The following is a 113665-nucleotide window of genomic DNA, read 5'->3' as shown; positions in this document are numbered from 1 at the left end:
CTTGCAAGGCAGGCACTTATGCAGCTGAGCTAAATCCCCAGCCCCCCCACATATATAATTTATAGCAGGCTTTTTATTTTTATTGAGTGTTAGGAATTGAACTTAAGACCTAATACACACACTAAGCAAGGGCTCTACCACTGAACTACACCCTAGTCTGACTTCTATATTTTATTGATAAAATAGTCCCAGCAACTCCCAGATTCAAGGAGATGAAAGTGGCAAGGTCACTATAGAAATCTTTGAAAAATTCACTCTACCTCAACAAGAAAACCAAGTCTCAGAAGTTGTTTAAAAAATAATCTGGGCATGGTAGTGCATGCCTATAATTCTGGCTACTTAGCTGAGGAAGGAAGAAATCACAAGTTTGAGGCCAGCCTGGGAAATTTAATGAGAACTTATCTCAAAAAATAAAAAGTGCTGGAGATGCAGCTCAATGGTAGGGGAGCATTCCTGTGTTTAATCCCCAGTATCAGAAATTTTAAAATAGATCAGGTTATTCTTTGTATATCATGTACTTTCCACATTACCCTAATCCTAAAACAATGATGTAGGTAAATGGATGACAGTGTTTTCAGACAGACTCACTATGTGGCCTGAGCTGACCTCAAAATCAGCAGCAGTCTTCCTGCCCCAGCCTCCTGAGTGCTGAGATGACAGGTGGGTGTTACCACACCTGGCTAAGATTACAGTATTTTGAATTTAAAGCAAACTCATTAGACTTTAGATCCAGTATTCATGCAAGGAAATAGTTTCTATTCAATAATAACTGCCTATTATGATGGGCACTGTGACAAGAACAAAGGACATAAAAGTGAACAAAAGGGTCAGGTTTAGCTCAGCAGCATAAGCACCTGCCTGGCACAGGTCATGAGTTCGACAAAAAAAACCAAGATCTGGTTTCTGTGCTTAAAGAACTCATAATCCAATAAGCAAAATAAATATATAAATTAAAATCTTCTGAATTGTTCTTAGCAAGGTAGAAAACTTGAAAGGCGTGAGCCACATTAAAGATGAATCATTTTGCCAGGCAGACAAGGAATGGTATCTCTACAGAAAGGAGATTACATGAAAGATACTAGTTCTTGCTTTAATGCAGATAGAAACAGATAATCCAAGTACTGTGGTTTTGTTTGTTTGAATGCTTAGCTGAGATTTCAAGAAAGAAATGAGAAGGAACTGAAAACTAGAGCAAATGGCAAAACAGCCAGTGCAGTTCCTGGGAGAAAAGGGAAGGTATTTAAGGGCCTGGGTTTAAATACTGCCAGATAAAACCGACTCCATGCAAGAATAACAGGCTAAACTATCAAAAATCCACAAGAGTTGGGGCTGGGGATTTAGCTCAGCGGCATAAGCACCTGCCTTGCAAGCAGGCGGTGGTGAGTTCGATCCCCAGTACCAATAAAAAGACAAAAAAAAAAAAAAAAAATCCACAGTTGGGGCCAGGGATTTAGCACAGCGGCACCTGCCTGGCAAGCACATCATGAGTTCGATACCCAGTACCCCTTACCAAAAAAAAAAGTTGACAGAAACAAAAAGTGGGAGAATTTGAGTGTCTGGGCTTGTGGAGGCAGAGACTGAAGAATTCTAGATGTTGGCTCTGACCGCGTATGAACCTTCACATCCTGTGTGATCTAGGAACTGTCACCATGCCTTACCCATCTCAGGTAAGAAATTGGTCTCTGAGAAACCACTAACAAAGTGCAGAAACAACCCACAGTCTGAGATTGTTTTTGCTAGCTGTTCCTCAGACAAACTACTATAGAATATATAAAGAACTTGAAGTCATACCCCCCTCCCCCGTATTTAAAGACCCAATGCAAAAGTGGGCATCTGAAATAGACACTTCTCAGATGAAGTAGAAACAGGATGGGCTGGGGATTAGCTTAACAGCATAAGTGCCTGCCTGGCAATGGCAAGATCATGAGTCTGATCCCCAGTACAAAAAAAAAAAAAAAAAAAAAAAAGGGAAATAACTATATGAAGAAAATTGTTCAACATCATTGATTGTCGAAGAGATGCAAATTAAAACAACACTGAGATTCCACATCCAAAAAGAATGGCTATTATCAAGAAATCAGTAGCAGGCTGGCAGGGCTGTGGGGGAAAAGGAACCCTTCTCCACTGTTCTCCTTCTTGGTATGATGCATCCTACCACAGTGATATATGCACAGCCATGTTTAGAGTGTCACAGTTTGTAGTAGCTAAAGTTGGAAACAACCCAAATGCCCATCAACCCGTGAATGGATAAAGATGTGGGGTTGTTGTTTTTATCCAAAACAGTACTACTCTGCCATAAAGGATAAGCTTGGGCTGGGGAAATAGCTCAGTGGCACAGGGCCTGCCTGGCAAGTGTGAAATCACGAATTCAATCCCCAGTATTCCTCCCCGCAAAAAAGCTTGAGACATTTCTAGCTAAATAGATGCCCCTTGAGGCCATACTTTTAAGTGAAATAAATTGGACGCATGTAAATACTGCATTGTAGAGCCAGGCATGGTGGCACACACCTATAATCCCAGCCCTCAGGAAACTGAGGCAGGAGGAACACTTCCAGCCTAGGATACATAGTGAGTTCAAGGTCAGCCTCGACTAGAGTGAGCCCATCTCAAAAACAACAAAACAAAACCAATACTGCATTGTTTCTCTGGTATGAGAAAACAAAAGTGAAAAGAAGGATCAAAATGGATAACATATTGTGAAATAGGAAAATGTTCAAATGGGAAGGGCAGCTAGCAAGGAGAGAGTGGAAAAGGGAGAATATATTTTTTAAAATGAGAAAAAAATGAGGGAAAAAACAGTATCTGATCAGTTGTCTATGGGTAGCTCTACTGAGATTGCATATGACTGCAAACAACACAGAACTGGTACCCCTGCTCCCACCAAAAAGCTCCTAGACATTATTTTAGTCAAACCTGCAACATACACATCTAACAGAAAGCCCAGATCCAGAATGTGTAAGAAACTGCCTACTAATTTGAAAAAGAAGTCAGGTGTGCTGGTATATGCCTATAATCCCAGCACTTGGGAGGCCGAGGCTGAGGTTTGCTAGGAGTTCAATACCAGCCTGAACTACACATTGAGATCCTGTCTCAAAAAAAAAAAAAAAAAGTGGGAGCAAAAGGGTTGAGGATATAGGGAAACTAAGCTAGTTTTTGTTTTTGTCTTTGTCATGCTGAGATTGAACCGAGGCCCTTGTGCATGCTAGGCAAGCACTCCACCACTGCATACACCCCTTGCCCCAAAAGCCATTTTGTTTTGATCATGAAAGTTTTATAAGCAGAGTCAAAGTTTAGAGGAGTGTGCCAGTGAGGGTGTGGGAGAGATTAGGTATACAAAGGGACTGAGATTCCTAACAATCACCAGGAGTAAGGTGAACTAGCAAGTTTCTGGGCTCTAAATGGAGTGATGGAAAAAATCTCTTCATAGTGATGTGTTACTTCAATGTACTGCATTTTCTTTTACGTTCTCTTTACAACTAAGACCTACAGGTATGTTCCCTGTGCAGCAGCAGTTTAAAATCTATCCTTATGCTAATATTGTGCCCAATGGGCTTAAGAAGCAGAACTGTTTTTACTCTATACAAGGACTAACCAGAAAATATAGTGAATGTCTGAATTTTAAAGAACTTATTACAATAAAAGACCCAATGCCCCGGTTGATGGTATAAGTATGTTCCAAGCAAGGAATACTTTTTTTTTTTTTCTTTTTTATTGGTACTGGGGATCAAACTCAGACTGTCTGTTTGCAAGGCAGGCGCTTATGCCACTGAGCTAAATCCCCAGCCCCTGCAAGGAATATTTTGAAGGGGATTAATAGCAATGTGTCTTTTACTATAATACATTTATTTAAACATTTACCATATATTTCAAACTTCTATGCCAGCCCTTTTTAGGAACCTCCTTTTATTTCCTACAATTATATGAGGACTGCCAAACAAGGGCTTCTGTCCTTCCAGACACAGAATACCTCATTCCCTAGATACAGTAATTGGCCCAGGAATGATCTCTACATCAGACCTCCTCAGTTTTCTCAGGGTATCTGTGCGAGTGCTGAGACAGTGGCAAACTACCTGCTTAGCAGGTGCAAGGCCATGGGCTCAGTCCTCAGCACCAGAATATAAAAAATACAAATCAAGGGACCAGGGATTTAGCTCAGCAGTGTAAGCACCTGCTGGCAAGTGCAAGGTTGTGAGTTTGATCCCCAGCACAAAATAAATAAATACATACATACATACATGCTGGGGCAGTCCTACCCAAGATCAAGAAGGCTGACACTAGTACTGCTAAAACTATAGTCTGCCACAAAAATGTATATACTCTTCAGGGAAAGAAAATAATGTCTGGAAGCCAACAGCCACCACTTTGAGAACCTCTTATAGCCAGGGACTTAGCTCAGTGGCATAAGTGCCTGCCTAGCAAGCACAAGGTCATGAGTTTGATCTGCAGCACCAAAAAAAAAAAAAAAAAAAAAAAAAGAACCTCTTATACAGGCCAAAAATAACTTGTATTAGTCTCAAGATGCCTCAATAAACTTAGTATTAAAGCAATTATACAAATTTTTCTTTTCCTGAAGTGTGTACACATTTTTTGTGGCACACTGTATTTCCCTCAATATTCATGGGTGATAAGAGTTCAAGATATGGGAAGCTGGGCGTGGTGGCTCCATAATCTCCAGCACTCAAGAAGCTAAATCAAAAGGATCACCCTGAATTCAAAGTCAGCCTGAGCTACACAGTGAGTGTACACTAAACTACATAGTGAGACCCTGGGTCAAAAAGAAAAAAAAAAAAAAGTTCAAGATACAGCACTACTCTGATGAATGGGATTATGCATATCTAAATTGTACCAATAAACAATTATAAAAACAACATGGTAATATAGTCCATGACTCAAAAACTTTCTCCACTTTCAGGTTTAATGTATTATTTGGGAAAACAAAGGCACCAAGACATAGACATGGCAAAGTATATAATGTCTATAGGTGTAATTCACCCTTACATTACCATGATACTTCAATAGCCCCCATAAACCGTCATACTGGTGAACTGGCAGAACCCCGGGCACTTTCTTCCAGCAGGGTTTGGAAACCATCAAGCTCATAGTCCTCTTGATGTGGAAATCAGCAGGTCAAGTCTTTCTGCAGCCTGCCCAGGAGGAAATACTCCCAGCCCTACAGCACTCCCGAGCTCTTCTCTTCTTGGGCGGCCTGGCGCCGGGCGCTACGCAGCTGCAAGTAATGGTAGGCCCGAACGCTGCAGAGGTAGCCCCCGTACACAGTGAGAAGCATCATGGAAGCCGAGAAGGCCTTGTAGCCAATGTCAGCTAGCTGCTTGCCAGACGGCATGGCGTTCCCTACAAAGAAAGACTGCAGTCAGACCCAGGGTAAGGAATCATCTCCCCAGCCCAGCACTCTGTCTAGAACCATTCCCTAACCTGTATCCTGCTCAGTCTGTCCGGGTACTCTATACTGAATGGCCCAACACACAGCAGTCCCATAAGAATACTCTTGAGTCCAAAGGGCACACACGGTCTGTATACAAAAGGCGGGAGCCACATCTGAATGCGGTTACAGAGCCGGGGATAGAGCTCAGCAACACAAGTGCATGCCTGGCAATCACAGGTCCTGAGTTTGATTCCTGGTACCAAAAATATTAAAAAAAAAAAAAAAAAACACTTTTAAAAAGAATGCAATTACACTGACACCTGGCTCTCCACATTTGTGGAGAGAACTGACTGGCCCACCCAGAACTCATCTTACTTAAACATGTATCAGTTTTTTTTGGCTTCTAGGAAATTCATGGGGTAGCTAGGGTTTAACATTAGCAGAGTTATTTTCCTAGAAGACAAGTGGGAATCTTCCAGGCAGTGTCCAATTCATTTTCCCATAAAAACAACCTTGTTCACAGTTAGTCTTAAAGCACGTTTAAACCATAATGTAACTGCAATAGTACCAACAGTACTTTTATATTATTCAATTATACTTAACCTTCTATAGCATTAATTCTAAGTTCTAAACTGAACATGAAGAACCTGCCCAAAGGGCTAAAAACAATCTTCCTGGGTACTGTCCCTAATACGTCTTAACTCATACTTGCATGAGATCTATTATTTCTAATTTAACTCTTCTCTGGCTCTCATGAGCTGGGAAACAAGAGCAAGTTTAGTATGTGAATTCTTTGTCCAGAACAAAATGTTCCCAATTTGGGACTGAGTTCTCAGGTTCCCCTCTACTGAGAGAACTGAAATTAAAAGAATGACCAAAGCCAGACACGACACCTGTAACCCCCGAATTTGGGAACCTGGGGCAGGACTGCAAGTTCAAGGCTGGCCTGGGCTACAGAGCAAGACACTTACTGAGGTGAAGGACACCTAATTAGTCAGGTGTGGTTTCTTTAACTCGGGCTAGGGATGGTAGCATGCTTCTAGTACAAGCTACTCAGGAAGCTGAGGCAGGAGACGATAACTTGAGACTAAGAATTCAAGACCAGCCTCAGCAACACAACTACAACCTGTCTCAACAAGTGAAACATCAAGCTGGGTGCAGTGGTGCATTCCTGTAATCTCAGCACTTCGGAGGCTGAGGCAGGGCAATCATTTGCAAGTTTGAGACCAGCCTGTGCTACAAAGTGAGCCCAAGGCCAGCCTGAACTGCATAGTGAGACCCTGTCTCAAACACACACACACACACAAAAGTAGAATATCTGGAAGAAGATAACCTCAAGCTGGTGCAGGCAGTTGACAGTGAGGTAGGAGACATGTAAGAGTTCTCAAGTGGGGGCTGGGGATTTAGCTCAGTGGCATAAGCATGTGCCTTGTAAGCAGGCAGTCGTGAGTTCGATCCCCGGTACCGATAAAAAGGAAAAAGACAAAAAAAAAGAGTTCTCAAGTGAGCCCAAAGGCAGGCCCTGAGGATGGACCCCAAAATGAGCCAAGGCACAAATTTTTTTTTTTTTTTTTTTTGTGCCGGGGATTGAATTCAAGACCTCATGTTTGCTAAGCAGGCACTTACACCACTGAGCTAGATCCCTGGCCCCGAGGCACAATTTCTTTGAATTCTAGTTCTCCTAAAGAAAAGTGACATAGCTGGGGATTTAGCTTGGTAGCACAGTGGCTGCCTAGCAGATGCAAGGTCATAAGTTCAATCCCCAGTACCAAAAAAGAAAGAAAGAAATCACATTAAATAAGGTCAGAGAAAGAAAACTAAAGGACACAGGCTCAAAACAAGGAAAGGTGTGTTCAGGTTATCTGAGGTTTATAACGACCCTAAGCTAGTGGTGGCAGAACTAGGCTGCAACGTGCTGTTTGTTAACACTGAAAGCTCTGAAAGGTCCCAACCTATGAACAATGAGGAACACACAGGTAGATGGGCTAAGACATGAAGGATGCAAACAAGCACCCCACAGATGCCACAAGCTTTCTTTGCTTCCGTTCTCCTGCCATTCCCGTGCCAGGGCTGGAAACTAACCAGTCACAGGACTCCCTCTCTGAGGGGTTGGAGAGAAAGCCAAAAAAGGAACAGATGGTCCAGCTGCGCTAAAGAGTGACACTACTACACCAAGAGACACAATCCTGTTGTCCTAGTCTAAAATTAGCAAAAACTTCACTAAGCTACGGCAAGGGCAGCAGAAAGGGAGAAGATGCACACAGAAGTTATTTTGGAAGCAAGTGATTGGATTAGAACAAAGCTGAGGGGCTGGCTTTAGCCCAGCGGTTCCTTCGAGTCTGGCTTCCCAACCGCCCAGCCGACTAGTGACTAGTCCTTTAAAAAAAAAAAAAAAAAGAACAAAGCTGAGAATACCTCCAAGTTAAACTTGTAGTAGCCTGGAATGCTGTTCACAGAAATAAGAGAAAGGGTTATGTGTCACTGTGTATATCGAGGGTGTGACAGTGTCGATTAATATCTTGAGACTGAGGCTGTACATCGTGCCACATACCTGTAATCCCAGCACTCTGAGGCAGGAGTTCAAGGCCAGCCTGGACTACATAGTGAGTTCAAGTCCTGAATTATAGAGCAAACTCCTGTCTCAAAAAAACTAAACAAAACAAAGGGTCCTGGGACTGAGAGTGTGTATCAGTGGAAGAGTGCTTGCCAGGTACGTGTAAATCCTGGGTTTCAATTTCTAGCACTGAAAAACAAAATCATAAACTGGGGTTGGGCATACTGAATTTTATACATTTATGGGCTGGGGGTTTATCTTAGTGGTGTAAGTGCCTGCTTGGCAAACGAGAGGTCATGAGTTCAATCCCCGGTACCAAAAATAAAATAAACACATTTATGAGATGATGTCTATCAGGCAGAAGAAAATGAAATTCTGTTCAGATTTTGAGAAAAAGCTGTTTCAGATACAGATGAAGGTAACAGCTGATACCAAAATAAAAAATAAAACCAAAAGACAAACCCAGCCTGGTAGTGCACACCCGTGACCCTCGCATTCAAGAGGTTGAGGCAGGAGGACGGCTCAGTTTGAGACCAGCCTGTGCTAACTACTGAGTTCAAGGCCAGCATGAATTACAGTGAGATCCTGTCTTAAAAACAAAAATAAAACCACGAGACAAGAGGCCAAGAGAGCAACAACTGGAAGAAGAAAACAAGGAAAAAGGCAGGTAGGAAATTCTAAAAATACAGGGGGTGATGGTTCATTTAGCTGCATTTTCCTTCCTGGCTAAAAATCACCTGGGCCGGGGACTTAGCTCAATGGCATAACCACCAGTATGCAGAGGTGTAAGGCACAAAGCTAGGTCTCTAAAGTGACAGAACTGCAGGTTTTGGAAAAATCCATTAGTATCATTAATGGAAAATACCATGAGTGCAATTTGTAAAGATTCTCTTTTTGGGCCCTCAAAGCCTGGGAGGACCTCAAGACTCTGCTTTCATTTTTGAAAACTCATTCCTTCAACTAGGCCTTCAACCCAGATTCACTAATTCGTCTTATTTCGCACCTGGAGCACATAATCCTAGGAGGAGGCAGAGACGAACACGGCTGCCGTCTAAAGGAGCTTACGGTGATAAGCTACGAATCCTATATTCTGTTAGACAAGCTGGAAGACGGTGGGTGAGTTCGGAGGCAGAGTAGGGGCTCGAGATAAAGTGCAGGGGAGGAGCTGTCTTTTTAGAAAGGTGGGGCCAATTTAAACCAAAGAGAAAACGGAGGAAACCTGGCCGCGGCGGCCTTGCGAGTCGCAGCGCGAGACGCCAGGCCAGAGTGCGGCCAGACCGGAGCCAGGCTGCAGTCTAGCCGGGCTGCCCCCCACGGCCTCACAGGCACCGACGCCGGGTGACAGGCAGATGGCGGGGCGGTGAGCGAGCCGGCCTTGGCGGCTTGCCCTGGCCCGGGGCGTACCTGGGTGCTGCCTCGCGTCCAGCCAAGGCCTCCCTCCACCGGCAGCGTCTGGCCGCTACGGTCTGCACAACTTCCTGGGACGATCTAAAGTCACGTCCGGAACAAGTGCGTCTCGTGCGGGCGGCGGCACGAGAACCCCAAACGCCTCAGCTATTGGTAAGGAACGCAGCTCCTCTTCCCGCCCGCCCTAGCCTCTAGGCCTCGCCTCCTCTAGCACTCGCTTCCAAGCTGAGGAAGCAAACCGCCGCCCACCCGCAAAAGCCCGCCCCCTACGGTGGGAGGCGCCCCGTCGCTACTCAAACTGGAGACCGGCTATGGACTTCCGGCCTCCAGGTCAACTATCCTTGCGAAGCATCCTCAGACGAGCCTCCCTCCCCGAGAGGCCCATTGGATTCTGGGGGTTGTGGTTAACGCTTCAAGAGAGCGCTTACTGTGACTGGAGCTCGAAATCGGAACCTTTAGAACCCAAATCACCCAATCCTCAGCGTATATCTCAGTGACGTCTCCGGTAGCCAGGTAGGTTTTCTGGGGCCAGCCCTCCAGAGTGGACTATGCGCCCCCTAGAGTCTGGAGCGGCCCTCTCCAGGTATTCGGCTGCAGGCCGAACTCAGGTGTGGACCTGATGGGCACCACGAGGCCCTGCCCATGGTTTGCCCTCACGGTGACTAGTGTGACTTTCCCCTAAACAGCTTTTGGGAAGATGAGGTGTGGGGTCCTGGCCGAGGAGGAAGGGAGAAGGGACTTAGTGGGCACCACGATTGGCATGGAGAGTGTTATCAGGGAGGGAGATTTTTTTCATGTGTTCTGTGGTAAGGGTAGTGATACACGACAGCACGCGCAATGCCACATGCAGTGAAGCCTTTTAGTTGTTAATGAAAAAGCTGCATTTTATTGGGTGGACAGGCGACCAACCGCAGACTTTAAATTCACAGTTCATTGTTGTGGATTGAACAGATGTAGGCAAAAGTGTTGGAAGGCCTCTGGCCCACCTTAACCTCCAGGAAGGGCAGCTCTAGATAGTCAGTGCCTGGACCCAACCCAGACAAGCATAGGGAGGCTGTGCCCCTCAATTTGCAGCCTGATTGGGGCAGCTCTGCTCTTCATGGTCAGACCAAATTCTGAATGGCAACCATGAGGAACACCCAGGTTTGCTAGGGAGTGAGAGAGGGTTAACACAAAGCTGCCCAGTGCCAGTGTGCCAGGTGCTGCCAAATGGAAAGGGAAGCATAGACCCCTGCTGGACACAGGAGCCTCAGCTCTCAGAGGCTATTTATAGCTAGGGGCCTAGGCTGCTGACCTGGGACATTCCCCTGCTGCCACCCAGACCTGGAGCAAGGCCAGTGTAAAGTACACTCCCCTCCCCTCTTGTGTTTGTCCCTCACCATAGTGGGGAGGGTGGTTCTTTTCTTCCTCAAGTTTCTCAGCTCTTGCTGTCCTGATGCTCTTCAGTACTCCATGAGGAGACCCTCATTCAAGGAGAGGGAGCTGACTTTGGAATATAGGCACCCACCCAGCATCCCAAGCATTCTGGCAGTTGAGAATGAAGTGCAGGGCTCAGTAGGCAGAGGGACAGGGTGGCCTCTGGGGAGACAAACAGCCAAAGGGGCCCAGCTCTATACACTTCTTCCAACCAGAGCTCTGAATAGGGCGGCTGGGCAAGCACAAAGGTCACAGGGACCCAGCAATCTGAACTTGCTATGAAAAGGTGTAGCTGTCAGCAGATTAAGTTTCTGCTCCCCAAAGAAGTGCTGGCTAGCAGGGGAAGGGAGGATTTGGAAAGGTCACGCAGGGTGGGGAGGAGTTGGCAAAGATCTAGGAACCAGAAAGTCCCTAGGGAGAATAGCAAGCCCCAGGGGCAGAGATGCCAGCAGGGAGCTACTCTTGTGCCAGGGCAGCCTGAGGGAGGAGGAAAACCAGAGGTTTCTGATGATGCAAATGTTGCTAGGAGAAGCAGGGAAAGATCTGCTTAAGATCTTTGTATTTTGTCACCAAATGCTGAGATCCATTGATGCTGTGTGGGGCCTGGGGCTGTCAGCTGAAATACTCAGATCCCCCCTGGTGGCCCTGGCCTTATCCTTCCTATGGCTAAGATACTTCTTTAGCCATTTCATTGGGCCTGGGGACAAGTTTTTGGTCAATGCAAGGCAGCAACTGGCAGCCCTTGCCCTGATGCCCTCTCCCCACAGACAGACAGACAGACAGACACACACACACACACACACACACACACACACACAACACAACACACCCTGAGAGCAGGTGGCAGCACTGGGCCTTGATTCTGTCCCTCCTCACGCCAGGGAGAAAATTTCACATCTGGAGAGAGACAGGGCAGCTCCATTTCCAACAAGAGGCTGCAGGCCTCTCAGTTCAGAACTCCAACTGTGTAGCTGAGCCACAGCCTCAAGTTTCGTCTCCAGTGAAAAGCTGAGACAACCACTTGCTGAGAGTTCTGGGGGTCTTGGCCAACCAGCTGCAAGCTTCAGCTTGTATCTGATGGGGTAAAAACGCTGCCTGTCCTGGGCCCTGGCCCCACTCACATGTGTTCTGGATGATTCTGCAGACATCGGATGAATTCACCCACTGGCTGGCCCTCATAGCACACCTTGTACACAGCCATGAACAGTGGGAACCTAGAGCAGAGGGAGATGCCTAGCTTAGTCTCCTGTCCTTGAGCCATTCTCTACCCATCTCTCCCCAGCCACCTCCTAAGCCTCCACTCCAGTACCAGCACTCAGGCAGATTCTGGCACCCAATTGCAGAGAACCTGAATTCCCCAGCACTGAGTTTTAGGGTCAGGTTGCTAGCTGCCCTGTTCCCTATCATATTGAACCTGCCTATACGACTCCCCAGTTTCAAGTTTTGTTTTGTTTTTCCCAGTTGGGCAACCCATCTACCCTTTCTGAACCTCAATGTGATCGATATGACAAATCAGTGAAGATAAGATGTATCTATGAACGTGTGCTTACATATTATATGAAGGTGTCAATAAGTGTCAGTGTCCTTTGCCCTCCTTGCCCAGGCTCCCTTAATCTGGAGCTATGAGCTACTCTTCTGAACCTGTTTCATACACTTCTAGGATTCTTTCCCAGGCCAACAGAGCTCAGCCATGTTCTGCTCAGCCCAGTCACCCCATCATGTTCCCTAAAAAGGAGACATTAAAGCACAGCCATCCTTCTCGGTACCTAGGACAGGCTACAAGGGACAGAAGGGCTGGACTGGGGGGACAGACAAAGAATTGGGACAGTCAGATTAGCATATACTCCTGCAGAAGTCCAATTCCCAGAGAAACGAAAAATTGCCAGTTGTGGTGGCACATGCCTATAATCTCAGCACTTGGAAGGCTGAGGCAGGAGGATCACCATTAGTGTGAGGCCAGCCTGGGCTATGTAGTGAGTTCAAGTTTGGCCTAAACAGATAGCAACATTCTCTCTCAAAAAACTCAGGGAAAAAAAAAAGGACAAAGAAAAGGACAAGGAGGAAAGGACAGGGGAGGCTTTGCAACATAAAGAGTGCTGAGTGAGAATGAGGCCACAGCCCTGAACTGGCTGAAGATGCTGAGTGCTGCTGCCCCTTCAAACTCTGAACATAAACTTGCATTCCCTCTCTTCCCAGTTCACAGATTGTGCAGTAGTCAGGAAGACAGTGAATGGGGATGGCACCTGCCTATGGCTTGTTCCCCCCAGGGCAGGGCAGCACTCACTTGTCTACCAGGCCTTTGTGCTGGAGGATACTGTGTAGCTCCCGGGCTGTCTGGGGCCCCTGCAGCTTCTGCCCATTCAGCATCTCTTTCTCCAGCTGCTCAATAGACTGTAAGGAAAGCAGGACATGTGGGTGGAAGCGTGAGAGAAGCGTTGTTCATATGAGCTGTAAAGTCTGGGGCTCAGATAGGTAGCAGGCTCTTAGAGGGAAAGAAAGGTGGGAAGGTCCTAGCAGTCTTAATACTTGTGCTGAGGTGCTGCCCACAGAGCCCACCTTTCCAGTGCGGGCGAAGGCCTCAGCCACCTTGCGGTTCCTTCCTCCGTAGCAGGTAGTGATAAGGTCAGCGACACCGCAGCTCTCCAAGAAGGTGGCAGAGGACACAGAGCCACGGCAGAAGAGCTTGGCAAAGGCGATCATCTCCATGAGCCCCAGCCGTATCACTGCCGCCTTGGTATTGTCACCAAAGCCCAGCCCATCACAGAAGCCAGCTCCCACAGCCACTATGTTCTTGGGAAGGAGAGGGCATGGGTGAGAGAAGACCCCTCCAGCAAGCCCGGTTGGCACCCTCGAGGTGCCTGCCTGACACGCTCACATCATGATGCACACACTGAACGAGGGAAGCGCGGAGGAGGATATGCTTCTAAGCTGTCCACCTCCTGGTTTTCCCACAGGCCACACCTTCCTTACTCTACTGGCTGCCCTGTTCCCTATCATATTGAACCTGCCTATACGACTCCCCAGTTTCAAGTTTTGTTTTGTTTTTCCCAATTGGGCAACCCATCTACCCTTTCTGAGCCTCAATGTGATCGATATGACAAAGCAGTGAGGATAAAATGTATCCATGAACGTGTATCTATGTATCTATGAACGTGAAGGCTACGCCAGTTCCCTTGCCTGCATGCCCTAGCCTTTCTTCTGCAGTCCTTGGTGGGGGAGTGCTCCATGGAGAAGAGGACCAGCTGTCCAGGAGAGACCTGGGCTATCAGCACATGCCGAGCTGAGCCAGCCCCTCCTTTGGGGCCTTATCTCCAACCCATAGCTGCCTCTGTGCCCCTCTCACCTTTAAGGCCCCACAGATCTCCACTGTGTCCACCTCTTGCACCACTGTGATCCGGAAATTGGGGGTCTGCATCAGATCTTTCAGAAGCTGTCCCTGGCCAGGGTCCTTGCAGCCTTAAGTGGAGAACAGGGAAGGCTTTCAGGAGGGACCTTTTTTGCTTTTATGAAGAGGTCATACGGGTTGCTCAGGGTGGTTTCAGATCCTGCCCCGGCTTCTTGAGTAGCTGGGGCTACAGGCATGTGCTATGGTGCCTGGCTAGTGGGAGACTCTTAATTGCTTTTCCCACATCTAAGCAGGACCTGAAACTCCTTCCCTGGGGGTGCCCCAACCTTCCCTCACCTCTGACACTTCTTCTTCTCCCTGCCTTGTGGAAGAAAGTGGCTCAGGGGAGGGGGAAGAGTTTGGGGAGGGGGAGCAACTAGAATTGTGTGGAGTATTTGGGGCTCACCAATAGTGGTCTCACAGAACTTCTCATCAGCCACCTCACTGGCAATGTTGGCCCCCATCAGCACACTCATGGGGATACCAAGGCGCTCCCCAATCACTTCAGAGATGAGCTTCAGCCCATTGGGGCCCTCGTCTACCCCCTGGGCACAGGATGGAGCTCAGATCAGAAGCTCTTTACACCCAGCTGAGAGCTTCCCACCCAGAAATCCTGCCCCTTCCAAATCCACTGTTTATCAGTGCCCCTCCTCAAAGGTCCTGTGCCATTCCAACGCAGCAACAGCTGGCTGTGAGGAGGGGCCATGGGAAAACCCTCCTTCCATGTACTCTACCGAACTTCTGTCTCTGGGGCAGCATATTACCTCCAAATCCCCAAACAACCTCCTGCCCTGTTGCGGGCCCAGACCAGCTCCCTTCTTGTGCTCCTCAAATCAGCCTTTCAGAAGGAAAGGCTGTTAGGGACTAAATCTGGGAAGGCTGGACTTGAAGGAGCAAATCCTCCGACTGCCTGACCCCACCATCAATCCCTAGTGTCTCATAAGAAAGACTTAAGTCTCCTAACTCCACTAAGACAGGTGCCTCCAAACCACTTTCTTCTCTACTTCCCAACCAATCTCCAGCCAGTGGCCTCAAGCATGCAACTCTTCCTTAATCCTCTCCAAAGCCAACTCCTCTCTTCTTCCTGGGAACTCACTCTATTCCAGCCGTTGTCTATTCTGTTTGCTTTCCCTGCTGTGAACCCCACAACTAGCTGCACTCCATACCCACCCACAGGAAGGTGTCTCTGGCACCTTAATAAGAGATATGCCAATGGCGTTGGCCTTCAGGTGGCCCTTCAGCTGGTCACAAATCTTGCCAATGAACTGATGGGGCACCACGAAGATCAGGATGTCAGCCTCCGAGGCGGCCTGGACCACATCTGGGACAGCCACCTGTGGGATAAGCAGGTGCTCAGGGGCCTGGCAGCCAGAACTCATTCAGGTAATCTAGAAGCTGAAGAGGAGGCTGGGGGCGGGTCCAGAGGAAAGAGTGTTAGGGACCCAATCGGGCTCCGAATAGGAGCCAGTCCTCCAACTCCCTGTGCCCGGCCATCATTCCCCCCGGCTGTAGCTGTCCTGGACTCTTGAGGACTCCCGGAGCCCTCTGCCAGCACTCTTCTAACCTTTGGCTGTGGGACAGTGAGGGAAGCCAAAGCTGCCTGGACTTGGCAGGAAGAAGAGTCCGAGTAAGATTTCATCACGTTGCTCCTCTGAGGGCCTCAACTGGGAAGGGAGAAGCCCAGCCTTTCTGCTTTCTTCCCTGCTCCCCCTCTCCAGGTAGGAAGACAGCCATGTGGATTTGACCAAAAACCTGAAGTTCAAGGAATGGCCTTCAAGTCTGCTAATAGCCCAGTGAATGAATAATAGGCTTAGAACCTGAGGCAGGGACTACCTGGACCCCAAGTGTGGGAGCCTCACAACCAGAATTCGGTTCCCCTGGAGACCAAGTTCCTTGGCCTCCCTCTTCCTTCCCAGCCTGGGAACCTGTAAGGGGGAGGTATGCCCAGGTTCGCCTCAGTCCAGCCAAGTGCCTAGAAGAGCCCAAACAAAGGTGCCCATGTCCACAGCAACCCTCCTGAAATGCTTCCCGAGTCCAGGCTGGCACCTGAAGTGGCCCCTTTCAGCAGCCCTGAGTGCTGACTCCTGGACTTCCCTCAGTTGCTTTTCCTCTTTAAGACATTCCTTGCAGGGTGTGTGGGCTTACCACATTTGGGGGCAGCTTGTGCCCTGGCAGGTATTTGACATTCTCATGCTGCGTGTTGATGATCTCTGTCAGCTTTCTGCCCCCAACATCTTCCTCAAACACCCACATGGTCACCCGTGGGTCAAAATGTGCCAGCTGGGCTGCATTGCCACCCACGATCTTGGCAATGGCTGAGCCCCTGGCAGAGGGGGAACACAAGAGTGGAGTGTGATGTGAGAAAGGAAATAGTGGCAGGAGTTGGGGTAGTCTCATCCCAGGTTTAACAGCACCCCACCAGATTATCTGCTTTCCATCTTAATGGTCACCTGCATCCCCTATGCCAAGGGCGTCCCCCATGACCTAGCAACAGAAAGGATCTTCACTGCAGTCAGACTTTGCTTGTGGAGGAGGGGGTCAGCCTGCCGATCCCAACCCTCCAAGCTCAAGGAGTCTTTCGGATAGAGAAGGGAGCACCCTTGTTGCCTTCCTATGGCAAACAGGTGCAGCTGCCCAGGTAGGCACAGGGCCAGGGAGGTCAGGCACCGTCTGTCCTGTACGCATAGGCACAGAAGACAGCCAGCAGCAGGGGCTGAGCAGGAACCTAAGGGCATTTCCTACCCACCTTCTGCCTCCTGCCCTCCCAGGTTCCCTCTCCAGCCCCTTTGCACAGGGGGAAGCTCACTTGGCGCCCTTGACAGAGTCGCTTACCAGTTGCCAGAGCCTACAATGCAGACTTTCTTGCCAGCCATGGTGCTGCTTCTCTGCCCGAGCGGCTGGTGGGGGCCGGAGCATTTAACTCCACCGCGCGCGGGTACAGCCAAGCCCCGCCTCCAGGGGCGGCTGGGAGGCTGGCGCCCAGGGAGATAGGGAGTCTGGCAGAGCCAGGGAAAGGAGAGAAAAGGGTAGAGACAGGTGGGGAACGGAACAGGGCAGAGGGCAGGCAGTCTTGTACTCAGGTTTGCAGCTGACAGTGCCTGCGAGCTGCTTCTCTTGGCCCCAGCCCAGTTTCCTACCCTTTCCTTTATCTCATTTTGAGGTCTGCTAAGAAATAGCCCAGATAAGGAGGACTGACTGGTCCCTCTCAATGCCCTTTGATCCCCAACACGGGAATAAATTGTAATTAGTCTATTAACCCTAGTAGCAGCTATATGATTACCCCACCCCCATCCTGTGAAAATGGGGGTGGGAACCAGAGGTCCTCTACTACTAAGCTACACACCCTCAGCCAATTTTTTTTTTTTTTGGTACTGGGAATCGAACTCAGTACCTTGAGCTTGCCAGGCAGGTGCTTATGCCACTGAGCTTTATCCCTGGCTCTCAGCCTGCATTTTGAGACAATCTCCCTAAGTTGTCTTGGTAGATCTCAAACTTGCCATCGTCCTGCCTCAGCCTCCCTCAGAGCTAAAATTACAGGTGTGCACCACCATGCTGATTACTTCTTTTTCAGAGGTAAGAATTACCCACCTACCCACAGCAATTACCCACCACCAGCTGCTCTAGTTTATCCTTCTCCCACCCCACACACTAGCTCTACTGCAGGTGTAGGCCTGTGGATGGCGGGGAGATGTGGGCTGCTTTTAAGTAGGCCCTTACCCACACAGCGAGTAAGGGCCTACTCTGGGGGCAGTCTCGCCCCAGGTTTGAGACCCCAGGAGACCTAAAGGACAAGGTGATCTTGGTTGCCACGGTAGCTATCCCCAGGACTCATCCTTGGGCCTCTCTGGGCCTTAATCAATCCCCACCTGCATGTGTTGCAGGAGGAAAAAGGGAGGGTCAAAGTCAGAAGGCTCTGATACCACATGGCCCACAGTTCTGGGGTTGACAGAAGCAGTGGCCACAGTTCTCTGTTTCTTCTCTTGGGTTTCCACACCACTACTTGAGGAGCTCCCACAGATTAATGGCTAGTTTCCAGAAGACAAAAAGCTCCAATACCCGGGCAGCTATTTCCAATGCTCAGGTAGCTATGTCCTCCTGAGCTTTGTGGTCTCAGAAGCATGAGAGTAAGCAAATGTGTGACTGTAAGAGAACAGCAGGCTCACACTCAGCAGCTGAGGCTCTTCATTGTCTACAGCCATCTGTTTGACTAAGAGGAGGAGGAGCTCTGGTTTCCAGGCTGGTCTGGAGTGAAACAAGAGGCCCCTACCTCCAAAGGCCTGCACTTTGGCTTAGAGGGCAGACAGCACCAGCACTGCCTGCTCATGTGCTGACCTCCTGGCCTGACAGACTGCTGAGTAGGCGTTGCCATCTCCGGGGCCACCACTGGCCAGTACCAGTAAAGGACATTGGGCTTGAATCTGGGTGTAACCAGCAGGAAGGGTAATGGGTAGGAGGTCAAGACCAGAGAGCCCAGGGACTGCTCAGAAGCCAACCATAGTCTCCCATGACCAGTCTCCATGAGGGGAAGAAGGTGCATGAGATCAGTAGTTAGTTGTTTTCTTTAGAACAGAGTTGAGCCTTATATGGGGCTTGCCTGCCACAGCCCGCTCCTTTATTGTACTGGCGGACAAAGGCACCAGTGCCAGGCTGCCAGCTGGGGTACTATGGGAGATGGAGGAGAAAGGCTGTTTCTGTACCTGGCACATGATAGGAACCCCAAAGAACTGACATTTATACTTAAATAACCTCCTGGTTTTGCCTAATGCTTTCCTCTCTTAGCCTTTACAATCATTTTGGGTAGTGTGAAGACAAAGCATTTGCCAAGATTCAAAACTGGCTTCTCATAGGAAGTTATCAGTATCACTAGCTCTTTCCCTGAGAGCAAACTGTAGATTATTTGCTTGAAATTAATGACTCATCAGCCACTCACCACACTTGTAATCAGCTTGGGTAAAGAGAGATGTCATTTAGATGTCCCTGACATCAATTTTCTCTACTCCAACCTATTACCTCACACACTGCTCTACTTTCTCTGCTTGTCTGTGAAACCCCCAAGTTCCAGACTAGGAACAGGGGTTGAGTTGGACTATAAGGCAATGCTGGAGTCTTTTCCTTCTATGGAGGGAAAGAATCATTTTATTTTTTTATTTAAGGCAGGGACTATTTACATAGCCCAGGCTGGCCTCAGACTCATGGCAATCCTCCTGCCTCAGCTTCCCGAGTGCTGGAATTATAGGAGTGCACCACCACACCTAGTCCTCTTTTTTGGTAATGGGAATCAAACTCAAGATTTTGAGCTTGCCAGGAAGGCACTTATGTCACTGAGCAGCCCCCCCGCCCCCCGCCCTTTCTTTTGGTCTTTTTGGGACAGAGTCTCTGTATGCAGTTCAGGCTGGCTTTGAGACCATTTTATAGCCCAAGCTGGTCTCAAACTCACGATCCCCCTGCCTCAGATCACAGGTGTGCACCACCATGTCTAGTTCTCTGCCCTACTTTTAAAACAATGGCACAAAAGAAGCAAGCAGTGGATCACTAGGTGGGCAGCAGGCAGAACTGCAGAATTCCATGCTTCTGTTCATACAAATGATCAGCCTCAGCTTTCCTCCAAACTGCCAAGGAGAGGCAGGCCATTTTGTCAGAAGATAACACACTGATCCTGACATCCTCAGAGCCTTGAGTGGAACCCAAGTACTGGGTTTCCACAAAAATAAGGCCTAATTAGAGATCAAAAATGCCAGTCCTCATCAACCTATCCTTTACCTGCCATTAAAGAGTAGCCACTGAGCAAGAGAACAGTAAGGTTAATCTGCTTGACACTGGCCATTGCTCATAATCACCAATTAGACAAGGTTTAATTTTCTAGTTAGGTCTTATTTTGGGGTAAACATGGTAGCAGACTCAGAAAATCTAAGTACCAACTGTTGTGCAAGCCTTGGCCTTGACCACACCTGGACAGTTACCTCAGACAACCTCTAGAGGTGATGCGTGCTTGTAAATCCTACCAGGCACCAAGAGGGCAGTTCATTCCAGACAGGAAGCGGCCCAGGTACTCAAGAGGGACAAGGGACAAGACTGCAGTGCCACTGAGCTGGCAGCAGCTGATGAGCAAGGAAGCTGGAGGGCCCTAAGGTCCAGTGGTACAGCCTAACAATCCCAAGCAGCACTTGGCCTGGTCACCAGTCTCTGAGGTGAATCCCAGTTCAAAGAAACCTGGATCCCCAATGTCTGGTCATGGCTAACCCACAACAGGTGTTCATTAAATATCTGTCAAATACACACATGAACTGAGCTGACTGTGGCAAAGGAACGTTCAGAGGGAGCTTCCCCACAGGAGGCAGGGAACTCACCCTTCAGAAGATTCTTTTATTAAAACTGGGTGACACTGATAAAGGGACAATACAAAAAAAAATTTTGGTCCATGAAAAAAACATAATTCAGTTAATAAAAATTTATCTTAAACAGAGACACTGTGTAGGAGTGCTGAGCTTCCTCCCTGTGCTTCCAGAGAAGAGTCAGGCCAGGGCTCAGCCTCTCCAGGGTTATCCAGTGTCACTGGAGGTGAACCTTTTTGCTGGGAGGGTGGAAATATGGCAAGACGACAATGGGGTGAACACTCTGCTGTTCCCAGTGGCGAACAGGCAGGGATTAGGGGCAGGATGACATGCTCGCAGGAGCCTGAGGAAGGGTGGGGAAGCAGGGCTTTTGTCAGTTCTCTGGGTTCAGCTCATGCTGAGCAAAATCCCCATGCCCAGCTGTTTCCCACCCTGCTATGTGGAGTCTGCGAGTCTGGGATATGCTAACTTGGGGGTGGCACAACCCTGAAGGATCTGAGGCTCTCTTGGAAAGATGCAAATCCATCTCTGTTCCAAAGGGCCAAGATCTCGAGGTCCTGCTACCTGAGGGGTCTGAAGCTTTGAGGGCAGGGGTGGAGAGTCACAATCCTATGAGTCAGGGATACTGAAGTCACAAACTCAACTCAGAGCTGTTTTGCAGCCCTAGACGCTTTCACTCCTCAGTGCCCAGGAAATCACCAGTGATGATCAACAGGGCAGAGAGACAGGAAGACAGGGACGGCCCAGCACTTTACCCGTTTGACTTTAGGCCTATTTCTCCATTGAGGGAAGCAGCAAGGAGTGAACGAGTCATTCCTCCAAGCAACAGCAGGAAGGAACAGCCGCTGCTGGCAACGGCAGTAGCCCACAGTAGATCCCTAGGCAGAAAGGGAAAGGCAAGATTCCCCCACCCAAATACCTCGGACTAGGGCAGGTATGAGGGACAAAGGACAGTTACAGGGAGTGTGCAGGAGGGACCAACAGTTCAAGAACACACTCCAATACTGACATGGACCCCGACGTGGAGTCGACAGAAGCACTAAGACAGCAGGGCACTCCAGAGGGCTGGGGACTGACCTAGGGCTTGGTGGAGCCCAAGAACCAGGGTCCCTTTAGTGCTAGAGGGCAACAAGTGAAGGGAGAACTTGCTCCAAATGCACGAAGGAAGGAAACTAGATTCTGTTACCAGGAGGAGCAAGTCAACTAGCTTACAGAGTGCCACCAGGCCTGAGTCTAGGAGAAGGAAGTGACAGCTCTCAAGTCCTGGGTCTCTGAGGGCTGGATCAGTGTAGTTGGTCCCCTTGAAGACCATCTGGCCTTCGGCCCAGTCCATTCAGAGCACTGATTACTGCTACAGGTTCTCTAACGCTAGAGGTCCAATGCAGACCAAGGGAGGGCAGAGGCACATGGGAACTTTGTGGGGCAAAGGGAAACTGGGGATAGGAAGGGATGGGACAGGAGAAGAGGGTAACAGGTGTCTTGTGAGACAGAAATGTGAGACCCTCTTCCTTCTGGCATTGTCCTTGAACCAACAGCATCCCTGGAAGGCCCTAAGCAAGACCAGGGCAGGTGCTATGAGGCAGGCAGCACAGGGCCCAAAAACAGAATCGGCACAGCCAAATCAGGGCTGTAGGAGAAGCCCTATGTATTCCGGATTCCCAGAGCTTGCTCTAATTCTTGTCGTCTCTGTTGCACCTAAGGAGAAAATAATGGGAGTGGAAGATGAGACAGATCAGAAATTGGTACCTAGCACCGCTGACTCTCACCAAGCATCCAGACCCACTGCTCTTTGTCAGTTTCCCATGGCCCCGTGCACCTACCTTGGAATAGAAGTATCGGCACACAGCCTCCTGAGCCCAAGGCTGGAAGTAGAACTCAGCTCGGCGCTCTTCCTCTGGGTTACCCACCACATCGGTCATGGTCTAAGGGAGAAGTATGGAAGAAAATGGGAAAAAAATTTGTTTCCTGCCTTTTCATCTGTTACTGGTCAAATTTTATCACCCTCAAAGATGTAGAAATTTGGGGCTGGGGATTTAGCTCAGTGGCATAAGCACCTGCCTGGCAAGCAGGTGGTCATGAGTTCGATCCCCAGTACTCATAAAAAAGAAAAAAAAAGGGGGGCTGGGGATTTAGCTCAGCAGCATAAGCGCCTGCCTTGCAAACAGGCAGTCGTGAGTTCGATCCCTGGTACCGGTAAAAAGGAAAAAGACAAAAAAGAAAAAAAAGAAAAAAAAAAAAAAAAAAAAGATGTGGAAATGTGAATCCCTTAGTATGAGTGAATGTGATCTCATTTGGAACACGGTTTCTGTAGCAATCAAGATGAAGCCATTAGGGAAGACCCTAATCTAATGTCTGGGATCCACAAAGAGGCAGTGTGGACACAGAGGCAGGTGCACAAAGAGGACAGTTAAGAAGACACGTGGAGAATGTCATCCATACATTAAGGAGTGCCCAAGACTACCAGAAGCCTGCAACAAATTCTCCCTTACCATCTCCTAAGGAACCAAGCTAGCTGCCAACTTCATTTCAGACCTGTAGCCTGCACCACTGTGAGACAAAATCCTGTACTTCAAGCCATGCAGCTGATGCTAGCCTGCTGCAGGAGCCCCAGCAAACTAAAGCAGTGCCCAACCACTTCCTGCTATTCACAAGTCACTGCCTGATTTGGGGGCCTTGTAGCACTCCTTGTCTCTTGCACGTCTATCCAGTCTGTTGTTATAGGAACAGCAACCACAACCCAAGAACCAAGCGCATTTCACACCTACTGTGCCCATGCCTACCGTCTCACCTGAGCTTACAGTGCTCCCCTCTAGGAAATACCTTTTTGGTTTTGTTCTTTTGAGACAGGGTCTTGATACATAATTCAGGCTGGCCTTGAACTCACTGTGCAGCTGGATCTGAACCCATGGCAGTCCTTCTGCCTCTGCCGCCCAAGTGCTGGGATTACAGGTGTGGGCTACCACGCCCAGCTGGAAATATCTTCAGATTACATGAAGACTTCCTGAATGAGTATGGTCTCACTGATCTCCCTTCTCCTTTAAATTATCTTACGGGTTCTAGTCAATTTTGATAATGTCTCACAAGGCTGTTTTTTAATCATGTTAGCCTGATCTTTCCAAATAGAATGCATACTACTTTGAGAGCAGAGGTCAGGCATCCCTCTCTCAGTATGAGCACAATGATAGCACTAAGAACTAAATGGACACAGCCTCCCATTCTCTATTGTGTTTTTTTCTTTTTTTCTTGTTTTGGTTTTTGGAGACAGGTTCATGCTGTGTAGTTCAGGCTGGACTTTCAACTCATGGCAATCCTCTTGCCTCGGCCACCCAAATGCTAGGATGACGGATGTATATCACCATTGCTAGCCACTTTCCCTACTTACTGTAAAATGGCCCCTTGGATGTGCTAAAGGAAAATACAGTCTCTCGAGTCCCTTTCAACCCTTCTACCAGTTGGACAAAGAAAAAGCAGACGTGCACCTCAGTGAACTGTCTCTGCAGGCCCCTCTTGGGTTCTTTACCTTGAGGTCCCGGCACTGGGACTGAAGCCAGTCATTGATGAAACCCTGAGGGTCTCTGGCGAAGCTCAGCATGAACTCTCGCTGGGTCTTCAGCTGGTTGATAGTTTCTATTGTCTCATGGATCTAAAAGGAAAAGGGACACTTACACAATTTTTTTGGTACCAGGGATCAAACTCATGACCTTGTGCTTGCCAGGCAAGTGCTTATGCTACTGAGCTAAATCCCTGGCCCACTTACACCATTTTCAAGAAACACAAAGTGAAATGACAGTGCCCAACACCTCTAGGTGCTTCTAGTCCTTTGCATTCTTTCAGCAGATGACATGCATTTGTTTCTGTCTATCCCATCTGAGGCAATTTTATTTTAAATCTCTATCTCATACTCAAGTCCAGCACCACGGACAGAATCATGCGTACCTAATCTCTAGTCTGGAATCCACTGCCTAAATTCCAATTAACCTAATGCTTTCTTGATTTAAGACACCTTTAACTCAGTATCTCCAAAACTAACTTCACTCCTTCTCTTTAGCATCTAACTCCTCTTCTTAGTCTTTTTTTTTTTTTTTTGTCTTTTTTGAGACAGGGTCTCGCTATGCAGTTCAGGCTGGCCTTGAGCTCACTTTGTAGCCCAGGCTGGTCTCAAACACTCAAGTATTCTCCCACCTCAGCCTCCCAAGTGCTGGGATTACAAGGGTGAGCCAACACGCCCGGCTCTCTTCTTAGTCTTAATGCATCCTAATTTCCACCCAAACCAGAAACCAGGGAGTCACCACCTTGCTTTTTTCTCCTATACCCTCATGCAACCCTTGGCCAAATCCCTTAATTCCACTCTGACATCTCTCATTTCAGTCTATTATTTCCATCCACACTGTCCAAAGATCACATGGTTTCCCAGGCTTTCTGCCCCCAAAACCTGCCCTCTTCCAGCTGTCTACCTTCCCCTAAGTGGGCATTTTAATTCATACAGCTCCAGCACCTTCACTGGTGAGCTCTCAACAGGCTCCCTGTCTTTATCTGCAAGATAAAGTATAAAACTAGCTTTCCCTGAACTGAAGCTCTATTAGGCTCCTGCCTTCCAACTCAGCTTCCTATCCCCAAGCATCCTATCCCTGGCACCTGCACTTTTTCTAGCACACCAAATGCCTTTGATTTCAATATGCTAGGTTTCCTTTCCTCTTTGGAGTTTTACATATGCTGCTCCCTGTTCTGGAATATCCTCCACCTCCCATAATTCTGACACTACTGTCCTTCCTCCCCTGTTGTTAACTCTCATTTTGTCCTTCTAGGTTGACCTTGAGGCATTTACCCTCCTGGGAAAATCTCCTCATTCCCCTTTGTATGGGTGGAGCACTTTAGGCTTTGCCTGCTGGGTCTATGCCTAATGTTAAGGGTAATGATGATGAAAGCAGTAACAGCAGGAGTTACTCTTTGCTATTTTATGTGCCAAACAATTTCTCTTGCCTTTAAACACATTGTGATTTCATATTTATAACACCCTTATAAGAACAGAACAGTGGTACCTTGGTTCACGAACTTAACTTTTGCTAGGTTTTTTTTTTTTTTTCTTCAGTTTATTTTGAGACAGGTCTCACTGTAGCTGGCCTTGAACTCACTTTGTAATGCAGGCTGGCCTTCAACAGGCAGCAATCCTCCTGCCTCAGCCTTTTGAGTGCTGGGATTACAGGCATGCGCCACCACATCCAGCTATAAACAATTTAGTTTATAGTTTATAGTTATTTTGGAAAAGAGGGCCATGTTTCTGTTTATGTGGAAAGACAGTCACAGTTGTGTTTGTCACCAAATATGCAGTTTGCAAATGAAAAATTTTGCCAAATGTTTCTATTTGCAAACCAAATTGTTTATAAATGACAAGTATTCATGAACTGAGATACCTGTGTATTATGGTCTATTTCACAGATCAGAAAGGCTCAGTGTTTTAAAAGTATGGCCAGAACAATTTGTAATAGATAAATCTTGGAAACAGCTCAAATGCCCATTAACCAACCAATGGATAAAGAAGATGTGGTGTTTTTTTGTACCAGGGATCAAACTTATGACCTTGCACTTGCCAGGCAGGCTCTTATGACACTGAGCTAAATCCCCAGTCGTGATATGGGTTTTTTTAATAAAATGAAATATTACTCTACCATAAAGAAGAACAAGCTTGGGACATTTCTAGCTAAACAGATGTACCCTGACATCATACTGTTAAGTCAAATAAATCAGACACACATGTGAATACTGCACTGTTTCTCTGGTGTGAGAAACCAACAGTGTAAATAAGGGCAAAAATGTATAGTACATATTGTGAAGTAGGAAGAAAATGTTCAAATGGGAAAGGGAACTGGGAGGGTAGGAGGGGGAAAAGAAAAATAATGATGAGAAAAGAAGAAAAAAAAAGGAAATGAAGGTTTTATAAATAAGGAGGGGAAGGCCAGGTGTGGTGACATATGCCTGTAGTCCCAACCTATAATCCCACCAACCTGTAATCAGGAGGCAAGAGGACTGCTATGAGTACGAGACCAACCTGGGTTAAAAAGTGAGTTCAATGCCAGCCTGAACTGCACAATAAAACCCTGTCTCAAAAAGATAAAATAAAACAGAAGAGGGGTTAAAGGGTAGGAGAATGGGAAATAAAAAAGAATCAAGTTATATCAATGTACACATACAAATCCCCTATAATGAATGTGGTCATTGGATTGGGGATTTAGCTCAGTGGCATAAGCACCTGCCTAGCAAGCACAAGTCATGAGTTCAATCACCGGTACCAAAAACACAAAAACAAAACATGAATGCGGTCATTATGTATACTGAAAATGTACCAATAAACTTAAAAAAAGAAAAAAAAGGTATGGTCAGAATCAGAACTTATGTGAGTTTGCCTCTAATCAGCACAGTGCTTGACATACACTGGGTGTCAATATATTTTGAATGAAAACTGAGAAGCAAAATGTGGCCTAGAAGCTGTGACAGGGAACTGGTGGCACCCAAACTATCCAGGGCAGAAAATCCTACCTTGTTGTCTAAAGTAGCGATCTCCTGCTGACTAGCAGTAGACAGCAAAAAAGAATTCATCTGGGTTTTCAGGGTATCATCCACTTCCACATCAATGTCATAACAAGCTGTCTTTTTCTGGTCATTTGGGTCAACACTAGAGAGAAAACCAAAGAATTCTGGTAAAAGGGGTGGCCCCCCAAAACCAAGTTACACAGAACCAAAAAGATGGCCCAAGGATGAAGGGAGAGGAGACTGACAGGAAAAGGCCCAACAATTTTTGGGTACAACAGAAATATTCTGTACCTTCACTGCGGTTGTATCTATATAGAATGTATTTCCTACCAAAAGTCATCAAACAATATTTCAACTGGAAAAAAAATACTAAGTACAAATAGAATACAAAGTACAAGTTCTACCTCATTAAAGTTGGTTTTTAAACAGGTAATAGTAAAAATTCGAATTATACAGAACAAAACCAGTGAAAAATAATTTCTTTCCTCTCTAAAAGAAACCACTGCTACAAGGTCTTATACATCTTTTTTCTTTTTTAAACTAAAATGTCCAAAATAAAATCAAACAAGACACACATACATGTAAAAAGTGATTTAAACATAAGAATTCAGGACAGACCAGTTTTGGGGTTTCTTGGTTTTATTTTGAACCCAGGGCCTTTGTACTGAGAGCTATATTACTATCAGTCTCTTCATTTTAAGTTTCAAGGTAGAGTCTTGCTAAGTTGCCCAGGCTAGGCTCAAACTTGCCACTATGCCCAGCTACAAACCAGTTTTTATGAACCCAACATATAGCATGCAGGAGTTAGGTAAGTGGTGGCTGAGGGCCTAAAGAAAGGCTTTATCAACTTAAAGAAAGGCTTTATCAGACTTAAAGCAAAAGGAATTTTAGTGCACACCTATAATCTCAGGCAGGAAGATCCTTTCAAGTGCAAAGCCAGCCACAATTACACAGCAAGTTTAAAGCCAGCCTGGGCAATACGGAGAGATGCTGTCTCAACAAAACAAAGCAAAACACAACAAAACACAAAAACAAAAAAAGAATAGGACAGATGCAATACTCAACAAAGACATGCTGCTTTGAAGAAGTTCCTCTCTGCCTAGATACCTTGCTCTGTATTTTCTAAACAAAAGAGCAAACAGACGAAATGGAGTCTCTGGCTGAAATGCTCTACCATCCAGAGATGCCTGTTGGCCCCTCCTGTCAGCTATAAGCTTGTAAAAGTTAAAAACTGATCCTGTAAAGGATGGGGCTCTGATGGGCAACTGTTTGCTGATTTCTAGCCACCAACATTCCATCTCCAGGCAGGGAGTTGGGAAGAGCTGTGCCACAGCACATTACTATGTAACAGTATTTCCATCACCCAGATGAAGCTAACCTTGACAGTGCAAATACCAGTAAAATGTAGTAACTGCGAAGCAGTAAGTTTTAAGTACATGTCGTGTAGACTTCTAGGATGATAAATTTAATTGTAAATTCATATAATTTAAAATAACAGCTGCGTCTACCTGTTTGCAAAGTCCCTGAATGTTTGACACTAGCTGTGCAAGCTACTATAAGCCAGCTCTAATACACTCACAGCCTCAAAAACACAGCCTTACCTGATGACATGATTAATGATAATAGGTTCTGGTGGCATAAGCAGGGCATGCAACCTTTGAGGGATCTCTGAAAACTTCATACGTTGAGACTCAAAGATCTGTGGCAAGACAAAAACAGCTAAAAATTGCCATTTTGAGTATACTCAGTACTCTAATGGATTCTAGTAAAAGAATGGGTCCTTTACTTACCTGCTGGAGGTACTTGTCACAGATGACAAACTCCCGCTCATGAGGGTCCTGGAGCTTATGTGTCTTGATATATTGCCATAGTGCTTGGATAATCACTGGACGAGTCTGGGTGTGGATACCCAGGAGCCGAGCCAGACGAGGGTCTAATTTAAACTGCGGAGGCTGCAGGGAATAAAAGGTGTAAGGGATTAAGCTACCAGGGTTTGTCTATGTGCATTCTAGGGTGTTTAGTACAGCAACAAAGTCTAATCAGCGAACATTAATGCAGTGCTTTTCCTGGGGCAGAGAACTATTGGTAGGAACTCATGAGATAACTGAGAATTATCCCTCTGACAAATAATTTGCAATTAGACTTAACCCCTTAAGTCAGACTCCTGTTGGGACCTGGGGTGAAAGCTGGACCCCTTTACATTTCCAAAGATTACCTGGTAATCCAGCATCAGTAGAACAGTACACCGTACATTCACATCTCCGGGTCGCTTCACCTGGAAGCCATCGGTCTCCTGTGTAGTGGCGGTCCTGTGCCACTACAGAGAGGAAGATGTCAAGGGCTGCTCTTCCAAAGGAAGAGCCAGGGCAGGAGGGAAGAGCTTCTGTAATGGCTGAACATGCAACTTTGATTACTGAGGCTACTGGAGAAGAGCAAATAGCATGAGGCATTCCTACAAATTACATATGGCTTTGAGATTACTGTCTGTGTCTAAGCAGATTAATCTTTTAATTCTGAATGCTTGGGATCACATTTGAATTAGCCTGAATTTCCAGAGGTAATTTTATCCACAAAATGGGCAATACATATGTGAACAGAAATATAACATAAAGACTGAATACTTAGGACATGTGACAGTATTCTAAGACATTTACTTGGATTATCATTTAATTCACAAACATCCATATAATTTGCAGATGAGAAAACTAATGCTTAGAAGAATGAAGTAACTTGCCTAGGTCAAATTGCCAGAAAGTGGTGGAACTGCAATTTGAGATTTAGTATATCTGACTCTACAGTTCACATTTTTAGCCACTACACTCTACTGCTATAAAATTAAATAAATTTACAAATTTCTACTGATGCTATGACTTACTTCCCTTATTAGATGGTAAAGACCTTCTCATGTCTCTTTAGTGGTTGAGGTTAAGGGGCTGCAGCTACACTGGCAAAGAAAGGAGTAGGTTAAGTTCATGTGCAGTACTGCACTGTCATTCTGATTGTTTCTCAAAGAACACTGCTCCTAACATGGGTTTCAAAACACTGTGCAATTAGGCACTGGTAATAGGCTTTCTATTGATTTAAAATGTGATTCTAAAGAAGCAGGGACTACAAGTTAGTCCCAGGTCCAAAAAGGTAACCTAGGCAAGTACTACTATGCTACTAATCAATCCTTTAATGATAACAAATGCTACAGCAAAAAGTATGAACAGTTTGTTGTAACTACATCTAACAAGCAAGATGCAGCGAAGCGTTGGCATGGAAAAGAGGCCTCCATTAGCATTTCCCTTGAAAGTGGGAGCAGTGGCCAGGACACTAACATTAAAAATGTAGGACAAATTAGATTGCAAGCTCTTGGGTCCAAATTAAACACAGCTAGTGACACCTTCAGGTCAATGTATAAACTGCACTGGTAGAACTGTGCACCTGGGGTAACTATTTTCTAACTGTCCCTCTCCCTAACTGTTCATTTGGCTCCCAAATCATCCTGCAGTCACAGCATCAAAGCCTGGAAGACAGAAAAACTCACTTCTACCAGATGGTTGTCTGGTCCATACAGGTCTTTGTCCAATTCAATCACCAAGGACTTAAAAAAGGAAGAGAATTTCCTCTTTTGTTTGGTGGCATCATATTTGGACAAGGCTGACTAAAAAGAAAGAGGAAAAGTAATGTTAGAAAAGGCCAGGAAAAAAACCCTTGAGATAAAAGTCCTGTAAAAGAAAGGACTGCACAACAATGGGGAAAAAACTCAAAAATGTCTTCTAAATATCTCTTAGGAAATGGTGAGACAGGAATCTGTGGGCATTAAACCAGTCATAATGGCAACACAACCCCCTGAAGCAGCAGCCTATAACACAGACAGGGCCACTGACTTATCACTTCATTTTCCTGAGGGAAATGAAGCAAGTTAAGCCAAACCACTGCACATAACAAAGCAAGTTTGAACAGAGAAAAGTCTGACTGTAGAGGGGAAATGAATCACAGGCAATAAGCAGCCAGAACAAAAACAGCTTTATTTGAACAGAATGACATGGCCAGCAGATGGACTGGACCTGTACAGAGGAGGTTCTGACACTGAGCCGTGGTTCTCCTACAAAAATGCATCCAAATTATCCTGCCTGTGAGCAGCTAAAAATAGAGAGCCAGAGTATAAGGAAATGAGAAAAAGGTGAGCTTCCCTAAGGAGCTCCTCAAGTGGGAAATTTGGGGGCTATCACCTGTCAGCTGATGCCCTCTATGAAGCAACCAAGAGCCTGTTACAGAAATCTATGCCACTCATACTGTGAGGTACCTCCAAAAAGCTGGGAAGATGGAGATGCCATAAGGGGAATCAAAGATCTAAGCACTCAAGAGAGGAAATGTGGCTTTTGCTACATGCATACTCACTTGAGTTAGGAAAAAAGAAAAACAAAAACCTAACTAACCTGTAACCACTGGTAAATTCAATGGTCAGCAGCACTATAGGAAAGTAAAAAACAAATAAAACCCCAGATTTTCGATATGATACCAGAGGGCTAAAGCTGTGGGAGCAAATACAAAGGACTACTGTCTTTCTGTGCAGAGAACAGTGTCCCTTTCCCTGGTACTCTCAGCTGAGTACCAGTCAAGCTTCCTGCTGACCAGGCAACACTGCTCATTCCCAAAAGCTCCCACCCTAGATGCCAACCAAAGTGGACCTTGAACTCACATCCTCCAGGAGCCGTCCTTCTACCCGAAGCTCCCAGGATGCCACCGTCCCTTCCCCATCCTCGGCATCTGATTTAGCCGGATTGAAAGTGTTAGAAATGAAAATTCGCAGCTTCCGTTTTTGCTGAGAAAGGCAGAAACAGGATTGATGGTGGGGCTTCAGTAGTTTGATGCTGAAGACAAGGGATTCCCCAAACCCCAAAATTACTCCTAACAGACTGGCTTACTGCCTACCCAGTCCCTCACGTGGACGGAAGAGTCAATTTAAAAGAGGAATACAGGCCACACTAGCCTGAGTACAAGTACATACACTGGGATACCAGGTGAACAAAGTCATGCAAAGTGCCAGATTCCCAAGGTAGCAGAGCAGTTATAGCAAAAACATGGACAGGGTATATTTTTAGTGCAAGAGACACCAAAAGCCCCTCCCCCTTTGCTGTTCTGTTCTTGGGTTCCTAATGTAATTCTTGGTTCGTAGGCGGAAGGGAGAGAGGCAATTTAAATGCCAAGGAGAGCTGTGCTGTGCTTTTGATTTCTTATCCTAAGCCTGGTGAAGGTTCCCGAGCCCTCTCCTTTGGCTCTCTGCCTAGTGCTTTCCTGTGTTACCTTGATGGGGCGTTTCAAGGCCTCTTGGATATCTAGACGTTTCCTCATGATAGTCTGGTCCAGTTTCCTTTCAAAAGCCAAGAGGTCCATATAGGCCTGGGATTCTGGTACCAGTTCACGAATCTTAGGAACAGAAAGATATAGTTGCGATCCAGAGTGGGCCACTTCTATTCTCAAATTCACCATACCCTCAAGAAGACCTACAGCCTGGACTCACCCTTTGAGGTAGAATTTTGTCAGCCATCTTCTTTTTCTTTGCACTGTTCAAAATAAATACTGTTATCAGGTTGGGATAGAACTAGTCAGAACATGAAGATAAGCTGCCAAGACTTTAGTAAAGTGAGGGCCTGTACAGCTTCCCTCAAAGCAAACCCCCTCCCCAATCACTACCATTAACTCCACCAGTACGACTACAAGTGCCATCACCACCAGGCATTCTCAAGGATGAGTCCCTAGCACCGTTTGCTAACAGGGCACCACAGGTACTTCACCAGCTGTGTCCTCAGACTTCCCCTCCCCCCCCCTCCCTCTGCCCCCAGGGCATCTTACTTGTGGTTTCGATTTTGGACCGCCTGCTGCTGGACCTGCTGGATCTGTTGAGGTGCAGGTCTCTTGCGGGACTGGTCCATCCCTGACTGGGCCAGGCCAGGTCGGACTGAAGGGTTCCCCCCATAGCCGGGAGGTCCCATGGAAGGTCCCTGAGGTGTCATTCGGCTGCCTGGAAGCATACCTGGTCTCTACAGAGGGGAGAGGACCCACAGATGTCACAGCTTCCCTTACTAATTCCACCAAGCAAGGGAAAGGAAGGAGGGACACCTAAGACCTTTCAGTGAAACAAGACCGTCTAGAGAAGGTGGGGTGGAGAACAATGAGGAGAGTACTATGGCTCTCTAAAATATAGATTAATTGGTGTTTCCTTTTCCAGTCTTGATTCCCTAGAAAAATAGAACCCCAAAGCTAAGAGGCAACCCAATTACACTCAAATTCTCCCCATTTTATGTAGGATCTGATTCACCGAACATCTCCTCCAGTCCCACACTCACTCTGCTAGCTATCTCCTTAGACGCTGATTTCAATTGCATTACACCTTGTGTTTTTTGTGAAGACTGACTACCCAAACCCTTTTGGGCTCCAAGCCCATCACAAGCTTCACTTCAACCGCCCTGGGTCTACCACCAACTTCCCACGGAAACAATGCCTCTGGAAGCAGGTAGGGATGGAAAATGCCTCCCTCTCTCTTTCTCTGCACAGTCTCCCCACGCCCCCCACAGGACCCGAACCCCTCCCAAGCAAGTTCCTCCCACTTCTACCCCACCCCTGTCACAACCAGGCCCCTGCTCGGCCCCGCCCCCGGCCCGCGCGTCCCTCCTCCTGCCCCACTCACCGGATAGGCCGCTCCGGGCATAGGAGAACGGTACAGCCCTTGACCCGGAGCCGGGCCCATTCTCACAGGAGGTCCAGGAGTTCCGCCTGGCCCAAGGGCAGTCGCCGCGCCCGCCCCACCTGAGGCTCCGGCACCACCGCTCGGGGCCACAGACTGGAAACCCGCCCGGGCCGCCATCTTCCCGGAGCCGCCGCTGCAGCTGCACAAAGAACCGGAACCGGAACTCCCCCCGCCCCCTGTACGCCCCCCAAGCGCCTGCCTGTTTATGAGCCCGGCCAGCCAGCCGGCTCGGGATGCTCAGGGCAGCGAGACTACGGGCTAGAAGGCGCGATTAGCGGAAAACGCGTATTGACCACTCCCTCCCACCTTCGCGGTCCTAGAGGGAAAACCATAGAGACGAGCTGTGGGATAGAGGGGCCCGGTGAGTCGGCGCCGCCAGGCCGATAGGAGGACGACAAGGCGCTAGAAAAGGACCACAGCCCCGGCTCCAAGGCCAGTCCTGAAGAAGAGAGAAAGCTCCGCGCGTTTAACTTTCTAAAGCGCTCTGATTACTTTTCGTTTCATTCTCTTACTGCTGTACCTGCAGGTGGTTGAAGAAGGAAACACACTATTCCATTTTGGAATAGGAAAACTGAATTCAGGAGGCAAATGACTTGGCAAAGGCAAACCAGCAGTAAAGCCAAATCCTGGATTAGAATTTGTCCTGGGCTCCTTCAGTAACTACCTTCCACAAGAGGAACTTGAACTCAACTTTAACCTGCTTTCAGATTTGAAATACTAGAGGTTTTTTGTTTTTTTTGTACCGGGGACTCGAACTCACGGACCTCACACTTACCGGGCAGGTGCTTTTGCCACTGAGCTCAACCCCCGGCCCTTTGAAATTCTAGTTTATCTTAAACTTTAACCCTGTCTCTCCATTCCTTGTGGTGGGATTTATATTTGAAGATTGTTTCCCTTGATCCCTTCTTTCTTTCCCTGCCCACTGGGCTAAACCATTCCTGATATGATGTTCAGTTTGTCCCATTTCAGAAGGACAAGTCTAATTGCTCAAACTTTCTTATTCCTCCCAATTGTATGACCTCAAGCCAAGTTCAACTCTAGGCTTCTAGTGGGAATACCTAAATACTATTCAAATACAAAAGAACAACACTGAAGAAAAGATGATTGGAACCCAGTTTATTAGACCAGAGGCATGCGTCACCCAGAGAGAGCCCTGCCTGCTGTTCCCCCAGCCAGCATACACTTCTTGGCTTTGCTCTGCTTCCTTCTGGGGAGCACTGATCTCTGAGGAACCAAGAGTTTTGAAAGATCCTATAGCCTTACTCTCCAACTTCAGGCCAACACACAGGTGACTTGCCCATGGGTTCTGTTCTGGAATTGAAGACCAAAGGACAACTGGGCAGAGAGGGCCTGGAAAATGGTTGGGGTTCTTGCCTGGGAGGATCCCTGGTGGAAGGGGTGGGGCAGGCCCTCTACCTCACTTGTCTCTCTTTAAGGTACTGAAGGCTAGAACAGTGGAGATTTCCAATCCTTCTCTAGGCCTGCCTCTTTCTGCCCCTGACCAAACCCTGCCTCACCAGAAAATATAAGTGGTGGGCTTGAGTATCAGGTGAACAAGAGAGACTGGACACCCAGAAGGAGTGAAAGGCCACTGATTGAGGACCTCAGCATCTGCCTGTGGGCACCCACTGCCCCAACTGCGTGTAAGTCACCAATCCCCAGCTCATTCTGTCTCTAACATTCTTGACTTAGTGTCCAGCACAGCTCTCCAACTCCTGGGTGGGGGCTACCTCTGTAGCAACCCCTTCTCTAGGAGGCCATAGTCAGCCAGGCAAAGGACATTGGGATAGGTGGAGCAGGGGAAGGGAATGTTAAGGCTGCAGGGAGGACAGAAGGTGCCCGGACTGGGAGGAGAGGATGAGGCCAGAGAGAGGCAGAGCTTGTGATTCACAGCTTCCTTTATGTCACCACCGAGACAGTGCTAAGGTTACAATGCGTGTGTCGTCTCCTTGTGCTTCTCAGAGGGATGTGTGTACACAGTACAGACACCAGGGGAGAGAATCCAACTCTTTATACAGGCGAAGGCATTCAGACAGAGGAGAGGAAGAACCACAGAAGGGGAAAGTTGGGGTGTGAGGATGGCTCTCAGAGACAAGAAGGGACGGGGTGGAGACAGATAGGGTTAGAGGAAAGTATATACAGAGATATAGCAATATAGAGTCTGTATCATATAGAAATAGAAAATGCAGATGAGGTTGTTGAAAGAAGCAAATGAAGTCAGGGGAGAGGACTTGGGAGAGCTCCATAAGAAAATTTATGGATGTGGCCCTTGCAGAGGGCCCTCTGGGGGAGGAGCCAGTGAGGCCAGGCACCAGTGCCCCTCACCCTGAGCTGAAGCTAACCAGCCAGGTTTTTCTGGGGATGTAGAGGATGGCTGTTTTTGGGAGGTGAGGGCGAACTTTTAGGTATCCGGATGTGGCCTACAGCACCAGGGCCATATTGTGTCCCCATTTCCACTTCTTCAGGAGACCCCACCCCCTAGAAATTCCACATGGTATGAGAAAGTAGGATGCGGTTTCATTTCTTGCCTGGATTTGGGGGAAGTCACTGGCTGAGAGAGTCTCTTAAGGCTGGGGAACCCCCTCCATCAGCCCTCCCCCATAAAGTACATTCTCTGGTTTGGGGCCAAATTCTGGACCCCAGGGATTCCCTCCACCCCTCACTGGGAGGGGGCTTTGGTGACGGGTGGTAGCAGAATGTAGGTGAACACTCAGATGACTGACGGCCAGACAGACACAATTCAGGCTGGGAGCTAGGGGAGGCAGCACGGAGCTGACAGGGGCAGCCTGAGGTCCCTTGCCCCGTTCTTTTGTTCAGATTAGTTTAGTTTTGTTAAAATAAAAACAATGGGATAGAGGCAGGGAGAGGACGCTGTGGTCAAGACTCCTTCACCACAGACAAGAAGAGAGGACTGCCCCGAAGTGGAGGCGAGTCCCCAGGGCTCATGTAGGGGGCAGTTGGGGGCCCCTTGCTCTCCTTGCCCTCCCCACCTAGGCCTTTGGTACAGTGGCCTGCGGGGCTCAGCAGGTAAAGTCCTCAAATGTGCCTCGGGCCGGATGGTGAGGTAGGATGTTGGCAGCGTACGTCATCCCGGCAGGATGGCCCCGGAGGCTCTCGCATGGATTCTAGGGGAAGCGCATAAGACAGCGACTGGTTATGGGGTCACGGGCTGCGCTGGGGCTCTGGGAAGTAGGAAGGGGAGCAGGTGGTGCTGGGGTGGGGGGAGGGGCGGGCCTGAGGCTACCCCCTCGCTCCCTCACGTGTCTCTTGACGTCGTCCAGGCTGAGCGCCACGCCCTTGTCTGCGCTGCTCCTCTTGGCCTCTTTCTGGCACTTCCTGCGTCTGCACAGCTTGTGCTTAAGGACCTGGGAGGGGGCAGGGCGCGTGGGCGGGCTGGCACTCCTACAGGCCCCGCCCCCAGAACCGCCCCTTACCTCGTAGGCGTAGTCGAAGAGCTCCAGCACTGTGAGAATGCTGGCCCCGATGAACAGCCCCATCTGGCCCCCGATATCACCTGTGGGTGTGAAGGATAGGGGGTTAGTGAGGTCAGAACGCAAAGGGAGCAGCAGGGTACAGTGGGGTTGGGACAGGCCTGCCATATTCAAAAAGGGATTGGCAGTCTTCGTACAGAAGGATTGCAAAGGCAGAGTACAGTAGGAATTTTATTTTCTTTATGCTTTTCTGCATTTTTCTGCTTTCTAAAATGAACAAGTATCACTCAGGAAAAAGAATTGTTTACGAAATACCCCAACACTCTGAGAGTCTGGGGCAACTTCAGATGCATGTGAAAGGCTCTACCTTCACCATCACCTCCACCCTTCCTTCACGTCCACGATGCTGTCTTTTCCTCTTGGCCCCTTCCCCACTACATACCATAACAACGGGCTTTAGGGAATAGCCCCTGGGGACAGCACAGAGACACGACCCTGCCTTGAGTAGTAGGGAGCCACACCATGCCCAAGGCATGGAAAGGGGACAGGTACCATCAGCAGCTCACCCAGGAGCCCTGCAATCTCATAGGCTTTCTTCTGCTCAATGGTCTCATAGTTGAGGACTTCAAAGAAAATATCCAGCACCAAGATGTTCTCCCTGCACAGGGGTTGGGGGAGGAGACCTAGGTTCAAGTCATATCTCTGCCCTTTGTTAGTCAGGTGACCTTAGCAAGTTAGTGACCCCTCTGAAGCTCAGTTTCTATATCCGTGAAATGAGATGCTGATGGCAATACCTGCGTTTAGAGTTGTGAGGATGAAGTGGAATGATACATAGGAAGACACTCTGCATACTACCAAGTAAAAGGTGGTGCCAGTTCAGCAGTGAGGATTAGAGGACACGCAAGGAGGGAGAAAGGACTGCTTCTATTACCTATTCCCTGATCCTCCCTCCACAGCCACCCATACTCTTTGGTTGCCTCTTGGACATTCCCCAGGTTCTCTCAACTTCCTCCTGCCCGCTGCTCCCCCTGCCCCAATAGAGCCCACTCATGCCCTCCACAGTCCCTGCTGAAAGGCCCTGCCCTGCACAATAGAGCCCTTACCCTATATACTGCTCAGACTTGTTAAACTTCTTGGCCAGGTACTTGGCTGAGGCTTTGCTGGGTATCTTGACCATGGACAGCTCCTTGCCATAGCGGGTCAGGTTGCAGGGCATTTCACACACGCAGTACTCCTGGTCCTTTTCCACCAGGAAGTCTGTGCCCAGCAGGTAAAAGGGAGTGGTGACCTTCTCCCAGCACCTTCCCAACACAGACATTATGGCCCTGCCCAAAGGAATCCCGGGCACCCTTCTCTTTTCCTCACCTCAGCCCTGGGCCCACTCTGTGCTGATCCTCACCCAGTCTCCCCATAGGTGTTCTAAAGCCTCATATGGATTCCCTGAAGGCCTTCAAGGGACTGCTGAGTGGCTGATGATGGTAGAGGGTGAAGTATCCTCCTAGGTAACCCCCACTTATTTTTCATAGGGGTCTCTGAAGATGCTTTTCCCCAGGCTTGCAGTCAGGTAGATGTCAGGGTGCAGTCTGGTGCAGGGGTTACTGAAGCTTCTGGGAGCTGTGGTCTGAAACCCTTATGCTTGTGGCTTGGAGCAGCTCTTTCCCTCCCCCGACTGCCCAGGACAGGGGGGCTCACCCAGGGCAGGGTCTGCACACTCTTTGTACTGCTCTGGAGTGCAGTATGGGGCATCCCCTATAGAGGAAAGAAGACAGTCCAGGATGGAGATTATAAGTGGTGCTGCAAGATAGAAGATGAGAGCAGATGGGACAGTAGGACCAGCCAGCCTTGGTCTTTCTTGGAAGTGCCCCCAACACCACAGCAGTCCACCCTTTTTAGACCCTTCCAACCATTCTTGAGGGCATAGGCAGGAACTGAGGTCAGAGAGACAATGAGCAGAAAGGTAAGGAATGGGGTGGGCTGGAACTGGGGTAGCAGTTAGGAGGTCGATATGATGGGGCTAGGTGAAGGGCAGTATTGCTGAGGGACCCCAGAATTGTGCTTGGAGCCCGGGGGCTGACCTGGCATGTGCACCATGCGGCAGTTGCAGTTTTCCACCAAGTAACGTGTCTCACAGTCAATGCGGCAGGCAGTGATGCTATAGGAGTCGAAGAAATCCGAGTCCATGGCAACAGCTTTGCAGGTGCCCCAGGGCGGAGGCAGGTAGATGAGCTGCTGGGAGAGCCGGGGAGCTGGGGGAGTGTGGGAACTTCTCCCCAAGTCACCTTGATGGACCACACTGGCCCCCTCTCTGCCCACAGCCTCCGAAGGACTCAGAGTTCACAGGATATTTCTGTGCATTAGGTCATTCATGATGCCGACCAGCCCCATTACCACTCAGGCCCTAGCTCGCCTGTTCCTCCCATTATCAATCACTGTGACCCTTCAACACCCCACCAGGACCAGGCTTCCACAGCCTTCTCACCCGCTGCTCCTGGCAGGCTACGAAGGTCTGGAAGCCAGGGGCCACACCAAATCCCAGCTGGTCAATGAAAGGAGGTTCATCCTGACTGTGGATCTGCACTTTGATGCCTGCTTCGAAGGACGTCTCATCTACAGGAAAGGGGTTGGGAGGGCCTCTGAGGCTCTAATCTCTCTTCAAGCTGGGCATATCCTACTTCTCCTGGGAATGAGCACCTCTTTGTTGGGAAGGCTGTCTCTGAAGTCCTAACCCAGCCTCAGCCTCCTAGGTTTACCAGCTCTATGCTGCTCCAGTGACCTCTGCATCCTACACACTTCTTTTCTTACTTGGTGTCTGCTGTATTTCTTGGTGTTTCAAATTCTCCTCCAGAGTGTCACTGTCTAAGACACTCTCCCATGTTTGCTCCTCTCTGCTTCCTTTCCCCCCATCTTTCTCTGTCCCAAGGCCCCCTGAGACCAGACAGGCAGGCAGCCTAAGAAGAGGGAGTTATTTATAGAGTGAGTGGCGGCTGCTGATGGAAGAGGATGGCTGGTTACCTTGGAGAGTAACTGAGCCATGAACAGGGAGGCAGGGAAATGTGAGTGTGGAAGTCAGGTAGAGTCAGAAGTGGAGACAGATCCTGGGAGGAAGGGGGAGGAGCCCGAACCCACTCTCTGGTCCCACAGTGGAGCCCGGGAATGTCCATGTGAAGGCTGGAGCCAGGGGAGGGGGCCCCTGAGGGAGGTGACATACCAGTCTCCCCCCACACAGGCAGGTACTCATCCTGCTGGATGTCCAGCATGATCTCCAGCCCATTGCCTGTCCCACCCTTCATAGTCTTCAGCCGCGGCCGTCCATCTCGGCCCGAGTTGAATGTGTAGCACTTTCCATACCGTGTGAAGACCTGGTGGGGACAGAGTAGAGAGCCTGAGTCCTGGCAGCACCCCCTACCCACTAAGGGCTGTCTCCAGGCCTCCCAGCTACCAGAATCCTTGCTCCCTTTTCTCTGCTTCAGCCCATTTTTCATTTGTTCTCCTCCCCACATACCCTTCCCTCTTCTTTGCCCTGCGTGGGTGCTCCGGAAACTGAACTTTGTGGGGCATATGACCTGAGTATCTTTGCCACCGTGATGGGCTTCTGGTTGGGTTTAGGCAATGGGAACCACAAGTAAGGGATCAGAAGGCAGGAAGACAGAGTGAGAGAGATGCATAGAGACAGAGATTGGGGGACTGACCATTCTGTCTCTGCACTGCTGGCAGTGGCTTAGGTCCTCCCTGATTACCCTAGAGGGCAGGCACTATTTCCTTCTGTGCTCCTTCAGCCTAGAAGTAATTGCAGTTTCCCACTATTGCAAGGTACTTTGGCCGCTCTTACTGGTTTTCTTAATCCTGTCCACAGCTCTGTAAACAAGCCACTTTGTTAAAGTCTTTTTGACTGAACTATCAAGTAGCAGTCTTTTTCTTGCCAGGCCCCTAACATGTGCATTTCATCACCGGGATCCTGTCGCTGCAGACCACTGAGCTAGATCTTCTCTTCTCTTGGATCTCACTCTGGACATTGGAATCCTTCTGTCCTTGAGACCTACTTCCAACCTAAGCCCTAATGACAGCAAGGCTTTTTGGTTTCCCCCAGCCATCAGCCCCTTCTGTACATCACTGTCCCATTATCACTAGAACTTGAAAGTAGCTTCAGTTGCCAGGGCAAGGGCTGTGCTCATGCAGGCACCAGAACCTCTTCTCCCAGCACTCAGGACCGGGCACCAACATGTGGCTGTTGGCAATGAGTGTCTCCAAAGAAATCGCAGCCCTGGGGTTCTCCCCCTACTCTGTGCCCCCACAAAGCCCTTCTCACAGCGCCAACTACCCAGCTGGGCCAGTTCTCCATGGCCCTTTCCCCTACTCTCCCTGAACATTCTCAGAAATGAGATGGGTGTGCATTTGCTACTGCTGACTGGTAGCAAAGTCCACAAAGCAAGTTACAAGGTGAATACAGAGCCCAGAGAGGAGCAAGAGAAAAGTGTCAAGTCAGACTGGAGCAGCTGGGCCACTGGGGTCACTGGGAAATGGTCTTTGCCCCTTTTTCCTTCCTAGTCCAGTCTATTCTATTCCCCTCTGGAAAAGAAAACATGCTGTTTGCTCCAGTTTTAGTGGGTGAAGTCCAGGAAATGATGCACAGAAAGAACTCCAGGGTCTCCTTATTCTCCAGTCCCACCACAAAGTCCTGTGGCATACAAACACAGGCTCCAGGCTGGACAAGTGCCCATGCCTACCCTCCACCTGGCAATATGAGGAGTCTAGGTGGTCCAGGACATTTGGGAGCCCTAGCCTTGCCCTGGCTCAGAGGGCGGGGCTAGGAGCAGAGGATTGATGCTGCCACCTGGTGGTTTTTGGTGAGAGTATTTGCTCTATCTTCAGATGGATGAAGATACATTGACCCTTTCCTGTCCCTTTTCCCTGTTTCCTGGCCTTCCTGAGGTCCATTTGCAAAAATCCACAGGTCTCACATGTCTAAAATCATTCCATGGACTGAGATGAGCTGATATGATAGTCACCTGCTCCTGCACTGAGGAGGAGAGGGCTGCTGAGGGATGGTCATGTGGGGAAGAAAGACCAAGCATCTGGGGCTGGGGATTTAGCTTAGCGGCATAAGCACCTGCCTTGCAAGCAGGCAGTCGTGAGTTTGATCCCTGGTACCGATAAAAAGGAAAAAGACAAAAAAAAAAAAAAAAGAGTAGAAAGACCATCTGCAACCTGGAGGAGGTAGGGAAGACAGTTCAGAAAGCACTGGAGGATGAATTGGGGAGTCAGTGGAGTGGCACAAAGGGCTAGGACCCTGGGTGGAGACCAGGAGATAAAGCTGAATCTTTCTAGAGGACTTCTTTTGGGAATAAGGTCCCTGCTACCTAAAGTTGGAAGAAAGAGGTTTGATATAGAGGAGACTTATTATTAGATACACATACATACATACACACACACACATACACACCACAGAGCTGGTAGGGAATGGGCTCCCACAGGAGAGTGCACAGAAGACTAAGTGAAGGTTCAGCGATGTCCCTGCTGTGGGAGCTGCTGACAAGGGCTGCAGTGGAGTGGAGGTGGGGACTGTCCCCACCTCTCCCCATATTGCTACCATCCCCTCGTACCTTTATGGACCAGGTAGCTAATGTCCCAACATCAGTCCAGGAGTGTGAGTCAAAATAGTTAACAATTGGCCCAATAGGCACCTCACCAACAGGTCAAAGGCATCCCTTACAGATAGAGCAAGCTCCTGAGGCCCTGCTGGACCACAGTGGGGACTGAAGAGGATACGAGAGGCTGGAGAATATTCAGGGGGATTCCAGGGCCCTCAAATCAGCATCTAATTCCCCACTAGGAGAGACATCAAAATTCTTTTTTTTTTTTTTTGTCTTTTTCCTTTTTATCGGTACCAGGGATCAAACTCACGACTGCCTGCTTGCAAGGCAGGTGCTTCTGCTGCTGAGCTAAATCCCCAGCCCCAAGACATCAAGATTCTAACAGGAAGAGCAGAACTCCCATTGAACTGGGAATATCAATCAGATCCAGACCCTGGGCTACTCAGGTAAGCTCTGACTCTGGTGAGGACACAACAATCAGCCCTAGCCTTGGGAGGTGACAGTCGAGAGAAGCTAAGGTACACACTCTTAGGGTACTGATATAGGCATGGGCCCCCACTCACCACTGAGAAGTTGTGAGGGCCACAGGGCCCCCCGCTGTAGGAGCAATAGAGCAGCATGTCCTCCAGCCGGTGGCAGGAGCGATTGTAGAAACGATGAAGATTAAAGGGCTCCCCAGAAAAAGCCTCTGGCCCAGGAGGAGCAAGGGGCACCCCAGGATCATCACTTTCATCCAGCCCCAGCATGGGGGCAAGGTAGAGTAAGTCAGGGTAGCTGAGCTGGGACAGCCGCACAGCGTTGGTGTTGCAGAGGGTGACTGCTGGGAAAGCAAGCTCTGTAGTGGCCACTTCATCTAGCAGAGTCACGTGGGGGTAGCTGAGGTAATAAGCAATGCGGTCCCCTACCTGGCACAGGAAGGCACCCAAGGCCACAACAAAGGCCACTGCCCACAGGACCTGCCTCGGCCCCGGACCCCCTTCCACAAAGACATGACTGGCGCCATGGAGGGTACAGCTGTTGGCAAAGGCCACTAAGTCCAAAGGTGGATCCCCTTCATTGGCCTCCTTCCTCAACGTCTTTTCTTTCTCTTCTTCCTCTTCTGATTCTGAGTTATTCCGCGGGTGTTGCTGCTGCTGGGGACCCCAAGCATCTCCCAAGGGCCCTGGGGCCTCCTCCCCGGAAGAGAAAGACACAGAGCAGAAGATCTGGATGGGCATCTTCTTCAGGGGCTTTCTGTTGCCAGGGAACTGGCAGGAAGAAGGAAGAAGGTGCTGGAAGGGAAGGAGATGTGACCCTAGGAAGAGTCCCTTTGGCCAGGTCTCCACAGCCCAGTTGGCTCTCCTTTCTCATCCAGCCTCTGTGGCAGTGTGGCTGAGCTGGGGCAGGGCCTGAGAGCAGGGCCAGCCAGTCCTACAAGGGAGGTGGAGTCAGTGCTCATGAATAATCGATGAAGTGGGGGAAGGGAGGGTGATGGTGAAGAGAGAGCTGGAGCCCCTTTCCCGTGGCTGGTTCCAGGAGGATACAGAGGGTTTAAGACAGAATGGAAAAGCCTAGGGTCCTGGCTCGTGGTCCCCTTCCTAGGTGAGATGGGACCCAGCATGATCCTTTGTTCCCGTTACTAGGATGATCTCAGCTGGCAACAGTCCTGGCCTCTCCTAACACACACACACATGTTCTCTTCCCCTCTAGTCTGGTCCTCGGCAACTCCCTCACTTTCCCCACCCCAGTTCTGACCCTTTCCCTTATTCTCTGCTGGTCCAGGCATCCCTCTGGGATATCTACCCCCTCACACTCTCTCCAGCTCTAATCCTTCTCTAGTTCCCCTCAACCTAGGACATCCTGCCAAGTACTTTATTGATCCCCAACTTTCCTAATGCACTAATACCCCCCCCCAGTTTTCTTTTGGGTATTTCAAAACCCCCAATTACCCTGCAATAAACTTGACTCTCAAGTTCCCATCAGTGAGTCTCTGATTCCTTTTCTCTTCCTTTCTTCTCTGACCTCCAGCCTTCTTCGATTCTGCACCCCTCCCCTGTGCTGAGCAGCACTTAGGTCCCTTTCCCTCCCTCTCTGCCTTTTGTGGCTTGGGGGCAGCCCAGGTTCCATTAGCAGAGGTCTCTCACTGACCACAGACTCATTTCTGGTCAGTCCCTGGCAGTGGCAAGGGACCCTGTGTCTTGCAGCTGAAAAGCCTCCTGGCAGATCGCTATCCTCCCAGCTTGCCCAGCTCCCAACAGTTCAGAAGAGGGGTTCGAGGAATTGTCCTCTGGTGGGAGGAGCAGATTGAGATCAGCGCAGACACAGAGGCCCTGGGTCAGGTTGAGAGGAGTGTTTGGGCCTTCTGTGTGCTCTGGTTACTCAGGGCCACTGATTGAGGAACTTGAGCCACCAGCTAAGTCTCCAGGGCCAAGAAGGTGACCTGAGGGGAGTGGAGGAAGGGAAAGAAGAAGGGAGGATAGCAAATTAACCCTTCCTCTGCAGGCCAGAAAGGAATAGTGGGGACAGAATAAGTCTACCTGAGTTCTCCCTTTCCTTGACCTGCCCTGGGCCCCCACCTTTCCCTTCCTCACTTGGGGAGACCTTGGACTGTGGGGGGTGGGAAGCAGGGTGCCAGGTTCTAGGAGAACTAACTGCTGTGCAACCTTTAGCCTTAGCTGTGCTGCCAGGGACACAGAAGTCCCAGAAGAAAAGAAGCCTTGAGGTCTGACCCTTCTCCAGCCTTAAGGCATTACCCTCAGACTGGCCTCAAAGTGTTCTACCTGAACAACAGCCTCCCAGCTGGCTTCCTTGCTTCCCTGTCCCCTATTCTTTCTCCTACCCGCAGTTCATACTCTGACTTTCTGCTGCTGAAAGACCTCTCATTCCCCAGTGCCTCTTGGTAAAATTCATTCCCCTACATGGACCCCCATAGCTGAAAGCTACATACCCTCCCGCTCACTTCCTCCTGCTGTCCCTCCACCCCAGCCCTCTGTCCATAGATGCACTAGGTTCACCCACAGTTCCATGCTTTCTCAAGACTATCTGGGAAGTGCTTAATCATTGTTCTTTGTTCTTTCTTTCTTTCTTTTTTTGAGATGAGGTCTTGCTATGCTGCCTAGGTTGGCTCCAAACTCCTGAGCTCAAGTGATCGTACCAAGAAGCTGGGACCACAAGGACACAGCACCACGTCTAGCCTCCTACTTGTCCTTCAAGACTGCTGGCACATTGCCTCAGCAAGAAGCACTCTCTAAAAAAAAGGAGAAGAAGAAGCATTCCCTGACTCCACAGAATGTAGTTAGCCCCCCCCCCCCCCAAGACTGAAGGCCCCAGTTCTGCTCAAAGCCCTTCAGGTATGCATAGTAAGCAGCAGCTCCTTGAGGCAAAGCCTCTGAGAGTAAAAGATCAGGAACCTGGAAGTGAGAAAGACCAAGAAGTTGAGAATTACAGATAAACCACTGCAGAGACAAGGAGAAAGACCTCCCAGCTGTTGTCTTTGAGCTTCTCCCATATGAATTCATGGTTTGCCTTTCTGTTTCCTGCCCTGTGGGCAATTTCTTCCTGCCTGCAAGAGCTCAGCTTTCTTTGCATCTTCTTAAAAAAATATTTCAGAAATGAGTTCCAGATCTGGGCTTGGCTGTGGAGGTTGCACTGGCCATATGTTTCTGACCACTAGAGGGCATTGTCCCCCTCCTTCTGCAGTCTGGCAAGGGGGTATTGATTGGACTTCAAAGGAAGGAAATTAAGGTAGGAGGAGCTTCTACAGAACAGGAGACGGAAAGGCCATGCAGGATCCCGGTGGCTTCAAAGAACAGAAACTTGGTATGGCCATCCACTTCTTCCGCACACCAACATCAAGACCGACCTTCTACTCCTACTCACAGACCCACACTTGCACATGCACCAGTATTCCTCCCTCTTCTATCTCCTGCAGCCTCACCCCTCCACCATTCTCTCTCACCTTCATCTCATTCATGCAGACAAATCCAAAGCTGTCCAGTAATTGGGAGCTGAGAAACGTGCTAGGAGAAATACACAGACCCAAGGCACACAGAGAAGGCTCCAGAAGAGGTACCCAAGTACACACACGTGCACACACACACAGAACTACTCTCAATTCCCAATCCCATGTCCTTCCCCACCAGTATTTGTCTTCAACTATATGTGGCAACTGAGTGGTTTGGGCTTTCTCTATATCTCTGTCTGAATTTCAAGCCCATCTCACATTTGTTTAGTGTTTCCTGGGATCCTTACACACTCCACCAAAGAAATGGATCTGAGTAACTTCACCACCATTTGAAAAGCAAGGAAATGGAGCTACATAACCAACTCAAGTCTCAGGATGAGCAAGTAATGGGTTTGAGATTAGGATTAGGTCATCTATCTCTACATGTCTTCCTACTTTATTCTTTATTTGCTCATTGACCCAGTGGAGGGCAGATAATGCATCCAGATTCTGCCTCATGGAGCTCATCAAATGAGCTAGACAGACATTAATTTTAAAAGTTGTAAATATTGTTGGGCAGAGCAGCACATGCCTGAAACCCCAGGGACCTGGCTGAAGCAGGAGATAATGAATTGGAGGCTAGCCTGGGCTGTATTGTGAGCTCAGAGACAGCCTGAACCCACATAGTGGGACCCTGTCTTGATAGATAGATAGATAGAATTTTTATTGTAAACTATAGTAAGTGCTCAGAAACTAATAATATAGTTTTATGGAGGCAAGAGCATGGGGAGACCAGGGAACCAAAGATGGTTTCTCTGAGAAAGTGATGTTTGAATTGCAATTTAAAAATTAAAAGAAGGAGCTCTCTCCACCAGACCATTTTTGGTTGCCACCATGGATATGAGTCCTGTGCAGCCCATCAAGCTGGCTAGGGTCACCAGAATGCTGGGCAGACTCAGCTCATAGGGACAGTGCACACAGGTGTGCATGGAATTCATGGACAACATGAACCACTCTATCATCTGCAACCTAAAAGGGCCTGTGCGTGAGGCCCTGATGCTTACTGTGTTGGAATTGGAGCAGGAAGCCTGGAGGTTGCACTGAACTTAGCTGTTGGGTCCTGGATATCGACCGCCTGGGCCACAGGATGAACTGACTCTTAAAGCATTTGTGGGGCTGAGGATTTAGCTCAGTGGTAGTACGCTTGTCTAGCAAGCTGGAAGCCTTGGGTTCGGTCTTTAGCACCAAAAAATAAAAATAAAAATAAAAAAATAAAAGCATTTCTATTATGTGTAAAAAAATGAATAAATAAAAAAATAAAAGAAGGAGTAATTATTTATGTGTGAAGGGTGCGCGGTGTCCCACGGAGAGAACAGAGTGTGTGCAGAGACCTGAGGGCAGAGAGGAACAGAGAGGAGGCGGGTGTGGCTGAAGAGAGGAGTAAAGGCAGGTGGGGCCTGGATCACTCGGGCCCTTGAAGGCAAAGATTCTGGTCTAATAGCAAAGGAAGACTCCCCTGTGGAAAGATACCAGACAGTCAAAGCTATGTTTTGAAAAGATAGCTCTGATTGGAGAAGTTGCCTGAAAACTTGCAGGGAACCACTGCAGTGGTCTGGGTGAGACTTGGGGGTGGACTGGTGAGGTCAGGGTAGTGTAGTAACACCACTAGGGTGGCACAATGGGCAGATCTTGTCAGGGATAAATTAGGTCCTGTTAAGGCAGGTGAGGGGTGGAGTGCTTGCATAACTGGGTGCGTGGAGGGATGGCTCACTGGACCCGGTGCACAGGCAAGGACTCCTCCGAGAGGTAAGAGGTGCGTTTGGCTTTGCATGTCCTGGTTTGGAGGAGCCTTGAAGACATTCAAGTAGAGATATTAAGTGGAAAATTGGCCATTGGAGCTGATGCTAGACAAGAGAGCTGATCTGAGACATAAATTTGGCAGTTCCCAGTGTGTAAATGGTAATTGAAGTCATGAGTGAAGATGAAATTGCCCAAGAATAGCATAGAAAGTTAAAAAAAGGTAGAAAGGAAAGAAAAAAGGCCTGATTTGGCAGTATTGACTACTGCTAAATGGAATCCTACCTTATGACTTAACCATAGCTTCTAGTTATAATTCCAAACGAAATGAGCGCATATATCAACTAAAAATAACATTGAATAAGAATGTTCATAGTAGTTTTATTTATAAAAGTCAAAAAAACCTGGTAATAACCCAAATGTCTAGCAACAGTAGAATGGATACATTGTGGTATATTCATACAATGAGCTACTATACAGCACTGAAAAAGAAATGAATTGTGCTGTACACAATAACATGGCTTATGATTTAAAAGAAGAACGTGGGGCTAACCCTTGAGTAGAGACAACACTTAATGACCAGAGAGAAGAGAATGAACTGGCAAAGAGACAGCAGAGTAGCTATACATAAGAGGAAAACCAAGAGTTGGCTGTCTGGAAAGACAGCAGTTAAAGAAGGAGCTGGAGTCAACTTCCGTGAATGCTATTGAAGATCAAGGATGAAACATGTTTTCTGTGGCCGGGTGTGGTGGTGTGTGCCTGTAATCCTGGCACTCAGGAGGCTGAGGCAGGAGGATCACCATGAGTTCGAGGTCATCCTGGGCTACATAGCAAGACTCTGCCTCAAAAAGCCACAGCCCAAAACAAAACAAAACAATGTTTTCTGGGTTTGGCAACATGAAAGTCACTGGTGGCCTTAGCTAGAGCCATGTAGGAAGAGCAATGTGATGGGGGAAAGGCAGCCTGGAGTGGACCCAAAAGTGAGCTGGAGATGGGGAAATGGGGAATAAGAACATGTATATTATTTACATTACTTTCAGGACTTTGTGAAGGGAAGCAGAGAGAGCTGTGGGAGCTGGAGGGTGCTGTGAAATTAAAGTTATTGGATTTTAATTTTAGCCCTAAGCCTGATACATAGTAAGCATTCAACAAATGGTGTTGCCATTATAGTTATTTGAACTTCTAGGCCCAAACCACCCTCTTGCCTCATCCCACGTACTTCTTTTTATCTTCTTTTCTTTTCCTTTCTTTCTTTCTTTTCTTTTCTTTTTTTTTTTTTTTTTTTTTTTTTTTTTTGTCTTTTTCTTTTTTATTGGTACCGGGGATCGAACTCACGACTCCTTGCTTGCAAGGCAGGCGCTTATGCTGCTGAGCTAAATCCCCAGCCCCCTTCTTTTCTTTGTTTCTTTCTTTTTTTTTTTTTTTTTTTGAGACAAGGTCTCCCTATGTAATTCAACTGGCCTTGAATTCACTATGTAGCCCAGACTGAGACTCAGAGGGATCCTCCTTCCTCAGCCCACTGAGTATTGAGATTAAAAGAATATGCCAGCATGCCCAGCTTGGCGTCAGCATCTTGAGTAGCTGGGAGTATATATGGTACATATTTTTAAGTGGGACCCTTTTAAGCTGTCAGCAGGACAGCTCTATTTGAGAAGGAAAGATCGCTTACAGGGAAAGGAAAGACAGACTCAGGAGGATAACATTCCTTTAAAGGTAAGAGGCAAGCCGATGAGAAAAACAGGTTGAGATTTTATGCAAGACGAGATGGATGTGACGTGTTAGGTGACTGTAAGCAGAGGAAGGAGGTCTTGCCCAAGGCTTCTATTTTTTTTTCTTTTTTATAATTTTTTTTTTTTGTCTTTTTCCTTTTTATCGGTACTGGGGATCGAACTCACGACTGCCTGCTTGCAAGGCAGGCGCTTATGCCGCTGAGCTAAATCTCCAGACCCCTCCCTTTTTTTCCTTTTTTGGTAAAGTAGGAAGCAAGGTTATCTGTTGAGGGTGAGAGGAGCTGGGAAGAGGAAGAGTTGCTGTTTGAGACATTTGCTGGGGACAGCAAATGTCATCACTGGGGACAGCAGGTTGACCAGTGAGACACAGTGGGGTTGTCAGGCAGCACTGCAGCCTGTATCAAGATGTGGATCGTGAGTGCACCATGACAGCTGCACTGCCTTGCTAAGTGACATCCTCCAGTAGAGCCCACCTGCCCCAGTGCCACTCTGAGAAAAGCCAGCAGTGGGTTCACCCAAGCTTGGGGCTTAGCCAGATGGTGTAATGAAGAGGCAGAGGAATCTGAACACTCAGTGCGCTCACCCCAGGGGTGGAATTCCCAGGGCCTGCTCCTTGTGCACCTTCCTGCCTCTGCAGAGTGCGGGCAGCTGGGGAGCCAGGTGCAGCCTGGGCCATCCCACGTACTTCCTGAAGCCACATGTGGAGAACCTGCACTTACAAGATCTGGACCAGGGTGGGTCCCACTGGTCATTTACTGGCTGTGTGACCTCCCCTCAAGCAAGTCACACAACACTTCTAAACCTCAGTTTCCTCACTGTTCCCAGTGAAGATATTGAGCACCTTCTGGAATTATGAGACTCACATGAGTGAAACTGAAGGAAATTTGTAAACTTCCAAGCAAGAACTGAAAAAGATGATTAATTTTGTTAGTACATGCTTGTAACTAGAGATTTGTTGGCTCAAAACCTCCTTCCCACCACCACGCACTCCACACTGTGTGTGCCTCATGGACAGCCACACGTGTCTGCTTCCCCGAGTCTACAGCTACCTTCTCCCCCAGACAGATGTATAAGGAAGTGTGTGTGTTTGCTCCCACGTAATGGAGCACGCATGCGATGAGGATGTGAAAAGTTTGAGTTGGCTGCTGTCCATGGTCAAGGCCACTGCAGCAGTCTCTCCCTAGGGATGCTAAGTCTGGCACGCTGAGGCCACACACCAGCTAAAGACATGCAACAGTAAGCAGTAAAGCCCAACCTCTCAGACACTGGACAGATTGTCCCACTGAGGGCATGCTGATGAGTGGGGTGCAGAGAGCTTGTCTTTCTGAGAACTCATAGGACCTTGGGAACACAATTATTTGCCTTTCCTTTCTCTCCCAAGCAGCCTGGAGAGCCAGGGGCAACAGAGTCTCTGTCCTTACAGCTTCTTGGGGGGAACATGTCTCATGAGAAAGTTGTCCTATTCACGTTTCCAGGTAAGTTGGCACAACACGTCTGTTATACATGGGCTAATGGTGCTTGGCCAGTGTCCCAGACATTCTCTTTCCCAAAGGCTCAAGGAGTGGTTGCGTATGAACAAAGAACACTTGAACAACCCCCATAGCACCTCCTCATTTCATAGGAAGTTGGGCCGAGAGGCTGAGAAATGCAATTGGGTGGAACTCTGCCCGGTGCCCAGCCCCACCCTCCAGCTCAGTGGGCACTGCTTTCTGCTTCTCCTTCCTGGATCTGTGTCCCACAGGGCCCACCCAAGGGCCCCAACTGGGAAATCCTCAGCCAAAGGGTAGAGGCTTCTGGGGTGGCCATCTGGGACAAACAAGTGAGGGTAAATGTGTGCCTGAGAGGCCTAACCAAAGGCAGGAAAATGGCCCCTGCTGGAGAGAACAGGCTGGTTCCTTAGCTAGGGAAGTCGGGTTTGGAAGATTCCTGCAAATTCCCTAGCAGTGGGGTATTTGGAGTAACCAAGCACCAAGAGGGGTAGATTAAAGAATTCCACCTTGGGGCTGGGGATTTAGCTCAGCAGCATAAGTGCCTGCCTTGGAAGTAGGCAGTCGTGAGTTTGATCCCCGGTACCAATAAAAAGGAAAGAGACCAAAAAAAAAAAAAAGAATTCCACCTGGATGGCTAAGTTCCCTGAGGTCAGAGCTGGGGTCTCCCTTTAACCCCATGCCCCAGTCCAGCGTAGGACTTGGTCCTTAGAATTGGTTCTGTGTATTGCAGGAATGCATCTCCCAACCCCAGCTCCCATTCCTAAGCTTCAGTCTCCCTCTCCTTCCTCCCCAGAATTGTAGTTGTTTTCCCCAAAGTTGACGCACACTCAGGAACAACCTCCTCCCACACTTGAGTGTTCCTGACCCTGCCACAGGACTTCCTTCAGCCTTCTGGATTTACAGGGTACAGGGGCCACCTAGGAGCGAGTTTTGAGTTTGGCTGGGCACCAAGGAAGCTCTGCTCCTCTCCAGCCGTCTGCTTCCGGCTTGGCCCCCAGGGGCACTTAAGTTACTTACATCAATTCCCTATTACTTTAGCCAACAGCCAGGAGATCAATTAGCTTGGAGGAGCCTCTTAGCTGAAGGCTGGGCTGGGAGAGATAGAGAAGGTGAGAGAGGAAACCAAGTTACCCAGAGGATATTTGTGCAGATGTTTTGGGGCTGGGGAAGAGAATGAGAGACCCCAAACCAGGGCCCTGGATTCCTGCAATGGGCTCTGCCCAGCTCCTGTGAAATGAGTCCCTGGCATTCACCAGCATGGGAGGGAGAGATGAAAGAGCCTCGGGGGGCAGCGCCCTTTGTCCACTTAGCTTCTTCTTACCTCCGGATGCTGTGGCTGCTCGCTATCCCACTCAACCCCACAGAGCCCCTGGGTAGTGTCGGGAAGACCAGCCTTCCTCTGGCCCTGTCTTCCTCTCCTGGGTGGCAGCCTGGACAGCAGCTCTGCCTTCTTCAGTTCTGCAGCCCCTGCTCACCCTGCCTAGCTGAAGAGAATAGGCCTAAGTAATAAAATTGGGCCCTCACAAGGGACTCTTGGTCTGGGCTCCTATGGGACGAGGTAGGGGTTGTGGAAGGGGCAGAGCCTGGGCATTACCATCCTTGGCTCTGACTACTTTAAGGTGACTTCTCTATCTCCCTTCTGGGTCCCAGGATCACCCATCCACATTACCTCTCCTGTCACTGTGTCCCCTCCCTAGGTGCTTCAGAGACTCCTGTCCCCATTCAAAACCTTGGGGGGATTCTGAATTCACCCCTTTCATTCCACTTCTTCTCTGTATAATTCCTGTCCCCACTCCAGGATAGGATCTCCTCCAACAGATTCTGCCCCCTCCTGAGATTTCTTTCCCTTCCCTGCCCCTGTCCTCAGAATTTCTACTGTCTGCCTTCTTTCTTCTCTTCCCAGATCCAGACATGAATTTCTGCCTCTCTCTCCCCCAGGCAAAGGCTCCAGGTCTCAGCTGCATGGGGGTGTGTATGGCATAGGGCAGAGTGGGCAACCATCTGCCAGCCCCCTCCCCTTGGTGCTGCTCAGCATTCCAGGCACACTGCAGCTCCCACTGCCAGGGACAGATAAGGTGCAGCTGGAGGCTGGCACCAGCTGCGACTGCTCACTCCGCAGCCCCCACCCAGACACCAGCAGACAGCTGCACCCTGGCCTCCCTCCACGGAACCCCTACCCTGCCTTGGCCTGGCTGGCGTTAAGGTGGGGCAGAGAGGAGCTTCAGACTCTGTTTCCCTAGCAACAAAGCACCTCACCAGGAAAGGAGGTGGCCAGGAAAGAGGAAGCCTTGTGGTTGAGACCTCCTTGCTCGTTAGATAGCTCAGGAGGAAGCTACTGAGATATACCCAGCTGGATAATCCTCCACTACCCTTCTTCTCCTTCAGTCTCAAAGAATTTCCAAGCCACATTCTCCTAGATTTAGTTCCCCACATTGACTCCCACATCTGGGAGTGCGAACACTGGTCCAATATTCCATGGCCAGCAGTCCACTCTCTGAGGTTGAGCCTGATTCACAAGCACATCTGAGGGAATTCCTGTCACTGAAGATCCCTGTCAGTAGTCTGGGGGATTTGGGGATCTGAGTTGCCCTCTGAAACAGCCTTCAGAAACAGAATTCTTCCCTCTTTCTCCTCGTTCTCTTCCTCCTCCTCCTTTTTTCTTATCCAGTACTGAGGTTTGAACTCAAGTTCCTCTCACTGAGCTAAAATTCCAGACTTAGTATGTTTTAAATTTTTGAGAAAGGGTCTTGCTAAGTCATGAAGTTGCCCAAACTAGGCCCAAACCTGTTATTTTCTTACTTCAGCCTCCCAGAGTTCTGGGATTACAGGTGTTCACCACTACACCTGACTTGGGACAAGATTCTTATTATTTGGATGAGTTGCCCTGGGAAAATGCACAGGAAATGCCACATGTGCTCATGAATGCTTGTGCTCCCAGTTAAAATCTGCTCTTGGGCTGGGGATTTAGCTCAGTGGCATAAGCACCTGCCTTGCAAGCAGGCAGTCGTGAGTTCGATCCCCGGTACCGATGAAAAAAAAAAGTTAAAAAAAAAAAAAGAAAAAGAAAAAGTCAATATAACTTTGGGGCTGAAGGTTTAGCTCGGCGGCATAAGCGTCTGCCTTGCAAGCAGGCAGTCATGAGTTCGATCCCTGGTACCAATAAAAAGGAAAAAGACAAAAAAAAAAAAAAAAAAGAAAGAAAGAAAGAAAGAAAGAAAAGAAAAGAAAATCTGCTCTTGGGCTGGGGATGTAGCACAGTGGTATAAGCACATGCTTGGGAAGTGAAAGGTCCTGAGTTCAATTCCAAGTACCAAAACCAAAACAGAACACAACAAAGGAAAGCCTGCTCTTGAGGCTGCAAAGATGCCAGGGTACTCTCTTTTAAGGTCTGATCCTGCAGACAGATGTTTTGTGACACACTTGTCCAGAGACGAGATCCACATCTGTATCCCCAACATACCTCTAGGCCTAGCTGAGAAGGCAAGGATGAGGAGATAGAGTTAATCAGAAGATCAAGACAAGAAGAGAGGGTGGAGCACAAGGAGGAGCATGTGAGCCCCGAAGGACTCAGGCCCTTCTTCACCGGAAGATGTCAGATAGGAATTCCCAACCAGACTCTCACATGTGTAGGAACATCCCTACAGACAGAAGTGGTAGAGGAGTGGAAAGTGGTGGCAGTAAGAAGGTGTGGGGACGGGCTGTGGTCATGGCTGAACTGGTTTGGGTCCAGCCAGATTCGGGGTCAAGTCTTTGATACAGGTTGAGGAACAGAAAAACTTGCTCTCCATGACAACTCAGAATCAAGAAGGATGCTAGCCTTGTGTCTCCCCCAACTCCCAAGCAAGATAAAGAACTTAAGATTGCTCCAGAACTCTGGGACACCATCATATTGCCACCTGACAGTTTAGAATTGGACAACACAGTGCAATCATATTTCAGTGTCTCCATTACTATAAGCCAAATGTGTCTTAGCGCCACCTCTTAGAATCTTTCTGGATATGGGGGACAAATGGCTCCTCAATTAATACTTTCTGCGGACTTGCTTTGTCCCAGCTTTACACCTTATCACCTTCCCAGGTGTAGCCAAGTTCTTCCCTCCTACATCCAACCCTAAAAAACATTAAGCAAATAGGTTTTCTCTCTCCTTCCAGGAGTCCCTTCTGCTTGTGTGTTGCCTATGTTGAGGAGGGGAAGGCTCTGGCTTCATCTCTTTGCCTACAGTTCTACTTCTCTTGGAAACACAGTTTGTGAGCCTGGGAATCCTCTCGTCTCAAGCACTCAGGAACCTGGACTCTCCTATTGTGAGGAAGGAAAAGAGAGAAGGAAATGGTTCTTGCACCCAGACTAAGCTCCCATCAACTTGACTCAGAAAGGAGTATAGTCATGTAACCTTTGTCCAGCAGGACTGACAACAGCCTATGAAACTAGTCTGCAGAATCGCATTTAAGAGGCTGGAAGTCCTGTGTAAGCTTAGCAGGAACATTAAGCCTGACCACTGCTCTAACCTTTGTGCACACACAGAAAAATGCAGCCCTTGCTCCATGAACGCTAAAAGGAAGCAAGTAAGTGGGGGTGAAAATGGGCAGGAAGAAAAGGGAAGAGGATTTAAGGGTGGAGGTTTAAGAGTTGACACAAGAACAGGGGGTCCTGGGGAGACTGGGATTTGAAAGAATTAAAGGACATAGGACTCTGTGGTCAGAAGTACTAATGAAAAGAACACACGGGGACTTAACGAGACACATGAGTTCTAATCCCGAACCTGCCATTAACCAGCTAGTGGGCTTAAGCAAACTACTCTACCTTCTTATGTCTCAGTTTGTGCACTTGCAAAATACAGATAATATGATTATTTATCAAAAGGACTGATAGAGCCTAACAACCATTCTAAAGAGTTAGAAACAAGGTGGGTGTGGTGGTGTAGGCCTGTAATCCCAGCACTTGGGAGGCTGAGGCAAAAGGATCGCTGCAAGTTTGATACCAGCCTGGGCTGCAAAGTGAGCTCAAGGTCAGCCTGAACTGCATAGGGAGACCCTGTCTCAAAAAAAAAAAAAAAGAGTTAAAAACTTATTCTCCCACTTGCGGTTATGGTTATTCACACATGGGTCCAGGTCTTTTGGTGTCTTTCTAGCCCCTGTGGTTTTTGTATTTGTTGAGATGGAGTCTTGCTACATTGCCCAGGCTGATCTCAACCACTAGGCGCAAGTGATCCTTCCGCCTCAGCCTTCTGAACAGCTGGGACTATAGGTGTGTACCACTGTGCCCAGCTTCTCTGTGTAGTTCTTAACCCTGAAGAGTCTGTGGGACTTTCTCAGGACCACTTAGGATATCAAATGCCAAAGTCAGTTCCCTGGCCTCTGAGGTACTGGCCTGAAGCTGCCACATCTGAGATGTGATATATTTGTAGAACATCTCCATATTCAGACACAAAGGGAGCCTCAGTTCAGCCATGACTATATCTGGTCGCCTTTGCCCTTGACTCTGTGGTTCTTCCTGGCAAGGGGGAACCCAACAAGACAGCGTGTATACATGCATACATGTACAAGCAGATGTGTGTATGTGTGGGACGAGGGTGACAAGGAGGGAACTGTCTAGCTGTTTAAGGGAAAGCTTCCCTCTCTGTCCATCCTTCATGTTGCTTCTCAAACTTTATTTTTCTTTCTTTTTACCGGTACTGGGGATCAAACTCACGACCACCTGCTTGCAAGGCAGGTGCTTATGCCGCTGAGCTAAATCCCCAGCTCCGCTTCTCAAACTTTAAAGTGCACTCACATCACCTGGGCATCTTACTAGATGCAGATTTGGATTCAGGAGATCTGGGAAGTTTAATAGAAAATCCTACATTTCTTTTAAACTCCCAGGTGACAATCCCCAGACCTCTTATTTTAAGTAACAAAGTTGCAGCTCACACTTCACCATTCCCAACTTTGATATCTGTGACCCAGAAAGTAAAGTTAGGCTTTGGGGCCATGCCAAGCCACACGTGTGTGTGCATAATTGTGTGCATGTGTTGTGTGTATGTGGTATGTAATGTATGCTCTCTTGTGCCATCATGGATGCAAATCTGAGGCTCAGACCCTCATGCAGTGCAATGTGACCCTGTGCTGAGCAAAGTACCATCCAACCAGAAGCAGATCCTAAGACACACAACCTCCTCTCCCATACAGGCAAGCACCCTGAAAGGCCTGGCTTGCTCCCTGTCTCCTCCTCTGGGGCCATCCTGACACACACCTCACATTAGAAGACTCACTCACCACCTTGAAGTCTTCAGCGCTGCAAACCTCTCCTCGGAAGTGGCAGGAGAGTAGCATGTCTCGTATGTCGTGTCCTGCACGGTCATAGAATTCACGCATATTGAAGGGCTTGGGCTTAAAGCTTCGGAAGTTGGCTTTGTCCTGCAATATCTCCAGTTGCTTTTCATCGGCCATCTGTGTATCTGGTATCTCATACCTGGAGCCCAGGGCAAGTGGCATGTGGATCAGCATGACCACTAGTGCCTCATAATCTACTCGGCAGAGTGCAGCATCCCGCCCTGGGGTTCAGGCCTGGGTACAGGTAGGCAAGGGAGGAGAGCTGGGCTGGCCCAAAGGACCCGCCTCATGGCATCTGGGAAGACATAAGGATCTGTAGTGGTTCCCAGGGATTGGGGATCTCAGTACAGCAGTGAGAGGGAAACAGAGCAGGCAGAGGCTGTGGCTTTTTATAACAGTCTCTACCTTTTAAAGGTGGTCTGTCCCATCCCCAAGGACCTAGTAAACGGAAGGAGGGCAAAGTTTACTCCAGAAAGTGTGCCAATGTCTCACAGCTCAGGCAAGGTAGAGGTAGAAAGCTGTTTTGGACCATGCTGGGGTCAGAGATTGGGTTCCCTTCATTGGATTCTCAGTACTACCCTAGTTCCTCTACTGTGAGTGACATAGTTGGGGTTACTAGAGGGCAGAGTTGGCATCTCTGTGGTGGTTTAGGAAGGCAGGCACCCTGACTGGCACTCTTGCAACTTCAGGAGCAGGACTGAGGGGTAGGTGGGAGCTGCCCACCTGTTGTTGAGCAGGGCCAGTAGCTCTCCGGCATGGTACAGATCATTCTTAGAGACTTGGCTAAAGCGGAATTCATTGAGGTTGCACAGCGTGACGGCAGGGAAGGTGAGCTGGGAGGCAGCCACCTCGTCGAGCTTGGTGACATGGTGGTAGTGGAAGTAGTACTGCACACGCTCGGTGCACACACACAGCAGCACAGCCAGTGAGCCCAGGAAGCACAGGGCCCACAGTGCCCGCTTCAGAGACAGCCGCTCGTAGGAGAAGATGTGAGCCAGGCCGTGCAGCGTGGAGCTGCTGGCGAAGGCCTGGATGCTGACTGGCTGGACGCCACCCACCTCCTCCTCCTCAGCCTTCAGTTCCATCCTTGCCAGGGGGATCCTAGAGGGAGGGGGAAGAAAGGAGAATCTGTCATTGTCCTGGGATGAGAGGACATAAGGGGCCTTTCCGACTGTGTCCATCCCTAATTATTCCAGAGGTCACTGGTCTGATGTGTAAGCCTCTAGGTGGCTGGCCCAGTAACACAGCCCAGCATAGGGTTCCTCCAGGTACAGAGCCCTAAAGGTTAGTTCAGGCTACAGGAATGCTCTCCCAGGGAAGCCTCCCAGGCCTAGGGAGACCCCAGAAACAGTCACTCAAGGGAAAGGAAAGTCCCTATTCTCAGGCAGGCTTTGGAGTTCCCTCCAGCTGTGGGGTCACTCTGGGACAGGAATTTCTACCCCATCCTGGAAACAAAACTCCCCTAGATTGGCTGAATAGGGTACCGGAAGCTCCTCTCCTGGTCGAGGGTGTCCCCAGCAGGCTTAAACCCCAGTAGCTAAGCCAGGACCAGAAACATCCCCAGGGAGGTGGGCACCTCTGGGGAGGGGCCCGGCCTGAACCCTCACCTTCCCGTGTCTCCAGTGTTCACACAGGCGCAGGCTGTATGTGTGTGTCTGTTTGGGATGGGGGCGGGGTGGCAGGCTACCCAGGTGGATGTATGGGGGGGCGCGGTTCCCTGTGACAGCCAGCTGTCCCCGCCCCGAACGCACCCCCCCCCCCCAGTCCAGCTTCTCGTCGCAGTCAGATCCCCAGCTCGGCCCCCGCCCCCCTCCCCAGCCAGCGAGCTACACCGGCAGCTGGGGAAAGGCAGCGGGGAGCGCGCTGCCGGCTGTGGGGCGCTGGGGAGCCCCGACCACAGCCGAGGGATCAGAGACCCACCTGAGGGGCTTCGGGGAGCCCGCGGCCGGCAGCAGGTCCTGGGCGCGGGGCCGTTGGTGGGTTCAGCGCCGAGCCGCGAAGGGGCTCATGGCCCGGAGCGGAGACGGCGGCCGCCGCGGCAGCGCACGCCGCGCAGAGCCCTGCAGGGAGCGGCCCGCCCGGCGGCTCGGCTCCGGCCGCGTCCGCCCGCCCGCTGCCCGGCTCGCTGCTCGCTCGCCTCGGCTCCTCCGCCGGGCTCGGCGCGGTGCGCGGTGCGCGGTGCTCTCAGCCCCGGGATCTGCAGGGATCCATCGTCCGGCCGGGAGGCGGCGGAGGGGAGGAGGAGGAGAGGGTGCGCGTGCGCGCCTACGAGTGTCTGCGAGGGTGTCTCTGGGCCGGGCGAGCGCGGCCGCAGCCGGGCAGCGGCGCCCGGGGCTCCCCGCCTTGGCTCGCCCCCTGCCCGGCCGCTCCGGCTGCGCTGCCTCCCTCCGGTGCGGAGTTGTCTCGCTGTCTGCCAGGCCCTAGGGCTGTGTGTGTGAGACTGGAGTGTGTGTGTGTGTGTGTGTGTGTGTGTGTGTGTGTGCCTGCCTGCGGGTGTGCGCGCAGGAAGGAGGGTGTCTGCCCCCAGCGTCCCCCTCCCAGCCCTGTCTCCTTCAAATCGATTCTCCTGCCGCTTGCTGCTGCTTCCTCTAGTGGCACACGGACACGTGTGTACACACACACTCCGAGTCACACTTGACTGATTAAGCACTTACCCGTGTGGTGACAGACACACACAGAGTCACGCCGTGCCACAGAGCCACACGCACGCACACACACACACACACACACACACACTCCCCTCACAGATGCTCAGATGCTCACATATCCCAGAGACCTAGCCGGCCAGGCAAGCACTCACCTGTGCTTACCCCTGCTCCTGCGTATGCGTGACACATACAGACATTCCACACCCGGCATCGTCCCTACAGCACTGGGCTTCATTCGGGGGCATGTTTCCCACCCCTCACTGCCAAATCTCTAAAGGAAGACCAAAAAGAAGCAAGGAGAAATAGCCAGAGGTCAAGGAAATTTGGACAAAAGTAAGGAAAGGGGAAGGGAAATGGGGAGGAGCAAGGGAAGAGGAGCAGGACAAGGAGTGTTAGAAAGGGGACAAGTCCAAACACGGAACCCAGGCCTCTGGCTCTCCAGTGTCTCGCTTCTCTCCTTCCCCCCTGCTTTCAGAGAGGCCTTGGGGGGCCCTCCCTATCCAATTAACAGAAAAGGAGCAATCAAGGGAAAGTTGTTAATTTGCTGGTGCTCATTAGGGGCTCTTAGCACTGAGGTTGTTGAGGTCTGATGGTGTCAGATGAGGAGGATGGGGTGTGGGGATCAGAATTTGATCTTTAGTGGCTCCTTTGCTCTATTTACAGGCCAGTGCAGCTCTGGGAGAAGGAAGGTCGGAGGTGAATCTCCAGGACATGGTGCTGAGTTTTAAACTGGAGGAAAGAATCTGTCAGGAGGAGGGAACAGCACAGTGGAAGAAGTTGGGTAAGAAGTTATGAGGGGGTGGGGGGTAAGAGGCACGTGAGAAAGGACCTGGAGATCCCTAATGTGTGGTGTTTAGATTCTGGAGGAGGGAAGTCAGGATCCATTTACTAGGGTCCTGGTGTGGATCAGACAAAAGGAAGGAGCTTCCATTCTGGTCTCAGCTTGGGGAGCTGTCCAGCAGCACCAAGCGGTGCGGGAGGGCTGCTGTGTCCCCGGGCAGCCACTGGGTGGCAGCACTCTCCCAGTTACTTAGACTCCCCTCAGAGGGGCACTTGGGAGTGGGAACCGGCCTGAGATGGAGGGTTCCAAACAGGGACCTGAGGAAGCACTGGTTCCAGTCTGATTCCTGAATCTCAAATGTCCTCAGTGGGAGGGGAGAGTCATCTTGGAGCATCTGTAATTCTCCCACCTTCTCACCCTCACAAGTTGAGTGACACATGGAGTCTCTTCTAATGGCAGCAAATTGCTTCAATCACCTGGGATGTTACTGCAAGAGCAGCGGGGGTGGAGGGAAGGTGATGAGGTGAGGTGGAGGCAGGCAAGGACTGATTGAGGCCAACGAGCAGCCTCAGGAGGAATCTGGGGAAAGATAAAGAGGTATAAATCAGGTGATCTCAGCTCCCAGACCACATCCTGCCATTCAAGTCCCTTGACCTTTCTGAGCCTCAGTTTCCTCATCGATAAAATGCAGAAAATATTTACTTCACAGGGCTTTTCAAGCATCACACAAACTAATGAATGGAAAATCTTAGTACATTAGTTTGTACTTAGTACAGCCTCAATAACCAAGTAATGATTATTGTTAGCATTAGATTTGGATCCAGTGGTAAAACCACCAGTGCCACTGCATCAGGACCAACTCTGAGATAGTGGTACTGAACCCACACTGCACAGTTGGGTCACCTAGGGGAGATTTTCAAGATGCTGCTGGTGTAATTCTCATCTTAGAGAAGACTCTCTGAGCATGGGTCCCAGATTGCCCAACTTTTTTTAAAAGTCTCTAATATTCAGTCAATCTTGAAAGTTATCCTCTTCAGAATCTATGTGTCTGAATCAAGACTTCATCAAAACTTCCTAGCCTTAGGAAGTTCTATCTTATAGCCAGCCAAAATTCCTCGTGCTGTCATTTCCTCTTTGTTTGAGATGAGATAGGCCCCTCGCCATCCCCATCGTTGCAGCAAATCTCCATTGAGTTTTTTCCTCTATAAAATCCCAGGATGGGCCCTGTGGACAAGGTGTGTGGGGGGGTAATAGTTTCTACCCTCTCCCCCTGAATCTCCCAGTGTCAAAGGAGAGATGAACACGTTGACAAATGGTAAGTGCAAAGGTCCAGAGTTCAGCAGAAGGTGCGCAGCAGAGAGCAGAAGAGGGGCAGTTATTCTGCAGGGCTTTGCGGGGCGCGGATGAGGGGAAGAGGCAGTGGGCTTTGCCAGGCCTTGGTGAGGTGACAGCTGAGGGACCTGGGTCTGTGATTAGTCTTCCACTCTGCTTTCTGCTTCTCTGGGCCTACCTACTTCTTGCCCAGGTCCCAGCAGATCCTGGGTCCTCTAGTATCCTCTGAGCTTCTTTTCTACATTGCTGTCATCTCTGTCTCTGGCAGTTCCTATGCCCTGGACCCTGGTGGCTGAGAAGGAACAAAGGTTGGAGATGTTTTTTCTTTACCAGAGAGAGGCATCTGACTCTGATCTGTGCAGAGCTTTGGCATCATGTTGACCTGGGTTCAAGTCCCAGCGCTGTCAAACCAGTGCAGTAGAATCCTAAGCAAGGAGTAGCCTAGTTTCTCTATTTTCCACAAAACAAAGAAATCCAGCCAGTGCTCAGATTGATAAAACACCGTGCCTGGCGAACAGTAGGTGCTCCATCAACAGTGGCAGGCATGATGATCAGCCCTGTAAGGCTGAGGGGAGCAGATTCCCCATGGACACTTCCCATGCAGATGGTCCCATCTGCTCTAGGTGCAGAAGCACCCTCCAGCCTCTCCCAGATGGATGGAGATGAGGGGAGGGCAAAGGGGGGACAAGGCCCCCTGGGATTTCCAGGCAGCTCTTCCTGCTACCCCTGTGTGTGAAATCACATGCACCCCAATCTGTCTGCATCCACTTCATTTGCTAGCTCAGCAAATGCAGGGACAATTAAGGAGTTAATTAGCAGGCAGTTGAGGAGGAGCAGGAGCTGGGACCCACCAACCCCTCCTCCACCCATTCCCACGGCTTTCTCCCTCTGTGGCTTTCTTCCCCAGCCCGGTGCCCCTCTCTCCTCTTCACACCTCTGCTGCCCTTGCCCTGTCCTGCTCTATGTTGTCCTTGCCTCTTTCTTCTCTATGCCTCCCTCTAAGCTTCTCTCTCCTCTTCTGCTCCATCCGTCAAGGGTTCCCCTGCTTCCTGCCCACTTCCCCCTCCCATCCCAGCTCCCTTAGCTCTCCATCCATCCCACCCTTCTCCTCTCACCACCAACACCCTTCCCTCACCAACTGGAATTTGGCTCTCAGTACATGTGCCTCCTTCGCTGGATCACAGACGTGGGGCTCTGCATCTGCCACAGAGTTGGTGGGTTCAAGGCTGAATGCCAGCCCTGGTATCTGCCTCTGCAATCCCAAAAGAGCTTCCCCCAGTCTTCGCCCTCTCCTGGCACTCTCCTTCTTGGCTTTCTGTACATCCTGGGGTCTCTTTCTTATGCCAGTGCATCTCTGCAGAACCATCTCCCCATGCTACTCACCTGTCTGTACATCCAGGACCACACTGGATCCTTTTTTCTTCTACCTCTCTCGGGGGCTGGAAGATGGCACCTTTCTTCTTTCACACATGCGAATTTGTGCGTCAATCTATTCTTTTCTGAAGATGCAGTTTCAGGAGAGAGTGACTTATGGCAGAGAGCAAGAGAGACATGCAGGGGGCTGGGGATTTAGCTCAGCGGCATAAGTGCCTGCCTTGCAAGCAGGCAGTCATGAGTTCGATCCCTGGTACCGATAAAAATGAAAGAGAGAGAGAGAGAGAGAGAGAGAGAGAGAGAGAGAGAGAGAGAGACATGGAGAAGCCAGGGCAAGGTAAAGATGAAAAGGGCAGATGATGCTCCACACAACGCAGCAGGGAAGGGAGGAGTAACAAGAGGCAGAGATCGAGCTGGAGACAGGAGTGTGCTTAGGAAAGAAGGAAGAGACTCTGATTTAGGGAAGACCCTGCTAAGGTTCCTCCCAGTTTTGAAAACCTAGGACTTTGAGAAAGCTAATGAGAATAGGAGAGGAACAAGGGACCCAGAACTTGCATGCATGTGTGTGTGTGTGTGTGTGTGTGTGTGTGTGTGTGTGTGTGTGTGTGTTGTGGGAGGTGAGCTTCCTCCTCCAGGAAGCTTCCTAGGTTAACTCCCTATCCAAGCATTAACCCTGTGCTCCCTTACTCAGCACATATACTAAGCCCTGACCCCTGATCAGATTTTAGGGGAGCTCTGACTGCCCTGGGAACAGATCTGTCCTCTGTCCTGCTCTTTCAAACACACACACCACCACCATCACCACCACCACCACCACCAAGTGAACAGGTGCTGTCTTGCGGCCCAGAAGGGCAGGTGGGGAGGAAGGCCTGCAGAAAAGGCAAGCACGTGGGTACCTCAGGCAGGGACCGGGTCTTTGGCTCTGGGATGCCCAGAGCCTGGCAAACACTGCTGCTCAACAGTGGTTAATGAGTTGCAGAGATGCGGGGCGCCCCTGGCACGCCGGCTAGATCCGGGGTCGCTCAGGCCCGGCCGCATCTCCCTTCCAGGCCTCAGTTGGCCCCGCGGGGAGCTTGTGTCTCTGCGCCATCCCCCACTCATCCCTGTCCTCCCGCGCCCCCGGCGGACTCCTCTACAGCCCGCCGCCCTTCTCCTTGCGTCCCCTCCCGCCCGGCCGTCGGCCCGTGGAAGGCGCAATCTCTGCGCCCAGGGCGGCCTCCGAGCCGGAGGAGGCAGTGCCGGTGAATAATTCATGGGGCTGGGAGGCCCTTATCTCCCTGGCCGGCCCCACCCGGGGCCCGGCGCTGGGCCGCAGTCCCTCGGCTCTCCGCTTTATCTCGACGCCCAGCTTGTAATGCAGCCCGCCATATCACAGGCAGAAGGGGAGATTAATTTTCTGGTTTTGCATGGGCGGGGATGAGGAGGGGGCGTGGGGAGGTGTCGGGGAGCAGAAGCTGGGATCTTTCTGATTTCAGACTCCAGCGGCTTAATCCTCTCCCAGGCCCGCAGGAAGAGGAGGGAGAGGTGTTGCAAGCCAAATTTCATCATCAGCGGCAGCCCCAACAGAGGGAGGAGGAGGCGAGGGGCAAGCAGACGGGAGAGGCAGCGGCGCTGGCGCGGAGAGGGGAGCTGTTTGGAAACAGGGTAAAAAGCTGCCTCTCAGCCTGGGCGCACAGACGGCCAGCTGGCTGGAGCTGGGACTCGGCCGTGTGGGGCGCGCGCATGGGTGCACGCATGTGCACACACAGACAGGCGCTCCGGGCACATGGGCATACCTCTTTGGGGGCTGACACCAGCCTGGTGTCTGCCTCGCCTTACATAGCACCTGGCACAGAGTAGCCTAAAAAACTGAAGGGCTGAAAGTCGGGGGGATACTGATGAACCGAGCAGATATAGCTCCACATGCTCTGGCTCTGCATCTTCCTGCCACCTGCCCCATGGGCCCTGGCACACGCTGACTGCTAATTTCCCCCAATTCCTGTGCCCCCATGGTCTGGATAGATCAGAAAGGGTTTTCTGGAGAGCCCTACAGTCTCCAGCACTTCTACTTCGATGACACCCAGAGCTAGAGGCATCCACATCTGTTAGCTGAGCACTTACTACATGCCAGGTCGTGGGCAGGGCATTCTCGTGTTTACCAAGACCCATCTACACCAGATCCTGCCTTCAAGGAGCTTACAATTCAATAGGGATGCTTAATTGACTCTGATACAAGAAAGAATGTGATGCTTGCCAAGAAAGAGGTGTTAGCAAACTGGTCGGAGGAGGCTGGAGTGGATGATGCCCAGGAAAACATTTTAGAGGGTGTAGCATTTGGAGTGGGTTTTGAAGAACAGGTAGGAGTTTTCATGGGCAATAATGGCATGGGAGGAAGGCAAGACATTTCAGGAGGAGTGGCTGTTTGTAAAAAACGATAATGGTGACTGGATCAGGGTGCACAGGAATTTCATTTGTCTGGTGAGTGGATGGAAGAGAGGATGATGGCGGGGAAGTAGGCGAAGCGAGAGCGTGATACTTTCCCGGCATCATGCAGAAGAGCTTGGGTAGCAGCTGGAAGGTTTTGAGCAGGTGGACGATACCTGGCAAAAGATAAAGACAGCCAGCTTTTACTGAGCACTTAGGTGTCACGCATCGTGCCGTGCCGTGCCGTGCCGTGCCGTGCCGTGCCGAGGGCACTGAAGGAGCGATCTCACTGAGTCCTCGGGTAGTAATGTCAGCTTGTTTTACATATAAAGAAGTTCTGGCAATAGAACAAGAATCAGCTGAAGAGAGAGGAAATCAGAGGTGGGAAGTTTAGGTGTGATAAATTATTTAATGATTCTATGTACTTTAGGCATGGAAAAAAGATTCATTATTTTTGTACTTTGATGTCCAATTTATTAATCTTTATTCAATTATTAACATTCCCCTCACTATTCTCATACTGCTATATAACCAAAAAATCAAAAACTTCTGGATTTAACAAATTATATTTCTCCAAATATTTAAACATTGATTGCAAATGAAATCAAGCTCTTCATAAATTTATCAGTTTTTCTGAAAAGCTTGAAGCATCATTAAAAGTCAAAAACCCCACAATATTATGATGATTGCAAAATAACCTTCTCCTATTACTAAAACAATGTTATGAATATAAATTTCTTTGTTCAATATTTCTAATATTCCTTTCTTCATGATTATTATTATTATTGCTCCCCAGGGATAGGATTTTCCTGACTTAAACTTGACAGCAGAGGTTTACCTTCTCCCACCCAAGGCTGCAGATTGGGTGGAAAAGAGCTAGTTTTGGACAGGCACAAAAATCCCAGGGGTGGAGCAGCCCTTCTAAGCAGATTCTCCTGGAGCTCATTATGCAGTCTTTCACCTATTTCATCAGGAGTTGTCCTCTTTCTGCATGGACCAATCATAGGTTCTGATTTTTTTGTGTGTGACCCTAATCTTTTTCCCCAGATAATTCTAGTTCTGAGTGCCTTATCTTTACAGCACAGCCCACTGTGCAGCCACTGTTCTGAGTGGGTCCTGGACCAGTCCAGTTAAGCCAAAAGCCCTTGGTCAATTGGTTAACTGGAACTACAGCCTTTCTTCTCATCAGCTGCTAAGACCTACAGTATTGTCTGCTAGGGCTCTGAAGCGCAGTTCCAAGATGAGGTATTAAGGGCTTACATTAGGGCAGTGGCAATGGAAATAAAAGGGAAAGGACAGTTTTTAGAAATTCTATGAAGGCAAAATTGACTTCTATTAGCTGGAAGATAATAGGTGCCTCATAGAATCAAATGAAAATACATGTGAAGCCCTTTGTGCTTTGTAAGCACTGATAAATCCTAGTTGTTTTTGATGTCGTTATTATCACTGTGAAATGGCTAAGAAAAATCTTAAGGGGTTCACTCAAATTTTTAAGGGGTGAACAAATCAAGGGGAAGCAGATGAGAAGACTGATATACAAAAGGAGCTGAAGGGGCCAGGGATTTGGTTCAGTGGCACAGCACCTGCTTGGCAAGTGTGAGGTCCTGAGTTTGATTTCCAGTACCCACCCCCAACCCCTCCAAAAAACCCCAAACAAACAAAGAGAGCTGAGAAAGACTGGTCAAAGAGATGGGAGACCACTAGGAAAGAGAGGGAAAAATCAGTGGGAAGGAGGTCAGACAGATGAGGAGGGGATTATACAGACCCAGAAGAGACATGGAGAGGGTCTGAATGAGGTGTGGACAGGTGAGTTTGTTAGGAGCCAAGAGGGGAAATAAAAGGATGAGTGATATCTCAGAGGAAAGTGATACATGGCGACTGGCAGGACGTACTGTTGGAGGAAGCAGAGAAGAAGCTGGGAGTCAAAGATCATATACCCAGAGTCTGGGCAGTTACTAGAAAGGAAGGTGAGGCCCTGGGTTCCTACCACTCACAGGATAAAGGTTCCCCACTGTGCCAAAGTTTGATTTTCCTTTGCAAATAAAAGCTGCTTTCTCAGCCACATGGTCCTGGGCCTTCTAGGCTAGCCATTGCCTTTTGGTCAACCTCTGCTCTTTTCAGGGGGAGAATCATAGAAATTTAGAACTTGCTGGGTCTTTAGAGGTCATTGATTCCCTCCTCCACCTTCACTGTTTAATCGGTGAGGATGCTGAGGTTGGAGAGTAGAAATGACATAATTAGTGGGTGACAGAATTGGGATTCAAATCCGAGTCTTCTGACTCCTGTCTTTTATCCTTACTCTTATCACTCATGTTGGTGATTCTATGGTAGTAGGTCCATTCCTATGGCACACGATTTCACCTGGCTGCCTGAAACATCTTTTCTACATAGTTAGGCTATTGTTTATCTCACCAGGCTTAAAAGTCATGACACTAGTGTGATAGTTAGGGCTTGGTAGTTGTCACTTTGAAGATGGAACTTCAGGAAAGATGAGCCCTTCCTGAGGTGCTTATCAAGAACAAAGTTGCTGTGTTAGGTGGGTTTTTTTTTTTTTTTTTTCAAGCAGCAGGAGGTAATCAGCAGTAGGGAGAGATTAGAAGCAGGAGAAAGGGCAGGGGTTTCCAGGGAAGAGGGGCTCCCAGGGACTCAGGGAAGCTCTGGCCTAAAGAACTGAGCAAGAAAAAGTGAAGCAGTGGTGGGGTGGCTGTGTTTACAGGGGCATGGTAGCTCCTACAGAGAACAAGAATTCAATGTAGTATGGGTAGGTCACTTTATCTACCTGTAGAGAGAGCCAGAGCCCAGTTTTTGAACTCAGAGCACCTTGCTGTCTGTCCCGGACCTCTGACTCCTCCTCCCTGTCTCTCCCTCCTCCCTTTGACTGCTGCCAGTAATTGCTCTCCATTTGGCAATTACTTAGCTCTTTAATTGCCCAAATGAGAGCAGCAGCCTAGGGTGGGGATGACTGGCGAGGAAAGTTAATGGACAAGGAAGTTTCTAGGGGAATGGATATGGACCTAGACCTGGAGCATGGTAGAGGACAATGGATTGGACATCTGGCCCCAGCTCCTGGATTCCTCTGCTAAGGTTCTTTTTGGAGGAAGTCCAGTACTTTTATTCTCAAATACCTTAGCATCTCTGATCCAATCACCACCATCAACTTTCTTCCTCCACTGTCATTGTCACTACCATCACATTGTGGCAGGGAGCTTCTGAGATAGCTCCTGTGGCCTCCAGGTATGTATGCAATTGTGTAATTCTATACCTTTGACCATGAGTTGTATTTAATGGACTGTTTCTTGTTAATAGACTCCAACAGAGGTGATGAGATGTTACTTCAAGATTAGGCTACACAAAGACTATGCCTTTCTTTTTGGATACTCTGTAACTCTTACAGAAGAAAGGCAGTTACCATGTTGTCAGCTCCCATGGAGAAATCCATGTGTTGAGGAATGGGGAGAGATCTTACACAACACCCAGTAAGGTCCAAGAACTTAAGAGGGGCTGAATCTTGCCAGCAGTTACTGGTGTGAGCATGGAAACAGATAGCCCTCTGGTTGAGACACCAGGTGACACTGCAATCCTTGGGATCACCTTGGTAGTAGCCTTGTGAGAGACCTTGAAACAGAAGCAACCAGATATATGAACTGTAGAAACTATGAGATAATAATGTGTTGTTTGGGCTGGGGATTTAGCTCAGTAGCATAAGCACCTGCCTTGCAAGCATGTGGTCGTAAGTTTGATCCCTGATACAAAATAATAATAGTAATAATAATAATAATAGTAATGTGTTGTTTTGAGTCACTAGATTTTGGGGATGATTTACTATGCAGCAATAGGTAATTAATACAGCCACCATTCACACCACCACCAACCTGAAACTTGCCTCATTAACATCACTGTCACCATCAACACCACTACATTCTCAAACTCATGGCCATTACTGCCATCTCAGCCATCATACTCTTGCCATGGTCACTGCCACTACTTTAAATTTAAATATGATGCTCATGGGGATCATCACCACTACGATCACTACTAGCATCCAACATATGGCAGGCCCTATGTTAATCCCAGCATTACACAGTTAGGGGAAATAGTCTATACCCTCAGACAGTCAGTTGGGGACTCTAAATAAGGAATCAAGACACATTTATACAAAGTGAACGGTAAGTCAAAATGTCTGTATTTCTTGTGGCTATGGGCCAGGACAGTAGAAAAATATCTTGGAGGAGAAGATTCCTAATTTTCCAAAGTATTCTTTATGTTAATTCATGAGAATCACCCCCTTTAACAGAGAAAACAAGATCTGAACAAGTTTAGCAAGATCTGAAGACCTGCCCAGGGGCTGGGGGTTCACTTGGTATGTAGAGCCCTTGTTTAGCATGCATGAGGCCCTGCATTTAATCCTTGGCACTGAAAGGAAAAAAACTCTGCCCAGTTTTCCAGCTCAGAGAGGCCTGGGACAGAGGCCTTGGCCCTTCAGTTTGGTGGCAGCAGGGTGGCATGATAGGATTGGAACACTGTCTCAGTTCCTTCCAACTGGTAGCAGTGGACAGGTTAGTCGACCTCTGTGTCAGTTTTAACCTACTTTTCAGGCTGTGTGGAGACAGACGTCATGAAAAACACTACATGGGCCCTGGGGCACGTAGCCTTGTGATTGATGTTAATTCCATCCCCAAGCCCCTCCTCCCACTCCTCCTAGCACCTTGTCCCTCATTGTATCCGAAAGGCCTGCCACACTACACAGTATCTCCAGGGGTACTGTCCACATGAGGACACAAGAGTCAGAAGAGTTAGGAAGGACATAGTGACCAGCTACTTCAGTTTGTTTGTGTGGACTGGGGATCCAACCCAGGGCCTTCACACTGTCTACCTCCCACTGTCTCTTTTATTTGTTCAGACCAGGTCTTGCTGAGTTGCCCAGATTGCTCAAATTTCTGATCCTCCTGACTCTGCCTTCAAGAGTGCTGGGATGTTGGGCGCAGGCGCTCAACATACCATACCCCAGCCGGGACTAAGGACCACGCCAGCTTCCGCAATGCGCTACGTTCCTCTTTAAATTAGCCAACCCGTGCGCACCCCGCGCTCACTCCGTACTCTGTGACAACTCCTGATTGGCCACAGCTGGATATAGTAGCCAGAGCCTGCATCCCATTCCCGCCCTGCTTCCTTGTGGCAGCCTGTGATTGGTCACGGCCAAATATATAAACCAGAGCCCGCGTAAATAAACTAGCAGTTAACTGTCGTCCACAAGAGCGTCTCCTGTCTCCTGTTTCATTGGGGAGCTGCGCCGGTCACTGGGATTACAGGCATGTGCCACCATACACTGCTGTGACCAGCTACCTCTAAAACTTGCCTTCTCCAAAGTCTTTCAGGATTGGTCTGAGGTGAGCTGACAGCTGCTTCTTGCAGTTTAGGACTATATGAGAAGAATGCCCAATGCATCATCAGGGAACTCACCCTGAATCCTTGCAATTGTTTACAACTTTCATATTCACGGGCTTGTCAATATTCACTCCCTTCCTAGGACACAGATCTTATTATTTGCTTTATCCCTATTTAAAAATGAATAAATAGAAGTTGATGGGTTAAGTGACTGAAGCAATGAGTGTTTAGCTGGCCCTAGGTCTCAGGATGCCAAATGCTATGTTCTCTATACCTACTGCCTGTGGCTATACTATACTGCCCTGTGGCTTACAGAGGCTTGGTGACTTGCCTGGGCTTGGAAACCACAGGGATTTGAACTCAGGCCTCCTCTCCAGGCCCTAGAGCAGTATTCTTTCTGCTCCATCACCCTGCCCAAGGGAGGAAAACTGCTGCAGGAAACAAGTTAGGGAGTGGAAAGGGAGAAATTATGGGCGAGAGGGGGAGGGTAGTGGGAAGCCTGTAGGTGACTGTGGAAGTCAGGGTCCATATGAAGATGGAAGGGACACCAGGGTCCCCAGTTGGCTAGGGTTGAGCCCATCCCGCCTCACTCTGTCAGGCCTGGGGCTGCAGGCTGCCAGTGCTCCTTCATCAGGAACCCTGGAGAGCTTGAAATCAAATATTCCTCCTCCCCTGCTCAGACAGCCTTATTGCCATTGACAGCAAATGTATTGCTCTAATCTTTTCTCATTTTGTCAGGATGGGCTCCATTCTGACCTCCCTCCTAGCCTTGAAGGCTTCACAGTGGTGAGAGGGAGACACTGGGAGCTGGAGGAGGAGGTGGGAGGGAGGGGCAGGGGTTGGGCTGTCAATGGGACAGCTGCAGTGACCCCAGACTTGAAAGAACCTTGTATGTAGAATCCTGTCTGGAAGCTCCCCAGAATGTAGAGTGTTTTCCAGGAAAAGTCAGCCCTGCTAGAGCACCATGACCAAGCATCTGGGTGTGGATGTAGATGGGAAAGTCTTGGTGGGCAGTGAGGAAACAGACTCTGCAGTGCAGACAGGCCTGGTGTGTGTGTGTGTGTGTGTGTGTGTGTGTGTGTGTGTGTGTGGCCTGCCAGCCTGTCCTACTGTCCTCTGCTGCCCAGAGCAGCAGTTCCTTTGGTTGTCTTTCCTTCTGGTCTTCTCTGCTTAATAGCACACACATGACAAACCTCAGAAAGGCATCATGGAAGGTCAAACATGTAGGAGGGTGAGAGGAACAGGTCTGAGAGTACCTAGTCTAAGCAGAGGGACAGGGTAAAACAGTGATTGTGGAAAGGAATCTGCAGCTCAGAGCCAGCTGGGGGTGCTTGAAAGAGGACAGGCAGATGAGTGGAACTTGCTCAGAGAGGAGACAGGTGCCATACCTAGAATGGAGGGAGGCAGGTGGAGTTTGAACTCTGGCTGAAGAGGTAGGAGGGCAGTGCTGGAGATCCTGGTCCTTCTTTATTTGTTCAATTAAAAAAAGACCCTCTTGAACCTGTGGGGTGTGTGGGTGTGCTAGTCACTGTATCTCTCAAGATAGGCTAGAGACCCTGTGTCACATCATCATAAGCATCTATCTTTTGGGTGCACCTTCAAGTTGGGCTGGAAAGGTCTTTGGGTTCTGACCGTTTACTAGCAAGAGAGAGCCTCAACATGTCAGGTATGTATGTGCTTAAGCACTGGTTTTTCTTCATGGCTCTCTGGTTCCTCCCAGGAGAATTCTTGATAAAAGTGGCTGAGTTGCTAGGGACTTAGCTCAGCAGTACAAGCATGAGGTTATGAGTTCAATTTCCCCGTACCAAAAAAACAAAACAAAACAAAACAAAACAAAACAGGAGTGGCTGAGTTGGATCAGTTTCAGCAGGGTGGGGCAGGGAGAAGGAGGAGGTACTGGCCACTTAGGTCATCCCCTCTAGCCAGGAGCTGTTGCCAGACAGATTTGGTCCTGCATGTTGTCAAAGGCCTTCTCATAATTATTCCCTTTTTAGACAAACCTCCCTACTGGGTGTGACCTTCCCTTCTCAGATTTGTCCCTGATGACCTCCACCTTTAGAAAGGCTTCCCTGACTCTGTGTGTCCCTGTATATTTTCAGTGTTCCCAAGATTTGCATGAAGTCTATGGCCTTACTGGCCTTGCTATCTCATTTTCTTCTCTTAGTTCCTTCTCCCCTCCCCTAGTACTGACGCTTGAACCTAGGGGAGTTCTACCATCATTATGCTGCACCCCCAGCCATTTTTATTTTTTATCTTTACTTATTTTTAATTATTTTTGAAAGGGTTTTGGCCCAGACAGGACACTGTAGCCAGGAAAGCCTCAACCGGAAGCAAGAAGCCCCTATCTCCCCTGCCCCTAGGAATTTACCTGTGATGCCATCTTCCCGCCCCTGGAAATTTGCATATGGCGCCAAACCTAGGACCAATGGGCTACCTGTGCATCCCTAATGCCCGCCTTAGGTTCCACCCCAAACCGAGGCTCTGTACATAACCCCACACCAAGTGTCCGCCTGAGAGATCGCTGGTCTCCAGCGGTGGGGCGAGCGGGTCATCTCTCTCCGTGTTCTCAGAATAAAGGCCGCTTTTTATTTTATACTTTTCATCTTTTGGAAATAATCTTAGCAATTTAAAATTTTGAGACAAAATTTCATTAATTTACTCATGTGTGTCTTGAATTTGGGATCTTCCTGCCTCAGCCTCTCAAGTAGCTGGGATTTTAGGTGTGTGACATGGCACCAGGCTCTTCTCTCAGTCCTGTCTGTCTGTTGATAACTGAGGTGACATTTGAGAACCTATGCTGCTGTCTCTAAGGTCTAATCAGACAAAGGAAGACAGCAAGACACAAAATAAGACTTTTGGAACACTTACTTACTTAGGCACTGTGTTAACGAGTTTTTGCAAACACTTTTATTTCTCTTCCCAATAGTCCTTTATCATTTCCTATTGCTATCATCATTATTTAATAGAAAAATGAAGGCACAGAGGTCAGGTTGCCCATCACCCAGGTGATAAGTGGTGGAAACAGATCTTGAACCAGTTACTACTATAACTTCAGAGTCCATGGAATTAACCACTATGCTTATTGTTGAGAATTAGGAATGAAATCTTTGGCTCACTAGTGCCTCAAAATCACAGTTCATTTATTTGAGCTGGTGTTAAGACCTTGCACACTGCTCTCTCAAAATCGCCTCCAGCTTACTTCTTAAATTCTCAACAGGGTCGCAGCACCTCAGTCACATCAGGATGGACTCCCCACTTCTGGTGACACAGCGGCCTACTTCACTTCCCAGTTTCCTCCCTGGGTTTTGTTCCAGAGGCCCCTGCTTTGAGGTACTCTCCGGATTTCCAGTGGGTGGCGCTGGGTTCTCCGCCACCCTGGAGCACAGCTGGGTCCTGACACTCTGCGGGGTCTGCAGGTCTGCATAACGACCTTGGGGGTGGGGTGGCGCACCCTGGACACCGAAGGGCCGGAAGTCAGCTGGGTTACTTGACAGAGGGAAGAATGACCCTGGAATGGAGGCAGGGAGTGAGATCTCCCACCCCCTACTCCCCCCCCCCCCACTGTCCCGAAAAGGAACGAAAGCAAAAGCCCTGCTCAGGAAAGGAGAGAGGACAAACACCGGGCTGTCCTCCCCACAGCCTAGGGACCGCCGGTGACCGCTGCCCAGTGCTCCCAGCCCTGAGCCTGAAGCCCATTAGCGCCCCGCGCGCGGCGGCAGTGCTGCAGCTGGGGTCGCGCGGGGGCGCCGTCTCGCGTCACGGGCACCCGCGGTCTCCAAGGGCGCGTTTCAGCGTGCAGAAGCCCTTTCACAGCCGTCACCTCCCCGGCGCTTCGCCTTCGCCCGGCCACTGCATCTCTCCAGACGCGGGAGATTAAATAACCAAGCCAAAAGAGCTCACTCTAGAAAATGACAGAGCCAGGAATAGAACTCAAAGCTTTTTGGCACAAGATTGTTTGCTTTTCCCGGTACTGGAGTCTCTGAAGGTTTCCCTTCCCAGGCAACTAGTTTGCTCCCCACCCCTTGCTTTCTTCTCACTGAGCTGGTGCCTCAAGGAGTAAATGGTAGGTGTGCTTTGGGTGGAGGGAGATGTAGGAAAGGCTGATCCTGGGATACAGCTAGCATCCCACCTGTATAGGGCTAATTCTGGAGCTGCAAATATGGCAGTAAATGCAAGGATCATCTCTTGTTCTCTGGAAGTTTATAGCCAAATGGGGAAAATGCGGAATATTTGCTGAGTACTTACTGTGTGCCAGGAAGGATTTTTCATTTATTCCTTTCAACAGCCCTAGGAAATAGATATACACTGTAGAGGAGGAACGGGTTAAGGTAGAGCCATGAACAGTAGCTAGAGCATGGCTCACATCTGGTATCCCAGCTACTGGGGACGTTGAGGCAGGAAGATTGGAAGTTTGAGAGGTGCCTAGGAAACTTAGTGAGACATTGTTTTAAAAAAATTTTTTTCCCCAGGAATCCAACCATACACTTCCCAGGCAGGTGTTTGTACTGCTGAGCTATAGTCCCAGCTCCCAATTTTTTTTTTAAGGGATGAGGAGATAACTCAGTGAACTTCCCTAGTTCAATCCCCAGTACCACAAAACAAACAGCAACAACACAATAACTAGAAGAATCAGAAAGAAAACAGCAACAACAAAAATGAGGTGATGTGTATGAAAAGGAGAGGTTGGACTGCTCCTGCCTAAGAAAAGCAGCAAAGATATACATTGCACAGAAGGCTAAGAAGAATTTGGTGAGCTGAGGTGTTTGGGGCAGTTTGACCAGCAAGATGGAGCTCTGGGTGGGTACTGTACAAGGGTCAGGAAGTGCAACCATGGTCCTTTGGGAGAGCCTCCTTAAAGGTTCTGGTCTTTATGAAGGAGTTCATCCATGACTGTCTTTTCCATCTGTCCCATCTGTCCCCTCCTCATCTCCACTGCCACTGACCTGAACTGAGTCTCTCTTCTGATTATCCTCCATACCATTGCCCTCTCCCTACCCTTTCCCTTTGTGGGGATTGAACCCAGGGTGTCTTGCATTATAGGCAAGCACTTTACCACTGAACTAAATTCCCACCTCTATTTTAAAGTATGTTCTAAATCAGTCAGGTCAGCCCTACTCTTTCTATCTTGTCATTGAGTCTATTACAGGATAAAGTCCAATCTCTTCGTAGCCTGCTTACAGTTTATTCTGCTAGAATCTCCTCCTCAGACCCGTGCTGCAGAGGAAGTATCATATTTATAAATCCCCAACAGCAACTGAAATTGAAGTAAATGTTTCTCCAAAACCCAGAACCTTCATAAACTGTGCACTTGTGTTTTTATTAAACATACACTTGCCTCATTCCTCAGTGGTCACATGATCTTTCCATTACCAGGAATTTGCCACCCCCTTCTCTCCGATAAATTTCTTTTTGCACTTTGGGTTCCAGTTCAGATATCAGTCTCTGGGCTTTTCTAATACTCCCACTCTCAAGATAAGATTGATTGCTTCCTTGTCTGTACTCCTAAGGCACTTTACACAGATCTCTGTCCCAGTAGAGTGCTTATTTCATTGTATTATGGGTGTCTAAAGAGCTTAATGTACTACAATCAACAAATGCTCCTGACCCTGAAAAGTAGTTGGGAAGTTTAAATGGGACAGTATTTTTACAGTTAATATTTTCTTTCTTCATTCTTTTCCTAATAATACTAATAACAATCTGCATTTCAATTAACAAAGGATGAACTTCGATAGCATACCACACACTACTTTGATGGACCTAAGAATAAACCTGTGAGATATAGATGGTATTATTTCTAGTTTATAAATACAGGAAGTGAAGTACATAAGAGTTAAAAGTGATAAAGTAGGGGCAAGGGTGTAGTTTTGTGGTAGAGTATATGGGAGGTCCTGGGTTCAATCCCTAGCAGGCATACACACATAAAGTAATGGAGCTGGCTAAGTGATATGTTCACTATACAATAGTGCTTCAAACTGGGTGTGGTGGCACACACGTGTATTCCCAGCACTTAGTAGGCTAAGGAAAGAGGATTGCTGTGAGTTTGAGGTCAGCCTGTGCTATGTAGTGAGATCCTGTCTAAAAAAACAAAAACAAAAACAGTGCTGTAGCACTCTGTTAAAAGAGTCAAGTTTTCTGGTTAAAAAAATGTATGACTTAAAAAAGTCAACAATAAAATGTATATATTTTTGGTATATGTATCTTGCTACACACACACACACTGGGATGAGTAAATCAATCTAGTTAACATATCCTCCCCTTTTTGATGGTGAGAACACTCGCTCTCTTATGGTCACTCTGTTATAATTTCCTGAATTTAACTGCTGTAACTGAAATTTTATATCCTTTGACCAATATCTTCCCAACCTTTTATTAGGATCATATACTGCTTCTTGTATGCTCTGGTTAGCACAGTATTCTTTTTCCAAAGTGCAGGTGGTTACTCATTATTGAGTAGTAAAGTCATTGAGGTAGGACACCAACAAGGAAAAAACAGAAAAATATTTAGGATACATTACATGTAATAAGAATGTGCAAAATTCCCTGATACATAGTTGAATGTAAAATGCATTCCTCACAATGGGTCCAGATTTTTAAAAAGTTTGAAAGCCCCTGTACTGTCACAATGCCAAGTTCTAAATAATGTTTATTAAATTGAATTATGCTTTTATTTTGTTCCTTTGTTTCCTTAAGCTGTTTCCTCCATTGGTAGCTACTGAAAAGCAGAGATCACATCATTTTTATTTGTTTCCCAGCAGAATCCTTGCTATGAAGTTGGCACACAGTGTGTGTCAAATGGAAGACTACATAAATGTGTCAATGAAATAAGGGATAATAGTGCATATAGTTTAAAATGATTCTTGTGATTCTTGTTATACATCCTTCTGGAATTCTTCTTTTCTTGTTGTACAACGTGTCCTGACACTGTTCAGTTAATGGTCTCTAAGAGTACTATTTTCCAGCTTGGGGGAGATAATATAGGCATGATTCGTTAGTATTGTACTCAAGAAAACCAGCACTTGCCCTTTGTCAATATGGCATCCAAAACGACTTCAGGAAAGGGCGATGGAAGAACTGTTGACCTTAGTCAAAATGGCTTCCTCAGCGTCTCATTAACGGAATGCGCATGCTCAATTTCATTCCCTCTTCGCCCCGCTGCTCTGGCGCGTGCGTCCTAGCGTAGAAGAACGTGGGAGGAATAAGTTTCTCTGTGATTGGTTAAAGCAGGATTTCAAACCGGAGCTGGCGGCTCGGTGCTGCTCTGTCGTTGGGTGAGGCACGGAGTAAAGTGGAAGGCGGCCCAGGTGAGCCCCGGCTGACCCGGCAAAGGGAACGCTGGGGGCTGTGAGACTAGGGTCGTTTAACGCTGCCTTGTGGTAGAAAAGGGTGTTTCCAACGTGGTAAGTCTTGGGCACCGCGGGGGTCGGGGAGAAGGCCAGCAGCTGCAACCTTTCCATTGGGGCTTCTTTGGGGCGGGGGCTTTTTCTTAGCGTCCGTTTCGTGGGAAGTCGGGAGCGCCTAGACTAGTGATTTGGACTGAACCGGAGCGCCCCCCACCGCCCCAGGTGGCTTTCATTTAAATACAGAATGTGAAAGTAGGTGGGGTGCTTCCGCCTCCTTCCTGAGTTTTTGGAGGAACTTGGCGGTTCTAGGGTGTGTCTATCTAAGAGGGGCCCGGCAGCCTGAAGTGGAGCCCCTCACCCTTTCCAGCTGTGTCTCTTTAGGTGTACTAGGGACTGGACTCCAGTAACATCTTGCCCTTCCCATCCTAATTCTTAGCCTTAGTCTTTGCGACGCTTATTTTTACATTTTCACATATCTTAATCGTATCTCATTCGTCTGCGAAGGGTGGAATGGGTGGAAAGATAAGCCTTAAAAACGATACTAGTTTTTAATATGTCTGGGACATACGCTTTTTGAGTTTTTGCAAATGCTTAGAGGAGGTGTCTTTCCTTTAGCGTAATCATTCAACAGGTGTTTAATTACAAAGTATAAGTGGAAGACATCTTATTTGGCCTTTCAAAGGAGAGTGCACTTTATTTGGGGATGACAGAATTTGGAAAAAAAAAAAAAAAAAACTAGTGAATCTGGTAAGGCCTGTCCACGGTTTGGGAGTACTGGTACATTAATACAGCCTCCCCGCAGTCGGGAATCGAACTCAGAGCTTTGTGCTTGCCAGGCAGGCACTGTGCTACTGACTACACCTTGGCCCCTAATACAGCGTTTTTTTTTTTGTTTTTTTTTTTTTTTTTGTCTTTTTCGTTTTTATCGGTACCCGGGATCGAACTCAGGACTGCCTGCTTGCAAGGCAGGCGCTTATGCCGCTGAGCTAAATCCCCAGCCCCCTAATACAGCCTTTTAATGAAATCTATTGGCAGTATTTACTAAGAGCTATACAAGTTTTTACATTCTGGTAAAAACTGGAAATGTATTGTAAGGAACAAGGTAACGTGGAGTAAAATACTGTCCATAAGGGTGTTTACTCATCATTGAATATTTATTAGTTGTTTATCAAGTGCCAGGCACTGTTCTAGGCACAGGGACTTAATGAACAAAACAGACAAAAATTGTTGACCTTCTTGGAATTTAAACTGTTGAGAAGACAGATAATAAACGAAGCAAATAGGTATATTATGTGAAAATAAGTGCTTTAAAGCCTAATAAAGCTGGAAAGTGTTAGGGAAAAGGCTGATGTGTGAGTCAAGATTTGGAAGAAGCAGGGGATTGACCCTGCAAGAAATACCAGAAGGGGCCAGAGCTATTGCTCAGCAGCACAAGCACCTGCCTGGTAAACACAAGGTCCTGAGTTCAGTTCCCAGCACCAAAATAAATAAATATAAGAAAAAGAAAAAAATCCCACAAATAGCAGTAGATACTAGTCGTTCATTAATTCTCAACCTAATGCTTATTGGAAACCCGATAATAAAAAGCAAACCAGAAAATTGTATATATGAGTGTGTAATGGGGAACAGTTAGGTTTGGAGATAACTGTAGTTGGGTAGGGTGATGAGGTTTTAGTTTCTCTCTTTTAAAAAATCGTTTTTGAACATAGAAAATTAACATTGAGGCAGATTTTATATCTGCCAAATGAGTTTTGTAGATGATAGAGGTTATTTTGGAATGAAATGGTTAGGGAAAGCGTCAGTGAATTGCTAAGACTTATTCTAGGCATTGAAGAACGGAAGAGTTACAAGAATGGAAGAATTTACAGTGGGGAAAATGGGCAATAAATGTAAAATCCTAGTTCATTTTCGTTTTTTAGTCTTTATTTTCTTTTTCTTTCTTTCTTCCTTTTTCTTTCTTTTTTTTTTGAAACGGGGTCTTACTGTGTAGTTCAGGCTGGTCCTAAACTCGCTAAACTTACTATGTAGCCCAGGCTGGCCTGGAACTCGAAGCAATCCTTGTACCTCAGCCCCTCAAGACGGCTGGCATTACAGGCATGTGCTACCACGCCTGGCAGTTTTGGTTCATTTTGGATAAAGGGTTATTTTCTCTTTGTGTAATTTATTTGTTTATAATAATATTTGGCCTCCAGGTTCCTTCTCCTTACTCTTTGGGTAGAGGCTTATAATATGTTGAAATTGAAGCCAGATATCTGGGGACAAGAATTATTCTGAAATGCTTTTGAAGCTTAGTAAAGAATCTTAGTATATCCTCTATCTTAATGATGACACACCGATTAGAACTTTCAGTGATACAAATGCCCACTGTGGCATGCTGTGGGTTCACCACCACTGCTCTATTTGAATGGTTATCCTTGGCAGCGGGAAACCTATATTGTCGATTTATTGGGAATCTCCAGATTAGCAATGTTTATGTTATGTTTTTCATTGAAGTGCTTTGCTGAAAAACTCAAGCAATCTTCCATTACTTTGTCTTACAATATTTAATACCCTTGATACATCTAAAAACCTGATGTATAAGTCTTTTAATGTTATTCGTAGGAGGAGGAAGAAGAGTATTGAGACTTCACCAGGGTACCCTGCAGTAAGAACTGTTCTGTAATAGTCTGTTATTCTGAAAGACTATCTTGTCTCTTGACTGAGTGGTTGAAATTAAATTGGGGGCTCAGAGCAATCACGGCAAGCTGAAACACTTTCATGGTGGTGCCAGATTGTTCCCTTAGGGATACTCACAGATTGGGAATCTGTAACATAGTGACTTCTCCACCTCTGGGGCTCCCCATCAATAACAGCTGAGATTTTATAGTACCTTTTTGTTTAAAGTGCTCCGCAAACTGATTTCCTTGCTACACAAAGCAATCATTTGAGCTTTCCCGAAAGACAGAAGCCTCTGCTGTGGAAAGTGACAGCTGTTTTACAGCTGCAGAGCAGCTCGCTACAGTATGACTTTGGTTTTGCTTCCTTACACATTAGTGTATCTTCTAGCTATGGAGCTAAATAATAAAGAAGGAGAAAATAAACACAAGGGTGAAAACGTCACCCAGGAGGGAAATTAAGACCATTCTCAGTTGATGTTGAATTGGTTGAGTAAATTTTAGCTTTTCAAGTTACAAATTTGGCTTCTATATCAAGAGTTAGTGGTAGTGCAGAAAGATATTTTTGTCACCTATAAATAATTCCTGAGATTCATTTCTGTAGAATGTTAATAAAAATATATGGTCTCCTAGACTATAAAAAGAATTATATTTTGCTAGAGCTGTTTTTGGATTACCCTAAGTAAACCTATATTGGAGGCAAAAAATAACTCTTGAGAAGCAACTAAGACTCATCTAGGACAACTTGTTGAAGAGCCTCGACCTGGTCAATTTTGCTATCTTCTTGATTCCTTTTGGTCTACATTCTAGCTATAATCTGCATTTTATGTGCATTGTGCTTTGTATGATATGTTACGATTTGTGGGAGGTGACCAAGAATATCTGCAACATATGTGACCTAACTTCTATTTTTATAACATTTTATCTTCAGTGTGTTAGGATGAAAAGAATATAGATTTTGTGTTTAGGCCTGGTATTCATTATGCACACAGCATTTATTAGTCATTACAGTCTCTGAGCCTTAGTTGTTCTTTGTAAAATGGAGTTCATTAAGTTAATCAGATCCACTTAAAGAAAAAAATGTTATGTGAAGTATCATTTAGTGCCCAAATCACTTCAAGTGCACCCTGTAAATACTAGCTTCTTTTTTCCTTTCAGGCTATTTAGGATTATTTAAGAAAAATTCTAGCTGGGTACAGTGCCTGTAACTCCAGCACTGGGGAGGCTGAGGTAAGAGGATCACTGTGAGTTCAAGACCATTTTGGGGTTATGTAATGAATTCAAGGTCAGTTCACATTACAAAGCAAGACTGTAAAAAACAAAACAAAGCAAAAAAAACCACCAAAAAAAAATACAAAAATTTTTAAAATACAGAATTTAGTGATATTCTTGTGTGGAGATAGGGCAGCCTAGGAAAAATTACTGGATTTGGGCATCACTGTTCTAAAATATAATTAGCAGCTCTCAGACCAAAACCAAAACAAACAAAGCTACCAGATACTTTCATGATAAATAGTATAATTTAATAGTAAGGTTCAGTTTATACATTATACAAATTTTTCTTTGTTAATTTATAATTTTCTGTAAGGTAAACATGATAGATACTATTATTTCTCCTTTATAGGTGAGTCTGAGAATTTAAGTGATTTATCAGAGATTGTACTCCAAGTAGGTAGAAGGGCTGAAGCTTTCTCTGAGGATTTCTACCACCCCCACTCCACTCTTCTTTTTGTTTTAATCTATATTCACAATGATGTTGAAGTAGAATGAAAATTCTTTTGACAGAATTATCATGGGTATATGTATATTTTCTGATTGCCATTTATCAAATATTTATTTTGTGTATAAATATCATGTCAAATACTGTATGGTTGTGTGTGTAATATTGCAGCATCAAATATAAGGCTTCTGCCCTAAATTTATAGTTTACCTGGGACACAGGGCAGGAACATGGTGAAGTTAGAACGTTAATTCATGTGAGCGGCACCTGAGCAAAGCAGTGTGGGCGAGACTGGAAACAGGGAAGTTATTTGAGGCAGGAGGACAATTGAAGTAAGTGATGACAACCTCCAAGTGATGGGGGAGGCGTCTAATATAGACATAAAGGAAGAGTCCACAGCGTTTGGTGACTATGCCTATAGACAACCAAGGGACCAAAGGTGTTTCTAAGGTTTGAAACTGAGTGACTGGGAGAATGATAAGAAGTAGGACCAAACTGGGAATCAGTAGGGTAAAGGAGAGGTAGAGTAGTTGATGAATATAAAGGGGAGGGGCAGAACAGGGTCTTAAAATCAGGCTCAACATCCAGGACAGTGGTGGCAAACCATGTGTGCCAAAGCGGGATGTTTGTATCACTGAAAACTAAAAGGTTCACCATCACTGGTCTAGGGCATCTAAGCAAGCTGAAAGATTTAGGAGTGAGGCTAGATCCAAGGAGAGAAGTTGGTGAGTTGGCAGTAGCAGTATAATGGCTAAAGTGAAATACTTTGATAAGTTATTTCAGAGTTTGAAGGAATAAACCTTAGGAAATGTTTGGTGGTCAGGAAAGAATAAAAATTCAAAACCAGGCTATTCGTAAAATTTTGAATTATTGAGACCATGAAGAGCTGACACAGCGATTATCTCTTTGCTGTTTTGTAGAAGAACATTAGAAGTTTAAAGAATCCTCATCTAAGTAGTATAGTAGCCCTCATCTTATAGATTTCTATGTATTTATCTTCAAGAACCAAGTTCATGGTTTCAAGAGACTACCTCATTATAATCCTCACTCCAGGAAGTGTGCAAAGAATGTAGAGAAGAATAATGAACTAAAGGAATTTGAGAGAATGTGAGGATTTGTTTTATAGGGTACTGTCTTACTCTGTTCCTGTGCTGTAATAAAATACCTTAGCCTGGGTAATGTATAAATAATAGAAATTTATTTCTTGCAGTTAGGGAAATCGAAGGTTAAGGCTCCAAGCACATTCTTTGGTATGAATTATTTTCTTTTTCCAAAATGACACCTTCTTGCTGCATCCTTACGTGGTAGGTGGTCAAAAAGGGCCAGATTCCTTCAAGCATTTTTATAAAGGCACTAATCTTATTCACACCCTGACTACCTCTTAATACTATTGCATTGTGGAGTAAGTTTCAACATGAATTTTGGAGAGACACAAACATTGAAATCATAGAAGAGGATCAGACAAGAGCTGGTGTGTTCAGAGTGGAATGGCTTAGACCATAGAAGAGGATCAATGGACAGATAACACACTAAAAAACATTAAAAAATAATTTTTAATATCCTAGTTGTACAATGAAAATTTTCTGCATTCTTGGACAGAGGTTTTCTACTGTTTTAAAATTTTGGAATATACAGATGAATGTTGAGATGAAAGAAATCACTCCATGTTAAAACTATTGATTAGTGTCTTGCATTTTTACTGGGAGCTGAAGGAGAGCATCATTTGAATCCACTACTAAATGTCTTGTTCCGTTTTTTTGTCCTGGAGCACTTGGGTGTGTTTATTTTTGTTAATTCCATGGGCATCTCTGTAAGTTTCATATCTCTTTCTGCCAGCTTTAATGATATTCTTTTAGGGTTTTTTTGTTTGTTTGTTTGTTTTTGTTTTTGTTTTTGAGACAGGGTCTTGCTGTGTAGTCCTGAACTCATGATGTAGCCAAGGCTGGGCTTGAACTTGGAAGTGATCCTCTTGCCTCAGCCTCCCAAGTGCTGGGATTACAGATGTGCACTATCATGCCTGGCTTTGCTCTTTGTTTATAGAAAGATCTTTGTAATATTTTGTTGATCTGGTTGCTTAGCAGTTTATTAGCTTGGAACAGTTACATTAGCATTTGAAGATCTTGGTTGCTGCCCCTCACTCAGGTATATATTATTGGAATTAAATATTTTTTTTCTTTTACAGCAATTGTGATATGAATACAAATGAATATTTTTATAGCATTTAATAGAACTATTTTTATGTTCATATATTCCTTTGTCCTTTGTGTTGTTCTTTTTCTTTCTTTTTTTTTTTTTTTTGGTACCCGGGATCGAACTCACAACCTCATGCTTACCAGGCAGGTGCTTATGCTGCTGAGCTAAATCCTTGGCCCTCTTTTTTCCTTTCTTACCCTCATAGTTTATGATATAATCTTAAAAACACTGCAGAATCACTAAATATTCATAATAGAGTTCTGAAAATTTTATTTAGATACATAAAATAATGATCTGAACCAAAATGCTGAGGAGTGGTTAGAGAAAACATGGAAGAGTCCTTTGACTGGTATTTTTAAAGACATTCAGTTTTCAATGAAGTCTGAGTTTTTATTTCATTTCCTTGATAATTTTCCTACTATCCAGTAGGTGTCTTTTTGAGTGCTAACGACGATCTTATTTCTTCAAAGATTTCCCAAAGTCTATTTGGAACGAAACTGCCTATAGGGACTGTGTTTTCTTTTAATGTAATATCAGCAGGTCTTTGAGAGGGAAACACTAAACCTGAAATTTATTATACAGAACACAGTAACAAGGATTTTTTCATTTGCCCCTCTAACTGTGAAGGTGGTGTATTGTCTCTCTCTGGTGCCAGAATGTGGTACAACATAATCCTTTCCTATGCTTAGTATAAATTTATTAGATATAGTCCCTGCACACAGTCCAGCAGAGAACCCTGCATTACAGAAATAATTCTTGTGCTGCTGAGCTGGCAATTTCCCCACTTAATCACTTGCATGACGTCATCTGTGCTATTGGTAGGAAATGTGCTGACCATGTCCTGAGTTTTAAAAAGGCAGTTGTGATAGGACATTAACTAAAAATGAAATTTAAAATAAACCTTTTAAGTTATAGTGTATGTCTCCAAATTCTAGTAGGATTAAAGTGGCAAGAATATTAATCAATAAGTCTAACTTGGAGATCATATTATATAGTTGGTCGCCTCAATCCAACTGATATGTTCATTCCAAATAACCTTCTAGCACTAGAGTGTTTGCAGAGCAGGGGGGCAGGGGTAGTCAGGGAGGATGTGTTATCCTTAAAGATCTAAATTGATTTTGTAGTTTTTGAAGGAGTCTTAAACATTTCATCTTGTTCTATAATAAGGATCACTCAGAACATCTGTAGTTAGCTTGAGATTTTTATTATGGTATCTGCAAATGGAAGAGTCCAGGTTTTGGACACTAATGGCTGTGCTAGGTTGTTATTAAATCTTATGTCATGGGGAGAAGGCAGGATCCCTAATGTATATTTGATTTCTTGGCAGAAAGATGGATACTACGATGCTGAATTTGCGGAATCTGTTTGAGCAGCTTGTGCGCCGGGTGGAGATTCTCAGTGAAGGGAATGAACTCCGTAAGTCATTCTGAGCTGGTTTGTGCAAGAAGAAAAAGCAGATTTCAGATTTGGGTTTTCTGCAAAGCTGAAATATGTTCCAATTTTAAAGTTGCTTTTTCATTTGAGGTACCTAAAAAAAGAGAGTGATAGGCACTTAGCTATGGTCAAAACTTACTGGATACTCATTCCAAATGGTCACTAAATTTTTTTCTATGGTTCTTCTTAAATGGATTATATCCAGATTTTTTTCATTATCATTTTTCCTCTGCTAATGCCACTGAATAATAGGCATTAGCTGCCAGTTTTACTTTTGTACCATAAACTGGGAATAATCTGGTTTTCCAAGAATGATGGTGTTTTTTTTGAATGATTATGCATATGTACATATATATATTAATTATTATTTTTCTCAGTGTTCTGTAAAACATTTTCAGTTGAATAGGAAAAAAGTCATAATTTCTTTTTAAGAGGGACTAGGCATTATTTTTACTTATATTTGAGGCATGATAATAAAGGATTGAGTTGGAATAGAGAACTGGGGAGAAAAAGGAGGTGTTGAGGGAGCAGTCTGGGAAGTAAAATAGCAAGAAAAAGTAGGTTAATAATACTGGCATTATGTACAATAAGGGAGTTATTCTATGCTAGCTTCTATTTTACAGGTTTAGTATTAGCCTGTTTACTAACGGTTGCTCTTGAGTCAGCCTCATTGATGTAAAAGTAATGCAAGAACTGTGTCTTGAACTTCTCTTTATTTCTGTGGTACTTAGTATGGCTTCATGCTTATGCCATTCAATATTTTCTTTAAATTGATTGATGCTTTTAATAGCTCTTATCCACTTATGGGCCTTTCAGAACAGTATTCTATTTTCTCTCTTTTAATAGCTGCTGCATGACCCTGTCAGCTGGTACCAGCTCAGTAACCACAATGGCATACTAATCAAGCTTTTCTTTGAGGTCACATCATCTTGATAAATAGATTACTTTTCAGTCTAGGGGGAAAGATATGGAATAAGATCTTAAAACTCAGGTTCATTGAGCAAATATTTTATGAAAATCTATCAAAGCTTCTAGCATGTGTAGAGTTAATAGAAAGGGACAACTAAATGGCTCCATGGAGGGTTTGAGGTAAGCCTTGGATATAAGGGTAGTAGTATCCTAATAGCAGAGATGAAAGGGCATTTTAGGTTAAGCAACAGCCAGAGTGGAGTTCTGAAAAGCAGTTCTTTATTCTGCAACAAATATTTGAGTACCTATGTGTGCTAGGTATGGTACAAGGCATTGGAGATAAAAGAGGAAAAGAGCTGAACATGTGGCACATACCTGTAATCCCAGCACTCAGGAGGCTGAGGCAGGAGGATTGTTGTGAGTTCGAGAACAGCCTGGGCTACAAAGTGAGCTCAAAGCCAGTCTGAACTGCATAGCAGGACCCTATCTCAAAAAAGAAAAAGGGAAAAAAGACACAGCATCCTTACCCTTACAGTTCAGAGGATAGTGAGGAAGACAAAGAGAAGGGCCTGTCCAAAGACCTGGAACTGGGAATGAGATGGGGAGGGATGATGAAAAAACAAATTGAGATTCTGGATCACTTAAATTTATTTGCTGAACTATGAACCAAATCTTGACTTTCAAATAAATCATAGATTAGCCTCAATTTGTTCTAATGAAATTTCTCTTCTCCATTTATTTATTTAGTGTGTATGTGTGATGGGGAATTGAACCCAGGGCCTTTATACTGAACTGCATCCCAGCCCTTTTAAAAATTTTTATTTATTTAGAGATAGGATCTCACTAATTTGATAAATTGTCCAGACTTGGCTTGAACTTGAGAGCTTTTTGCCTCAGCTTCCTAGAGGGCTGGAATTAAAAGTGTGTACCACCATGTCTGGTACCTTCCTTCTTTTTGATAGATGAGCTTTATACAGTTTATTATGTATATAGTTTTATAAAGCAGGGACTCTGAATTTAATAAATCTTTTCAATGTGTGCTTCTTGACAGAGCTTATACCAGACTGAATTATGACTCAAAAACGGACCCAAAAATTACCAAATTTTAGCTAAATAATACCAAGCTTATTGATTTATAAAATCAAAATTTTATTTTTCTGGTCTAAGGTCCATAGTGCTTTTTGACTCAATTCTAGCAAATTTTTCTCACAGCAGAATTGTACCTAAAGGCCTATCTTGGGGCTGGGGATTTAGCTCAGCGGCATAAGCGCCTGCCTTGCAAGCAGGCAGTCGTGAGTTTGATCCCTGGTACCGATAAAAAACGAAAAAAGACCAAAAAAAAAAAGTCTAAAGGCCTATCTTAAATCAGGCATGCAAATGTTCTGGTTGGAATCTAATTAAACCATGCTGGCCCAATAATTTAATATTTTGCACTATTAAAATAAGGATTCATTATTCAAAAATTTTTTTAATATTAAGAACTTCTTACTTGGCCATTTCATTGTAACAATAAAGAACAGAAGCACACTTTTCAACCGTATAGTCAACAATTTTCTACCTCTGTTCTTAAAATGAACTGATGTTTGGTTTAGCTTCTATCTTTATTTGATTCAGTTACACCTTTAACGTATGCCAATTAGCAGTTAATAGGAATAAGTCCAAACTTAATAAGACTTACCAAGAGGAAGTATCATAAAGAACAAGCGTTGAATGGAAATCTTTCCAGTCTCAGATTATTTTTCAATTTAGTAAATACTTCATTGTGTATCTAACACTTAGTACTATGTTGCTGACCACAATGTGGAGCTAGAAAATTTTTAGACCGTACAGTGGAAGAGTATTTCTCATTGTTTTTGAAATCAAACATTACATATCTCCCTAGCATGCACAAATTGTAAGTGTACTTCTTGGTGGATTATCACACTAAACAGCAATTAAAAAACTTGCTTAGATGCTTCAGCACTTGGGAGGGTGAGACAGGAAGACTATTGCAAGTTCGAGACCAGCCTGGGCTAAAAAGTGATCTCAAGGCCAACCTGACGTGCATAGTGAGACCCTATCTCAAAAAGACAAAATGAACTGATGTTTGGTTTAGCTTCAACAACAAAAAACCAAAAAAAAAAAAAAAAGCCTCCTGTTTATATTTTTATCTTATAAATCTAAATGTTGAAATTTGCAAAAGAGTATAGCTCAGTAGCATAACACCTACCTGGCAAGCATAAGGTCCTGAGTTTGATTCCCAGTACATCCCCCCAAAAAGATATTTGCCTTTTTTTTGGTACCAAGGATCGAACTCATGACCTCGTGCTTGCCAGAGAGGTGCTTGTGCTGCTGAGCTAAACCCCCGGCCCCAATATTTGCCCTTAAAAATAAAAAAGTAACATGTTCCAGATTTTTAACTAAATTAGCATATTGTTTATAACTCTTTACACAGTAATACTTTATTTTTTGGTTCATGATATTTGTATTGTATAACATTCCTGGGTTATAACACCTTGTTTTGCTAAAATTTGTTTACTAAATATTAAAGTTTTTTTTTTTTTTTTTTTTGTCTTTTTGAGACAGGGTTTTACTATGCAGTTCTGGCTAGCCTTTGTGGCCCAGGCTGGTTTTGAACTTGCAATAATCCTCCTGCCTCAGCCTCCCGAGTGCTGGAATTAAAGGAGCGCACCACCACACCCAGCTAATATTAAAGTTTTATGACTTGGTTTCTTTAGAATGAATTGGTGTCCTAATTTATAACTCTGAAACTTAGTTGAATTTTAAACTTCATATTGTTTCTTAGGTTAAATTCACATAGGAAAAGTACTCCTGATACCTAGAAATTAGCTAGCTTTGTGTGAATGTGGCCCAATTTTAGCTATGAGCTAGGTTAGCTTGACCAGCAGTAATATGCAGCTTGGAACTTTTTTCCATGATGTGGTGGAAAATGATGGTTAAAGATAGATTGAGGTTAACTAGAAAACTGTGTGGCATTTCTGCAGTGCATTATAGAAGAACCATCTTCACCAATAGCGGGTGTTAAGAATGATGACACCAGTGTTATGTAGCTCTGAGGTGCTGCCTTGGAAGCAGTGCTATCTTGGAAGCAGACATTTGAAGAGAGTCCACATTCTGCTTTCAGTAACTTTCCAAGAGCTAATAGGAGCTTCTTTTCTGTGTTTGCAACTGAAATGTTTACATACCCCTCAGAGCAGTGTTAAACAGCAAAAGCAAATTGGCTCTTTACTTTCAAATCAATACTTGCATAATTATATAGCTGAGTGGAATTACAGGTCTAGACATCTATAATATTAATCTACATCTACTGGAGCATATTATGACAGTTATATTTGAATTTGCTGTTTAACATCTCTGTTGCAATAACACATGACCACAGAGGAGGTTGTTTTTGTTTTATAGCTATAACTGTCCTGGTGTGTGACAGCTGCCCCAAAGATATCCCCCTTTGATTGCCTTCTGTTCAGGAGCTTTCAGTGTTGATGTTACATCTGGAGCCAGGTGACTGATGAGTTACCTATTCCATAGCAGATGCCACTGGCTAAATCAGAAGTAAGTGGCCTGTTTGAATCAGGAATTGCTCCCCACAAAGCTCTTGTCTAGAGTAACAGATGTATCCAGGATGCATTCCTGATTATTTTTAGCTGGATTTGCCAATAGTTCAGCTTTATTATGTATTTGGACTAACGGTAACTATAGCACTCATTTATTTGAGCTGTTATACTTGAGTTATTACAGTTTTCACTGAATGTTCCTCAGAATTCATCCAGTTGGCGAAGGACTTTGAGGATTTCCGTAAGAAGTGGCAGAAGACAGACCATGAGCTGGGGAAATTCAAGGATCTTTTGATGAAAGCAGAGACTGAGCGTAGTGCTCTGGATGTTAAACTAAAGCATGCACGTAATCAAGTAGATGTGGAGATCAAACGGAGACAGCGAGCTGAGGCTGACTGTGAGAAGCTGGTGTGTATTGTTTTTCTCCATTAGCACAGTGGTGTTGGGAGAAGGGAAGCACCATCTGATAATATTTCTACTTGCCGCATACACCCACTTGTTCTGCTGTATTAAAGATCTATAAGCAACCTGTCCTTTAACTGGAGTTGAAATTGCAGCCTATGACTTTGCTGTTTATAATTTGAAATTAAATTTATTTTCTTCTTTAGACTTGAAAGTATTACTCAACAGACAGATTTCAAGTGAGAATTTAAATAATTAAAATGAGGAAAGGCAGGGAAATTGTAATGTACTTGATCCATCACAAGTTATTGGTCATAAGTGCTACCCCAGAATATTTTAATCCTTCCATGAATAATAGTCCTTTGGTATTGAGATAGGTAAAGCAACACTTAACTCTTCTGTACATCACTGCTCTCTAATTCAGAATAAAGGGCTAGATGTACTCAACTCATTGAGCAGTGTGACTGAAGTACAGCATATCATTTTGCTGTGCTAGGGTGGGTTATGGTGCCAGGAAAACATTTGCTAGGAGGGACTAATTGATTTTGGTTTTATGTTAGGTGCTTCAGTAAGCTCATATTGTCTGGTGTCTGTATGTTACTGCTTTGTATCCATCTTAATGCATTTTGCTCCACCACTTAGAAAGGTGAGTGATTGCTTTAATCCACAGAAGAAGCCACTAATTGTCCTGATAAAAATGAGACTAAAGTGTTTTTGCTATCTATTTTGGGACCCTCATTTTGTGCTACTTTTCTCTTACACTGGCAGTTATATCTAAAGGCTTGTAGCGGAAGCCTCTCCATTCTAGAGTTCATTTTACCAGTCAGAAATCAGAACCACAATCTGAGCTTGATGTGAATTAATATGCTATTGGTATAGCTGCCTTCCTGAAGGCCCATTTACATAATGCTGGTCTGCCTGTCCCATAAATTTGAGGTGAAGCTTTCCTTGGTTAGTTATAATGTTTTATCTGCTTTGGTCTGTAGGAACGACAGATTCAGCTGATTCGAGAGATGCTCATGTGTGACACATCTGGCAGCATTCAACTAAGTGAGGAGCAAAAATCAGCTCTGGCTTTTCTCAACAGAGGCCAACCATCCAGTGGCAATGCGGGGAACAAAAGGTAGAGTAACTGCATCTGTTGTTTTATGATGATAAGCAACCCAGTTGTCAGAAGTTCCTGTTATCTGAACTCTGAAGTAACTTTTGGAATGTGTACTGAAGAAAGCAGAAAAAGACTTGGGGGAAGGAAGGATGGTGGGGAAGAAAGGCATAGGGACTTCCTTATTTTTACTTAGTTATTTTTTCTTTTTTTTCTTTTTTTTTTTTTTTTGGTATTGGGATTCAAACTCATGACCTTGTGCTTGCCAGGCAGGTGCTATGTCACTGAGCTACATCCCTGGCCCTCTTTTTTTTCTTATTTTAAAATCTTGCCTTTTAGGTTAGTTTTCATCACAGGTGAAATTCTGATGCTGGTGCTAAATTGTACATCAATAACTAATCCTGCATGTTGTTAAAAAACCTGAAGGTGAAAGTGGCAGTTCAGCGATACTTTTACTGTTTACTCTCCAGAGAACTCTGGTAGTTTTTCTTGTTTAGAAAGGCTGCTATGAACCAGGATGAGACAATAATTTTGGTTCCTCAGTATCACTATTTAAAATAGTCTCAGCCAGGCTTTAAATTTAACACCCCCAATACAATAAGTAGGGAAAGGTCAGCACTCTTTAGAGCTATTTGTTTCATTGCCTGGTTGTTTTATGGGGAATCTTTATAACTGAGAAGATATATGGGCTTAATTTCTTTAAAAATACCAGTGCTGGGTAATATTATCATAGAAAGCAGCCACAGTTGGGGTCAAATTGAACTTCACTTTTCTGCAGGGCATACCACCCATATCCCTGGCTGTAGCTGTCACTGTTATAAGTCCTTTGCTGAAAAAGCAACTATATTGCAACTGTACTTGTACATAAAAACGCACTCTCCATGAAAACCACAACTAAGGCAACTCAAACCCCAACTAAAGGTTAAGCTTGTAGTTGTCTCCATAGAGAAGCTACAGCCATGAACTTGCTCGTATTACCACACCAAAAGTACTTTTTTGAGTGTTGGCAGATTTTATGTTCTGTAGTCCCCTGTGTCTGATATTGTGTTGTTTAATTCTTCTAGACTGTCAACCATTGATGAATCTGGCTCCATTTTATCAGATATCAGCTTTGACAAGACTGATGAATCTCTGGTAATAAACATTTGGTCTCTGAGATTTATCTGTTTTCTTAACCCTGCTCTCTTAGGAGTATCTCTCCCATTCTCTCTTTTGGATACCTCTGCCTATTATTATTGCTTCATTAGTTGATATGTTACAGATACTGAGCTAGCAATTGAAAATATAAATTGGCGTGTATGTAAGAAACTGGTTATAGCATTTGTGTAGTTTCTGGAAGTATAAACGTAGAATTCAGGATTTGGCATGAAGTTGAGTTTTATTTAAAGGATCTCTATGAGCTGCATGTAGTAATTGATTTATCTTGACTTATTAGCACTCCACAGCAATAAAAAAACAAATTAGCATGAATATATCCCAGGGGGAGTAAACTTGGTTTTATTTCTGAACTTTGGTTCTCAAGGAAAGCTTAGCGACACTTCGTAATTAGAAGGAAACCAAGTTTCTGGAACTTTAATCAAAAGAATGTGATGAGAATTTCTAGGCATTATATGTAATGCTTTGATCAATAATTGTTAACATGTCTACATTCTTTGTTACCCTGCTTTTATGAGGAAGTACCCTTCTCTTATGGTGGTTCTGCAGAAAAGGTCATCTGATATTTTAGTCTTTGATATTCAGGAGACTAGTAGTTTATTGGTGGGTGTATCTTTTCTGTTGCTGCCTGAAACCTAGAAAACAATGCAGTAAATCAGAGGAAGTTACTAGTGGTTGATTTTCTGACATAGCAAAAACAGTGACAATTTTACATGATGTAGGATTTTCTATTCAAATTAGGTGTTTGACTAAGGGGATAAAATGACTGTTTTATAGATATTGTTAGGCAGTCCTTCTTTGAGAGCTGGTTAGAGGTTCTAGCAGGGGAATGCAGTTATATATACCCTTGACCAAGGAAACTGTCCTCCTCTATTGGGGATAGTCATCCTCTTTGACCAAGCACACAGCTTCACAGCTTCAGCTTCAGGCGGGATGCTCGTGAGGAAGGAAAGGGGCACCTGCCTGGCCAGCCAGACCACCCAAATCAGCCCTGACAGTCAGTGGGGTGACGGATGTTGCAGCCAGATCACCTTCATATCCAGCAGCTCTTTTTTGAAGTAAGGAATGATATAGAATAGTTTTGGGATAAATAGTATAACAAGAATATATCAGCAGCTGATTTTTGAGCTAGAGCTGTGCTGTGATACCTGTTGTAACTGAAGCACAAACAGACAACCAGGAGCTAAATTACTTGACCTTGAATTGGGGAAGTAAAATTAGTGAGCTGCTGTTTGCAGCATGCAACTGTTTCTAGATACTGTTTTTTCATTAATAATCAGGAGTAGGAGAATCATTGATAGACAACTAAAATGAATGCACATGGTTAAGGTAAGTGAATTGAAACTAAACCACAGTAAAAGATACATTTTTCTTCAGTGGTGAACCCATTCTTTTAGGCCCCAAGGAATAGGAATGTTGAGAGACATAAAACCTAAACTTGAACATTTAAAATGGCAGTATTGTACAAAACATCTGATGAGACAGTAGCAATCCCTTAAGGTCAAGAATCACATCTAACATGATCAGTATGGTGCCTAACATTCTGTAAGTTCTAAAACTAATTACAAAAATAACCAGAAATAAAGGATCAGAGAACAGAAATAATCACGATAGAAGTGATTCTTTAACCTTTTCTTGCCCCTGTAGTATTGATTCCTGATTCTATTATAATAGCTTCAATTTTTGAAAGAAAGCATGTTAACTTACTGTAGACCTATAGCTATAACACTGGAGACCTCCTCTGTCTTTCTCCTCAAATTGTAAGTTAGGTATTCTGACTTAAGAAACCTTGCAAGTTCACTGTATTTTTATGTGCATGGAACTTGTGGGAGGGTTACCCAGAGAAAGAAATTAATAAAATTTACTTTCAACAGGATTGGGATTCTTCTTTGGTGAAAAATTTCAAACTGAAGAAAAGACAAAAGAGGGTATGTGCGTGTGTTTCCTATTTCCAAAGTAACAATAAAAAGCATTCTTTGTAAAATTTGTCCTGATACTGCATTTCTGACATGCTGCTCTACCCATTGTTAAACCCATACTATAAACGAATTAATACTGTAGGAATGGTATTAATATTTCTGTAGTGATTTGGGACAAGATTCTGTGTTTCACTGTTCTGGGCTGTATTCATTCATGTAGTAGAAAAAGATATACTTAAGTTTATTTTGAGTTCTCAATATGAATTTTTATGTAAGACTTTTGTGCTCTAATATAAGCTTCAGATGAAATGTGTGCGTAATAGGATATAGAGATCTGTCTGTGCGTGCTTGTTTAGGCTACTTAATGTGTTTTCAAAGACCTCATGTACTAAGATAGGATTACAGCTTTACTTTTTCTGGTGCTGTCATCCAAATTTCTCCAAAGCTTGTTCCTTTTTTTCTGGGGCACTGAGAACATTTTTGTGCTTATGCAACTTAGTCTTCAAGTAGCAATGGGCAACAAAAGAGCACATTGATTCTTATTGTAGCCTTGGTCCTTAGGACTTGAATCTAGGTGTCTGATGAACTTGTTTTATCTTCTGTGCTTCATATATACTTGGCACTAAAGTGTTTGATCTTTGTTCCCTTTCTAGCGATCTAGTAGCCAACAATTTGTTGATGGACCCCCTGGGCCTGTAAAGAAAACCCGTTCCATTGGCTCCACAGCAGACCAGGTAAGAAAGGGCAGGTAAAGAGAAGGGTGTTCTTGAATACATAGATTAGTGGCCCAGAACATTGAAATGGCTGTCAACATTGCAGTATTGCCGGGCGTGGTGGCTCATGTCTATAATCCCAGTGCTCGGGAGGCTGAGGTGGGAGGATTGTTGCGAGTTCCAGACCAGCCTGGGCTACAAGGTGAACTCAAGGCCAGCCTGAACTGCATAGCGAGACCCCATCTCAAAAAAGACAAAAAAAAAATTGCGGTATTATGTTGAGAGATGTTTTATGAGAGTGTGTCTATACAATAAGATCCTACAATAAGATCCTATCATTCATACACGTAGAATTACTCTGATAAACAGCTGTCAGTTATATTTGACTCTTATGACCTACATTTGTATTTAAAAAAATGAGATTTTATTGGAGAATGTTTGGAGCTGAAGCCATAGACCAAGATTCAGGAATTTTTCATGACTCCAAAACACTCTGCAGTGAAAAGTCAGACTTGATGTTCATTGGTCTCTCATTACTAATTTTGTTCCAGGGGAATGAATCCATAGTTGCAAAAACGACAGTGACTGTTCCCAATGATGGTGGGCCCATTGAAGCTGTGTCAACTATTGAGACTGTGCCATATTGGACCAGGAGCCGAAGGAAAACAGGTCTTTTGTGCTTGTGACTAAATTGCCTGTGTGAATCCACTGGTAAAATTTGAGAGAATTGGTTTCTTAGAACCTTCTTGAGACAGGAATTGGTTGTAATGGGTAGTTTCTTATTGCTGCCTTCTAAGGACCAGAGATTTGTTTGTCCTTCCATACCTTTAGGTTGTTAGCCTAGTCTGTACCACTAATGGATTAACCAGCTTCTGTGTCTTTTTTTTTTTTTTTTTTGAGAAAGGTTCTTACTCTGTGGTGCAGGCTGGCCTTCAACTCACTGTGTAGCCTAGGCTAGCCTTGAATTTGAGGCAGTCTTCCTGCCTCAGCCTCCCAAGTGCTGAGATTACAGGCATGCACCACCATTCCTGGCAACTAATTTCTCTTGAAACTGCATTTTTACATGCCCATTGGAATTTACTTCGGGTTTTGGTTACAGGCTATGGTTTATCCACTAGTTATATTGAAATTGGAGCTAAAATGCAGATGCAACATAATAGTTAAAAGTGTAATTTTTTAGGTGCTTTACAACCTTGGAACAGTGACTCTACTCTGGTCAACAGACCAGTGGAGTCAAGAATAGAGACAGACACCACAAGCACACCACAGAATAATGGCGGAATGCGTCTGCATGATTTTGTCTCAAAGACGGTAAGTCTATGCTTGTTTCATTTTCTTTTGGATACATGTAGTTTTTTTCAATTGTGAAAGTAATATTTTTTTAAATTGTGAAAGCATTATATATTGGGAATAAATGTAAATTCTTTAGTGGTTTTTTTTGTTTGTTTGTTTGTCTTTTTCGTTTTTATCGGTACCAGGGATCGAACTCATAACTGCCTGCTTGCAGGCGCTTATGCCACTGAGCTAAATCCCCAGCCCCTGTCTTTTTCGTTTTTATCAGTACCAGGGATCATCGGTACCAGGGATCGAACTCACGACTGCCTGCTTGTAAGGCAGTTATGCCGCTGAGCTAAATCCCCAGCCCCAATTCTTTAGTATTTTAAAGTTACTTGTTGAATTCCCTTCCTATTTTCAATCCTACTCTCTGGAAGTAATGTTGGTTCCAGGAGGTATGTATCTTTCTATTCTTTGAATGATACTAAATTAAAGTAACTTTTCAAAAACAATTGTTTGCACTTTTTTGTGATACATGCTTATTTCATGCTTTAGTATAACACTATGTTTTCAAAATATTTTAACTTTGTAAACTTGATTTCCTTCTAAAAACCCAAGCATACTAACCAGAGGTTGTAGGAATTCATTCCAGTGAATAAGTAGTAGATTTAATATCCAGGCTTTTTGATTCCTTGTCAACAAACTCTTTTCACTCCTGTACACTGCTGTCTTCCAGTTGGATAGCATTAGGCAAATTCCTTTTGTTTCAGTTTTCTTAAAATGAAGAAAACATAACCTTCTTTATAGGATTTTTGTGAAAGTTACATAAATGTGTCAAGGACTCAAGAGTTGTTACATATATACTAAGTGCTCATTAATGTTGGTTGATGACAGTTTTGTAATTCAAATTATTTTTTTCCTTCTGCCCTATTTTATTCTCAGGTTATTAAACCTGAATCCTGTGTTCCATGCGGAAAGCGGATAAAATTTGGCAAATTATCTCTAAAGTGTCGAGACTGTCGTGTAGTCTCTCATCCAGAATGTCGGGAACGCTGTCCCCTTCCCTGCATTCCTACCCTGACAGGAACACCTGTCAAAATTGGAGAGGTATGACTTCTGGAACTATCTGGTGGGTTTCTTTAGCTTTTCAAAGGCTTAGTGTCAGGCTTGCTTTATATTTTTGGTGATACTGGGGATTGAATGCAGAGCCTTCACACTAAGCTATAACCCCAGCCCTTTTCTTCAGTTTTTTTTTTTTTAAACTTTGAAATAGGGTGTCACTAAGTTGCTAAATTCCCCGGACTGAGCTTGAATTTGCAATCCTTCTGGCTCAGTCTTCCAGAGTACTGAAATTATGGGTGTATGCCCTATGCTTTTTATCATCAGTTTTTGTTCTAAAATTGCCAATGCCAAATAGATCTCCCTCCATGAACAGTGAATAGAAGTTGTAAAATGTTAACCTGTAGTCAAGTTACATTTGGGTTTGTTTAATAACCTTTGTAAACCAAACTCCTCTTCACTGTCTCTTTATTCCTCTTCCTTTATTCTCTTTCCTTTCTCCTTCCCTTCCCTTCTTTTCTAGTTTTCTCATTTCCTCCTATCCTATCCTATTTTGGAAAGTCTCAGTCATACATGGTTTTCTGGGACAGGATCCTTTCACTATGTAGTTCAGCCTGGCTTCAGACTTGCAGCCATCCTTCTACTTTAACCTCCAAAGTGCTGGGATTATAGGCATGAGCCACCACACCCAGCTCTCATGGCCATTGTTGATTTATTCTTTTTTCTTCCTCCCAAACCTGTACACTGAATTATTTTAATGTGAATTCCAGCTATTATATAATACTAACTGTATTATTTTCTCTTGCTAAAAATATTCCAAATAACCAAATATTCCAAGATTAGGTTTTTGGAGCTGGGTATGATGGCATATGCCTGTAATCCCAGCATTCAGGAGGCTAAGGCAGGAGGATCAAGAGTTTGAGGCCAGCCTGGACCATGTAGTAAGACTATATCTTAGGAAACAAAATCCCAGAAAACAATAAGGTTACTTATTTCTTTTTTTTAGGGTCACTTATTTCTAAAAAATCTACAAATCTCATTAAGAAATTATGGATTGTATAAATAAGACAAAAATGAAAACATCTACTTATGTTATTTTCTCATCGTTTTGTTTTGTTTTTGTCTTTGCCCTCTGGACTTTGCAGTTTTTTAATATCGGTTCTTCTGTCATGGATCACTTAAACACCCTTTTTTTTCTTTTGTCAGTACCAGGATCGAGCTCACAACCTCGCGCTTGCAAGGCAGGTGCTTATGCTGCTGTGCTAAATCCCCAGCCCTTGTTTTTGTCTTTTTGAGACAGGGACTCACTATGCAGTTCAGGTTGGCCTTGAGCTCACTCTAGCCCAGGCTGGTCTCGAACTTGCTGAGTGCTGGGATTACAGGCATGCGCCACCAGACCTGGCTTGTTTTGTTTTGTTTTTCAGGCAAGATCTCACTAAAATTGTTTGCCCAGGTAAGACTTGAACTTGCCATCTTCCTATTGCCTCATCCTCCCTTAATGCTGGGATTACAGGCATAGGTCACCATGCCCAGGTTTTCTGATCTTTTTTTTTTTTTTGTCTTTTTTTGAGACGAGGGTCTCACCATGCAGTTCAGGCTGGCCTTGAGCTCACACTTTGTAACCCAGGCTGGTCTCAAACTCACAACAATCCTCCCACCTCAGCCTCCGTAGAGTGTTGGGATTATAGGCGTGAGCCACCATGCCCAGCTAGGTTTTCTGATCTTAAGAGTTCTTATCCATACATATATACTTATAAAAAATTCTTTCATATTCTAATATGGAACCATGGAGTTGTCTCCTGTAGGTAGGTGTGTATCATGCTCAATTATGAAAAATGTTAAAAAATTTTTTAAATGAGAATAATCAAAGTATAAAAAGATTTTTTTATAGTAGTAAGTTAACTTATATTATTGACCCTACCTGTAATCTTTTTATGGCTTGCTTTCTGCTATCCTTTACTGGGTGGGGAGGCATTTATAGTTGGTGATCTTAATATTTGTTCTTGCAAGAGTGGTGATATGTTTGATTATAAATCAGTTCTAATGTGGAAGTAGGAACAAGTATCAATAGTCTCTTTTTTAATACCACAACACCTGTAATCTCAGCACTCAGGAGGGTGAGACAGAAGGATCATTGTGAGTTTGAGACCTGAAATACATAGTGAGACCCTATTAAAAAAAAAGTTATGATGTTCCTTGGTATAGAGAAGGTAGTAGAAGGAATTGAACCAAGGAACTTGCCCTTGAAAGGCAATCACTCTGCCACTGCTTTACACACCCAGCCCTTGGAGGTGGTTCTTCACACATGATCTTTCTTTGTTGGTCTAAATAGTATAAGCAATAATTTAAAGCTCTTTTATTTCTAGGGAATTTTAGCTGATTTTGTGTCCCAGACTTCTCCAATGATTCCTTCTATTGTTGTCCACTGTGTAAATGAGATTGAGCAGCGAGGCCTGACTGAGGTAAGAGTCAGCCCTGGGACAGGGTGAATTTGTTATTTGTGTTAATAATTATGAGATTCCTAAATAAAAATGTTATCTTGATAATAGACAGGCTTATATAGGATATCAGGCTGTGACCGGACAGTAAAAGAGCTGAAAGAGAAATTCCTCAGAGTGAAAACTGTACCCCTTCTCAGCAAAGTAGATGATATCCATGCCATCTGCAGCCTTCTGAAAGATTTCCTTCGAAACCTCAAAGAACCCCTTCTGACGTTTCGGTTGAACAAAACCTTTATGGAAGCAGCAGGTAAGGGCAGATCTTAATACTTGAATGTATATTCCACCAGAGCTGGGATTTTTCACTCTTTTTACTCCTTTATCCCTTGCCCATACAGTACCTGAAATATAATAGATTTTCAAGTAGTTTGATGGGTGAATAATTGTGAATGTGTCCTCTTCTAAACTGTACGAGGTTGTGAACATGGTTCTTTTGTTATTGTTGATCTTGTTTTTTTGGCCAACTGATCCATTGTTAAGTTTTGTCTGCAGTTTTATAAAATATATTTTAAATTTAATATTGTTTGAAGGGGGTAATAGAAGTACAACTATGCCTTACGACATGCTTTGCCCCCTTGAATATGTAAGGATCTGCTAGCTGATTGTCCTGTTTCTGCTTATGTCCTTTATAATATGATGTTCCTAAGGAGTTAGAATGGTCTTTTTAAAATTTAAGTTTGATGATGTTTCTTCTATCCTTAGTACCCTCCAGTGTCTTCCCATCATTTTTAGACTAAGGTCCACAGGCTTTATTTAACATGGCCCAAAAGATTAGACATGGTTTGGCTCCTGAACACCATTTTGCCCAGCACCCTTCTCGCCTTTCAGTTATCCTGGCATTCTTCCATTTATTAGACTATATCAAGCTTTCTCTGCACCTCAGCTCTTTCACAGGTGCCATTGTCTCAGCCTTGATGTTTGTCCCTTTATTTCTTTCAAGTTTTTCTTCAGGTATCTTGTCCTCAGAAATACCTTCCATGATCACCTTTCTAAAATAATAGCTCACATTACTTTCTAGCTTCTCATACACCATATATTCTTTATTATACGTATCACCACTTGAGTTGTATTTGCGTTTTGACTAACTCCAATAGACTGTATGTTCCTTGACACAGCGACTTTCTGTTTGTTTTATCCTTAACATTTAGAACAATGTCTGGTACACAATACAGTAGGCCCTTAAATATGTCTTATTTTTCGATTACCTTCTTGATAATTGCCACTGTAGTTGTCTATCTTTTCTTCCTAATAGATAGGTTGCCAGCTGTTTTCCGTAACTATGAGGGTGATTTTTTAAAAATTTCTGACTCCTAATATTGAGCTGTTGGCCAGTGTTCTGTTAATGAAGCTAGAGTCTGATATAGTCATGAACCTAATCAGAAGTTTCAGAAGCTTACGGTATAGATGAGACTTTGTGGTCGATATCTTGGAAGGCTGCTGTGAGGGGAAAGAAGTCTAGACCTCTTAGTGCTGTCTTTTCATTTACAGAAATCACAGATGAAGACAACAGCATAGCTGCCATGTATCAGGCTGTTGGTGAATTGCCCCAGGCCAACAGGGACACATTAGCCTTCCTCATGATTCACTTGCAGAGGTGAGTACAGCAGAAACTTGTTTTGGGAGTTAGGGAATTTTCCAAGGAGAAGATGGGATAGATGTTAGAGAATGTGAGAGATGAATTGTTCTTCGTGTAGAACTTATATTTGGTCTGCATTTAAGTAGAGGAATAGGTCTTTAATTAATACTCTTTTGCTTAGGGTGGCTCAGAGTCCAAGCACTAAAATGGATATTCCCAATCTGGCTAAAGTCTTTGGCCCTACCATAGTTGCCCATGCTGTGCCTAATCCAGACCCGATGACAATGCTACAGGACACTAAGCGTCAACCCAAGGTAGGTGCATGCATGCGTGCATCTGTGTGTCTGTGTGTCTGTGTGTGTATGAGAACTGAGCAGGATGATAGCATGAAAGAACGGTGAAAAGTAAACCTTGAGCTTCGGAAGTTTGCAAATATATTTGGTATTCTTTAGGTGGTAGAGCGCCTGCTTTCACTGCCCTTGGAATACTGGAGTCAATTCATGATCGTGGAACAAGAAAACGTTGACCCCCTGCATGTCATTGAAAATGCAAATGCATTTTCAACACCACAGACACCAGATATTAAAGGTCAGGCTTAAGTTGTGCTTCTTTGGGACCTTGTCTCTCTTTAGTTTCGATTATATACTGTATTCCTTTCCCTGTCTTTGCTATAGCACTATTTAAAATTCATATTCTTTAATGAAAGTTAAATTTATTTAGAAATTTCTGACTCGAAAGGAAAATTTTTATAGTCTCACCATCCTAATTATTTTTTTCACTTTTCCTGTATTCCTTTATTTATATGGATGTATAACTTTTTTTAAATTCTTAGTTGTGCTAGCAATTGAGTGCAGAGCCTCCTACATTCTAGGAAATCAGCCTACCACTAAACTGTATCCCTACCCTTTGAATTTATGTCTGTAATGTAGATAATGGTAATTTAGACATAATTTGTTCTTATTTAACTTACTATATTATGAGAATTGCTTTTCTTTTACTGTATGATCTTTTTAAAAGTTTATGTGGTATCAGGAATTGAACCCAGGACCACATTTATGCTAGGCAAGTGTTCTACTACTGAACCACATCCCCATCCTTTTTTATTTCCCTTTCCCTTTCTCTTTCTTGCTCTCTTTTCTCTTTCTCTTTCCCCTTCTCCTTGCCCCTTTCCCTTGCCCTTTCTTTTCCTTTCTCTTCTTTCTGTTACCATTTTTATAGTTGTAAATAATAAGTTACTTAAGTGTTTTGTTAGAGATTGACATTACCTTTCAAGTTTTCATGATTACGAATAATGCTGTAGCCACCCTAAAAATAAACTAGTAAGAGTGGGGATTAACCAAATACAACATACTCATGACAGGGACGTAATGGAAGTGTCTTACTGCCAAGTGTACTTGTGTGACTATCCCATATGTGACTACCACTTCTGCCACCAGTGTCAGGCTGCTGGATGGGGCAGTCATGCACATACTACCAGAGATTCAAGCCAGCAGGAACGTGTTAAGCATTTTTATGTTTCTTGATATATTTTACTAACTTGATTGCTTTTTTTTTTTTTTTTTTAGGTACCAGGGATTGAACTCACGATCTTGCACTTGCCAGGCAGGCACTTAGGCTGAGCTAAATCCCTGGCCTCTTAAGAGAGTTTTGCATATGTTGTTATCAATGGTTTGTTATGGATAAGGTGTTTTCATTCCAACTTGACTGGCATTGGAGACCCTTTTTTTTTTTCATTAGTGCAAGTTCCTTTAAAGGAAACGTATTGTTTTTTCTAAAATAAAAGTTAAATGTTCGGGGCTGAGGATTTAGCTCAGCGGCATAAGCGCTTTCCTTGCAAGTGTGCGGTCATGAGTTCAATCCTTGGTACTGATAAAAACGAAAAAGACGAAAAAAAAAAAAAAAGAAAAAAGTTAAATGTCCATGAGTTAGGTACGTGAATTTTGGGTTTGAAAATGGTGTAAGTCAGCAAGTGAATGTCAACTGTTCACTGAATAGTTGCCTACATAGTTCATAGGATACACCAGCATGTCATAAGATACAACAAAAATGATCTATGCCCTTCCTAAGTGTTTAACCTTCATTCTAAAGTGCTTCAGAAAATAGTTTAAAACAGGCCATTGCCAGGTGTGGTGGTGCATGCTTATAGTCCTGACATTCAGGAGGCTGAGCTAGGAGGATCACCATGATTTTGAGGCCAGACTAGGCTACATAGTAAGTTCAAAGCCAGCCTGAACTGCATAGTGAGATCCTGTCTCAGAAAACAAAACAAAACACAACACTGGCCGTCTTCAAGGGTAATTTATTTTTCCTCCTCTTACAAAAATATGTCTGAACTTTGTTTGAAGTGAGCTTATTGGGGCCTGTGACCACTCCTGAGCACCAGCTTCTCAAGACTCCTTCTTCAAGCTCCCTGTCACAGAAAGTTCGCTCCACCCTCGCCAGGAACACTCCTAGGTAAGAGAATTGGCTTTCTTCATAGATAACATGTACTACTTTCCTAGCATATTAGAAGTTTACCCTAAGGAAAATTAGACTGGACTGTAGGCTAGCAACTAGACTCAAAAAAAGTTGAAGCCATAGATATCTTTCTTAAAGAAGGTTCTTGAAGGTCTTTACTTTTAGTCAATTATTTTAAATAGCATACTTGTTTTTCTTTTTCTTTTTCTTTTTTTTTTTTGTATACTTTCCCAGTTTATTCTCTTTTTTTTGTAGGTTTGGAAGCAAAACCAAGTCTGCCACCAACCTAGGACGACAAGGCAATTTTTTTGCTTCTCCAATGCTCAAGTGAAGTCACATCTGCCTGTTATTTCCCAGCATTTACCAACTACAAGAAGAGGCACACCTGTACTGTGTTCTGCAGCCTTCTGTACTCATTACTACTTTTAGCATTCTCCAGGCCTTTAATCAAGTTTAATTGTGCATGAGGGTTTTATTAAAACTATATATATCTCCCTTTCTTTTTCCCCCAGTAACATAACATCAGCACCTTGTGCTGGTTGTCATTTGGAGCTTTTAGATTGGCACTCTTTACATGAATAGAGTGGTAACATGGAATTTATTCTAAATCTTTTTTGGGGTGGAGGGCATACCTTTGGCCTAAAGCCAAATGCTGCTTATGAAATGGCTTTTCACTTATGTCACTAAGAACTAATTTTCCTGAGGCAATTGTGCTTCTTTAGTAAGACTGACTTGTTTCAGTGTGGGAAGTGGGAGGGCAGGGTAAAGAAAGGATTTAAGAGAGATTAGTGTGGCTCCTCCTCAGAACTCGGGATTTCCTTCCCGTTATGGACTGAATTATAGTGTGGAGCCTTCATAAAAATGAGATAGGTGAAGGACAGAACTAGTGATGGGAGTATGCTTAGATGTAATTTGGTTTGATTAGGTCTTAATAGTATAAAGTGACATAACCTTAAAAATGTGATATTACAGCTAGTGTTTAATCTCTAATGGACCTCTGTCTAGATTTTTGGGTTGATTGAGGTCAAAGCCATTTTATTCTCCAAACTTGAATTCATTCTGATTGATCTCCCACTCCTTGTCCAGTGGAGCCCTGTTTCTAGGTCAGTATGTTGTCCATGTGTGGCATCTCACTAACAACAGTAGCTGTGAAGGAAGGTTATCAGTATTTCATGTGGCAAGAAAAGTCAGTCATTTTTGTCTTTGCACTTTGGATGCTGAAATTTTTCTATGAAACATAGCTATAGTCAGATAAATATGAGCATCTTCTGTTAGAATTATTTCCAGGGTCTGTAAAAATGGTTTTCTTACATAGCCTATTTCTGATTCATATTAACCCTGTCTGTTAAGACACTTATTTAGGATGATATTTGCAAAAAAGTAAATAGCTTTTTTAAAATGAATGTGAAGTTGGTTTTCTTGTCCTGGGCAGTAACTTTCAAAGCATTTTGAGTACTGTTCATCTCCATTTCCTGCTCCATGCACCTACCCCAACCTTACCACCTTCAGGAGTATGCTTCTCTTTTCATTCATTTCTTGGTTTGTCCAAATTGAAGTCCTAGATTTGTCCTATGATTGTTATCTTCTTGTTTTGAAGAAAGTACTTTAAACAAAAAAACCAAACTTAAACTTAGTCTTTGGAGACCAGAACAGTACAGATTAAAAAAGAAAAAATTGCTGCTGGCTGCCTGGACTATCCTTCACTGCTGGAAGTGACTCTGAAGTGAGCTGGGATGATTAACTGAAGGCACCTGCTCTTGGAACTCTGAAGCTGGTGAACAGAATGTATCTGAGATTGAACGTAAACAGTTGCAGGCTTAATATGTCGCTGTGGAGAGTGGAGGCAACCTCCTGGCTTTTTTCCCAGGAGGGGGCAGCTCTCACAGCGGGGCTCATCTGCCTCAGCAAATTGACAGAGGATGGGTCCCACCTCTCTGCACCCTCCTGCACATGCATCCTGCTAGGCTTTATTTTTTAAACTTCGTGTTCAGCGCTACTTCTTTTCCTGTCTTTGCAAGCCTCAAACTAGCGTGGGTCCGTATTTGCTGTTGTGTCGTATCTCCCCAAGGTGCATTTGAAGTCTACTAATGTAGAAGAAGTAAATGGATTGTGCAGCATTAGTTAAAGCAAGACTGCCCTACACAGGAATTGATGGCACATTAACGAGAAGGGAAATGGTCCTGTGTGCCAGTGTTGGCACCAGTTGCTTACTTTCGGAGCTAGTCCGAGAAACCTTAGCCATGAAAATAATTCTGATTTTAGCAAACGGGAATATGTACCCTCTTTCAATTTTAACAGTGCTTCATGTGGAACAGCTTGAATTTCAGGTGCTTTCTTAATTAAATTACTTTCCTGCAATGTGAGATCTGTGGAAAGGGGCCCAGTGCTTAGTGGTGGCAGGTCCCTCATCTCTTGCTCTAACACTGCCACTCACTCCATCTTTGATGTACTTGATTATTTCACTTGCTAATAATGGCAGTTTAGAATCTTAACATACCTCCATTCTCTTCAATTTATGTAATGTTCCTGAATTTGATGTATGTATAACTAGGCATGTATCATATGGTTTAATTCAGCAGCAACAATTTGTGTTTGTTACTGAGTGTCAAACAGTTTTTCCTTATGTAGGTGAATTCCTTGGGGCTAGAGGTACATACTTGTAATCCCAGCTATTTAGGAGCTTGAGGTGAGAGGTTGTAAGTTCTGGGCCAGCTGAGGGAATTTAGAATATTAGCAAAATCCTGTCTTAGAATAAAAATAAAGACTGGATCTATAGCTCAATGCAGAGGTACTGGGTTCAATCCCTAGTACTGCACAGAGATTAGTGTAAAAAAGGATAACTTCTTCATTGAATATAGTAATAGAATACCAGAAAGGATCTGAATTTTGATCAGAGGACATTAGTTTGTACAGTTAATTTATTAGGGATAAAAGTTATTTTTGGTTATGAGCTGAACCTATGGCAACAAAGGGCCTTGAATTTTAAACTCATGCTTAAATTATTGGACAGCACAAAATGACGTGGGAAAATTGAAGAAAAGAAGGTTTGTTTTTCTTCATGAAATATTCAGAATAAATTTTGGTTAAGTTTAGAGTTGCCCAGTGTGGTGTTGCCTGCCTGTAATCCCAGCAGGAGGCTGAGGACAGGAAGATCCTGGGTTTGAGGCCAGTTTCGTGGGCTACACAGGGAATTCAAGGCCAATCTGAACTGTATAGTAAGAATCTCTCTCAAAAAAACAAAAAACAAGGTGTAGTGGCACACACCTGTAATCCCAGCACTGAGGCAGGAAGATCACCACAAGTTCAAGGCCAGTCTGCACTGCATATTGAGACCTACTCAAAAAAGTTCGCAGTTAAGTTAAATATTTATGGGTATTTAATATACTAAATTATGTAAACAGTACAGAATGCTGGGGGGTAGTACGGAAGCACCAACTGGCCAATAAATGTAAAAGATGAGTGAACAGGGCCTTGAACAGCATCCTTCCTTACGCATCCCCGTACACAAAAACTCCCTGAACATTACGGACTTTACTCACTCTAATTGACAGTGGGGCTACGTTTCCTGACACCCTGATCCAGTACCTACAAAGAGTTAATTTCCCACTATGTGATGCGATCAAATATACAGGGTGATAAAATACATGCTAAAGCAAAGTTTTTAAAAAATGGTTATAGTTAAAAGAGACATTGCCATTAACTCTCTCTTGCTTTGAACATTCTTGCCACTTTCTGAAGCAATTCTGGAAGTTGTTTTTTGTGTCTTTAGTTGTGTGGGTGTGACTGTCTTGATATCCTTAGTCAATTCAAAAATGTTTATTTTTCATATTCATTTTGACCTACGGAAAGAAACAGAAGTCACACAGTACCAGATGTGATGAATAAGGTAGATGAGGGCACCATGTTTGTATAAGCCTGCCTCTATATTAGACAGTACTCAGCAGCACCATCTAGCACATTGTTGATCACACCTGTGAAGACATGAAAGTGGACTTCTAGACTTCAGAAAATGGCAAGGACAATGCAGTGTGTTCAGATTGAGGGGGAATATTATGAGAGATAATGGCAATATGTTTCATATTGTAGTAAATTTTAAAGATGGAAACATTTGGTCTATGTTTTCATCATACCTCCTGTACCAGAGAAGATCCTCAGAGCGTAAGGTTCAATTTCCTGCTGGGAGTGGATTGTGTGGGGAAAGACAAACAAATGCTGAAGCAGCTGGACCACTGCAGCCTTTGATCCCTCCAGCAGTGTCCCTATTGGATGTTTATACCTCTAGACGCTGATCATTGGCTCACCTCAATGGGCAAAGGTGCTTGCAGTGTGAGGGTGCTCACATTTGGGACTTAGTTCTCCAGTGAAGTCAATATTCTCCAAGGAAGGGAGCTGGGGATTTAGCTCAGCGGCATAAGCTCCTGCCTTGTAAGCAGGTAGTTGTGAGTTCGATCCCTGGTACCGATAAAAATGAGAAAGACAAAAAAAAAAAAAAAAAAAAATTCTCCAAGGAAGCTGTCTCCCCAAACACATCACTCATTTCTTCTGGTTATCTTGTGGGTTATCTTTATGTCCACATAGAGGCAACCTGTTCCCACAGCTGGGACCGAACAGCAGCATGGCTCTCAGTCTTGCTGATTCTGCTTTACGATAGGACCTACCTACTCCTCAAGCTTCAGGTAGAGGATACATACATATTTGTATCCTATCCTCAGGGGTCAAGACCCTCAGTAGGACCTGAAACCATGGGTGGTACTGAACCCTTTATATAGTTTTTTCTTATATGTATCTTTCCGTGATAAGTTTTAATTTATAAGTTCAGCATAGTAAGTAATAAAAAGTTATAATAAAAATTATATGAGTATGTGTCTTTTTTTTTTTTTTTTTTTTTTGAGTCTTGCTTTTAGGCCTTAACTCACTACATAGCCTAGGCTGACCTCTCTTGTGGTGATCCTCTTGCTTCAGCCTCCTGAGTGCTGGGATTACAAGCATGTGCCACCTGGCAATAACAGACTCTTAAAAGTAGAAGTTTTGGCAACCTGCTCAGGATCTCTTCTGTCTCTCTTCAGACAGTTTCTTTCTCTCAATAAATATATTTTACTCGGGGGGTGGGGATTTAGCTCAGCAGCATAAGTGCCTGCCTGGTAAGTGTGAGGTTGTGAGTTTGATCCCTGGTACCCCCCCCCCAAATATATATATATATATTTTTTTTCCATTCTACTCTACCCCCGTTTTTCCTAAAATTCATTCTTCGATTTTAGAGAACATGAATGCTCAGACATAGTAGATTGGGGGTTTCATTATCCTATGTCATTTGGAGGTCTTCCACCGAGACCACTGGACAGAGGTGAGAGTTGGCTTTTGCTTCATAGACTCTGGACTGGGACTCATTATGTAACTATTTTGTATCAGGGATCGAACTCATGACCACGGGCTTGCAAGGCAGGCACTTATGCCGCTGAGCTAAATCCCCAGTCCCTATGGAACTAATTTTTATGCTTCAAATTTTGCTTTGTCTTTGCTACTTGTTTATAACTACTTATGATAATTGCTATTTGCCATTGTTTTTAATTGCTTTGTCTCATAGTTTTATTAAAATAATGTGAATCTAAGTTAAAATGTAAAATTTATAATGTTATATTTCTTTAATGCTATATTATTTTGTTCTTAGACAAGTTAAATTTTAAATTAGTTGCTAAAGTTACTGGTACTCCTTGCTTGACTGTATTTAGACAATAGTACTAGAGAGAAAAATATTAGAACACCTCTGACAGGCTTTAATGTAAACTTCTGTAAAATGTTTATCCAGGGGACTGATACTCTAATTAGTTCCCTAACACCCTGGAGTCACTATCCCATCCCTCTGGGGGAAGGTCACAACTCTAAGAAATGCCCGCTTCCTACCTGATTTGCTTTCTCATTTGTCCCTAATGTAATCAGTTTTACCTGAACTATTAATCTTATTGGCTAATATAGTTCTGTCCCACCTTATGCCCATCTGCCTTGTGAGTTCCCAGTTTTTCCTACCTTGAACCCATGGTTTTTACTCTATAAAAATCCCTAGAAAAAGACAAGAGTCTTGGGCAACCTGCTCAGGACCCCTTCTGTCTTTCTTTAGACAGAAGGTTTTTTTCTCTCAATAAATATATTCTACCCTCAAAAAAAAAGAAGTTTTGTTTTTGATGGTGTGTGGGTTTTGTGTATTACTACTAGCTTTATTATATCACCTAGAGCAGTGCTATGCAATTCCAGAGTTGGCACGTTTTCGTCAAAGTTGAAAGCTGTCTGCATGATACCTTTCTCTGTAATCAGCTTCACTTGTGCTTTATCATTGACAGTCACAGCTTCTCCAATGATTTTTTTTTTCCTTTTGGAATAAAAATGTTTTTTATTTTAAAGAAGATGAAACAATAAAACCAATCAAAGCAGTGTAAAAGATACAGGACTTCAAAACATTATGAATCATGATGCCTTTTGATGTCTTCAAAATAGCTGCAGATAACTTCAGACATAGTAAAAATCAAACAATAGCACAAAACCAGTGAAAACAAAAGGAATGCAATAAAGGACTTCAAAACAAGACAATAGTGAATCCAGAATGGCTACCATAATGTATCTTTGCCATCTTTGAAACAGCTGCCTGTGCTATTAGGTATAACAAAAAAATCAAACCAAAACAGAATGAAACGCAATCCAACAAAACAATGAAAATGATACAGGACTTCAAGATAATAGGGAATTCACAATGGCTACCACCTTCAGAAGGAGATCCCCCATAGATGCCACACTGCATATTGTAATCCTCTGAATATTAATAGATGGGCAGACCACCAGCCCTAGACCTGCAAAGTCAGTGAAACACCAAACACCACATGTATCAAATTGCATTTCACCTCAATAGCTATCATCATAGCCTCTTTCTCCAGTAGGTCGCTTACAGTGTATTTGGGTAGGGGGGCGTGTTGGCTCTTGTTTCCCAGCCCATGCACTGGAAGGGGCTGGGATCTAGCTGTCCCTTGGTGGTGGCAGCCCACACATGGCACTGCTTTGCAGAAGGGGTTTGCTTGTTGATTTCTTGTTTTCTTGCCCCACTGTCCATGAATGACTTTGTGTGTGTGTGTGTGTGTGTGTGTGTGTGTGTGTGTGTGTGTGTGTGTTTGAGATGAGGTCTCTCTATGCAGGCTGGCCTCGAGCTCACTTTGTAGCCCAGGCTGATTTTGAACTTGTAATGATTCTCCTGCCTCAGCCTCCCGAATTCTGGGATTATAGGCATGAGCCACCACACCTGGCTGCTCTCCAAAGACTTTTATACCTTCAGTTCAAACCTATTTCTAAACCTGTAACCATCCCTACTTGTTGAAAATGGCTTGGTGTCTCTGATTTTGGAGTTCCTTGCTGCAATCTGCCCATGGGCTCCACGCTTTGTGATACAACACATTGCCATCACATTGAACACGTTTTCTATTGACATCTGCCCATAAATTTAATGACTTCTGCATCTCTTTTGTCGAGGTGCTGGATCTAACCCAAGGCCTCATGCCTGATAGGCAGCCTTCTTCATGTTAACCAAGCACTTTTGACACACATTTGCAGTTTTAGGTATAACTGTAAAAGACATTTCTTTATCTTCCACAATTTCATGAATTTGTTCTTATTGTAGATCTTAGCAACTTCAGCATATGATTTTTTTCTTTTATGAAGAACTTTCACTTTTTCATTTAGTTGTTTTGTTTTGTTTGTTTTGACCCAGGGTCTTGTGGCTTTAAGCTCACTAC

General features: G+C 45.5%; 5 protein-coding genes, 1 long non-coding RNA gene and 1 pseudogene across 16 annotated transcripts; 3 read left to right on the top strand and 4 right to left on the bottom strand.

Moving 5' to 3' along the window:
- Positions 1–4897: 4897 nt before the first annotated feature.
- Positions 4898–5344, bottom strand: LOC100720086 (cytochrome c oxidase assembly protein COX14). Its single transcript, XM_005006473.4, has one exon. It carries the CDS (start codon positions 5342–5344, stop codon positions 5171–5173), a length of 174 nt encoding a protein of 57 aa, XP_005006530.1. The 3' UTR covers positions 4898–5170.
- Positions 4898–17159, bottom strand: Gpd1 (glycerol-3-phosphate dehydrogenase 1). Of its 2 annotated transcripts, none has more exons than XM_063254729.1 (9): positions 16978–17159; positions 16291–16468; positions 15339–15479; positions 14552–14690; positions 14104–14216; positions 13317–13550; positions 13045–13151; positions 11882–11974; positions 4898–5352 (listed from the first exon to the last, which is right to left on the bottom strand). In XM_063254729.1, the coding sequence occupies exons 1-9, from the start codon at positions 17016–17018 to the stop codon at positions 5319–5321; spliced, it is 1080 nt and encodes a 359-aa protein (XP_063110799.1). In that variant the 5' UTR covers positions 17019–17159; the 3' UTR covers positions 4898–5318. The 2 variants fall into 2 exon arrangements, with proteins under 2 accessions (XP_063110799.1, XP_003475834.2); XM_003475786.4 differs by lacking the exon at positions 4898–5352 and adding an exon at positions 5476–5636.
- Positions 9675–25800, top strand: LOC134477304 (uncharacterized). The gene is made up of 2 exons (XR_010049272.1): positions 9675–9857; positions 22178–25800. It is a non-coding gene; the product is annotated as an uncharacterized LOC134477304 (long non-coding RNA).
- Smarcd1 (SWI/SNF related, matrix associated, actin dependent regulator of chromatin, subfamily d, member 1) lies at positions 20436–33863 on the bottom strand. Of its 2 annotated transcripts, XM_003475787.5 has the most exons (13): positions 33682–33863; positions 32847–33034; positions 32515–32557; positions 32298–32420; positions 31693–31815; positions 30535–30651; positions 29221–29322; positions 28796–28957; positions 28607–28704; positions 27012–27147; positions 23998–24120; positions 22298–22399; positions 20436–22172 (listed from the first exon to the last, which is right to left on the bottom strand). In XM_003475787.5, the coding sequence occupies exons 1-13, from the start codon at positions 33856–33858 to the stop codon at positions 22119–22121; spliced, it is 1548 nt and encodes a 515-aa protein (XP_003475835.1). In that variant the 5' UTR covers positions 33859–33863; the 3' UTR covers positions 20436–22118. The 2 variants fall into 2 exon arrangements, with proteins under 2 accessions (XP_003475835.1, XP_063110795.1); XM_063254725.1 differs by lacking the exon at positions 31693–31815.
- Positions 33864–34842: 979 nt separating this feature from the next.
- Positions 34843–60070, bottom strand: Asic1 (acid sensing ion channel subunit 1). Of its 4 annotated transcripts, none has more exons than XM_063254723.1 (12): positions 59931–60070; positions 58734–59111; positions 57954–58149; positions 40381–40531; positions 39652–39779; positions 39248–39401; positions 38865–38921; positions 38276–38429; positions 37739–37830; positions 37176–37255; positions 37002–37106; positions 34843–36866 (listed from the first exon to the last, which is right to left on the bottom strand). In XM_063254723.1, the coding sequence occupies exons 2-12, from the start codon at positions 59093–59095 to the stop codon at positions 36762–36764; spliced, it is 1584 nt and encodes a 527-aa protein (XP_063110793.1). In that variant the 5' UTR covers positions 59096–59111; positions 59931–60070; the 3' UTR covers positions 34843–36761. The 4 variants fall into 4 exon arrangements, with proteins under 4 accessions (XP_063110793.1, XP_063110794.1, XP_023423356.1 ...); XM_063254724.1 differs by having other exon boundaries at positions 39248–39398; XM_023567588.2 differs by lacking the exons at positions 57954–58149; positions 58734–59111; positions 59931–60070 and adding an exon at positions 43327–43980.
- Positions 46025–48010, top strand: LOC134477303 (small ribosomal subunit protein eS28-like; annotated as a pseudogene).
- A 15097-nt stretch (positions 60071–75167) lies between the features above and the next one.
- Positions 75168–109998, top strand: Racgap1 (Rac GTPase activating protein 1). 6 transcript variants are annotated; one of them, XM_063254720.1, is made up of 18 exons: positions 79165–79330; positions 83086–83157; positions 87168–87256; positions 91943–92145; positions 93126–93262; positions 94306–94375; positions 96271–96324; positions 96969–97049; positions 97580–97697; positions 98209–98339; positions 99246–99410; positions 101729–101824; positions 101912–102110; positions 103349–103454; positions 103618–103750; positions 103889–104024; positions 105782–105890; positions 106149–109998. In XM_063254720.1, the coding sequence occupies exons 3-18, from the start codon at positions 87172–87174 to the stop codon at positions 106222–106224; spliced, it is 1899 nt and encodes a 632-aa protein (XP_063110790.1). In that variant the 5' UTR covers positions 79165–79330; positions 83086–83157; positions 87168–87171; the 3' UTR covers positions 106225–109998. The 6 variants fall into 6 exon arrangements, with proteins under 6 accessions (XP_063110789.1, XP_063110791.1, XP_063110790.1 ...); XM_063254719.1 differs by lacking the exons at positions 79165–79330; positions 83086–83157 and adding an exon at positions 75168–75263; XM_063254721.1 differs by lacking the exon at positions 83086–83157 and having other exon boundaries at positions 79115–79234.
- Positions 109999–113665: the final 3667 nt, after the last annotated feature.

This window comes from Cavia porcellus, unplaced genomic scaffold, assembly GCF_034190915.1.
Source record: "Cavia porcellus strain 051 isolate PalLab524CR breed Dunkin Hartley unplaced genomic scaffold, mCavPor4.1 scaffold_8, whole genome shotgun sequence".
Taxonomy (NCBI): Eukaryota; Metazoa; Chordata; class Mammalia; order Rodentia; family Caviidae; genus Cavia; species Cavia porcellus.
Note: the sequence above shows the minus strand (reverse complement) of the source record. Positions and strands in the feature narration are given on the sequence as shown.

What these genes read in the sequence shown, in the direction of transcription:
- LOC100720086 (XM_005006473.4), bottom strand. Translation starts at nt 5,344, where the DNA reads ATGCCGTCTGGCAAGCAGCTAGCTGACATTGGCTACAAGGCCTTCTCG.
- Gpd1 (XM_063254729.1), bottom strand. Translation starts at nt 17,018, where the DNA reads ATGGCTGGCAAGAAAGTCTGCATTGTAGGCTCTGGCAACTG. An exon ending in ATTGTAGGCTCTGGCAACTG is followed by an intron (nt 16,469 to 16,977) that starts GTAAGCGACTCT and finishes CCCCTCTGCCAG; the next exon opens with GGGCTCAGCCATTGCCAAGA. An exon ending in CACAAAGGCCTGGTAGACAA is followed by an intron (nt 11,975 to 13,044) that starts GTGAGTGCTGCC and finishes CCTCTGCTCTAG; the next exon opens with GTTCCCACTGTTCATGGCTG.
- Smarcd1 (XM_003475787.5), bottom strand. Translation starts at nt 33,858, where the DNA reads ATGGCGGCCCGGGCGGGTTTCCAGTCTGTGGCCCCGAGCGGTGGTGCC. An exon ending in GTCCAAAATCGAAACCACAA is followed by an intron (nt 32,558 to 32,846) that starts GTAAGATGCCCT and finishes TATTTTGAACAG; the next exon opens with TGCAAAGAAAAAGAAGATGG. An exon ending in GCCGATACTTCTATTCCAAG is followed by an intron (nt 22,173 to 22,297) that starts GTAGGTGCACGG and finishes TTTTCTCCTTAG; the next exon opens with GTGCAACAGAGACGACAAGA.
- Asic1 (XM_023567588.2), bottom strand. Translation starts at nt 43,980, where the DNA reads ATGCCCATCCAGATCTTCTGCTCTGTGTCTTTCTCTTCCGGGGAGGAG. An exon ending in GCCTGTGTGGGGGGAGACTG is followed by an intron (nt 39,780 to 40,380) that starts GTATGTCACCTC and finishes CCTTTCCTGTAG; the next exon opens with ATGAGACGTCCTTCGAAGCA. An exon ending in AAGTCTGAGCAGTATATAGG is followed by an intron (nt 37,831 to 38,275) that starts GTAAGGGCTCTA and finishes ACCCCTGTGCAG; the next exon opens with GGAGAACATCTTGGTGCTGG.
- Racgap1 (XM_063254719.1), top strand. Translation starts at nt 87,172, where the DNA reads ATGGATACTACGATGCTGAATTTGCGGAATCTGTTTGAGCAGCTTGTG. An exon ending in ACAAGACTGATGAATCTCTG is followed by an intron (nt 94,376 to 96,270) that starts GTAATAAACATT and finishes TACTTTCAACAG; the next exon opens with GATTGGGATTCTTCTTTGGT. An exon ending in CACCTGTCAAAATTGGAGAG is followed by an intron (nt 99,411 to 101,728) that starts GTATGACTTCTG and finishes TTTTATTTCTAG; the next exon opens with GGAATTTTAGCTGATTTTGT.